The following is a 106538-nucleotide window of genomic DNA, read 5'->3' as shown; positions in this document are numbered from 1 at the left end:
TGGGAATGAAGGAAACAGACGGGAAATTACATGCTTCCAAAACCTCCGTAAGAAGACTAATTCCACTTAGGAACTGTACAAGAGTTAGCTCTCAGATCAGGGTGCGGCAGGAGGAGCTGGCAGAGTGGAGAAATTCCACGCGCGGCACTCACCGCCCTCGGCCCTTTGCTGGAGCAGGGGCAGGGTTAGGGTACAGATCCTGGGGCACTTCTTCCTACTCGGAATCGCTGGCTCCTTCGCCGCGGCTTTGAAAGAGAAACGTTCTGTCTCCCAACACAACCCACACCCTTTTCAGCCTGTTCGGCTCCAGGAGCAGTGGCACAAGGACAGCCAATAGATGCAATGAGCGAGCCAAACCTGCTCGGTGGTGAGGAATCTGGCCTTCCTGGTGGGAATATTCCTTCCTACTCCTCACCCCTTGGTTTGGCAACCACAGGTGAGCATGGACAACGCTTGCATTCCTTTTCTCATCAATAAAGCAGAGATGTGATGTGGCCAAGTACAATAAAGTTTATCTTCACAAACCACTGGGATATCCTTGGATGGAAAGCCATGTGTTAAACTGACAAAAATGCAAATAATAATAAAGAGGAGCAATAAACATCACAGGAAATACACTCGTGGTTTTGGGGAGTGATGCAGCCAGCAGCTGAAATGCAACTTATTGCAGTGCTCAACTTCCAGGCGTGCCCCGTGCTGCAAGCATTTGCATGCTGTAGGAAAGGCTTCCTTCCCCTAGGAGGAAAATGCCCCGTGGTAAGAGAACTGCTAGCATATTCAGATCACATCATGCCAAACATGCAAAGAATGAAAGAATAGTTTGGGTGGGAAGGGACCCTAGAATTCATCTAGTTCCAAACCCTTGCCATGGGCAGGGTCACCAGTAACTTGGCTTATAAAGGGTGTCAGCCTTGAAGCCTTGTATGTAACACAAGTTGCATGTGCAATATAAGAATCTCTAGTACAGTATTTCAAAAGTGAATTTGCCTACAGGAAGATTCCAGCACCTGTGGCCATTTGGTTGTTGGTTCCTCTGTTCAACTGTCAAGAGCAGAAGGTATCACACAAACCTGGTGGCAAGGACTTGCAGAAAGAATCCTTTTGCCATTTATTCAAACAGCCACTGCTAGTCATGACAATAAAATCCTATCCTATGCTCCAGTTAATCAGCATCTGGTCACTTACATATCATAGCTGGTTTTTAGTTTACATTTTCTTGCTTCTATACAGGTATACCTACAAATAAATTTCTTCATGATCGTGTCAGAAAGATTGTGTGAAGTGAACAATAACAAAACTGCAAAGTAAGCCAGAAAAAGGTTTGATTTTATTAGGAATGGTACATTTAAATACATGTAAGACTTTGGGATTAATTTACATATTTTTTCCAAAAATGTTTCCCTTCTTTGACAATACAGAAGTTTTAAAAAAAAAAAATCTAATTCCAAATTTTAAGAACAACAATATTTGCAGTGGAAATTTCTATTAATCAAAACAAATGTGCATTACGGAGATTTTGACTACACTTTTCCTGGGATTATTTTTTTTGCTGCTCTCATTACTAAAATAACCTTCCTTTCCATCAAGACTATTGCTAGTCATACACATGTTATTCAGTATCACACTTTTGGGTATGAAAGCTATGTCACTTTTATAAACATCAAAAACATGGACATGCATATTGACATTTCTGTGCAGTTTTATGAAGTCACCTGTCAAATAAGGCCTATACATACAATACCACATACTAGTGAATTACTGTAAAATTATTATAATGGATTCCCAATAATCCTGACATCTGGATGGTATGTCTCATTTTAAAAGAAAATTCCAGCTTTCATTACTGCTTAACATTGTATTAATTCATTATCCAAGTGAGCAATATTCAACTAACCAACGTGTATTCCTGAAAGTCTTTTGCAAATTAAGCATATTGTCAATGTCATGTAAAGCTGGAACTTAAAACAGCCTGTTAAGCCAAGCAACGGGGAAAAAGGGGAACTCTAAACTAATTTAATCTGGTCCATTCATTCTCGCACAGAAAAGTAGCCACAGAACCTTAAAGGAATTAAATCTATACTTCCTGTTCTCGGACTTAATACCAAGGACAAAAGCTAACATAGTATTTTGGAAGTCAAAGGCCTTGGAGATGGAGGGGAAAGTAGGGGAAAGAGAGGGAGAAAGCAGCGTATTGTCTCATCCCATTACCTCAGCATTATGTGTACATAATATATCTATGATAGAAATGTTTACTAATAGCAGGGAAAAAAATAAAAAAGACTTCCCACTCCAGACTTCACTGAAAGAAGAAAGCTGACAGCCAGCCCCTCCTCACAGAGATGGCCTATTTGATGACAGGCACTTTGGCAATGTAAGAGGAGGTCACCCTTTCATCATGTTAACTCTTCCCCTCCCAGTTCTCATATATAACTTGTCTCAAGTCTTCAAGAAACTTGAATCAAATTAATTAATACATCTCTCAGAGCAGGTTAACTACGGCTATGAGCAGAGCTCGACCTAGAACGAGATTTTCTTTTAGAAGAAGAGGGAGAGGGGGAAGAAGCTATCAAGCTGGAGCGGTGGCTTTTGTGGGAGTAACTCTTTTTAGGAGTACGACTGCGAGAACGAGAGCGGGATCGAGAGCGAGATCGGGATCGAGAGCGAGACCTGGACCTGGACCGGGACCGGGACCTTGACCTGGACCGGCTGTCCGACCTGGAAGATCCTGTAGACCTGGACCTGCTGCGAGATCTTGAGTAACTCCTTGATCGGGATCTGCTTCTAGAGAAACGGAATTAGAAGCTGTAGTCTGATCTCTTACCAAATTTAAAACAATCATGTAAAATTCTTTGCTACTTCGTATGCACAGCACATGCATCTGAACATCTGAAAGTGTTATTCACAGCATTCAGTCATTTCACAGCACTGCTAGACTTTTGCTATGCTCCATCATGACAGTATCTTCTTAGGTCAAGGCTGCCAGGAACTGCTGGCCTTGCCATTCTCTGCTAGCATGGTAAAAGATAAACTGCCTAACAAAAGATGTCTCTCCCCAGCTCCTGCCAGGAAGAGAGAAACTGATTTTTAGGCAGGGGAGTCTCTATCAAAGAAGAACTATTTGTCTGCATACACCCTACCTTGAAATAGCATTTAATTTATCAAGAAAAACACAGAAATGGAACTTTATACTCGTGGTGTTTATCCTCTCTAAAAATGCCATGCAAATTATTAAGAGTTTCTTTCAAGAGGCTAAAAAAGTCTCTAAAGGTGTGGATCATTAGCACAGTTTAAGACCTTAACGGTTTTAATACCTTCACTAGTAATGCATCCCTTTTTTCATGGAAAGAAATGGATTTATTTGTAACAGAGACAATGAAAGAGCTGCAGCCAACATGTTTTTTTAATGAACAGCAGAACTGCTTAGGAATAATGCAAGCAAGCTAACTGATTTTCTTTTATTCTCATGAACAAGTTTGCTTTCACAACTATTAGAGAAATATTTCACAAAACTGTGAAACAGCCTTCCTTTAAATTAAACGTTTTTCATACCAAAATTCATGTTTTTATAAAGTTCTTTCTTTATAATACCACATTCTGTCTTTTAAAAAAATCTTTACTCTCATTCGAAAGTGTTCTATTTACCCTGTTTCAGCAAGTTATTTCTTATCTTAATCTGTTTACATTGCTAAAAAGTCGTTCTGTGCAGTGACATTTAGCTTGGGGCCAAAAAACTAGATAATCAAACTTTGGCATCAATACTACCCAAATCCCTGCTCTCAGCAGAATTTATCATGTCAGGTGACATACCTATGCCTTCTGTGGTCTTCAGTCAGTTTAATTCTGCGTCCATTCAGCTCAGTTCCATCCAGTTTTTCCAGTGCACTCTTCATGTCACTGTAAGATGCAAACTCCACAACCCTGTGTAGACCATGATGAAATAAAGGAAACGTTTCAGAGAAGCAAAAAAAGTAAGGAAACCAAGTCTTTTTAATCCACTGAGTCACAGCTTTCTGTTTTATCTTCTCAAAGCTAGTTTCTAACATGGTTAACAGGAAAATATGACACCAACAGTCCAAGCCATCCATACCTCTCACATCTTCTTAAACAATACCAGAACTGCCATCTGCAAGGAGATGGAGAAAGTGCAGGAATCTACACAAATGTACATCAGCTGAGGAAACATCTTTCAGTCCTCCACTAAACCGCATTCCAAAGCTGTCCGTGAAACAAAGTAAGTTTGTACACTCTTCTGCCCTATTTAAGAATTTTAACAATGAACAGAAAAATCCAGTCTTTGTGGGTTTTTTTAAATTGGAACTCAAAACCGGTGTAAGTTGCATTGGTTTGCAGCAGCCCTAGAGCCGTTTTGCCAGCACACTTTATTCACGCTTTCTTCTCTCCTGCTTTGTTGTGCAGGACCTTCGTAGTCTGCAGAACTGAGAAGGGAGTGGGCAGGTAGGTATTCCCCACGAAAGTTGGTTATGTTCATTTCTCATGACTTTGACTGCTGAACCAGTGTAAAGCAGCCACAGACAGGTGTTTTAGCCTCAGGACTCAGATCATAAATGATTACATAAAAGTAAGACAGCAGGACTTAACATTTGAAAGGAATTCTCCCTTCCTTTTCTGCTTTCACACATTGTTGTCATGATAGAGAACAGAGACTGAGTTCAATACTGAACTCCTATTTATGAACATTTTGTGCTTTGAATTGTTTTGGTTTCTCCAGTTCTCTTTAACTGGAGAAATTTGAACAACTAAGCCACACCATAGATTTGTATTTCATTTCTTCTGTATTACTAGAAAAATCACACCCTTAATAGTTTCAGCTATCATATCACACAAAAACACAAAATGAACTTACCCTTCATTCCTGTTGTTTCTGTGTGCATCCACATAGGTGACCTCCCCTGCCTTTCTCATGACATCTTTCAGGTCCTACAGCAAAAGTTAATATTTCAGTTTGAACAGGACATCAATCAGTCAGGTAGCAGAATACTCCCCTAAAATTTCTCTGCTAAAACTGCTTAATGCTTTTTAATTTCTGTATATAAAAATATACGTATCATTTAGAAAAAAGTTTCTGAAACAGCTTATGTAATAGCAGCTGCATACAGAAGTGATCAGTCATTTTACAGCTACAGTGAATAAAACACTGCTCTCAAGATAATCCTATATCCCAAAACCAGCTGTTATGAAAACACAATGCAATACACAAAATACCAGTATGTCTCCTGAAATCAGAACTATTGAAGATGAGAAGTGCAGTAGTACTAAATGCAGATTTTCATAACTAATGCCCCGGGTTAAATGACATTCCAATAAATGTAGACAAATTCAACCTTTATGCTCACCTCCCCCAGCTTCAAAGCAAAATTAAAAGCAAAAAGGTGTAATTACAATGTAATAAAAAATTTTTTAGGAATTTTTTTTCTCAAGCTTCATCTGAGTCTCTGTCACGCTACAGTGTCACATCAATAAGACACCCTTGTCTTAAACTTAACAGAGGCTAAACGTGGACAAGTAAAATTACTTGCTTAGTAATAGGAGAAAGCACAAATAGTGCAAAAGGTCACTAAAAAGCTAAACATTTGTCTAAGTTAAGGCAGCACTTTTACCCAACAGTATCTGGTATTTTATAATCCCAGACTACTTACCGCATCACACCACAAGTGGCAGGTGATATAAGAAGGTACCTTAAGCAAAGAGTTGCTTGTCCAATACCTAGCTGGCCAAGAGGAACTCTCTTACATGAGAAAGGCAGTGATGGCTCATAGCAATATGCTTCACGGAGGTACCAGAGGCCCTGAAAGCACTGGACATAGTCTCCAGTCTCCAGAAGTGGCTAAAGAACCCGAGGATGATCTGTGCTAGCCAATCGAGATCAAACCCAGGCAAACCAAGATCTAGACTGCCAAAAAACAGGAGTGTCATAGGAACCAAAAGGAAAATTCAGAACAGGCCAAACCCTAGAATTTCAGCCACTAGAAAACCCCCAAATCTTTGGTTCTTTTTCCTCCACACAAGAAAAATGAAGGTTAACCAAATCAAGGTTGTTAGAAGAGGTTCAAAATGCACTTGGTTAGAAATACACTTAAGGAACAAAAGACTACAAAACAAAAAGCCAAGAAAAAACTTTAGAACATTTGCCACAGAATATAAAAAAAGCTTAGTTTCATCTAGTATTTTAATTCAATAGTTTTATGTTAAAAACTGGCATATGCAAAGTAGCAGATATTTTCCTTGTTTCACAGGTCTTAATATAAAGAAACCCTAATAGCAAATGAAAATTGGTCCACATTAGTACCATTAAAAATAATACTTTAAGTTATGTCAATTTAGAGATGATGGACAAAATTTTGGCTCTTTTGGATCAAGTCAATGAGAATTTAACCAGACCAGGACTGGTAAGACAAAAGGAAGTTAGAAAACGTTAATCTACATAATTATTGCCCAAATCAGTAACTTTAGGCTTTAGGATTGAGTCTCCTACAGTTTTGCCATACTATATACTAAATCCTAAGAAACATTAACATTGTTTGTAATCGCAATGTCAACATGATTAAGATGCCAACATTATTGCTTAAAAGAGAGGAAGTGTGCATGTGTTATAAAAGCTCGATATTCTGTTATTAGGGGAATATTTTAAAGTTACCTGGTATTACCTAACCAGTGGAACAATCAAATTTTACCTTAAGTTTACTGTTCTGGGTCACCTTAAATAGCACAAGAAAACCCTGCTGTCATTAGCAGCAAAGAGAAACAAGGTGTAGGACAACCATAAAAAGGAAGAACATGTATTAAACAATACATCTTAATGTAACACAGACCTACTTCTCTCAACTGCTTGAAAATTTGATACTGAAAAACTGGTAAAGGTGGTTGGAAAGCTCTGAACATGCAGAAATACATGTTTGCTAAAAAAAAAAAGGAGAATTCTAACAGTTTGTCTACTACTTAGAGATGGGATTATCTATTAACGATATAGTCAACAATCTGAGGAAACTGATCCGAATACAAATTTTTCTGGCTTTTTCTATGTTAAAATATCCCAACACAAACTCTTTTAAGGGAGATAGATGTTCTTAATGTATGGGAACCTGGACACACCAAAGATTAAATTCTGTGCTTAAGTTTAAAAGCAGGTTCCATGAGTGTGCTTCCTAGCAGGGATTAGAAGCAGAGAATAATGGCACTACTGTTAATAGATTAGCCATTTTAATGTGTTGTAAGTAGCACAGTTAGAAGTTAAAACATTACAGTCAGTACCAAAGCAGTACAACTTCAAAAGTAAATGCAGCTTGCATATGGTTGTTACCTTCAAATGATGTCTACTTAGGCAGGTATCGAAAAGTCTCTTATGCTAACTTATCATATACTTAAGAGACATTAAAACATTTAATTAGAATACTAGAAGATTCACCGGTATGAAATCTGAATTGGGTGGGCTTCAGATTAAATGTAAGTACACATAAAGCCATTATAAATATTCACAAGTAAAAGAAAGTTACAAAAATGTTAATTCTTTTTCAAGTTATGCATTTAACACTAAACAGCATTAAACGATGTATTTTCCTTAACACTCCATTGCAGCTTACTTCTCTGGTCCCTACTGTCGTTTCCAAGTGACAATCTCTTCATATATGTAACTGTGTAGCATACCCAGATGATATTTAGATTAAATCCAGTTGATCATCACATCAACTCAGCTGGTTTTTTTAGTTATTCAATAATCAACAAAACTGTACTGTTACAAACCCTTTGAACCCGTCATGCAGAAGATAAACAAACTGAGTTCAACCGTTTATCTGCATGGATTGCACCCAACTCTTATGAAACACAACAGCAGAGCTCCAGGCAAGCCAAGAAGCCTCCTTGTGGTGAAGTAGCTGAGGCTTTGAACATTCAGCATGTTCTACTGCATCTTCCAGGACATTGATAAGTCTCTTTATTCGAAGAATATAACGGTTAACGAACAAGACTAAACTCCACTATTCACTCACCTTTTGTAAATAGCATCTGTTGCTATGTCCTTAAAAAGTGAACTTTCTATACACTGTATACTACACAGAACACAACTAAAAGAATTGATTATATGGCTATTTTGTTAAAAGCCAGCTAAGTATTAGCAAAAAACTAGCAAGAGGTGAAAAAACAACAACAAAAAAGAAAGGTGGCAAGAAAACTTCCAATGACAAGTACTGAAAGTTTGGGTTTTTGAAAAAAGTATCTACAATAAGCATACTCAACACACTAGCTCTCTTAAAATTCCCTCTATTAATGATGCATTATCAGAATTCCTAATAATTAACTGGGTCACAAAAATACTTTGCAAAACATAAGAACAGACTATAAATTTCAATCAAAACAAAGGCATGCACTTCCAGGTATAACAATACAAAAGAATGACATTGTTGAATGAATGCAACGTTTCAGTATTTTACAAACAATCTAGAATCTTCAAAAAGTTTTATCAGTTGGCAAACAGAAGAACAAATCAGTGCCCAACTACAATATCTAGTTACAGAACTCTGTTATCTGCACAGCTTTGAAACAAAAGACTTCTGTAAGTGCTTGAATGCTAATTTTTAGCAATCCTTGAAGCTTTTCTTATTTTTTGTTCACATTAAATATTTATGATGGCTTTATTAAGAAATTAGGCTGAAAGCAGTCTACTTACGGAATAGTAAAATAAGGTGTAAGAAAGAGAAGATGCTAACTCACCTGCCAGCTGATACGGGATGAAAGGTTTTCAACAATGATCCTGTGTTCAGTACGAACAGGAGGCCCATACCGGCTAGAGAAATTCAAAGGAAAGAAAAGGAAAAAAGTTCTCCAGCATAAGGAATTTAAAACTTAAGAAATCTGACATTTTCTACAGTTTGCTGAAAGATTTAAGTAATTTCCTTATTGCTGGACTGCAGAGTTGCTTCTTCTTTCAAGAGTGTATTTAAGACTCCACTAGAAAACTGTCTCAATTTTTTTCAGAACATCCAGATCTTTCAAGTATTTAAACAAGAGGACCCAGAGTCACAGAACTAGCAGAATTAGTCTCATTTTTCCATTACTGCAAACCAGTCTCCTCCTGCCTAGCACTGGCAGTCTGACATCATGAACATGACTATGACAGATGCCCATGACCTTCAATCAAGCAAACTTGCTACTTTGAAAGTCCATTTTTAGCCTGGACCTTGGACCAATTGTATCACATCAAGGTTACTTCCACTAAAGTGAAAAAAACCTAATTAGAATGCTTGCATATGCTAATTAGATGTTCCAGACATTAGCTGGTAACTGGCAGCAATTCTGCCTTTGTAACAGAAGTGAAGGTTTATGTCCCTTGTATCTTGGTCTTTCTTCCAAACTCTACTCTTCATAGGCCACAGTTATCAATGTTTCTACAGAGTAAATTCCACACATTTTCCTTCACACAAGTAGCTATAAAGTACAAAGACATAACGTGTAGCTGTCTGGCAGAATATATGCAGATCTGCAGAACTTTCACTGCAAGCTGGCACAAGGTTCACCAGTGTCTCTAATCATTGAATGTGAACAACTTCGCAAATACTGCGTGTCCTCTAGAGGTATTCTAGGTATGAGCTGTGTCCTGGTTTTCACATTCCATGGCTGGAGAGACTCTCCTGCTTGGTCAGCAAGTTAGTATTTACTAACACATGCAGAAGTGTTCATCTTGTGCCCTAGCACTGCTCCTTTCCTAGGCTGTGCTGAAATAAGCATTTTGATAACCATGCAACTGGAAACGTGAAAACTTGGTTAGACAGTAAATACCTTGAATTATTGCTCTACAATAATTCTACTTATAATGTAAGCTCAGTTTGGTGACAAAAGCCACAATAAAGCAAGCAGCTCTGCATTTTTCTTGATTTAGTGTTAAAATCAGCCAATCCAACTGCAGCAATACTCCTTCACATCATTTACATGCCAGTAGGAAGCAAGACCAGCATAGTGCCCTACAGCATGGCAAAGGCACATTTCATAATAGGTTTGTAAACCTCTCCAAGACACTCAAACTCTTTTAGAATCCCCACTCCCCTCAGCCTGAGAAGGCAAATAACAGCAATGAACCTGAAAGGTTTGAGAACAATAAAACTTCTTTTGTGACACTATACAAGGAAACAGAGCTGGATCCCTAAATCATAAAAAGAAAACTCCAGTTCTTTCATTACTGGAAGAGGAAAAGGACAGAGCCCAGATCACCTACCTAGATCCACTCTGCGACTGGTAGTAACTGAACCGTTGAGAGAATCTTCCCCTTCCTCTTCGGGCTCGAGCATGTTCAATTGTGACCCTTATGACAGGAACAAAACAAAACAAGCACATAAAAAAAAATAAAACAACAAACTTAAAGTATTTGACATTGACTTAAATCTTTCACAATGGGAAGCAAATGTGCACAAACAAGAATTATCTCGCCCTTGCAAGCGATGATTTATAACACAACCACTGGCATTTCTTAAAGAGTCAGACCAGTGTTTTTTCTCATTTGCTGCCATTGGATTTTCATGAAAATTGTCACAAGTCTGTAATTCAGACTGAAACACTTGAATTTCCTCAACCCAAGCGCAGGAGTAATCACAGAGAGAAAAGAGTACTAAAATAACTCTTATTGCTATAATAATAAAATCAACCCAATGACCCAAAATACAGCTTCCATAATCACAATAGAAATTACTGCAACATACAATGGCTACAGTCCACATTGCTGCAAATTGAAGGGCAACAATTCAAATGATAACAGGCTATCATCAGCTTATTTTCTGGTCAATAGACAGATAAATACTAAATAAGTTCAATTCACTCTTACTAATATTCCTAATGACAAGACCCTGAGTTACCTTTGAAAGAGAACTAAGTGCAAGTTGAGAAAATGGTCAGCCCTGCTTCAAACCCCTCCTCCTCCAGTCCCAAATTAATCTCTGCCTTAAACAAGACTGGATCCCAATGAATGCCTTTAAGGTTATGGAAGGTATATCCCACCACAGGAAATGCTGTCACAGCATAAGATAATGCACTGCATTTTGATGCAAAGCACTTTTTTCTATTCTTAAGGGAAATTATGGTATCACACTTACCTTTCATCACACAGCTCTTTACCATTTAGTTCATAAATTGCATCATCAGCATCCCTGTGGTCTTCAAATTCCTAAAAAGAAAATATGAATAAAAACATATTTTCCCTTACAGTATATGCAAACACTAATAAACATGCTTTCTTTATGAATTTTACGTTTCTACAGCAAGTATTAACAAGAACTTTGAATAAGGAAGCTAATGCCGAGTACATTTATGACTGAAAAGCCAAGATGCTCCTATTCATGGTAATTTCTTCTCCCTTCATCCCACTTTTTCTCCTTTTGCCTCCCAAATTGTTTCAGTATAACTATTAGCAAGACCTATATTAAATAAATTAATTAAATTACCTGGTTTGCCACAGAAACATCTAAAATACTTTTGGGGAGAGGTGGGGGAAATTACTTCAAGGCATAAAATTTAAAACACAGCTCCACATACTGGAATATTTGTTCACATTAAATATTTATGATGAACATCTCCACATCCATGGAATATAACAGCATGAGCTGATCAAACACAGTGTGCTCCCAAAACGCTCCTTAAATTCTTACTGAACCAGCAAAGAAAGAGTAAACCAGAAAAAAAAGCCCTCCTAATTTTTTTCTGAGTGAATTCAGTTAACTAGCTGGACAAAAAGGTGCCAGTGTAAGAAACATAAGCCCTTCTTCAGCACTGCCCACCTGCGGGTCCAGATCAGCTATAACAAGCATAATTCCATTTACTGTTGCAATGGAATCTGTCACTTTGCTTTTGGCAGAAATGCTGCTTTAGTCAGCCCAAGTAGCCTCTGCCCACTATCCAGCCCACTGGTTCTTGGCAAAGCTGCTTGTGCAGCTCGGCAGGAAACTAGGTCAAGAAACCTACCCAGATGAAAAACAGCACACTTTGTGCAGGAGGTGGGGTGAAAAAGTGTTATTTTTCAACCAGATCAGCTTCCCAGGTAGGTTCATTATGTGTGGCTGGACAACTGCAGCAACACCATGACAGGCAAGGGGACAAAGGAAAGAAATAAAGCACAGAGAACAAGCAGCTGGGTAGGGATGCTGGCAGCAACAGTGCAGATGGAGAGAAAAAAATTGCAGCTTGCAAGGAACTAACAACGGAGAAGAAGCTTCTCAAGCTGAAGAAAGTGTTTGCATAACTATAAACTGCTTTTTAGAAGCAATACTCACTTAAGCAATCTTCCCCTTCTACACTGAAATTTGTTTCACTGCAAGCGAAACATCACATATCCTTTCATGATGATGCAAAGATTATCTTAACACACTTAATTTAGGTCCAGAATTTAAAAGCATCAATAGTTGGCAACTACTAGTGCAATTACGTCAGCTACTTTCTAACAAACAGAACATCTGCAAGTCTATCTAGCTTTATGGTCTGAAGTTTGAAAACACTATGCCCTGAAATCTAGAAAATTGAAGTAAATATAATTAGTTTTGAAGATTAAGCAATTATTTCAATCAAGCACAACAAAACATGCTTTTAACACTACAACAATATTAATTTGGTTTTGTCATATGTTTTATAAATACAGGTCTTAAATAACAGAAACAGCACATGGCCAGTGAAGTGCCATGAAGGATTATGCCACTCTATGTGTCTATAAGTTATATGGATGACAGGGTGAAGAGCAGCCTCACCAATTTTGTGTCTGACACCAAAGTGGGAGGAGAAGATACACCAGAATGAAAAACCATCCCACATAAAGACCCTGACAGGCTGAAAGATTAAGCAAACAAGAACCACAAGTCTTAACAAAAGATAAAACAAAGTGCTGCATGTGGCATAAGACAATCCTAACCAGCAGAACGTGCCAGGGGCTGAGTGGCTGGAGTGTAGCTCTGCCGAAAAGGACATGGAAATCCTCGTGGAGAGTCAGCTAAGCATGAGTCAGCAGCGTGGCCTTGCCGCAATGAACACAAATCGCATCCTGGGCTACATCGGTAGGAGCACTATCAGCAGACCAAGGGGTGCTATTATTCCACCCTACTTGCCGTTCATTAGGCTACACCTGGAACACTGTGTCTAGCTTTGGTCCCTTCAGCTCATAAAAGACATTGAAAACTTGGACTGAGACTAGCAGAGGGCCACCAAAACTCATCACAAGGCTTGATAACAAAGAAACATTAAGAAAGCTGTGTTTGGTCAGCAGGAAGAAAAGGCAGCTCTCCAAGGGAATCCAGTCGGTGTTTTACAAGATCTAGAGCACAGTTACACAAACAATGGAAGTGATTTCTGATATGAGTGTACAACGATGGGATGACAAGTATGGTAGCTAAAGCTGTTCAGCTGCAAATAAAAAAAAATTATCCTGAGAACAATTAAATTTTTTAGATAAATTTATGAGACAATTCACGCTTAGTGATCTTTGAAAACAAAATGGTTCCACCTAGGAACTAGAGAGGAGGGAGGATTGACTGACTTGCTTACAAGAGTTGAACAGAAGTTGTTCCTGAATGAGTCAACAGCCCTGCCCAGGAAGAGAAGAGGAACACTCAAGGAAAGGGGACTGAGAAAGAGCAGCAATTGGAAAGAGCACTCCAAATGAACTCAGGCTAGTGTCTAGATTTTAGACTGTTGAGAGATGGGTATTTATCTACTGGCAGTCAACAAGAAGCAGCTCATAATGCAGGGGAACCAGGAGCCATCATGTGTAGGAGTTAAGGAGCAATATTCACAGGAAAGTAAAATAGGCAAAGCCTCTCCTTTTGCTCTTTCCCGATAACTTCACTCAAGGGATTGATCCGGGCAGAAAGAGTGGCATGTAAGCTTGCCACGGTGTGAGGGCAGTATCAGCCTTTCAAGTCTGAATTGAGCACTGTACAACAGTTAATTCTCAGTTCTCCTGACATCATAGTTAAAACACAGGCTGATCCTGACTCAATCTGTGAACCTGTAAAGCTGCAAAATTTGAACATTTAGGAACACAGAGCTCAAGAAAGCAGTGGTAGGTAGCAGAGATACAATGAACTATTTCATTTAATAGTCTGTGAGACATATATGCCCTATGAATATGTTGAACTTTTGCTCCACAAGATTTCAAAGCTGTGCTGCTTGAATCCATCAGACAGTATCTATTATACCTGTTGTCTTAGCCAACTACTCTGCTTTTATGTCAGGCCATTATTTAAGACATATGATCAAGCAGACTACAAGGTATGTGTGAGAGGAGCTTAAGTGATTCTGTATAAAATTTTCTTGCTGGTCAAGACTGCAATATTTTGTACTGCTGTAACAGGGTATTTATACAGTCTTCAGAAATTAGGGGTAAATTTAAAATCCATGGAAGACTATGATCAAACAACGTGTTTAATGTAGCTGGAATATAACCAAGATTTTGAGCAAAATCTAGCCTAAACTGTAATCCAAAATTATGAAAAGCATCCTGAAATGTGTATTAATATTTTCCATTTCCCACCGCAGCTCCTATTATCTTAAACATCTTCCTTCCCTTGACGTCATCCTAGCAAGGTTAGTACCTGCAAGCAAAGGCAAGGAAAACAAAGCTGTTACTTACCACAAACCCAAATCCATTTTTTAGATGGATTTCTCGTATGCGACCATATCCTTTGAAGAATTTCTCCACATCCCGTTCACGAGCACGTGAGCTCAAGTGTCCAACAAAGACACGGCAGCCACTCATCTTAAGGTTGATGCTAAAAAAGAAAACAGCACCGTTTATCAGATTAACAAACTTAAAATAGGGTGATTAAGATGACTTTTACATCTCAGAAGTCTTGATTAAGTAGGATTTGATTTTAGTGGGTCCAAGTAGACATGTTAAAAGCATGATTCTCTACAGCCATAAAAGTGATAAAATCTTGTATTGCTGACTTCTAGCAGAACCTACACAGAACTTCCAGTTTTGTACTTTTAAATCGTGAAACTTAAAATCCCAAATCTGTAACTTCAAAGATTTTACTGGGTTAGCAGCTGCTGGAAAAAAACCCCAGAAAACCACAATTCATATGCTAATCATTAAAATAACAACAAACAACATAAAACATTCTTAGAACTTTTGCTTTCACCTAGAAAAATCTCTGCAATAAAATTTTATTATCACACAAAATATCAATTTTAGTCATAAAATTATTTCAATTTCCACTAACCATAAATATAACTTATTTTAACAGTCTATCTGGTTTTGAAGAATAATTTTGGATTACGAAATTTCAACAATGGCAAAAATAAAAAAGGCTATTTGGGACATTCAAATTTTTAAAGCTATCCACCGATCCAGGATATATAATTTGAGATATTCTGTGTAAACTCCATCTTTTACCTTAAGGTGTCACTTTTTCAATTTATGTAATCTAAAAATTTTTAAGATCTTGTAACTGAAAAATATTAATTATCTGGCTCACTCAATGAGCTTGCTGTCATAATAAAAAACCAAAGAATTCGAGCCCAAAGGAACGGAAATATGATGTGATCTTGCACTACAAATACTGGGCTCTAAAGCAGGCAGAATAAACAGACAACATGTCACGTTAGCTGTGAAAATAATTCCAGTCAGCTTGGATACAGTATTTTGGATTAATGTTATTTAACTTCTCTGTTAACTTACACCCATTAGGTTTCTATTGAATACCTTCTTTACTCAGACTTACCATGCCATTAGAGAAGTGCCAGTTTTGGAAGTCTGGGTACCGGCCTTTTTATGGGCCGAGAGGTTAAACTGCGACAGCACTTACTTGGATTGGCCTCAGCCATCCCCGAACCTCGGAAGAGCCTACGCTGCCCTTTGTAGCCATTCTCTCCTTTGTGCTCACACGTGCATTTTGATGCCCACACGGAAATCCAGTTCAGGGGGCTGGTTTAGCTCCCTCGCGGAGTGCCCAGTCTTCCAACACACGGTTTCCCTGGCGCACCCTTACCACACAAACACCGACCAGGCCAGCAGTGGGTATTAAGGGAAAGGCAGGCCCTTGTAGAGGAAGGACAGCCTTACGTAACTGTACGCTTTAAAACACGGCAAAAAACAGCCACTTTGGCAACAGCGCTCATTTTGGGAACAACAGAGATTTGAAAGCTTAAAATGACTGCGTTACTGCTGCTCGATATTTTTAGTTCTAGGAAAATAAAGTGGGGAGAAGAATCACAAAAGGAAATTAACACGGTCGGTGGAACTGACCACCACTAAACTGCCAAATACACTGCAAAAGACGTACGAACAACCCATCCGCGCACTATTTACTCATAATAAGGGAGCACAATGGATGCAAGATCTGTATTGACAACGACGAGGCGCGGAGCTTCACACCTTGCTCCTAACACAATGAAATGGAGTTCGACCGCTGACGACTCAGTAGATGCGAAAAAGCCCTCCGGAAGCACGGATCCGCAGCAAGCGGCCATCTGCTCCTCCCTTCTTTCGAGAAGCCGAGAGAATCCGGGGCTGCGCCAGGCCTGCGGCCTGCCCAAGGCAGCCGGGCCCTCTTCACGGGCCCGCCGCCATCGCGGCGCCGGCCCACGCAGCGGCGCCGGCCCCTTCGGCTCCCCGAAGCTTTGCGCTCGCCTCCAATCCGCGACGGCTCCTCCCGGCCATCCTGCCGGGATCAACCCTCCCCGCTCGGGGCAGCGATGGATCGCGGCCCCTCCCCTCCTCCCCCCGGCCGCGGCCGCGCCGAGCGCCCGGGCCTGCGGCGCCGCGCGGCGCCAGCGCGGCCTCCGCCCGCGGCTCCCCGGCATCGGCCCGTTCCCGCCCCGTCGCAGGGTACCGCCGCCAAAACCCCACCGGTGGCTCCCCGCGCCCGTCTCGGCCCCCCCGCGGTGGAGGGGCGGTCACGCACCGTCGCGGAGCGGCGAGTCCTGCGGGCCGTGAGGGAACCGCTCTGCGGCCGCGGCGACAATGGCTGCCGGCTGCTCCACCGACCGACCGCCGCGCGACCGCCGCGCCTGCGCGCAACCGCCCGCGCCGCCCCGCCCACAGCGCGCCGCGCGGCACGACGGGACTTGTAGGCGCGGGGAGCAATGGCGGCGGCCTGAGGGAGCATCACAGGGACACCTCCCGCCAGACCGGGGGCCTCAGAGAGCCGTCCAGCCTGGCCTTGAACACTGCCAGGGTGCGGCATCCACAGCTTCCCTGGGCAGCCGGATCACTCTGAACCGCCTGTGACTTTTTGAGTGAGAGATGGCAAAAAAGATGGGTAACAATTCTGCTTAAATTGGAGGAGAAAAGTCACACGTCCAGAGAATTCATCTGAAGCGCTGTGCTCGGCAGCTCAGTTCTGCCAACAGAAGCGTGCTGAGGCCAACCCCTTATTACCATCTTCTCTTCGGAGCACAGAATTACACCGCTTTGGATAACACCGCAGTATTGTTAAGCGCTGACACCAGGGGGAAACCTTGGCTGGGGAAAAGCGTCTAGAGAAGATCCAGGCCTGTATGGCAGAAAGCAGTTTTTCCGTGAATAAACAGCACACTTCTTTCCTGCATTATCGGTGTCAGATATGCTCACTTTATGGATAGTTTACAGTTTAATGACCAAGATAGAAATTACCTGTTTTGTCACTGTAGCATACCTTGTTAAGTCTTCACTGTTCCAATGCTTAAAATATAACTACAGTTTGTTTTTCCTCTTTTTCCCCTTTGTCTGACAACATCATGTCTGGATTTCCTGTTTTAACTTGGAGTAAATATCTAAATTGCATTTATGATACTGTATGTTAGATTCAGGCATCATTTAAATTTGTTGCCCTCTCTAGGCAAATCTCCTATCTAGGAGGGAGATAACCTATGCATTAAATATCCATATAATAAACAGAATCTTTCAGGTTGGAAGCAATCCTTTGAGATCATCTGGTCTAGTTCCCCAAGGTTGCCCAGGACCATATCCAGCCAGCTTTTTAGTATCTCTCCAGATGAAGGCTCCACAACCTCTCTGGACAACCTAGTGTCTGACCATCCTTACAGTAGAAAGAAAAAGTATTTTGTGTTCACATGAAGTGTCATGGGTTTCAGTTGTCAGTGGATGCTACTCAGAAGAGTCTGGCACCCTCCTCTTATTCCCTCCCATTCAGGTATTGATACACATACATTTAGCCTTCTCCAGGCTGAACAATCCCAGCTCTCTTGGCCTCTCCTTACATGAGGGTGCTCCAGTCTCACAGTCATCTTTGTGGTGATGTGCTGGATTTGCTTCAGTAAGTCCATGTCCCTTTAGTGGACATAACACTCCAGATGTGGCCTCACCAGTGCTGTGTAGAGGGGCAGGATCACCTCTCTTGGCCCTCCAGGGACACCCTGGCTAATGCAGCCCAGGATGGTGTTGACTTTTACCACAAGGCAGCTGATGTGAGCTCTTGGTAATAAAATGGAGAAATGTGACAACAGAACACAGCTAGCTATGGTTTAAAAAGAAAATATGGGCAGCTGTAGCTGGTGCAAATATGTCTTACAACTCTGAATGCAATGTTTAGTTGTAAGGCTGCTTTACCTCTTTATTTGATAAGACAGTCCAGGACACTCAAAATAGCAATGCTGTGACTTTTTGTTCTTTTTGTTTTGCAATTCTGTGTAGGTGGCAGAACTGGACTATTACAAGAGCAGCAGTAGAGTCTCTGTGTGAGCTAAGAAGCTCAGAAGCAGAAAAAAGCTCCTTAGGTGGCAGTCCTGGAATGGTATGGATGTAATAGGGATTGGAGTTACTGGCAATAATGAAGATAAGTCATGCTAGAAGCCCAATTAAAGCTTTTTTAGTTTTATCCTGCTTCTCTTCAGCCTCTGGGATCGTGTCAGCAGGGAAGAATGCGGCTGTACAGCTGGAACGCAGCTCTGGCTGCCTGGTAGTGCCTGAGCCAGGCTGGAATCCTGCTTTCCCTTTCTTGGTTGTGGACACTCTGCATGGGTGGTAAAAGGCATGAAATCTATCAGTAGGAGAATCTGCAGCATTGCCTCTTGTGTGTGGGTAGCGTTTCTGGAAGCTATCACGTGCAAAATCAATTTTAGTAATAATGCTGTGTTTTAGTTCCCTCATTATTTTGCTTGCACAAAAGGATTGGTCTCTCAGAAGCACATCTGAAAGCCCACTGGTAACTATTACTGTCCTGACTGCACATCTACAAATGTAAACAAACACTTACCTAGAATCAGAATACTTAAAAACCACAATCTGTTTCTTGTTGGGATAAATTAACTGCTTTCTCACTTCCCTGAAGAAGAAATTTTATTTTCTCTGTCCCAGAAAGCAGGATGCTGTGGGTCAGGACCACAGATTAAATACTATGTCCTATTCATTAAGGAGAGAAGGTCTTCATTAAAGTGATCGTGATGGTCATGATGATGTTTGAATGTGCTTAATAATAAAGGTATAAAATGCTTTCTTAACTCTGCAGATTAAAGTTATTTTTCGGCAAATCTGTACAATGAAAGCCACAGGGTCATACAAAAAAGCCACAACAGCAATTAAGAATCTAGGGAATGGTCTGGGAAAAGGTTTTAACTAGCTGTAGGATGACTGCAGCACTCAGACTGGAAGGTGACAGAGCTGGGCCGGTTCATTGCTCCACCATGAACCTTCCTGACCACCACAGGCAAGTCACCTGTAGCTGGAGACAATAACCACTCAGCTGCATTCCCTCCAGCACCTAACAGGTGCCAGCCATCCAGAAAGAATCTGTACAGGAAAGGTCTTGTACAGGACATTTGGAGACCAAAAACACCAGCAAATGAGTGAGGTGCTGCTAGGAAGCACTGGTGAGACGTCTAGGTCTGAACATCCTGCCCCTGCTCAACATAAATGCACCTGCCTGCAGCTGGGATGCCAGAGCCTTCTTCCATCTGGGATCCAAAGGATGGTCATGTCTCTGAGAAGAGTGCCAACTTTGCTTGTAACAAGGACTAACTAGGGCTTGTTCTTTTCTTCGGCTGCCAAAAGATATGTTCAGACCAACAGCATCATTTTGTAAAATGGCTTATGATTTAAAATACTCATTACTGGAAGCTCAGGTCTGCTGTCTTCCTCAGATTGAAGATTCAGGCTGCCACCCACCAGTGTCCTAACCACAGTGCGAGCCTGTGGTGGTGGAGGAGGGAGGCTCCTCTCACTCAGATTCTGTCACTATGGAGCAGACAGCTGAGGGAGAGCAAGTGTAAGGAGAGGCCTAGTGCTTGGGGTGCTGAGAGAGGCATGCTAGGGCCTGTTTCCCATCCTAAGGGTCCTTATCCTGTGCCTGTTTAACAGAAAATACAAAAAAAAAATACCTCTGTCAGGGACAGTAATGCAGCATTCTTTCTGCAAACCCATTGCCTAACTCATGGGCTCATGCTTTCTCTCCTATTGCTTGGGTACTTAATTATTTCACAGAGAGACAGAGTGAGGGCTGAGGACATGTTCCCTGACCCAGAGTATTATTGTTTCCTGCTGGTTAGGGTGTAGAGCTAGAAGATGTGCCTCCTGAGGAAGGATAAAGTGTTGAACCCACATTACTCTCCTAAGGTGAAGATACTTTAGGCAATTAGGCTTTTGTGGAGAAAATGGGTGACAAACCCACCCTGAAACTTTGCAAAGGAAGCAGCCTGTCTTGCTGGTTTGTGCTGCTCTTTTTACATGTGGTGAGATTTGCAGCCCCTGGTGATACGGGCTATTTGCAAGAGGGGTGCTTGGGTTCTGAAGGAGACTGTCCCATGATACCACCTGTCCAATGGTTTCAGTCTCCCACTCCAGAGATGCCCTGAAGTAGAAACAGGTGTGCCGAGGTTTAGGTGCAACAGGGAAAACCCTAGTGAGCAACACTTCCAGACTTGAGCACCAGATGGACACTGTTTGGATTGCAATTGTAAATAAAAGCTTCATATTTCTCCTTCTTTTACCTTCTAGTGACATCTAGCCCTTTTTCCCCCTGTGCCTTCTTTATCTGCACAGTGGGAGCCACACTAGGTGTTTCCCACAGAAGCAGTGAGATCATGCTTTTGCACAGTTTGAGGGTCAGGGTCACTGAGGCATGATGATAACTATAGAGGTCCTCAAAAGTTTGCTTGAATGCTGGCTAGGCCATCGAACTACTGACTGATAGAAAGTGGGTGTAAAGAGACTTGCTGAGAAGAGGCAAGATGGTGATGGGAGGTAGGGCAGTTTCTGCCAACATATTTTCATGCACGTATGTCCCAGAAGTCAAAGCAGACAACAAAATGAGGTCCTATTTTCCTGGCTGTTGCATGGTATTCAAAGATGGGAAGAATCTATTTTAATATCTTATTGTTGAGATCTATAGTAGCTCTGAGCCCTTCGAATATAGAAAATATTCTTTTTCTCCTTTCATTTTCAGTGGGTTTAAATTACTGAGATTTAAATCTATCTGAAATAGTCTTAGTGCATCCCTCCCTGTACAAGATGCAATCATCCATCCTTCCCAATGGCTGACTTCTCTAGTGACTGCAGCACTCAGCACATTTTCTCAGTGTCTGCTGGGAAATGTTCTTATAATAAATCATTACCTGTTTGCATCAGGATATGCCCTAGACTTTGCTAATCTCTGTTTACTATGCTAAGACTTTCCCAGCAGCTTAGTGCTAATACAGTGGATTTTAAGGGTTTTCACAGTAGCAACTCTTTCAGTAGCCAGTCACCTCAAGGGTTTAATTAATCCAACAGGATTAAGTTTTTTGTACTTGGCTACCACAGGGGTGGAAAAAGCCTGTCCTACCTCAGCATCTGTAGTGCAAGTAATGTTGTACAAATAATCTTGTTATGGTATGAAAATTATATTTGCATTCTGTTTTCTTAACATTTTAGTTCAAGCTGTTCCTTTTCACAGCCATTACAACCCCCCACCCTCTCCTTTATTTCCCTGATAAAACCAGTCAGATTATCTGGATGGAATCTCCATGGATATATGAATACTTCTTTGAAACCAAGTTCATTCAGGGTTGCAGACTAGTTTCCTTTCATTGTCTTCTGAGACTCCTGGCTCTGCTCCTGCACTCTGCTCCAAACCAGATGCTGGCAGCATGGGAGACATGCAACGGTCACAAGATAGATTTGAGAGGCTTTGGGAGATGTGGCTGACATTCTGGCAGGCAAGACAAGACCCATGTTGATTGAGCACTGAAGTGTTTTCTGCCCCTGTACTATCAGACAGTCAGACTGAATAAGGCAGGTCATTGAGATCTCGCCAGCCAAAGGTATCAATAGTCATTAAATTTTGATTTTAGTCAGTCTTGGGTAATTTCTTCAAAAAGTATTATTTCAATTTCCACACCTGAAATAGCGAGTATGGGAGACTGACAGAAATGGTTTACCCCTGAATGGAAAGAGTGAGCTTGAAGTGGATTGTCCAGCTTTTCTGTTCCTGGCAGGCAAAGGGGCAGTTGCTGAGCTGCAAACAGCTGCTTCCAGAGATGAATTTCATCAAGGCTGATGCCAGGCCTTGGCTAAAGAATGGCATGTTAGCGGCAAAACCATGAGCCTAATACCAAAAGCTGTTTTCACATTTCAGCGTAACTGCAATAGACTGTTAGGCCACACAATTGCAAGATAAATGTTGTGCTGCAAATGAGCAAGGTGAATGTCTTGCAGCAGGTCACGTAAGCTCCAGCCAGTTTGTTGGAGGCCGTGCCACCTGAGAAGAAACATGCCAGTATATTTCAGGCACACCTATTGCCAATATTTTTAACCCTGTTCAAGTACTCAGAAGCATAGGCCAGAGCTTTCTGTTGCTGTTGACATCTCAGTTTCACCAAAGCAGTGCAGGGGTGCCAACTTTCACAAGGCTGGAGCCCACACATTGCCACAATCTGTGGTGTCAGCAGGGATGAGCCACCTGTTTTCTGTCAAAATCTAGGAAAACTCAGACCTAGCTGGTGTTTTGTGTGAAACCTGGTCTCACATTGCAACACTGCCATAGCTCAGAAAAAGATTTTTATGAAGACTTCTGGAATCTCCAAGCATGGACATGCAGAGTACTGTCGCCAGAATTATTCAACGTAATTTGGCCTCATTCTCAGAGTGGCAGCAGACCTGGGCCCAAAGTGATGGCCCAAGGGACAGCTATGTTCTTTTCCAGCCCTTTTTCAAAATAATATGGATCTTTTCTCCAGACAGACATTTAATTGCCCAACAGATATTTCCCTTCTCCCTCACCCCAGTTTTATTGTTTAAATAAATAAAAATTTATCAAAATATCATTGCATCTTCTGGGAGAAGGTACAACCTACAGATTTTTTAAATCAAATTTTTTGGATGTCCTTTTTCAGGTGCAGCAAACCAAGGACAGGGCAGCTACTGTGGAAGAGGAAAGAAAAAGCAAGGACAATGGATATTCAGAGGCAAACTTCAATAAAATTATCTGTTCAGGTGTCTAGTCATCCTTTGCCGTTTTAGCTTTCAAACAGATAACCTATGCTATGTACTTTAAAACATGGCAATGGAAATCAGTATACCATACCTTTGAAGAGGATAGTCCCATTTGCAGCAATGTAGTAGTGACACAGCTGAAAATCGGTTTGCAAGTGAATTAAATACTGCTGTGGCTCCAAGTCCTACATTACTGACAATTCATATCAACCCCTCCAGGCTCCTCAGTATCACAAGTTTCAACACAGGAGGCTTCAGCTCAATTCCAGCCCTCATTAACAACACAATCATAGCTAAGTTACACAAAGTGTAATTTAACACCTTTGAAGATAAGCTGTGGTGAATGCAGCCTGGCCTAGTCTATGTATAAAGCTAAATGGCATTTATTTGCATGCCCCCTGTAAATTCATTATCCAGCTTACAAGAGAACGAAGATCTTGGTGTATGCTGGAAAGAAGTGTGGTAGCAGACATTAGCATCTCCTCTCCAGATACAGTAGGCAGATACTGTCATGTTGGGATACATCACAACGTGCTGCTGTGATTTTTATTGCCTCCTACTGAAGGTCAGGAATAAACCAGAAATCTGTGCAGAATCCCAACCCACCGTGTACAATACCTTCCTCAGGACTCAGCTCTGCTCTGGGGAACAGAGGACGACGTTACCAAGGTGCTCTTTGTGAATTTGCCCATGAATCCACCATTCCTGCAGTCATTACTTCAAAATAAAATCTGCCTTTGGGACTAGAGACAGAGGTATGTGCTTATACCTATAAAACACTTGAAACACGTCATGAAGCAGTAATGTTATTTTGCTCCTAACCACGTGTTTCCTAAAAAAGTTGTGGGAGGGCAGGAAATGCACCTGTAATATGAGATGGCTGGAAGGGATTAGCTGCTTCCCTTTGCCGATTTCTGGACGCAGGTGTGCGCGTGTTACTTTATGACTTAATGAAAGTCCCACAGGAGTTGTCCTGAAGGCTGGTTTCTTTTGTATGTCCAATAAAAGATGACCCCTGGAGGAATCTGTGATGTCAGAAGATGTAGTAGCAAAATCAGTCAGATGTTCAATATTGAGCATGGAACAGTAGATTGATTTTTCATGGATGGTTTAAGATAGGGTAGTTGTTTATACAGTTCTAGTAACTAATTCTGTGCTGGTTTTTAAGAAGCAACAAGAATATTGCTTCTAAACATAGGGGTGTATTGGCGATTTAAAGTGGTCATTCAGCTATGAAAATTTCAACATTATTCAGCAAGAATGAAAAGGCTATGGGGATGAGAATATACCTTTAAATGTAGTGTAATTTCAATTAAAACCATTAATTTTGTGTTCTCCTTGTAATGTTTAACTAGATTAAATTATTTTACTGTACAAATGAATAAAGTCTAGAGTTGTTATCACAAGAAGTTTTTAATATGGTTTGTGACAAGCAATATCAAAGTTATCAACTCTCAAGCTTCATGTTCTGAAACCAGACAACTCTCAGCAACAAAAAAAGTTGTGCACTGATAAACATAGGAGGCGTATTGTATTTTTTAATTAAATATGAAAACATGAGCTGTGTACATTATTTTTTCCCTAGAAAACACAGCCATTTCAAAAGTTTATCATAAAATATTTTCATGAAATGAGTGAACCAGCAAACACATGCACTTGTGTGCCTTCCCCCCTCCCAAGATAAACGTGATAAGAGAGACATACGCGAATGTAATAGTTAACAGAACAAGTGGAGTTTTGTCATAGTTTGGTTCTTTTTGGAAAGGATGGAATGTAACATTGTGCTTGACTTTCTGTGTCACAACAAAAAATATTTGGTGCAATATTTTAACATTTTCTTTTTAAGTTTCAATCTGATGGAGAAAAATACCTTTTTCTATAATAAAATATGTCTGTTCTTTTTAAAACGTAACTTTTTTGCACAAAATAATTTTGTAAACTGTTATTTCAAGGGCAAGGTAGGCGGTCCCATGTCAATGTCCTCCCCCCCACTTAAAAATGTGATCTGTTATCTGAAGCAAAACAGGAAAACACAAAAAAGAGCGGAGCAGAGGTTGCTTTGCAAAGAGAAAATAGGGCGTGTTGGACGGGGGAGAGGGGAGGGAGCGTGTGGTGGGACAGAAAAAAGTTAAAGGTCACTTTCGCCGTAGAGCGCTGTGGAGAAGGACATGTAGTCCAGGGCACCAGGTACAGCATCACGGCCATTGTAGGGTGCCATCCTAGCAATGCAATATTCAGCCTGGTCAGGAGGCAGCTCCCGCCGCAATTCATCCACAGTGATGTAGTTCTGCAATGAGGACAAATGATAAGGCAGTCGTTATTTTCTGGAAACTGACTGTCCTCCGAGGGACAACCATGCCCTGTCCCACCAGGGCAGCAGGCAACACTCGGGGACAGGATCCCAACAACTACACCTGTGCTGTGCACCCACACAGGGAGCTCTCTGCACTTACACCCTGGGAGGACATGCACTCCCTTCCCTGCTGTTTGGACAAGCACATGGTTTTTACAACAAAGATTGGTTTTGCAAAAGAAATGCTGGTGCAGCTAAAGAAAAACCTGGAGGTAAGTCAGGCAAGTGGTTAGTGTTAGGACTGTGCCTTCCTGTTGACAAAGGAGGTTCTGCTTAAAGTAAATGGGAGGAAGCAGAAATTTAATTTGGATGCTGCTGCTCACCAGCAGGAGGTAACAGCTGCTTGTGCTGCTTGGGAGTTGCCATTCCCTCTCTTCAGAGAAAGGCAAGGGGCCATCCCCACTAATTCCTGCTAGTGCACCAATGCAGGCAGCAGACAAGCAAACGCTTTGTATTGCTTCCACCGTTCCAGCAACAACCCTTCCACTGCGGACATTTTTAATAAGCAAGCAAAACTTATGTAAGGTTGGCTTCTGGAGACTGGCTGCAGTGAACTGAGCTAGCTTGGCTTCTCCCCATGCAGTAGGTAACAGTAGTTGCCTGTTTGCTAATCATAATCACTATGTTGTCTTCAGCTAACTGACTCACGGCCATTTGCAGTCTGCCTGAGCAATAGCTCAGGTTTCACACCATCCCTCTCTCTCCTGTGACCTCTTATCATTTCTTTTTGCCTTTCACTTTAATGACTGGGGTATGAGGGATTTTTCTTCATAATGAAATATGAATTCATGATACAGTCACCAGAGCATGTTAAACGCTAACAAATATATGTAATGTACTGTACAGAGTAAACAATAAGTAATACTGCATCTCAAAGTACCTATTTATTCACTGGTTAGCTGATCTGAATAACATGGAATTTTCAGGCCTCGAGAGACAATAGAACTGGCTTTGGTCAGGTATATGTTTAAAGGACAGGTATCATGGGTTTTTGGATTACGATTACAAAAAGATTCTTAGTGAAAAATGGAAACCAGTACTGGATTTAAGGGTAAGTCATTACAATCTGAGAAATGGCATCCAACATTTCATGTGAGATAACTAAAATCATTAGCAAATAAAGAGATACATTAATATTACATGTACATATTATTTTTTCAGTTACATAAAAGATTAGTGGGCATTGTTATATAAGAAAAATAAGATTACTTTTTTTTATCAGCTGTTTCCCCTGATGATGTGAATTCTAAACATTAATACTTTCCATATCAACCCGAATTTTCCTACATTCAACCAATTTCTATGGTTAAAATGTTTCCCCTGCAGATACAGCACACCTTCAATGAAAATCTACTGATTGTACAAAAACTCATAGTGACATGTAGATCTGAGAAAGGTCATCTCAAGTTTACAGCTGTCAGTAATGAACAGTTTTCAAGACTAATCAAAACCCATCTGTTGAACTTGTTAATTTTAAAATAACAAATTGCGACCAAGCTCTTAATTAAAATATTGAAGCAAGAGTGGGCTGCAAAGTTCTGACTGACAGCTGAGCAGGACTTTTGAGTGCCTTAGCAGGCTGCTCATTAACCCACACTTTAACCTTGCACTCCTCCAGCACTACAGAATGTTCCTGTGAAAACACCCTCCCCATTGCAGAGTGCTTCCCTTGACACTTTCTCTCAGAGACAAGAGAAAAAAGAAAGCAGAAGTTAAGCAGATACAGGAAACCAAGGTGTGGAGCCTGACCTTATCTCCAGCCAGGATCTTGAAGGAAGCCATAACCTGGTCAGCAGTATCTGTATCTGCCGTTTCCCGGGACATGAAGTCGATGAAGGCCTGGAAGGTCACTACACCCAGACGGTTTGGGTCCACGATGCTCATGATGCGGGCAAACTCTGCCTCTCCCTGGAGAGCAAGAGAGTCATGTAAGGCTGGGTATTTGGGCAGCAGAACGCCCAAAGTGAGGAGAAACCATTCAGCAGCACACCTCATAGGCTAGAAAACAAAGCCAAATAGAAACAACCTCTGGGGTTTTTTTAATCAGGATGTTCTTTTTTAGCTTGCTGTTGTGTACAAATGCTTCCCACTCATTTGTCCTCTGGAATAAAACACTGCCAGCTGTGCCTGAGGGTAACATCCAGCTCTAGGACAATGTTCCTGCTGGGGAACAATACTGACTAACTACAGAGGAAGACCCAAATTTCTCTAAACATGTGCTAGATGTCTGTAGCAGTATTGGAAGATCTGCACTCCTAAAATCCTTTTACTTTCATTTACTTGAAAGAGAACTTCTACAGTTTCCTTCAGCTGACAGAAGAAATGTCTCTGGGATGTTTCATAGTATTGTACTCATCTTTAACAGGCAGGTTTTGCAAAGAAGGACTTGCATATCTGGAGTGGCCCAGGGAAATAATCTCTACAGGAAAGATCCTACAGAGAAGTTTTGCCACAGAAAACAAAATGTTGTAATGTAGTTTTCTTCATTTCTTTCTGCACTTAAGCCAAAGGTCATCTATTCTCATCTCTGAAACTCCTTCCTCCCCAGGTAAGGAGGAGGGAAGAGCAGAGCAGAGTCTTCTGGGAACAGGCTCTCCTAACACATTTAGAACATTATACCTTAGTAATTAAGATACCTAATCAAATGTTACTGTCCTGGAACACTATACCAAAGACTCAGCATTTATACTGGGCTAATGAGTAAAATGATTAAACATTGTTTTGCCTGATATCAGGAGCAGACACCAAGAGTGCAGATGAAAATGCTTGCAGTGCACTATTCTCCTGCCCTTTGAAGAGCATCAGTCTTTGGTGAAGCTCTTCCTATGAGTTGTCATGCCTCTCAAGGTGCCACATTTTACTGCTCTGAAAATGCAGGTATTCTGGTGAGGGAGAAGCTATGGGGAGAATGACTGGAGCTTCAACTTACATGTACAGGAAAGGAGATGTGAAGCAAATGGTAGGAATGAGAGAAGCAGCATTCTGAATGTATTCAGAAGTGAGGTAATGTATACTTCCAAATAATTTCAACTGATATTCAGGGCTGGGGGAGGTTGTGTGTGCTATGCAGAGAGCAGACACCAATATGAGGAAGCTTATTATTTCTTCCACTACTACTAGTAGCTACACAGTTTGATAAATATAATTTTTATTTGAACCATACAGGAATTAGACAATTATTTCCATTTTTTTTTACCTTTGGCTAGAGCTGTGAGACAAGAATTTTACATGTACAATTAAGACTAGATTTAATACTGCTGATAATTCTGGAAAATAAGGCTATATTTACCTTGATTCACTACACATTTTCCCTGTATTTTTGAAGATGCCTACAGAATCACTTTGAATAGGAGTGACAGAGGGCTCTACATTACCATATTGTAACCCATGGAGATAAGGCAGGCTCGGAAATCTTCACAATCCATCATACCAGTCTTCTTCTACAGAGAATGACGCAAAGATGGAAAAAGCCAAGAGAGAAAAGGGAGACCGGTCCAGGGAGAAATGAACCCACAGGAGACATTATAAAGAATGAGTTTCAGTGGGGAGAAGACAGAAGGAGGATTTACAGGACAATGAAAAATAACAGAGGAAAGGTAGTTTGTGAAACCATGAAGAAGCAAAGGTGATTTGGACATGGAATAATTTATACACAAGAAACATTGGTGATGAAAAAAAGGGTAAGAAGGTATTAAGCAAGACAGATTGAGGAATGGACAATAAAAAGAGTTTTAAGGGACAGAGAAGTAAATGGAACAGTTTGAAGACATAAAAAGAATTCTCCCAGGACAAAAAAATTAAGGAATTAAAAAGGAATAGATGCCAAAGTGCATTTAGAGAGGAAGTAGTATAGAAAAGCGATGTATATATAGTCAAACACAACAACAACAGATGGATTAAGACAAACAAGAAAAGAAAGGGAAAAAACTGTTATTTTTTCACAGTTTAATATCTGGCTGTGTTCACCACTAGCTTTCAGTACCTGTGCATCGTTTCCAATATCGTAACCCAAGCTGATGAGACAGGCTTTGAATTCCTCAGGGCCAAGTGTGCCGGAGTGGTCCTGGTTATGCGGTGTGCCAGGCAGCAGGACATGCAGTGCCAGTGGGGTGACGGTGTGGGGCAGAAGGACGGGACACACAGAGGACATCAAAGGGAGGTGAAAGGACAACAAACAGGTGCACCATGCAGTGGGTGAGAGAGGAACACAAAGAATGACATGCAGATAGAAAGACAGGGAAGAAAAATAAAAAGTGCACAACATTAGATATCACAATGACATTTCAGGATGTGCTAAAAATGCTCTTGGAACAGTTCCTTCTCAGAGAGCTCATGTTGAGAGCATTTGAATGACAAAAACAGCTGATGCTCAGAAGCCTCAAGATCTCAATCTCCCAGGTGAATTACTTGCATCACTGCTTGTTATCCAGTGTCAGAAACCCTGTGTTTCACTAGTAACCCAGAGTGCAGGTAAGCAGGCAGAGGCAGTGGGAAGCATTGCCTTAATCTTATAGTCAAAAGTTCCACTAAAGGAGTAGGTGAGGGCAGGTATGTTTGACAGCAGACCTAAGGAAGCTTAGCTGTCATGGCATCCCAGGAACAGACAAAGAAAACCGGCTGAAGCTCAGAGGAGCAGCATTATGGCTGTATTTATGAGACCTGCAGGAGGTGGAGCTTCAACTGGCAAAGCTATTTCAAGTGCTCAGCTCTGCAAACAGCACAGATGTACAGTGCAGCACAACATGGCTTTGGCAGCTGCTCTTCCCTTTACTCACTGCTCGCTCCCCCAGTGTTTGGATGTACCCACCAAATACACAAATACGCAAGATGCTACAGGAACTAAGAATCCCCATCCATCCTACAGAATTTTAGCTCAGAACAGCCCCAAAGCACTGAAGAACCCCTGCCTGCTTGCTGCCACCACCTCTGGCCAGATCAAGGAAGCTAGAGACAAGATGATGGGGCCAATTTCAAGTGACTTTCTTCAAGAAAACCCAGTTTTTGAAGTCAATGTTAAGCCTCCGTAATCAAATAGCTGAAGGTGGGAAACCCCCGTTTTGTTTGCATAAACATTCAGACTTTTGTGAAAGAAGGGACAAATGACATGAAGGTCAAAAGAGAAAATTTACAGGGCTCTATGGGTCCCTCTTCTAGCAAAGAACCCATGGTTTATTTTTCTTAGCTAGAGAAGGGCTGAAATAGCCAGTGTCCAGCAATATAAAAGAATTGCCAATCTCTTAGGGCGGGCTCTCCTCAGATATAGTAGAGATGGTATAGATGAGTAGAGAGCAGATGGTCCCAATAAGTTTATAAATCAAAATAATAATCTGCTCTCTGGAGAGGAATGGATAAAAGTCTAATTGCCTAAAAAAGCCTTCAAGCTTTTCCATACTCTTGCTTTACCAGGAAATTTTGCAGTTTCCTGTGAAGATGTACTTCTCCCAGGCTAATAATCAGTTGGCAGTCTTAACAGAAATGAGTGCTCCGCAGGAGAGGCGTTTTAAAGAATGAAACATCTTCTGTGATCCCGTTTTATCGCAGTGACAGCTTGTTTGTTATTGCACTGTGCAGTCCAAATGGAAGCTTGTAGCTGCAGTCAGCACTGACTTACCCTGTCAAAGTGGTTGAAAGAAGCCCGGAACTCATTCATCTGTTCCTGGCTGATTCCTTTGGCATCACGGGTCAGAATCTGGTTTTCCACTTCATTGATGGTTCTAGCGATTGTTGTTAGTAACTGCTCCCAGCCCACGCGGATATGCTGGCAAAAGAGGTCAGGACATATTGAAATTAAGAAGTTGCTCTTCTGCTTTTGAGGCCCAGGATCAGTTCAGATTCAGTGGATCAGATGTGCTACTTATTGCAAATTAAATTATTCTAGTGTGCAAGGCAGTCCCTGGTGTCCATTTTCTCAGAAAAGATTCCTTCTAATCTACAGGTGTTTAAAATCTGAATTGTGACCCAAAAAAACCCATGCTGAAGAGGCAAATTTCTGATCTTTCTTTCTCTTTCTTAAGAAAAACTTGGTCCTACCACAAAATTCCTTTGCCTGGTCAGAGCAACATACTGGATGCCTTTAACACAAATGAGAAGCAAACCCAGAGTTTCTAGGACTTATTTAAGCAGAAACTTCTCTTTACCAAGAAACTGAATAAAACAGTGCTTCGAGGACACTGGTGCTCCCCTGCTCCTGCTGTTGCTTAATGGAAAGCTGGCTAGAAACCAAAAAACAAGTTTCAAAGGCTGTGTTCAGCTGGACTAATGCTGACCTCAGATTTCTCCCAAGAAACCTAACGTTATCAACAGAAGGCCAGTCTCTGACTCAAAAAAAACTTCTGTTGGACTTTTTTCTTCTGCCAGGTAGTGGCAGCTCAAAATCATTAGCACTTCCCTTTCTAATCCCAGCTAACACAATCAGGTGGTAGGAGAAACAAGACCTGTCAATTTTTCAAGCAACACTGTGGGATCTCATTCAGGTTGTTTTTGCTGCCTATATTTGGAAGTACATTGGAATGGGTTGGCATGAAGTACAGAAAGGCAAAAATGAAATTCAGTGACATGCTGTTGCATGCTTGGCCATATCATCAAGCTCTCCATTTTCCTGAGAACCACAGAACGTTGCCAGAGCTGTGCTGACAGCTGACGCTAACTGGCCAGAGCTGATGAGGCTGCCTAATTGCTGCCAAAACATTTACCTCCATGGTGTAGTTGGTGTGCTTGTTGTCAAAGATAAGCGCTTCCTGGATCAGCTGGTGGTCTCCTTCCAGCTGGTCAATCTTTGGTTTGTAATTCACAATGCTTTTCTCGTACTGCCTCAAGTGGTTTAGCTGGTCCTCCAGGGTCCCATGCATCTCTATTGAAATGCGGCCAATCTCCTGCATTAGCAAAGCCAAAGGAGTTAAGACTCCACTAAAAGGACAAGCCCCAACATGGCTGACATTTATTGCAGCAATTTCACTCTCACACAGGATGATGATTCAAAAAAGAAAAAAAAATCTCATGGAGCAGTTACTTCACAGGAGCTGAGACACTGTAAGCAAAAAAATTAGCACAGCCCTGAACATTTTCCAAGTGAGGTGAATCACATAAGATGTGTCTCATACAAGGATACAAAAGAAAAGGAAACTGCAGTCCATAAGCTAGAAATCTACCAAGGCAGATCTTTTTCTGGTATACTGTCTGCCACTAAGTTAGTTCTTCATAGACACATAGTTCTGTAATTGCTCCCTTCTTTCCAGCTCCTGCCATCAGTAATAGCTTTGTATTTTTACGTTTCATTAACTCCAGTGCTTTAACACAAACCTTACTTAAAGAGAGATCTCCCTTAAAAATGTCTCCTCTGCAGATGTTTGGTCTATTAATTGTATTTATTTAGTCACATGTATTGAGTTGATATATGTGACTAAATATAAACATATTTATGCATATCAACATGACCATTGCTGTGCAAGCAATTACACAAACTGTCCCTGATCTAGAATTTTTAATTTGTTGTATATAAACACAAATCTCAAAATACCAGTGTTCTCCACCTTAAGTAATGCTTTTTTTGGTACCAGAGTTAGAGGAAGAAAAGTACAAGTGCTTCAGTAACCAATAACAATCTCGGTATTCTTCATATTTTCTATGATGCTTCTCTTGCTTGAGAAGACTTGAAGAAAACCTGAAGAAAGAATGGCTGTGACAGTGGTCAAGAGAGGTCTCTTAAGAGTATCAGTGAAGATCACAGAGGAAAACAAGTGTTTCAAAATTTGAAAAGCACTACCTCCATCTTGGTCTGGATCCAGGGTCCAATGACATTGGCCTGTGCCCCAAACTGTTTACGAAGTCGTTCATTTTGCTGCTGGCGAGCGTGTTCTTCCATCAGAGCTTGATCCCTTCTGGGAACCAGCTGCCGCACCTACAACCAAGAGTAACTCAGTGTGCAGTTAAGACACACAAAGGCAAATGTACAGGAAATGCAGAAGTTGCCACAAGGGAGGGAAGAGCAGGTGTTTGCACTGAATACAAGCAATCATATAGTTTAAGTCACAGTAGGCAAGTTCACAGAATGTGAATCCTATGTGCTGTAGGATATACACAAACTCATGTTAGGCCATGGAAGACCAGAAGCAGCTTCTATGCATTATTTGGGTTTTTGGTAGCTCATGTTAATTGAGTTGCAGGATTCTGTTGCGATCTCACATTGCTGATTTTGTTTGGTAGCAAGAACCATAAGCAACTGGTATGGACAGTAGCTGCTTTTTTAGGAATACAGCAAGGAAAGGCGACTTGGCTGCAGAGATAGAACATTTGAAGGCTGAATGTGAAAAGGATACCGATTCACATGCTATATTTACCTGCAGGTCAGCTAAAGACAAAAAAACCTCAAAGCTTTCAAATTTAGCAACTCTAATTTAAAATTAGCATGTAAAAGAGGGTCTGACATGCCTTAGGCATTTATATCAAGGATTGCTTCCACTTTCCAAGTATACAGCAATTGAGCCAAAACTAAATGACAAAACCCCACTAAACTCAGCAGTAAAGCAGGAGAGGGTAACTGCACAGTAAATAATCCATTTCCTGGGCCCACAGTGATTGAGCAGTGACATTGTCCCCCACTACCCTGCAAGGCTGGAAAGAACTCACTCACATGTTCCCATTTGCCATTGATCTCATGTGGGGTGATTGTAGTGTAAGGATTTGTTCCTGCCATGTTGACATGATATGTCTGGACAATCTTTGAGACTTCATTGTGGATTCCCAGGATGGCTTGTCGCTCCTTGTCGGCATCTGGCAAGGTGGCTTTGAACTGCTCATGAGCTGTGGTCAATCCCTACAGAAGGAAGGCAGCAACAAAGGGAGGGTAAGAATATTACTTACAAAACAGCCTCTTTCATCAAATGTATTCCTGAAGTGACTGCAAAAGCTAACATATTCCCAGGACACAATGCAGCCTACTCTAATACACTTTTCAGGTTCTCTCAGTATTACTAAGTGAGATGTTTTAAGTAGTTAAATGATGTGAAGTCTTGTTTTCCCTCTCTTTCCATATCATGTTGACCAGTGACAGAGATCACATACCAAAAAAAGGTGGAATAATACCGGCTCAAAATTTAATGGCAAAATTTAATGGCTACTCTCAAATGCTGCTCAGTGACTGCTTGTCAGCCTCTTTGGAGAAGATCTGACTACTAGAATTACCATTAAAAAAAGAAAGTCTCACTAGTTTAAATGTGCTATGTTTTCTTCTCCCATTAGGTAGGCACTATTTCTACACCCAAAGTAACTCCAGATGAGTACTAAGGGCCAGATTCAATTTGGTCAGAGTCAGTTAGAACCTGGTGCAGGTCTTCCAACAACTTGCACAGGCATCACATGCTCCTGCTGCTGGAAAACAGCTCCTTCTCCCTGACCCCAACAGGCCCTTCCTGCTCCCCGTCTCACTGCGGTGCCCAGGCCGTGCTCCGAGGACTGATGGCTGGGGCGACCTTGCTGGTAGTTTGTAGCCAGCTGACAAGCCAGCTGGTCCTGGCTCATCTGCCACTGCTTCTACAGGCCCTTAAGGTACTTGATCCCAGAAACCTAGAAGATCAAGTCTAGGGAAGCAAACGCAGGGAAAGAGGCAGGAAAGCGCATGGGAAACAGAGGTGTGTGTAGGGATAACCAAGGGAACAGTGTGGACAGAAGAAGTAATGAAAGTAAACCACGTGATTGACTGCTCTCTCTCACAACACACACTGTTAACTACTTTCTGTAAAATTCCTTCCTTACACAGTGACTCATTGCTTTGCAGCTGCTGTAGTGGCCATAGAGACATAATACAAGTCTGGGGGCAGGGAAAGACATTGCAAACAGTCACAAGGAGACAATGGAAATGTTTAAGTGCTGTTTAGATTATTTTGCATTATGAAAGATTTAATGAACCCCTTTGTTCAGGAGGGAAGGATAGAAGAAATGAGTAGCAACTCAGTAACTGTCACTACTCTGCCACCACCCTGGCTGTCGTGTTCCCCATAAGTCTCCATTTGCTGCCTCAATGATGGTCACGCTCCTGTCAGCCATTCTGGCAAAGAGCTGACTTGCATTCTTTCCACAAACCCATCAAGTAGGTGAAATAGAAGTCCCATTGCAATCCAGGAAAGAGTAATTCCTGCTCTCTAAGGGCTGCAAATTACCTGTATATACCTCAAGTTGCTTTCCTAACACCCTTTCAGAAGGGGAAAAGCTGAGATACTGTCTTTGTTGTCTTAGAGAAGGCAAGACAACTTTGATTTCAAATGGTAATTCAGCACCAAAGTGAACAATTCTGACTTTTGTTGTGCTCAGCACCAAAAACCAGCTAGTAGCTCAACTGTCCTCACAGTACATCCTATCACATAGGACCAAACGACGTATTGTTGATGTATGTAATCTTTATACCTATTCAGATCCAGGTTTTTGGAGAAAATCAAGGAAAAACACACTCATCTTTGTTTCTCTTCATAAGGCTCATACAATAGAGCAGAAACACAAAGTATAACCTATAAATTCATACCACTCTGAATTCATACAACTCAGGAGATCCCAAACTTCTCACTGTCCCCACCTAACTGGTGCAAATGACAGCTCTGTACCTGGATCTCCTCAATGGTGTGAACGATAAATGTGTCCTGCAGATCCTCCATGGCCCCTTCCATCCAGTTATTGAAAGGGGCAGCTCGTTTGGCATACTCCAGGTACAATTGATCAATTGTTTCTAGTAGTTTCTCTGTCCTCTGTGCATGCATAAAAAGAAATAAAAAAAAAAGAAAATCAAGAGAGATGGTTGGAGAAGAATTATCACATAGATACATGGGTTGTCTGAACTGCCCCTTCCTTTCAGACCTCCTTGGTGCTCCCAGGATGGTATGTCACTAACAATCTCACTGCTGTTAGAGATTACACACTGGACAGATTTTTTTCCCTCCAAGGGAAATGAAAGAAATCCAAGGTCCTCTGAGATAAAACAAAACAAGGCATAATTTCAGGCAGAATGAGCTTATAAAATACAAAAAAAGTAAAAATAAACAAATCAATAGCCTGAGTAAACAAATGGCACCATAATTGGGCTGGAAGAAAAACACCCTAAGCATACTGAAATGTAACCCTTGTTTGCCGTCCAGCAAGTTCTAGGAGTTCACAAGGGAGCTGATATTGCTTGTGCCCACTGCAGCCTGGACCCCACGAATGCACTACCCACAAGGTCCAACTTGTAATATATCTCACCTCCAAGGCTTCTCTACGTTTCTGGGTTAGGGCACCCAGATTATCCCATTGATCACAGATCTTCTGGCACCTGGCATTGACACTGGGTGAGTCATAGTAGTCCAGCTCACTATAAAGGGTGGGGAAAAAAATGACAAGTAATCAAATAATGACCCTGTACAGAAATAAGAGAAACACATTAGAAATCTTGATCAGTCTTGAAGACAGAGTCTGACACAGATTGTGGTCGCTGCAAATAAAGCAAGTCAGGATGATACCAGGATCTAGTTTAGGAGACACTGTATGTTATGCTGAATCAAACAGCACACAACAGGACCACCCAAGGCCTCAACAAATACTGAGGCTGGCTACCTGATGGGAATAACTTGCTAAAGGGGGAAGGGAGCATAGACTTTTGCTCCAACTGGAAATAAGGAGATTATGATCAGAGCAATCTGCTCCTGTATTCTGCTAAGAACATTATGCAGTCTAACAAATTGTGTCTTATACATCAGAATGGAAACTGAAGATTTTATTAGGAACAGTAAGAAACTGCTCAAGATTGTCCTAAGAATTGCATAGTACAGGTGGCAAGGAATAGCTAAATTACATAACCCAGTAAATTTATTTAGGACAATCCCAGAATAACCATGTAGGATTCTCTCCTATATGCCTGAGAAGAAGTGCTTTGCTGACATGTATATAGGCTGACACTCAAGGAACACAGGCTGGTAAAAGTATGACTGGGGAAAGGAGAGCACAGGGGCACACTAAAGCTTGCAGCTTTGCATTGCTTTGTGCTCAAGGTTCTGAACATGGTCAGACAGAGAGAAATCTGCAGGCAGGAGACCAGCCAATCAGGAAAGCGTCAGCCTTGAAAGAAAAACCCAAAATAAATCACTGGGAAAAAATCACTGAGTGACCCTGAGCCATCTGATGAGCAATTCTTTAAGCAGTAATGCAAGTTACACTCTTGCCTCCCCCAGCCTAGTTTCTTCATGCCATTGTATTGCCCTCCTGGGGTGTGTGGGCACAGCTGTTGGTAGAGTCCTCCAGTAAACTAGCCAGGAAACTGATTTGGGCTAAAAATAACTTCTTTCCCTAGATTTTTAATCCAGATCAGTTGCTTGATCTACTTTGCTACACAGCCAGCACTGCAGATGAAAGAACTCCTTCTGAAAGCCTGACTTGTAACACACCTGTGCTGGACCACTACAGCTAGGGAGGGGAGCATGCCATGCCCCCAAACATTCCTGCCATGGGCAGCTGCAGTGGCTTCTTCCACACCCTCTGCAACTCTCTGGCAGTGTGCCTCTGGGGGAGAAAAGAGCTCTGCCATATTTTTCCAGGGCATGGCCTCTGCTGAAATGGAAGATGGCTTTTACAACAATAGCAGAGCCTGCTGTTCTCACACTTTCGAAGAAATAACCTCTCCCACAGCTTAGGCCTCAGTCTTCTCTGTTGTTCTTAGAGCTGCAGCTGCTTTGGCTGACATGTAGTGTGTGCTTGGGAAGTGGTAGGTCAGGTAATGCTTGCTGACTAGACAGACTCAGTTTTAATCTTACTGACATGGAGGATTGCCTTGAAGCCTCCTCCTGTTCCAAGGTCAGTCCTCCAGTGGACAAGAGAGCAATTCTGTAAATCTCTGTTGTTAAAGAAGATAATGATCTTGATCCAATAATCTTAATTTTTTAGAGAAAAACAGCTCTTCAGCCCAAGAGGACTGATCTTGGCCCAGACATTAACCTCAGACATCCAGTGTAATACATAAATCTTTTTAAAACAGGAAATGGAGTCAAAACCAAGTAGTTCAGACTGTTTTTGCCAAGAATCATGCAGGATTTCAAAACCTCCCTGAGCTGCAGCCACTAGCTCCTTGCCTGCCTGCAATCTCTAGCAATGCTGATGAGTCCCCCATTTCTCCTGGTAGGCTGTATTACTCCAGGAAAAGGAGTGGAGGTGAAGGCTTCCAAGCTGGAGGGAAGCAGGGGAAGAGCTGTTCTGCTCTGAGGATGCCCTGCAGTGAGTGCTGAACAGTGAGTGCAGGTACTCCTGGGGGAAAGAATGAGGCCACAATGGGCTCAAGCAGCTTTCTCCCTGCTGGAATAAGGAAGGCTTTTTTTTTTTTTTAATAAAAGAGAGCAAACTGAGTCTCTCCTATCATCTCCTCTTTACTTCTGTTCCTGGAAAAATATGACAGTGCTACAACTCTGAAACAGAGCATGTGCCAGCAGCAGGTCAGACTCTTTAGGAAAGGGTTCATGGTAGCATAATGAACTGGAAGAGGATGGAAACTTGGCTTAGGAATATAACCCTGCCTCCTCCTCAACAGCACCCACTGCTCATCCATTTTCTGGTCTGTTTTTCTGGTGTCCGGATACTGGACAGCAGTATCCTAGATACTGTTTGGAAACACTGGGAATTCCCAGCATTTTTGTATGGGGATGGATTTTTTGCTCTCCAGAGGGCAGGGCTCACTATGTGTCCCTGGCCCCGAGGATGGGACGAGGATGGGACGTGCACTGTGGTGCCGTACTTGAGCTCTTGTGCAATAGCAGCAATCTGTTCCACGCGGTCCTGGTGCGCAGCCAGGTCACTCTCAAAGGCCTCGTGTTTCTTCAGCAGGGCCTTTATCTCCGAGAGGGTCGCAGTTTCGTAATCCTTCTGCTGCAGCATTGCTTCCTTACCTGGGGAGGGAGCCAAAGGACAGAAGAATAAAGGACAGGACCCAGGGTGGCCAAAACCAGCTCTCTCCACCCAGGCACCCTCGAGGGCCATCAAGAGGGCATCGGCCTCACTCCAGCTGCCCTGCCCAAGGCTTGTCCCCGTGCCTGCTGGCCTAGAGAAGCACAGTGCTCACTTTCACATCATGAAGTGTGAGTTTGCCATTAACAACACAGAAAGGCACATAATGTAGCTTAAGCCAGCACTGTCACAGTTTATACTGGACTCGTCTCAGTACGTTCAAAATGGGTTATGCTGATCCTGTAAAAGCCAATGGTAGCATTTACTGTAGAGGAACTTTTCCTCTGCTCTGTAGCTGCTCTCTTCTAGCCCTAGTTCTTACTTTGCCACAGAAATGCCAATGTTGACTGCATAACGCAGAACAGAGATCAAGCTGGTTTCTATACACTGTTTTCTAATAAAATAAGGAATAAATCTAGCCTTCTCAAAAGGAAACTCTCATGGAAGGACCCATGCAGAATCCATCTCCTCCTCCCTACATAACAACCAGCACCGTGTCAGGCAATAGGAAGCAGGTAGGTTGGCATTACCATCTGTCCAGGACTCATGAATGGATGCCTTCTGCCGGAACTTCTCTGCCAGGTGATCCAGCCTCTCTAGCCTCCGGATCTCATTCAATAACCACTCCTCGTAGCCCTTCTCAGCCTGCTCTAGACCACCCCAGGCATTGTTTATATCCTAGAGACAGAAACATGAAAAGGAAAGGCAAGTTGGAGGGAAGATGTTCACCAGTATTAGTCTCAGTGAACTACATGGCTCCAACTGATTGGAGGGAGTGAGCATGGGCTTCTCATCTCACAGGGTTCTGGAGACAAGTTAGGGAGACAAAGTGTTAGACTTAAGCAGGACTAGAAGTGCCAGGATGTAACTGTCTGCAGAAAAAAGTCTCTCTAAACACTTCTAGAGTTTTAAAGTTCCCCTGCATGAAACTTTAATAAAACTCAACTGTTTCCGAATCAGAAAGAACAAAAGCCACCGAGACATCTCCTCATAAAGGCAGGTGACTGGTGGAGAGCCTCAGAGTCTGATTTAGACAGAGAAGCAAGGATTACTTGATCCTCTCCTATCATGGCCTCCCTGATTTATATTTTGCAGGGTTCTTCCCACAGAGTATCTCACTATGAAGGTGGGCATTCTCTGCCCACCCATGGGCAGAATGGGAGTCTCATTTTTCAGGCCTGCTTGGGGTATATAGAAGCAGTCACCCCCACTCACCGAGACCATTTTCCCTTCGGAGGGCATGAAGGCTGGCCTGTTGCTGAGCCGCAGCTTGGTCTGCAAGGTGTTGAAATTGATCTCGAGTTGGCACTTCTCTTGGACCTTGGGGGGCTTGTGGAGGCGGCGGTAGTCCCGGAAGTCCTCCAGCTTCTGCTGCATGGCTTGCATGGTGTTCTCTGGGGCCCGGTTCTCCAGCCAGGGGATGGTGCGACGAATCCACTCCAGCAGCTGGAAGGAGCAATGACAAGAAGCCTTGAACTGAAAATTGTGCTGAAACTGCAGGTGTTGCTCTGATTTCATAAGGGGCCATTTACTTTTATGTTTGCTGTCAGAAAGATTCTGCCACCAGCAGGACTCGCAAAGAAAAGTTTGGCAGCTTTTTTGGAAGTACTTTTTTTTTCTTTAATGAGCAGCACATTCCCTACGACACTAAGTAGGTCCTGCTTGTTGCAGCAGTGCTAATCCAACATGCTTAAGGCACAGCTTTTGCACAAGCAGGACCAAAATTATATCCTCAGATTATGTTAAAGCCTTAAGAATTTTGCTGGACTGTTCCATAACTAAAGGATGCTCTAAATCCTATTATCTCCAGAAGAATCTGACAGGAGAAATCAAATTCTTGCCTTCAGTTCAGCCTTACACTTTCCCACTCTAGCTTCCTCAAAGTCACTGCTGCTCTTTGAAAATACCTCTGTAACAAACCAATCTGGAGAACTGGCAAAATGCTAATGCAGTAGGCAGTCTACAGTGTGAGTGGAGTAGTGCCCTAATCTTTCCAGATCAGGCTGTAACCAGGCTTATGGGTTATGTTTGTCCTTCTGTTGTCCATCTTCTCCTCCCTACTTATCTACCACAAACATACCCCAGTCCACATTTGGTCTCTTGTAGTTTCCCTGTTGTCAGTCTGTCAGCCTTCTCAGTGAACAAATGCAGCCTCCACTTTGTATCTGACACAGATGCTCTCCATTATCAGCAAAAGCATATTTCTTTCCTCAAATATCTCTAACTTTTATTCTCTGATCCAACTTCTACAGTATATTAGCATACAAGCTGTATGTAAAATGTGATCAACTTGTATAGTCCTGATGAATGCAAGTTAAACTAACTTGATTTTTCTTTCAATTTTAGCATTTCTGGGTTGTCTCCTAATAAACTGAGAAATTCAAAGCATCTCTGTGGAAGATTCCTGTTTTAAAGTAGATTGCTCCTGTTTTTAAGGTAATTTCAGTCTTTAATTTGAAGAGGAAAAAATAATTTTCCAGGGAAAATAGCAGTGGGTCAATAGCACTCCCCAAGACTGCTTATCAGCATTAAATGCAATTCTTTTCTGCATACCACCACTCAGAAACCAACACCTACATCACTGGCCAGTTTTTCGTAGTCTTCCATGAGCTGTTCATTTTCTTGGTTGACTGCCAGCACCTTGCAGATACGATTTGCTGCTGTCTCCGCCTGACAAAGAGAAGAAAAATGGAAGAAGGGAAAAATGTGAAAAAAAAAACCCAAATCAAAACTTGCAGCTTAGCTTCCTGCTACATACCTGCAGGTAAAATCTCCTACCCTCAGCTCTAGTAACTCCTAGTCTGCACTTTGGTATGTCTGTCCTGACCTCTCTGCTTTCCATCTGACCTTCTCTAATGACTTGTTTTTTCCTTTCTTCAGAGATTCTCAGCTGTACTGATTCTACCCTATGTGTTGAGGGACAACCAGTGTTTCTTTCTATGCTTTTTATGGAGCTGCTTCTGTAAGAGGGCCTTGTTTGCTTCCTACCAGAGGGACCCTGGCTACCTCTTCACAAAGACTAGGAGTTTCTGCTGCCACATCCACTCCCCATACCAGCATTCTGAGCTGGAACAGCAGTAAAAGTGATGTCAAGCTGATGAGACTCTCTATACTTCTACCCCAGGAAAGAACTACCCAGACAGAGTTAACCCAAATACTGGACTTAATGGAAAATTCCTAATTTTGTTTGGCAGATTAAATGGTAAATACTTCTTTTAATATTAAATTCTGCCCAGCAGAAGAGTCTTCCAGTTTTCCCTGTAATTCTGGCACTGACTACAGGGCCACCTCCTTGGTGGAGGCACACACCTACCATGTATTAAGAGTCTCATGATCCAGCTGAGAAGAGGATTTATCTTCCCCTCATTTTTCTGGGTAATCTTTCTGCTTACTCTTCCAAAACAAGTCTCACAATAAAAAAAAATAAAAATCCTACTGTTACTATTTAGGTTTGGAGTCTCTTTCTTTCCATTGTGAGACCAAAACCTAGTTCTCTGCAGGGAGCTCAACATGTTAGAACATGAATTTAGAAAGTAAGGATCAGAAAAATCCCAGCTATGAACTCAGACACAGTCAGTCTGCGTGTATTTGGCATGGGGGACTTACATGCAGGCTGATCCTTGCACAGAATGTATCTGTGGGTTATCAGCTCCTTTTATCATTACCATGGTGTGTGCCATGCCAGAAAGCCTGAGGATATGTCCCTGAGATGCACCAGGGGATTGCTCAGACCCCTCTTACCACAGTACACATGTGACCCTGGTGCCTGGGGAAGTGCTAGAGGTACCCACAGGCACCCTCAGGAGAAGTCCTCCTTACAGAGGCTAAGTGCAAACAAGGAGGAGAGGCTACATGGCAGCTCTACAGCAAATCAACTGTGAATGCTGCATCCTGCCTCAAAACTACATTTAGGACTGATGCCAAAATAAGTTTTGCTGAGTTTATAGCTGGTAAGTTTCAACCTTTTTCTATTTTTAAATGACCTTTTATTATCTGTTTATTCAATCTTCAAGGACATTCGAGAAAAAACCTCTAATTTTTGCAGCTGATGTGAAGCAGCAAGAATGGCAATAAAGTCATAGGTTGTACAGTGATGTATGGATTGCTAAAGTCCCAGGAGACACAGCAATCTTATTAATTCGTAGAATGAAATGAGGCTGTTAAAACATCTATTCAGTCATCTGCCCTTCACTAAAGCAGACCAGCTATGAGATACACAGATTACCAGCTAATTTAAAACACATCATAGAGACCTGTACAGGAAAAGGAGCAATTTCACTTAAAAAGAAATCTACAGAAAGTGCAAACAATGGTTACATTTAAGAAAGCTTGTACTTTGACCTATTTTTAACTAAAGTTTGTACTCTAATGGAGTGTTTTTGATATACAGAGAGAACTACAGACATGGGACCAAATAGTATGTCAAAAAGACTTTGCTAGAGCCTTGCCATGATATGCCTAGTGACTGCAGGGAACTGGCAATACCTAATGTTTATCTCAATCACTCCAGGAGAGGTGTTCATTTAACTTTCTTATTTTTACACCCCATGAGCTCACTGCAGCAGCAGCCAGCTGTGCAGGCAGGACCCCATTCCACTGAGGCATATTTACATGTATCTGATGATAGACTTTCTCCAGCTGCCCAAGTTTAAATATCTGTGTGTATATATGCGTGTTGAACAACTGTCCAAACAAAAGACCCTAAGAATGTCAGCAGTTACGACATTATTTGTATTACCCTAATGGTAGGAGTGTAGAGGCTTTCTTTCCCCCACAAGTACTTGCCTCCCAGTGGTTCTTGCCTTGGAACTGCTACTGCTCTATGCAATAGCGTGCCGTTGCTGCAGCCACAGGAAAAGCTCTGTGGCCACAGTCACTATTAATGTCCTAAGCAATGGGTTACACTGCGCTCTGAGCAAGGTAGGACAAAAGGATGCCAGAGCTTTCAGGCAACCTTCACAAATACTCCCCACACTACTGCTAATGAGCTGATCCATGGTGATGGCAACCTCAAAACTAAAGTGAAACACTTTTAGGTAAAAGAAGAGTGGCACACCAAGATGTTTACATGAGGCCAAGGCAGCTCCCCCTACACTGTCATTAGTTCAGTGGAAAAAGCTATTTTGGCTTCCCACACTGCTAAAGGCAGCGAAGTACATGCTGAGTCCAAAAAAGCTGAGATACCCACAAGGCACAGGGCAGCACTGAGAAAATGCAGAATCCTGGGGTCTGGAAGGTGCATACCTTTATTCTCAGAGAACCTGTGTGAGCATCAGTGCAGCATGATGCTGACACACTGTACTGCTTGCAGAGTCCTGGAGGGGGGCAAGCCCAGGACATTCTATGTGATACCAAGCTGCTGCATCTATGCACATGCTGTCTGATGGAATCAAAATGAAAAACTGAATGGCAGCAATTTATCTGCCTTTTGTCTTTTCTGTACTTCTCAACCATAAGTTGAACTGCTTAGGATAGGAGTAGAGTTTGCAGTCTCTCTAGTTTATGGATCCAAGTCTTTCTGCCGAGAAGGATTATGAAGGAAGGCATTCCCACACTGCACTATGCAGGCATGCCTGCCTGTTGCTGTCCTAGCCTCAGGGGAAGATGCCTGCCTGCTGCTGTCGTCTGGCCTCAGAGGACCACTCTAAAATACTATACACCAAACACAGTCTCTTAATAAAACAGTAAAACATTAGTTAGAAATTGCCACAAGTTTACAAAATATTAAGCCAACCAGTAGTTGCATGCATTTAGTGTGAAAGTCAGAAGCAGTTAGAAAACAAGCAAACCAACCAAAGCAAGTATACCTACAAATATATATATAAAAAAATGGCATAGAGAAAAAGCAGCCATCTACATACACATGTCAGGCTGGGGACCCTGTACCTTCAAAGGCTCAGGATAAGAGAATGAAAGAAGCAGAAAGCGGCTCATGGGACTCTCCTTTCAGGCCTGGTGGCAGTAATGAAAAATCTGGATGAAAAATTGAGCAATATCACAGTAAATCACCTAACCCCGCATGAGGCGGCAACACACGAACATGTGGGCAGGGGCTTGTACTCAGCAATCACTTTGCATTTGCCTGTGGGTTTGAATCTGCGCCATTTAGCAGCTGATTTATGACTAGAGCAGCTCCAGAAAGGAGCTGTGCCCCTCCTGCCAGGGCACAGTTGAGTTGCTGGCCCATCAGGACTGCTAAAAAATTAATAACATACTAAATCTTCCCTGTAAGCCAGTTGGTCTACATGGGATTGAAACCTCAATAACTGAGAAACTTCATCTCTAGTTTTTGCCCCAGCTACTTGGTTCAGGTCCTGAGGCAAGCAGAAGACTGTTTCAGTTATCCCAGGAGACTGAGCATCCACCTAAATTGCTGATCAGAGCATGGAACCTGCTGAGCAGGTTTCCAAATCATGGAATAGGTGCAGAGAGAAAAGGAAGAGATTGGTGAGTGGCACCAATCCTGTTCCTGCAGCAGGCTACAACCCTCCTCACATTGTGGTTTGATGTTTCCTCGTCTGGAGTTCCTCAGGTTAAGCAGACTGCATGGAGCAGTCCCTCAGGGGCACCTGGCACACAGCAGGCATTATCATGAGGCTGGCATGATTTCTGAAACTACAGTAGTCTTCCTGGGCAAGTATCAGCTGGCTGGAGCTTGCAGACTGGTCTTGAGAGTTTTGAACAAAAAAACCACAGGATCCTAGCAGAAAAGTCATGACTACACAAATTATGCCAAATGGGCAAGTCTACTGCACTGCTGTGGGACACATTCCCAGCTCCTTGGAAACAAGACATTATCACGTAATTTATATGAAACCGGGCAGAGAACAAAAAGCTTGAACTAAAGAGCTGCTCCCTGGAAATTACTGCTTGTATTTGCCCTCTGAATGCCAGCATCAGCATGGAAACTGAATCAACGTTGGGACCATCAGCACTGCTTTGCACAAGAGATGGGAGTCTTCCTGGAGTCAGATTAGCCCTCAAGCTGGGCAACACAAGGACTGTGTCTCAAACTGAAAAGGCCTATCTGTAACATGAAGAACGTAGTCTTGGGTTTTAGATTTTACTGTTCTAAAGCCTCCTATTTGAAATTAGCAGTAATCTTGTGGAAGGGCCGCAGCTCAGGTTATGACATGGGAGAAAAGAATCGATCTTTCCCCCTTATTTAAAAGATTGCTGGGAAATGGCTTGCCCAAAGGCAATCTGCAAGTATTTAGTTCCAAACAGCCTGATGTCAGATGAAGAGACTTTGGAATAAATAGAAAGCAGAGGAAGAAGGAAGGCCTGAAACTAAGGAAATGGGCAAGGCAGACGAAAGATAAATAAAACATATAGGTGGTTTGGGAAACAGAGGAGAATTACAAGGAAGAAACATTGAATGGAAAAGCATGTGAGTTTGGGAAAGCTGAAGGCCTGTTAGAAATGGCTGGAGCACAAATGTGCTATGTAACCAGCTCACGGATGATTCAGCCTAGGAAAAGACCATTGACCTAGTGGAGGCTGAGTGTGGAAGGCAGGATGGCAGCCCAAGTGGGACAGGCTGTGATTTCCTGGAGTGGGCGGATTTAACTGTGGTACTTTTGGATGTGCACTGCCTGGCCAGGACAATGCCCACTAGTTACTGAAAGGGTACTGCCTCTGTCAGAGCAGACATCCACTCATCTTCCAATGCCAGCTTTACCAAATGCTTTCTCCTCTGCTGTGGTGTGAGACTGGAGGGAAGGAGCAGCTCAAGTCTGCCCGAAAGGACATTTACGTCACTTCTCCAGCAAGATTACAGATGGTATATCCAAATGCATCACTGGATGCACTGGGCTTCCCTACAAGGGGTCTGCCGTTCCTCACTGGAGAGGACAGGTGGGCAGGGCAGGGTGAGGGGAGGGGTTGTTAGCAGTAAAGTCTCACCTTCTGCGCCCCTGAGAAGGCGTGGTAGTAACATGAGACATAGGTCATTATGGCCTTCTCATCCGGCCTTAGCGTGCCTATAATATCTGTGCAGAGAAGGAAAAGAGGTTGAAAGGATAAAGTAAGAAGCAGCACATAGGATAAAACAAAACAATCATGGGTGGCGTGAGAGAGGGGGAGAAAACTTCCCATCATGCATTGCAGGACAGGCCAAACAGATTTCCATGCGGAGAGCTGGGAATTCGGATCAGAAGGTGGCTAGCAGTGTTGGCTTGTGGCTCAAAGCGGCACCCCTCCCTACCCCCCAATCCAGGGGGATCCTGAGAGGAGGATCTGGGCTCTGCACCTTCACAGCTGCGGTCTGGGGGCCTGGCCCAAGGATGCAAACAAGCTGTTTGGAGATCTGAACGCCCGTGCTCGAGGCCCTTCCTTCATATGCCGAGGAGCTGGAGATCAGAGCCTTCCCACGCAGTGCACTTCCTACACAGGATCTGTGCTGTGCTCTGCTGCAACGTGCACTGCATGTTCCTAAGGCACTCAAGTACAGGAGGCTGCTTGGTTTTGGCAAGAGATGTGTACAAGGTTTCAGCCACAAAACGTTTTCCTTAAGTGACTCCATTACCAATAGGAAAATGGCTAAGCCAGAAGTAGCAAGGACTCAACTGCCTGATATCCAACACAGATGAGAAAAGAGGGGAATAAAAGGAAACAAATGAATAAAAACAGGCATCTCTGTCACGATGAGCAATGCTCTGTTTGTAAAACCACCATGGATGTACTTGTTAGACATGATTGGTAAGCCCCAGGTGAACTGGGATTGAATTTGTGGCACAACTTGAGAAAGCAGCAGGTTCAGACCTTAAAGCAAGGGTGCTGGAACCTGCAGCATACATAAAGCAAAAGATAAAGCTTTGGCCATTCATTAAACCCTTCATAAAACTTCAGTCAGATCTCCTTCTCCATCTTTGGAAAAGGCAAAAAAACCAAAAAGTGAATAGGTATCTGTATTATTTTCCATGGAGGAAGGCTGCAGTTTCCTGCTGCGCAGAGCATCTATGTGGTGGTCTTTGCTTTTTGTAATACCAAACGTCCTAGCTCAGATTTACCAGGATCAAGAGGTACAGGTTCTTGGCCACCAGGACAGCAGTTCATAAGGCAAATGGAGAAGGCAGAGCCCCCCACTCTCTTAAATCTGCATGCGTACCAAGGTGTGGCATACCTAAATGCCACTGGAAGTACTGCTGACTACAGGGAAATGGAATTCCTGGCTCCCTTGCCCCACGTATTATATCTGGGGCACCACTTTGAACCAACAGCCAACTCTACCAAGAACATAATAATAAAGATGCCCGTAGCTAGAGAGGAGAGAGAGAAAGAAAAAAAAGGTTTGGACATTAGCAACGGCACCAGGTGTGCTCTGTGGAGGGAGCTTGGGATCCTGCGATACCTTCTGGGCTCCTGAGAAGGCGTGGTAGAAGCAGGACACGTAGGTCATGATGGCTTTCTCGTCAGGACGGGCAGTTCCAACAATGTCTGTCAAAAAAAACCTCACGTTAAGAGCATAATCAACTGATGGGAGGAAAGCAGAGGAGGGGTAGAACCACAACTGTCCAGGAGGCCTGCTGCGGCGTGTGTGTGTGTCACAGCGATTCCACAGGGCTTCCCAGCAATCCCCAGAAGATGTGTGTGTCTCAGAACCTCAGATCACCCTTCTGGTTCCCCTCCCTCATCATAAAATTTCCTTCAGAGTCTGGCCAGGCTAAGGCAGCCATATATCAACATATCTTGTGTCATAGCACTTCCCTGTCCTGAGAACATTACTGTGATTGGTGGATTAAATCAACCCAAACTGGCATCAGGCTGACATGACTTTTACAGACATATTATACTGCAATTCCTCCATGCAGTTCTGTTCTTCTGGAAAGATACTTTCTCCCTTCTTCTCCATGCCTCCCTCCTCCATTTCAACACAATGATGGCTTGAATTTCAAGAGGCCCTTTCATTAGTTTCAGGGGAAACTCAACACCTCCAGAGATCAGAATTAATGGTGTGGAGGAATGCACATTAGCTCGACTCCATGAGGGAGGAGACAGATCAGTAAAGAGCAGTGAGAACTCCTGCCAGGGGCCCACTTCATCACTGCTTCTTTCTTTTGCTGAGATCTGAAGCTAGATCTACTTATTTTGGAGGTGTCTGTATCTCCTACAGAATGGCAGGAAACATTTGAATCTGCTCTGGAAATGTTACAGGTTTTTTTTACCTCAGCATGATGAGTGCAGGGAAAGCAAAATTTATCCCTGGGAATGGGAAATACTACCTAGGAATATTAATATTCTGGTTACTGAAATACAGGGTTTGGCTGTCGCATTCCCACCTTTCCTCTTTGGTCCTCTTACTCCTTTATTTAACAAAAATCTTCAACTGCTTCTCTTGTCTAGCCCAAATCTGAAATACAGTTTCTACCATTGAAACCAGCTGGCTTTTGGCAAACAGCCAACAACCAGTGAACTATTTCAGGCTGTTGTTTGTATTCCAGAGTTACAGTCTACAAAATCTATTGCCAAGCTGGTCCTGACAAGGCTGTGAAAAGTAATCCTTGCTGTCCCAGTGGCCTCAGAGATGCAGTGGTAATCAGCAGCAAAAGCATCTCTGAACAACATGGAACTCTGCCTTGGTCTCCAGACCCAGTCAGTGAAGGATCTTCATGCCAAACACTTCTGAGTAGTCAAGAAAAAGCAGTTTATACTAATATCATGCCCTCAAAAGGAAGAACACCAGCAATGTCAGAAAGACCACAGCAAAAAAAACCCTGGAGCAAAAGGAACACAGTCCTACACCATACACTAACTCAGTGACGGGCCTGATAACTGAAAGAGAACACTTCAGTCAGCAGATGACAGGTGTTACTCATCTCTGCCTTGTGTCAACCCCAAGCTAAGATCTCCACACTAGACTCAAAAGACTGAAGGACAGCGGAGGAAGAGGGAAGCAGAACATGTGACTCATTATTCCATTTTAAGTTTTTCCCTATACATTTCCTACACAGTCATGCAGGGAACATTCAGAGGTTACTGAAATGTTGTACAAAAGAAGTCCACCTAGAAGAAGTGGAAAATTTCTTTAGAAAAAGCAAGTTAAAAGCTCTTGGACTCTACTCTACCTTCTGCATCCAGCATCTTCGGAATATCCAGGTATTTCTCAGCCACATCAAAAGCTGTGTTTAGATTAGTGAGAGGATCATCCTGGGAAAAAAAACAGAGGAAAAGCATCAGCATCAACTTTTAACAAGGTACACAGCATTTCTGTCAGAAAAAAAGCTTGGTTTGGTTCAGGTAACTGTGCTTGCCAGAAAAAATTGTGTGTAAAACCTCATGTAGCAGGATGAAATGCTTAACTTCCTTTTGAAAGAAGAGCCTGGTGACTCTTGGTACGATAGTTAACATATAGTCTATGCACTTGCAAAAAAAAAAAAGGAATAATGCATTTTGTCTTGAACTTAGATATAAGTAAAATTAGCTTCACATCATACTGATAGTAAATGATGCGACCTCATCTCACATTTATATCTCATGTTTATATTAGATTTGCAACTTCCATTTTGAAGAACTGCAGATCTGTGTATCTGTTAAAACATCTAAGCAATACTAAAATAGTAACAACATCTGCAACGGGTGCTGTCCTTAGCTAGTGTACAGTTTGCTGAACACCAGTTGAGTGGGAGGAAGAGAAATGTTTCGACAAATCTCTACAAAATAAATACATATAAAAGTACCCATTTTGCCTTGAGTATGGCTTTTCCTTCTGCACAAGTCTTGTAATTTCCTTAGTTCATTTCTATTCCTCTATATAAATTTTCTGTAGCTTTTAAAGCCCCACACAAGAAAATATGAAATACAAATGTCATTGAAAATGAAAGACTCTCTGAAAATTGTGTCCAGCATTCAAACAGTAATTAGCAACAAGACACTTGCCAACCTGTGTATGATTCTCATAACAGCTTGTTCCTATATTCCTCTGTAACCATGACATTTCATTATTCTGAAGGATCAATCCACTTCACAGGTGACAAATGACATTTGCATTATCAGTTTCTACTGTTGAGACATGTGACTTCTACTGGATGAAAGGTTGTGCATAAACCCCTAATGTTTAACCATCTTGTTTTTTGGTGTCTTTTGGGAGGGAGTAAAGATGGGGTGGTACTCTCCATATTGTCATTTGTGCCACTCACACTGAGACACACATAAAAAAACAGGAAACAGGTAGTAAAATTATTTCACCTTCTTTCTAGAGTGGCGTCCATGTTCTGTTTATCTTTTTGAATCATGTGCCTTTGCTTATTGCACTGACTTGGAAGATTAAGCTGTGCCTGAACTTTAATCAACAGGCAGTTTCCTTTGAACCCACCCAGCAGGAAAGATGAAGCTAGGCAGGCTTGAGCAGTCAGGGTACGGGCATGAATAAAACTTCCTTTATGGCACTGGTCATTATGTGGCCCTCAGATTATAGCCTTCATGAACTAGGAAACTGAGCTGCTCTGAAAAGCAGCATTTCCCTAGGAATCAAGCATGTATTAGGCTGGCATCCAATATGAGCAACATATTCCTTTGGATAAATGTCTCTATCAGACAGCAGTACTCCACCTACCAAAGTAAATCACACACAAAGGCCACTAAAACAGCGATCTGTTTTAAATCCACTGGAACAAGTCAATTTTAAGCAAGGCAATGTTTCACAGGCGTGCTGTGATGAAGCCAGCAGCTGTTGCATACAGTTTGAAATAGTGTAAAATCCCTATATAGTACACCTTCAATGGTGACTACATCAGATATAACTACATCTACCTCTTCAGAGTTGAGCAGTGGAGCAGACAGTGGATTTTTACTATTCTCCAGGTACAAGGAACCCTCCTATACCATGGAATTAGAGGAACCACTTCAGTTTCAACCTACTTGTCTTCTGTGCCTGATGTGGAGAAACCTCTAGGAACCCATAGCGTAACCAAAAGCCTTATTTAAGGAGGTGAGACTAGCTGTATATAACCTGCTTTGTTCACTGAGTGTAGACACGGCTCTAGCTTCATTTAGGAATTAAAAAACAACAGATTTTCTTTCACTCAAGTCCAGGAGCATCCAGAAATGCCAAGTGGCAGCTCCCTTGATAGTCATCCCCTAGCCTATGTACCATTTTCTATTTCTGTAGAAATGTCACCACTGTGTAGCAAATTTCACCCCATGCTGACCATGACCATCAAGGTTGTTAACACCCTGCCAGAGTGTTTAGTATTAACACAAACCCTTCCTTAGCACAGATCCATCTGAACAAGTTGCATGAAGATCTGCCAGCCTCTCCTGGAGGAAAGGGAGGAGCAAATCTCTCACTACAGAGAGCTTTCCTATCAGTTTGCAAGTAACAACACCAGGAGCACTATTGCCAAAGGTTAAAAAGAAATTTTTGACTGAAAGCTGGGAGAGGTTTCCTGATGGGAAAACTTACTGGGCTTGGGTAGTCCCAAAGGAAGGGGTGGAAGTTTTAACGTGTGGGAAACTGGAGACTCACCTAGATAAAGCTGGCAGATTTTCTACTTCAAATGCAAGAAAGATGTGTGATCACAGTATGTCTTAGGGAATGAAACTAAAGATAGCACTACTAAAAGCAAGCTACCTAAGTCCAAGACCAGCTTGGAGATGAGCAGAGAGCTACACGCGAGCAGGACTCCGTTCCCTCACCCCCAAGAACAGTGAAACAGCTCATTCCAACAGTGATGCTTCTTGGTGCATGAGTTAGGGTTTCCCCCAGGGCTTTTCCAAGCCTACAACAGGGTCTCAAGCCCTATGAAATTCCTCCCAATTCCACCACTTTCCGTTCCATCCCACTGTACACCAGCTAATCATTATTTCCAATCACCTGTTTCAGCTGACACCCATGAAAAGAGGCAATGTAATAAAGACTGGCCAGGCAGCTCCAAGCCTCGCACTGCAGCACCACGACTGCAGGCACACTTTAGGGACCCACACACAGCAGATCAAACAAAAGACAAGCCACTTGTCTGCTGATTCTTTCCACAGCAGAAACACACACCCAGAAGAGCACTGACCCAGATGAGGCTGCAGAGGTGTCTTGCTTGTAATTCCATTTACATGCACATAGCAATAGTAGAGGCATGAAAATGAACAGTAACTTGCCAGACTTTGGATTGGCTAGCCACAAGGAAATCTATAGCTTTACCATGGAGGAGGTATTTTGTTTTGTGGTGGCAGACAGCAAACCTGCCCTAGACAGATGCCAACCTGGCTCATTCTCTGCATTTGCTGACTAACGACTATCATGGCTCTTCATCTTTTGCCACAACCCTAATTCATGCAGGGACTCCATCTCCAAGTCCTTGCAGCACAAGGTTGCCATGGCAATTATTGCAATGTAACATAAAAAACATCATCTATTAACTAGCAATGAGGAAAGGACATGGAGGGGAAGGAAAACTGAGAGAGAGCAAGCCCTTACTGTATCTGTCAGAACTGATGATACTACGAAAGAGAACCAAAATTCATGTTTTCAGAAATATCTGCATATAACACAGCAGTACACAGACCACAGTTCTATACATATTGTGGTATATGAGGGGGTGTCAGAGCCAGCAGGCAATCACGGTACTTGACAAAAGTATCTCAGATGTGGCTCACAGTTAGCTACAGTCAAGGGTAAAAGGAGGAAGGGAAACCCCATATTCTGCATACCTTTCAGTTGTAGACCATGAGCTAAACTCCAAGACCTTATCTACAGTGAGCTGAATAATAGCAGACAGATCTGCACTAAACAGAGACTATCTAACCAAGTAGCTGGGGTGTCAGGGAATCACCAACTCCAAGCTGGACTTGTACCTGTTGTTTTGAGGCCTGGACTATACAAATAAGTTTAGCTAGGCAGTGCCTGTATGTGGAAAAGAATTGTGCTTGTTCCACTAATACAGCTAGGCTAGGAAAAATAGCTAGGAATAAACTCAGTACAAAACAGTGCTGACAAAAGAACTTGCTAAATTTTGGGAAGTCATGTGGCTACTCCAGTGGCTACCTTCTGCAAGTATACACTGCCAGTACAGGTCTGTAGCATAAACACAGCCTCTGTGAAAGTGCAGAAAACACAAGCTGCAGAAGAATGCTGCCCAAACAAGAAGCACACTGCAGAACTCTGGGGAGTTTGGACTGATTTCACCTCTGTATCCCATAGATTTTTGTGTATGTGTAGACACAGAAACACACACAGCATTGCCAAAGACACACACAACTGAGATGCCACTAATTGCTCCCTAGGGCTGGAAGAAAACTAGAGGTGGATCTCTAATCTACTATCCACTGTAATGGCTGCTTCTCAGCAGCCTCCTCTGTGTTTATACATTCCACAAATGGTTTCAAATATCTAACATAAAAAAGGTTAACTTCCCTTCTGGCACATCAACTGCCAGAGCTGAAGACTAGGCTCTAAGTTCCTCCCAGCTATTTGCTCAAGATTTCAGCTGTTGTAGAGCTCTCTAACATACATTTAATCTCATCTCTTGAGAGTAACTGAGGCAGAACAACAATAAAAATGATACAGAGTGTACGAAGACTTAAGGAGGATAGAGGGAACCAGATGAAGGATGGGATCAAAAGCAAGAAGAGATCAAAAGATGCTAGTTCCATTTAACCTTACTCCAAGCAGGAAAAATCCCCTCTGATGTACATTGAATTTGGCTAGAACTTTTCACCCTAAAAAATCTGTAGTCAATATCAACAAATAACTCATTTTCCTTCATTTTCTTTTTGCTTGGATTTGGCTTTGGGCTTTGTTGATAACAAAGTGTGCTGTAGCATTTTACCTGCCTGGGTTTGTCAGGCACACATTGCTTAGCTCTGCTCTTTTCCCAAGATTAGACATGGAAAATGTTACTCTAATAATTATTTTTCTTCTTGGTGCTGTTTATGTAAACAGGTACAGACTCCCCCTGTTGTTTGCTCATCATGTGCTGACTCCAGATACCAAAACTGATAAGAAAAACTGACTGCTCTGGAAGACAGTAAAGATCTAAAAGGTTTTGAAAAGCAGATCAGGCATTGTACAGTTCATTGCCTGTGGGAGGCAGCTAATTTGATTAGGTCATTTACATTTATCCATATGCATAGTGATCCAAGAGCCCAGGTCTGTTGGGGATGGACTTCTACGTTTATTTGCCTAGCTAACATCAAGCACTTGAAACACCCAGTCCAGGAGACTCTGAAAGACAAGCTTTGTGCGTTAGTCCCAGCAATGACAGAAGAATTATGCTCTTGGTGACATGGGCACAGATACAGCAAAACTGGATTTCAGCAGACTGCAGGAATGCTAGTAGGATAAGAACCCAGTTTGATCTTCTATTGCACTGCTGGGCCAAGACATTGAGAGGAGCATAAACCACTAAGTGGTTATTGTCATCATCTATTCAACAATCTTGTCTCCAAACCACACAGGAAGTAAACTTTGGAGCAGCTTGGTACCATGCTACGAGAACAAGCATTTAAGCAAAATGGAGTTTTCTGACATGTGCTTTTTTGGCACCTGATAGCTACACACTAGGAGAAGCCCAGAAGAACTGCAGATGACTCAGTGCTAAGCTGGAAGCACGTGACAAATGTCCAGTGAGGGCACACAAACCCCTCAATGAGCTATTGCATTTTGAACACCAGATAACTGGTTTCTATCCAACTCTCCACAGAAATGTTAAGCCTGATTTGACTCACTAGTCTGTGGCATTAACAGAACTATTCTCACATTTGGTGTTACTGAGTTTGCCAGTTTTTGCTCATCAGCTGGAACTGGGACACGTGTGTCTCATACAAGGCAGTCTGAAAGCAGGGTAAGTCAAGCAGGAAGCTCATTAAGTTTACGCTTCACTAAGAAGCCTGAATGTACTCATTTATCCCTCCTTCCTTCCCCACCAGTCCCACAACTGCCAGCTTGTGCTGAATCTCTCCAATTATGTTTATCAAGCTAATTCTTTTTCCTCTTTACTTCTAAGGTGCCAAGCATCTGGTCTGATAGACAAATGGATTTGTACCTTTCGTAGCTTCCCATAGTCGATGAGCTCTGGACGGTGTCTATGAATTAAAGCACAGAAACCAAGGCCATCCTTCCAACTACGAGACAAACACAAGAGAGAACAATGAACATTGTTCAGCCACGGAGACACACAGTGGTGAGCATGAGAGAAGGCACCAAGGAAGTGAGATAACTAATTCTGGTTCAGTTTCCAACTAACAGTGCTTCTGTAAGTGCTGGGAAAGAGGGATATCTTGTACGTGCATGAGACTGCAGTAAAGATTCTTTTCAAGCCCTACAAAAGTCTGTTGTGATTAAGACTCGTCCATGGAGCTGGCGTCTTGTTTGTGGCAGTTCTCTGTACTGAACTTTCTGTGTACGTCCTGTGCAGCATGCGAGCTTGAGGCTGAAAAAAGGTGTAGATGCAGGCCATAAAGGAGGAACAAGTACATTCCTTAGGGAAAAGGCAAATGTCCCCAGCTAGCTCCACTAAAGTATTGACAAGCATGGATGGCAGTTAAGCTTTGAAGTGCTTTATATTATATGGATTATACAGGGATCCAAGACATGCTGGAAAAAACACTATTACGAAGAATCTTCACTGGAACATCTGCCAGTTTGGAAATATGAAAAGAAGAGCAAGAGAACCTCTTATTCCTTCCCAGCTTTCCCATACTACAAAAGTTAGGAGGCAGTCCTTTTTTCATGGCTCCTAAAGTGTTCTGAGTTTTCACAGAGCATAAGCTCTCTTCCTTAGCCTGTGCCACAAATGCTGCTTTTGCAGGACTTAATGCCCTGAAGAACTTCATGAAAGCAGCAATTGTAACTTGAATGAGGAATTCAAGTAGGTACTTGGATCCTCCTAGAACCTCTGCCTTCAGTTTCCTAGGCATCTCTCTGGACCACACTGTTACTTGTGTAACGTGCACATGCATTGCCTTGGGAGGTCTGTCAGAAGTATTGCTGAACATACTGAGAGACACAGGAAAATAACACAGATTGTAAAGCTAAGTTCTTGCTTGTAACTCACCTGATATGGAAGTTCTGGATGTTGACATTTTTGTAAGGGGCTGTCTTCCTCTGACACCATAACAGAAGTCCTTCTTTAGCAGATGTTTCTAGAAAAGAAAGAAGAACACATCAATTAACTAATTTTCTTAGAAAACAAGAGTCTCTGGAGAATATGCTAGAAAACCATCACCAATTCCTCTTTGGTAGAGACTACACTAAATTGTGCTCTATTTAACTTCACTTGTTAGAGAATTTCTTCTTTGGAAAAGTCTACTAGGATAAGTTTTTTGACTATTATGTTCTTAATGAGGTTCAGTAATAACGAGATAGGTTTTTGTGACTAGAGAGTCTTGTAGGACTCCTAAGTGATAGGTTCATTCTCAGTGCAGTCCCTGAATCAAACTCCAACACTAAAGTTCCTTTTCAGGCTAAGTCATCCTTTTGAGCTACCCTTGAAATCTCTTGTAAGAGAAGTATATGAAAAACTCATCTCAGTACTTTTGAGCCAGGCCATAAATGTTCATGAGCCATCAGGGCAGCTTGGGAAGGGTAGTTCCCTAGGATCTTTCAGTGACTCACTTAAGAGCACATTTTAGGCCATTTAAGTGGCATAGCCATTTAGCTTGCCCAGTTGTCCATTACTGAACAATAGCAAGAAAAAATTAAAATTTACCTTCAACTGAGATATCCTGAATGGCAAAACGAAGGATGATGGTCCAGATCATTCCAAGGGTCATTTTAACATTGCCATCCACAATTTCTATGGAAAAAAAAAAAATTAAATTAGAAAGAGAAGAAATAGAAGACAAAGTTTAAATTGTAAATCCTTGTAAAACAGGAGCATCGGGGAACATTTCCTTTTGCAGTCAGGAGAAATGGAATTCCCACTAAAAACTGTTTTTCCCTGCCTTCCCAGACGCCCTGCTGATAGGTACAGTACAGTACCCAGTAATCAGACTGGTTCTTTTGCAGTACAATCCTGCGAGCAAAACAGACACAGATGATCCCAAAGATCGGGAATAAGCACTAATTTACATCAGTATAATTCCCCAGAGGGGACCTTCCTCGGGTGTAATTACTATTACTTAGAGACACCAAACTGAGAAAAAAGGAAAAACCTTCCTTCTCTTATCTCATATCTACTCCAAGTCAACTATGTAACTGCCCCAGCATAAATGTACCAGAAGAACCAGTGACAATTCCCAGAGCAGATGAGCTCTGACAGCTGGTTTTGTCCTGTGAACAAGATACCACCAAGAAAACCATATACCATAAACCTTTTCATTTCAAACAAGCCTAAATACATCAGACTGTCTGTATAGGACTTCCTTCAGTCATGTAATTGCCAAAAGACACAACAAAGCATTTCTCAAAGTCCATGCATCCTGCTGAAAGAGGAAGCAAGGACTCATGCTGACCAGTCTGTGCAGAACATAACATAAACCATGACTATGAGCAGACTGCGCTTTACTGCTCATTAGATTCCACAATATAAATCAGCAAGGGTCAACAGACTTGCCTTGGAGGTTTTACAAGGCAACTGCTTGTGTGTGTGAGGTACGATATGTTTAGGAGGGAGGATCAAGGTCCTGGGGAGAGGCACTTGGGGCAATGCTGGCCCAGAAAGAAGCTTCCACCATGTATGGACTAGAGCCAAATAGTCCAAACAGTGAGCAGATGGTCTCAAGTACTGATCCTCAACATCTACAAAAATTCCACAGACAAATATATATATATAAATATATATATAGTTACAGAATTTACAGCCTTCACATTTTTCGATAGTGAAACCAGCAGAGCTGCTTTCTCCTACTCATTTTCTGACAAGTCCCTGTATGGCAGGATCTTTCACAAAAAAAAAAAGACAAGTTACAAGAGTATTTTCAGTAAGAAAATGGTTAGAATTAACCTGCTGTTTGGACATAGAATAATTCAAGTCCCAAGATGATTGCCAGAATCCATTTTCGTACTACTGTAGACACCTCCATGCCACTTCTTTTATAAAGCTGCCCAGCAGGAACACATGATGTTCTGGGGCAAGTACAATTTGCAGTATAGGCAACTGACAAAAAAGTAACAATATTTGAACTTTTTCCTTTTAAGCTGTTAAGAAATGCTTTTCTTCTTATGAAAAAAAACCCCAAAATGTGAACCACGTTGTATTCAAAACCAATGGACCAGCAGCACACACCCCAAAACCGGATTTTCAGAAATTGTGTCCAAATTCCTGAAAACTTGTGATTTACAAATACATGTCACAACTTCCAGTGTAAATCAGAATTATAAGCTCTACCATCCTTTGACATACATCTGAACTAGTGATTTACAGATGCAAAAGGCAGAAAACAAGACATGCTACCGTGTTCTACTGCAGTAAAACTCTGTCTCTGCTCCTTTCTAAACTCCAGAGTGCACTAAGATCTCTTAGTGGATCGGTCATCTGTTTACCCAGAATTAAACAGCCAGTAACTTTTCAGTTCAGTACAAAAAAACCTACAGTTACTTTTGCTGGCATGAAAAAACTGTTTTTCTGTTGATGGTTTTCACACAAATTTTTTACAGACATTTTGAGGTCAGAGGGTTTTCTGCTAGGCTGATGCAGGAAAATGTCATGTGTTGGCAAGTGTATTCAGTTCTGTACTTTTTTGCATTCTTCACCCCTCCAATAAAGCACTGCCATCAACTTAAAAAAAATTATTTTTACAAATACCTGAGATGCTGCAGCTAAAATATACAAAAAGCATCTGTATTTTCAGCTTGTTTATTTTGTTAATGTGATAGGTACTCGTGGGGATTTTCAAAAAGAAAAAAAAACAACAGTGCTTGTAAAACCCACAACAGTTGGCAGGACTCTTCTAGGGTATATTTAAGACCAGAAACTAAATTGAGCTCCTTAGTTTAATGGGCTTGATTAAAAACTGATGACAATACTTCAGTGCTGAAAATGTTTCACAAACAGTAGTAAATCCATCAGTGAGCTGAAACAGGTAATTAATATTACTGTTCCATGGATTTTAATTGGAAATAAAGGTCCAGAAAATTACATAAAACCGATAGCGTTAAGTTGCTAACGTCGCATAAGAACTCGGCACTATGTTCTGGTCACGTTCTCAAATTCCAGTTTTATAAAGTCAGCAGGTGGAATTAAGGTTCTTTCCCAGTCCTCTCTACAGCACTACCCATTTAAAAAGGCACGATGTTCTCCCTGTTCCCACATGAGGTTATTCCTTAGTACTGCACCAAAACAAAGCTGCTCTGGAGAAAATCCAGAATATTTCTACCACTTCATCTCTGCGTGTCATTTTACTTTACACAGTAACACCATCTACCAAGCAGATGCTGATCTGTGAGATTAGTGAGTGATCCATCCCAGGATGCACATTTAACAAGCCACACAGTCCTGTCCTTTTGTTGTTGTTGTTGTTGTTGCTCTTTGAAAAAACAGAGTTGACAAAATGGTTATTTGTTAGAAGTAGGCAAGAATTTTTCACTTCTAATGCTAAAAATCTTCTCCTGGAAACCTGGTTACAAAGTCAACCAGCCTGATCAAAAGACTCTGTGCTCTTCGGCCCTCACTCACTTGGTTTTCCATCCCAGCATTCCCCATTGCCAACCTCCTTTTCCTTCAGAATTCACGATCCTTCGTGATGTGCTGCCAGTCTCTTTCTAGAATAGCAGAATAGGCCAAGAAACAAAAGTGAAAAACATGGTTGCAAAACAGGCTTGCATGAAGCTTCCTGGTGATGAAGAAAAAGAAACTCCAGAGGAATTGTTAAAAAGTTGAATGCAACACTACAAAGCTAGAACAATCTAATGCTTAATTAAACACAATATGCTTGCTGCCTTCTGATATAGGGAAGACTCAGCAATGTGAGAGCAGTTCACAAATTAAAAGGCTTGTAATCAGACAGTATTTTCTAAAAGCCTGACTCTGCTTTCCAAGTGCTCTTTCTAGGCAGGGCCTCTGCAAACACTGTGTGCACTTCACCACCAGCAGCTGTTGAAGGAACAGCAGCAGCAAGCACATGTTATCAATGTGATTTACATTCAACTTGAGGGTTGATCAGCTGCTGGCTAAAGCCAGTGAGGCATCTGCATCCACTAGAAGGAAATTTTGTTCACCAGAGAATGAATATGCTTCCACCCAGCTCCTATCATTGTACCAAGTAATAAGTATGCAAAAGCTACACTACTGGTTGGCCACAGAGACATGCCTTTTGAAATGCCACCACCTCTTTTAAATGCATGAACTCATTTTGAGAAATGCAAAAAATATTAAGCTTCTTTTCCTGCCATGGATAGTTAGAAGCAGAATCAACAACACAGAAATTGTTATCCCCTCCTACTTCTGAGCTGCCCAAGAGAGCACAGCCTCTGGTCATTACCCCATGGAGAGAAGAAGTTGCAGGGCATGAACAACTGGAAGGATAGCATCATGATCTTGGGAATTGGAGACACAGAACAACAATGGCGATGACATAAAGGCTGCTCTGCATTTTGTACGTCAAACAAAAGCCAAATACAGCAGGACAACTATCCACACCCCTATCTTCAGAAAGCATGTTGCTCCTGATGGTCCTGTCAGATTAAGGACAGATAGCTGGCATTGTTAGTGAGGGTGTAACTCTCAAATCCTTAACAGAATGAACAGGACATAGGGACAAAATGCTGTGCTTCACTCACTGACATGGGGAGATCCGATTTCCCCCCTCTTTTCATTGTGAAATAAATGTATGCTTGCACTGCCTGGTGCTTCAGTAGGTGGTTTACTCAGATGGGACTTCTGCAATCATTGAAATTTCTACACTTTATTTTTCCTTTTATTTGTGCAGGTGAGAAGAGGGGTCAGTTGACCCAAAGTTATCTGTATATTGAAGTAAGCAAGATTTAAGAAAGCAGCAACTTTGTATGCAGATTTAAGGTAAAAATAAACCAGTCTTGGGGTGAAATACTTGACCTATTCAGTCTGTTAAATCCCAGGAGCATTTGACATGAATATGGAATCTATTACAGCAAAAGAAGGCTCCTGAGGTGTCAGATGACAGTGAGATTTAAAAGCAGATGAAAACCATTTGGCTAGAATCTTCCTTGATCTACATTTACACAGATCTCTGTATGCCTCAACGTTCTTTGATTCTATGGACTATGGCTAACAAAATGTTTAGATTAAAACAAAACCAAACCCCAAAAAAACCCAGGACACTGATGGGTAACATGTATGGAGAACTACAGCTGGACTGCAGACCCTTCACACAGGATTTGCTGCCCAGTGGACACCCAGAGATGGAATAAGCCCCTGAGGTAAGGAATGTGCTCCCTCAGCCAGTACCACCACATTGCTGCTTCATGGTGGTTTTCTACTCTGGGAGAAATAGTTCCCTAGAAAACTCTCTACATCAGTCCAACCTGACCAAGGCATCTATAGCTCATTTTCTTGGTGCAGAATTATGACCGACTCATTGGTTTTGACCATCTACCTTCCTGCTGCACAGTGTCTTTTAAAAGTCTCAAAGCAAGTCCCTAAAATTAACGCTTCAGAAAGGTTCCTAATCCCCTTCATGGACAGAATAACCTATTTTTATAGCTGATGTGCAGTTTACTGCCCACCAAGCAGCTGATGGGCTGGACAGGAGGCCCTGCAGCAGGTTATGGTCCTTGGTGTCAGCAGAGTGGCCTGGGCTGGGTCTGTGTGCATGGGCAGGCACTAAAGTGGGTGAGACAATGCCGTGACCACACTTACATGGCCTGAGCTGGCATCACAGCACAGGCCCAAGCTCTCTGCATAAAAATCAGAGCTAGCCTTAGACTATACTGCAGCACCATGATGCCTTTGGTAGTTTAAAGAAAGCCATATATTTTGTCCATGTAGCTGCTTAGGCACCAGGACAAAGGAAAGCCAGGAAACATTTGGCAGGGGAGTTCAAGATCACTATTCAGATTGATATGGATCATTCTTATGTCAAAAAATGGCACTTCACAGCCTGTTTCTGAACAGGATAACTGCTATGAGTCCACACTGAATAAGTGGGCCCTGGTGATCTTTGGTCACAGATCATTTGACTTGCAAATGACTTCTAAGTCCTGTGAGATGCAGCCAAAGCTGACTCAGAACAGGGCTAAAAAAAAGAAATCCCTCAAAAGAAAAGGAAAAGAAACTAGTGCCAGGGAGAACAGAATCAGAAGAAAAAAAAAAAAAGGGGGGGGAATTTAGGAAGAAAGATAGACAGGGTTTACACATACTACACATACTCTGGAAAACAGGAGCTATTTTAAGGTAGACCATCCCTGGGTCCAGATCCAGCTTCCACTTTTCTCGTCTGAAGAGGGTCCTATACAGATATGGAATATTGTATCACACACTGGGTGCATCAGTCTTTTAGTAAGGGCACAAAATGACCTTAGATATGTATTTGTGCTCCATAAACAGCACTCACATCCAACAATAGCCTCAAGTTGATACTGCTGAAAAAAGCTGAGAAATTTGAAGAAAAGTTTTGCATGCAAAATTCCAGTATCATTCAGCCACAGACCTCTTGCATTTTGCTCTTCAATACCAAACACAGTGAAGAGGCACCTGCAATGTCCCTGATACTAGCTGTAAGTTATTCCAAAGTCTCCATGAAGTTAAAGCAGTATAAGGTAAAGGTTTTGGTAAGGCAAACAAGCACCTGCAGTGGCTGAGGTAATCTGCCTGATCTGTCATAGAACAAATGAACCATAGGATAGGTACAGGTGTTGAAGAAGCCCCAAGAGAATACTTGAAAATTCAGGACTGGGGACAGCATGCCAAGACTGCACTGACCTCATGAGCTGAGAACAGGCAGAGCTCAGCCCTGTAGCCCCAGGACTCTCCCAAAGAAGGAATACTCATCCTGAACTGTATCATGGGCTCATTTCCTGGCTGTGTCATGAGTTTCCCTAGAGAAACCAAGTATTTCCATCTGCAAAGTGGAGATAATAAGCCTCCCTCATTTTCCATGGTCATTGTGAAGACAAATCTAGAAATATCTCAGAAGCAGAGTGTCTCCACAGCAACAGTGACAACCTGAATCCATAGGACGACTTACAAACAGATCCAGAACAGAGAAAAACAAGTGTCATGAAAACCTGTAAGTCCTTCTGGGACTTGGGTGTCATATCTGTAAAACACCCACCACCTCTGCTAAAATGACAAAAATCCTACACAGCTGCCTGCTTTCTGCATGACCTGCAAGTTCTTGAGGGCATCCCAAATGCTGCCCACGCTGGTCTCTACAGTGATACAAGGCTTCCAGCCAGAGCATCCAGCTAAGTAGGGTGCACAAACAGAAGCCTGGAAGCCCTGAAAATTGGAGACTCTTGGGGTCCTTGTCCTGTATTGGGGGCTGCACTTGGCTTTGACCCATGCAATGTTCTCCAGCAACAGATCCTCTCCAGCAGCTCTGACACAAGCTAAAATACAATTAACGGCTATGCTTCAATTCAGAGTTTTCTTCATTTGAGAAAGAAATTTCTCAATTAATTTGTTTCTGCCATTGCTCAAGGTTTTTCTTAACTCATAAGAACCAGGAGAAAATAATCCAATCCAATAATTCCAAATCAAATGGAAATCAGGTTTGGCAGCCCAGTTTGAAGACAGGATTTAAATCCAGGGTAAAGGACCACTATATCCCATTTTTAACTCAATTGTTTTTTCTACAAGAACACAGTAGGGGGCTAGGGAGGTGCAAAAGGAAATGACAGGAAGCTGTGAAAGAAAGGCAAGGGCTAAGCACAGCTTGGGCTCAGAAAAATCAGATGGCTCCTTTACCTTCTGCTCCAATGGATACTAGCTTGACTCCTTTGCTGGCAATGAAATCCAAGGCCTTGTTCACATTGGATATTTTGTGCACTCGCATTTTGCCTCTTTCAGGCTTAGCCAGACGTTCACCTATTAAGAGGCAAAAAAAAAGAAAAAAAATTATTAGAAAACAATTCTGAACCTGTTTCTTCCCTGATGCATGTTTCCTGTGGAGTGGCAGTAGACCTCCCTGCACCCTTTGAGGACAGCCACACTCACAGTTTAAGCACCCCCAAAAGAATCAGACAGAAAAGTATCTCTTTTAGGCATCAGGGGTAAGTTGGTAACAGAGAACCTGTCCTTTTCAGAGTAGATCTGCATCAGAGGTGAAAAAATCTGTTAAAAGCCCATTGAGCTAGGCAGTGGAACCAACCTCCTCTAGCCACAGATAACAAGGCATGGAAAGAGCACAAACTCTCCTCCCTGACAAAGACAGGTGAGGAGCTCTCCTCCAGCATTTGCAACACCCAACTTACAGAGCAAAACTTTCCTTGGAACTACCGAGAGTCAAATATGAGGGTGATCTTGTACTTTGACTTTTCTTTCCCCCAATCAAGATTCAGACCTTCTACTCTAGTCTCTCCACTGAAAGGCCCAAACTGCCTGAAGCAGGAAATAAAATTAATTCTTTGGCAAAGTGGCTTTATAACTGTAAGGACTATCACTAACACCTTTCCATTAAGTCCAATGTATTTCTAACTCTATACTAGATCTTCTACACAAGTGCTTTTTAAATGTTTATACTGAGACACAAGGAAGGAAGCAGCCTAGCCCTGTGGTAAGAACAGGTAAATTTCTGATAGCAATCAGTCTTAGGATAACACCCAGCTCCTGACTGCAAAGCTGCTCGATTTGGAAAAGCACTTTCCAACCTCATTTATTTGAAAGAGGTGCATTAAGTGCAGTCATGCTCTTCTTGATAGGCTGCTTGTAACTACACTCACAGTCTTTTCTTTCTACTTTTACTAACAATAAACGAAACACTCACGAGTAAGCAAATTAAAGCTTGGACAGGTGGACTTTTCAAAGAAACCTCAAACAGAAATATAATTAGATGGGATTTCAGGAACCACCTGTATATGACACAACATTAGAAGTGAACATCCACTTCCAGATCACAAGCTTCAGAATACAAAAACAATATAAAGAAAACCCAAGCCGATTTTGTACTTAAAAAAAGTTATAATTAAAAGATCAAATGGGCAAGTCTAGGCAAGTCACTTGACCTATTCAGTTCCAAAAGTCTCCTGCTATATCTTGAACTGAATTTTTAAGCCAATGCAAGCTGACTCAAACCCTTTATTTGAGGCTTAAGTGTGAGAAAGAAAAAGACTTGGCTTGTTTCCTAACACAGGTGTGAGAAAAAGCTAAAACAGAGAAGAGAATACTATCTCCATAACTATGCCTTCCAAAGGAAAGAAGTCTGAAAATTGCAATCCTTTAAAAATGTTTTAGTGGTTACTGTAAACTGGTGCCATTACCTCCCACACTAAAGGATAAAACCAGATTTGTTTTTAAAAGGAAACACTGATGTCTGACAATTTAAGTAAAAATAGGTATTTTACGGTACTACCTCCTTCCTAGGATAAAAAAAAACATCAACCCAACTCTTTTGCTTTAATGGAACCTCAGGTCTGTGTCACAGTACATTGCTTTATTTTTCCACTTGGATAATGTTAGTCATTCTAAAGAAAAGTTGAAGCATTTTTTGTGACAGTTATTTGTGACAATGACATTTTTATGTGTAATTTTACAATAGACTTAAGCAGTCTTATGCAGCCAAATGTCAACAAATGGGTTGAGCCAGCTAAAACCCAGCCATTTCCTTCAGTTCAAAGTGACTGTAAAGTAGGCCTTGCAAAAAGAAAATTAAAGACAAGCGATTAGGTTTCAGCTGGAATAGCAAGCTGATCCAATTCACCTTGTGGCCGCATGTGCAATGCCAGTGCAGCAGCATCTGAACTGCTCTCCCTGGGGCTGGGGAGAGCAGGACTCTTCCCCCTGACAGCCATGAGTAATTGATGGTGATTGCAAACCTCTCTCAGATTCAAATCCTTTCTCTGCAAACTTTTTAGCTTTCAAAACCCAATGACTATTTCCTTCAAGCTTGGACTTCATTACAGATTTAGATTTCCAGAAATGGAATGGTTCCATGCTGTACATTATTAATGATGTGGACTGTTAAAAGGAAGCCTGCTAGAAATATGTTCTACTTTGAGCTATTGGCATCACTGGCTTTATTTCTCAGCACTTCCAGCTGACAAAATGAAAGCCTCCATTCTCTGATTCTCATGAAGTAGCCCAAGGCTGTGCTTTAAAAGCTAAACAACACAAGGATGTGTTGACATAGAAGTTGTTCACTGCAAATTTGTCTAGGTAAAATTTCAATTAGTGACTCTGTCTGTTTGAAGGGGAAAAAAAAAAAACATATTACACCTTTATTTTAAAAGTAGCAAATGTAAGTATAGCATTTTTTAGTCTTGTAGTATTATTTTTAAAATGGCTTTGTCAGGAAAAGGAAACACGTGGTGAAAAATGAAAGTGTAGCTTTTGGGGCAGTTTCTAAAGGGGGGCTGCAGTTGTTACTTCCAGCCGCAGAGGACCTGCAATGAGGAAGTCCCAGGACAGTCCATGGAACTTCCCCCTTAGTACAGTGACTGGGGAACCAAGGGGCTCTGGTGGGGCTGCAAGGGGACCTGTCAGTAGCACAGCTCCAGAAGGTACCACGATGAATAAAACTAAAGCACTCTCCTCTTGCAGATCATCATTGCTTCCCATACTTTGGGAAACTGCACTGGGTGGGAAAACTACTTCCTATCTGCCCCAGCTGCCTGGCAGCAATGTGTTCCCAAGGACACATGTGAGGGTCACCCTCCCTGCAACAGGTTTCCCACAGTCCCAGTGGCAGTCCCTCTTGCACCGTAGGGTCTCCAGTAGCTTCCCTGATGCAGGCTCAATCCTTCCTGCCATGGCAGAGTGGCAGGAACCGCCCTGCAGCACGGGCAGAGGCAGACACTGCTCCCTTGGTCCCACACATCCCAGCCAGGTGGAGGAGGCACTCAGCTCCACATGGCTCTCAGCCAAGCTGACCCAGCACCCTCATGGCTGAAAGCTCTTATGGCCATCATGCTCTGGGATACAGGAGATCAGCCTGCCACAGAGAAACCCTGCCCACGCCAAATTCCCATCAGCAGCTCTGCAGTCCCCCAAAATACATGAAAAGTGTGAGCCAAGAGCTGAAAGGAAAGGCCAGAAGCTGGAGGGCTAACAGCCATCCAGAGACTCATCATTTTGGCAGATGATGAGTGGTAATCATGGCAGAAACATACAGGTGAGCCCTTGCCAAACATCAGGAGACTCCTGACCCGCACATACTGCTCCCCATATGGGCTGCTACTTCCCCAGCAATGGACCTAAGGGGTTGCTAGAGGAGCTGGTAGCTGCTCTGTATGAGCAGTGGGCTCACAATGGATAAGGGAACTGCAATGATGGAAGTGAAATGAGGAAAAAATGTGCTATGCTTCTCCTTTTTTGCCACTGTACTTAGGAGAGCTGCATTCTAGCTTCTGCTGTCTCTAGGGAAAGGATGTTCAGTGTTAAGTGTGTGAAGGACCGTGGTGTCTGGGGGGATGCAGTCCCCAGCTGCTCCCCACACCTCTGTCCACTGGTCCTACAGCAGCAGGCACAGAGCCGCTCTGCACTGGGACAGGTACGTGCCATGCCCACACCACTGCAACTGGCACACAAAGCTGCTGGCTTTTTCCTGAACAGAGGTGGATCTGACAGGCCCTGCCAGCGGGCTACCAAAGGTACAACAGCAGAGGAAGAGTGGGAGATGATGCAAGGAAATGAAATAGTGTGAGATACAAAATTCCCTGCTTTAGCAGTGAGCCTCGTCTGCCTTCTCCTATACATCCTTCTCTTCTCTATCTTCCAGTCCAACTATTAGAAGCTAAGCCATCAAGGCCCATGTGCCCCAGTGTCCAGGCTGCAGACTTCCCTCTCTGAGGGAATGTAAGTACAGAAAATACACAAACAGGACTCTGCTACCTCCTTTCTTACAGGCCCTGCAGAAACAGTGTGCACACTGCAAAGTTCTGATAGTGTTTCGAACTTGGATCCCTCCAAACCACCAGCAGGGGCAAACCCGCTGAGATTTCATTCTGTATTCATAACTTCTTGAAAAACACTGACGATAAACAGACAGAAGAAGGGAAGGGGAAAGGGAAGGGAAAAGGGAAAGGGAAAGGGACATAGGAAATGCAGTCTGAGTGCTGTTATCATGGCAATTTTATTGGAAAACATACCAAGGTCAGGAATTCAAGTCACTGAGTTGTTGTAACTGGCTCAAAAGCCATCAAAACAAAGTCTGTGAGCTGGGAGTGAACAACTCCAGTTTGACAAACACAGTCTTGCCCTCTTTCAATCCCTCCTACAACACTTTACTGGAGTATTTATTCCATGAGCACATCAAAAGGGATTACTGCTTATATAAAATAATCCCTGGGAAGTATCTGTCTAGTAGTGGGACATTTGTGACACAGAGTAAAAACAAATCTGACCTAATATGCTGAGGTCACAGCTTTTATTTCAGACTGAGTATTTGGGGATTCTGCTTTTCTTTGGGATTTTTTTCCCCCCATGAAGGTTTGGACATTGAGTTCAGATTGAAACTAGAATGGAAAAACTTCAGTCATGGCTGAAACTGAATGACACAGAAGATTTACTGGTTTGACTCTTTCTTCCAGTCATTTCTTCTATCATACTCTCATTGCCATGTGGCTTTGGTATGATTTCCCAGTGTAGCATTCCCACACTTCCCAGAGCTGCTTCATAAGCCATGCCAAGCAGTAAGAGCCACTGCCTGGATCTTCACAGGAGGTTGTGCATTCCTGATAGGCAGAGAAAAGCCAAGAAGTCAGAGCAGGAATGCAAAAGGCAGCCTGCACAGGCCATGAGCTTTGGAATACATTCCAAAATGGCCATAGAGACATGTATTTATTAGGGAAAAAATTTGTTCTGAATCAGGAAGCAGCTGTTTTTACATTCCAGCAAAAACTGCAGCATTTCAGCCCTTGCAGTCAGTATCCTGCACGGGCAGCACCGCACAGAACCTCTCTCACCTGAAATGACTTCCAGAAGTAACATGAGTTTAAGACCATCCCTGAAATCTTCCTCTATGTTCTCAATCTGTGTCCCAGCCTTGCGGAGGTGAGAATTACACCATGCTGTAAATGTCTAAAACACAGGAAAGAAAAATAAAAAGCAGTCAGTAATCTCCCCACAAACCAAACAACAGTTTCCAACCAAATCTGTGCTGCTAAGTACCATGACAAACACTCATTAGGTTATTACATCTCCATCCGATGTCCTTGTGGAGTAAAAGCATTTGCACCTCTGAATAACCAAAGGAAGTTGCAGGATGTTTCTGTAGCAGAGGGAATCTGATACAGTCATTTTACAGCTCCAGCCCATCTGATGTTCTGGAGAGGTTTTTCATTTTCTTTTTGGCTTAGAATACCCTGAAAACGATTTTAAAAGCATGCTAAGTGCTTAGATCACTAAGGACAGACTAAGGCCCAAAATACAATACAGTCAGTACTATTCAGGCTAAATAAACTCTTTTTTGAAAGCACCTTCTGATCTCAAGATAAAAGTATCTCTCATGTGAGAGAAATTAATTTCACCGCAACAGATGACAACACATTTTTTGTGGTTCCAATCTGTAAGTCCATGCTCTGAACAACAGGCACATGGGGCACTGACAGGGGAGAGACCATCTCTTCCAAGAGAAGTGACAGGAGTTATCTCAAAAGAGTACCATGTGAACTGGTGTGAAAAAGAAAAGTTTGATGGTGAAAACTCAAGAAGCAAATATAAAACATCTCAGACACATCTGTGTGGCATAGACTTAAATAGGGGAATCAAAGATCTGAGTCTCATCTGAACATGCAGAAGCTGTTTGACACAAAACTACTGTTTTAAGAGTAAATGGTAGCAACCAGGAGGACAAGCTTGTTCAAGTGCTACTGAATGTGTCCCGCAGTGTTTGAATAGCAGACCAGGTAAACCCTTTCCTTTGTACAGCCTGATAACCCCTCTATCACTGTCTAAATAGAAAGGTGAGGTTCCTCAAAAATGAATGTATTCAAAAGCTCAGTGCTACACCACAGGGAAACTCTTCCCTCCCCCTCCCAGATGCGGTCCTAGAGCCAATTCAACTCACTGACCCAGCAAAGAAAATTGTTTACTTTCTTCAGACTGGTCTTTGCTCAGTAGTGCATGGAGGCAGTTCAGCAGAATCTAACAAGCCTCTACAAAAAGAAAACTGGGCACACAAGGGCCAAGCAGGAGGGTGGAGTGGACCGCAGCAGCTGTGCCATTTTAAGCTGCTGGGGAACCACAGAATGAAGGACTCATTTAAAACTGAAGCACAGCACTCCAAAATTTAGAAATGCTTCACTACTACATATACCATGCATGGGATTTCAAAAGAAAGATTACCCCAAATGGCAACAGGATTGTTCTTAGTTGTCTCAAAGCTGGGCTTTCACTGCTAACCTGCTCTCATTTGAGCTCACCAGACCACAAATAGTGTGGCAGAATCTTCCCTTAGAAAAAGCATTGCTCAACAGCTGCTGAGCTTTCCACTGCTGTGCTCTGGCCTTGTTCTCCACTGGGACAATGGAATGAAGCAGGATAACAGAACAGCTGTAAATACTTTTATGGCAATGGCCCTTTGGACAGATGCATGTATTGTGAAAGTCTGGGATCTCTTTTTTCAAAATTGCCCAGCTTCCTTCCATATTTGGAAGCTTGGAAAAAAGAAAAGTAAGTAATTAAGCACCTTTTATTGCTTTTTATTGTTAATCCCCTGAGGAAAAAAGAGGTGGTGTTGTTTTTTTTTAATAAGAGTGGTTTTATTTGGAAAAGGACCCTGTATCCTGAAGTACATCCTTTTGGTGCTACTTTCTTCTTTCTACTGCTTGAGTCATTTTACAAGAAGAGAGGTTAATTTATCTGGCCCTCTTTTGCAGACAGTCTACTTCACCCTTCCAGAAAGGGCAAATGAGAGCAGAGATGCTTTCAAATGCTACATCATCATCACATATCAAAGTATGAGAGCAAGTTATGTCAGAAAGGTTGTGGATGCCCATGAACCTCCTTCTCATATCTGGAAAGCAGACAAAGCAAAATACCTTGAGCTAGTGTCTGGCTCTGGGTGACATGACAAAATTCATGTCAATTTGAGGAGGAACCCTGAGATCTAATTCACAAGCCACAGGGCTGCCCTTTTATTTCTTGTCTTACTTCTCTGAAGTCATTTCAGTTTTGCTCTCCATCAGCCCAAAGCAGATCATTATTTTAAATCACTGATATTTCCAATACAGCTCTACAGGGCATCCCTCTGCACAGTTTGAGGGTGGTATAGGGTCATCAGTTCCAAGAAACACAGATGAAATTACACGCAAACCACAAATCTTCTAAACTTTGCTTTATTAGAAAACCTGGCAGGATAACTAGATAAGTGCGAGTATTTTTATTACTGCAAGAGTCACATAGGGCTTGGTAGGAAACAAAAGTCTCCCAGCCAGCACCAACTTCTCAACTGAACCATCTCCATCTCATCATGGACTCAGACAGGCTGAAGTGACACAATTCTGCAAAACACTGCCATTAGCCATGAGTGGCAGAATGGACACTTCAGCTTCTCAAGAACACAGACCACAAAGGGTGAACAGATAGAGCACGCACAGTTTCCATGAGGCAATTCTCAGATGTGCAGACATTTTCTCAAGGCATCTTTAGGTCTACATGAGCTCTAACAAGCATAATTCTATAAGCAGCACAATAGCATATGTGAACAGCAACAGCCAGTATCCCAGCATGGATGCATTAGGCCATTTTACAAGAAAGCAGGATTATGAATGCTTTTAATAACTGCAGTGGGACTCACAAACTGTATTCACCACAGATCAACCCAGAGCAGTATCTATCAAAACAATCATCAGAAAACAGCTTAATGTTGCATTTACTGTACATACAGCAGAGGGGTAAAGTATCTTCTTACTTCAAAGCAGTAAACTGGAAAGAGATCTGACAGATAGGAAAAGCCTGGAGAAATGCGTCAGAAAAGTAGAGGGAAGCAAGAGAAGGGAGAGCTGAGTCCACTGAGTCTTCCAATCCTGGCAGTCTTGTTTTGAGCCATTTTTACTGATTTGGCTTCATGCATCTGCACAGGATCCTCTCAGTGATTCTAGGAAACCTACTGAAACCTCCCACTCACCCCAGCCACCTTCTGGGCAACACAGCCGCTCCTCCCCACGTCTTGAGTCACAGTTACCAGTGACAATTGGCTCAGAGCAGCTGCTAAGCCCTGCTGTGCTGCCTGTCACCAGCAAGCAAGTTTTCAAAAGAGGAAAGGGCTGTCAAAAGCAGCCAGCCACCTTTCTGGTGCAGGCCTGGCCCTGGGAACAGCCAGGCAAGGAAAAAAAGCCACCAAAAAACCACCATATCTGTATTTGCTGTGGTGAGGTGACTTGCATCCCAGTTCAGAGGGCAAAAATACACTGCCAGGCGGGAAGCTGCTCAGAAACAGCAGCCGTTCTTCCTTGCTGTCTGCAGACACAGAAGTCTGGAGATTATTCTCCTGCTTACTTCTAACTCTCTGTCTCAAAGACAAGAAAACAAATAGTCTGTTAATCTTGAGGCTTATGGAAGTTTCAGAGCTGGAAAACTACTTACTGTTAAATAATAGCACAGAAACCTCACACCATAAATTTTCTGTGGCAACTGCACAAGAGGTGCAAACAGAGCTGTGTTTCTTGGCCCATGGATCTTTCCATATATTGTACTTGTAATTTTATTTTTGGACAGAACAGATTGCCAGGACAGCCCTGCAGGTCTGCCTCTCGTTCACTGTCCAGTATGGAAGATGTCTGATGAAGGAGCACATGTGTTTGCATGAATATGGATGCATTTCTTATCACTGCTCTCTGTACTCCCTGCTCCTATCTAGTTATGATTCATAGTATTTTTGGGTTTCTTATTTTTTATTTTTTTTACACCCAGCCTAATCAGCAAGATCCCTGACATCAAGATCAACTCTTGCTATTTGGCTGCTGGGTCTGGCACAAACAATCGCACATTCTACCACAATATAACTTGTCAGATAATAAAAAGAATAACAAATGTTATTAAAAGCAAAGCAAATATGATTAACTGTTCTACTGCCTCAGCACAGTTACTGTTGGCATATCCTCTAGAAGCCTACCTGCATACCTATTTTAACTCTTTTTCTTGATACAATATGAGAAGTCCTTGCTTCTTCACTGTATTAAGCCTTTCCCAGTTAAGAGCTAGTTAAAGCAACAGCCAGGTGATAGCTAGTCCTGCAACCAAAACTCTCATGAGATACCATCTTCAGCTAGGTCCTTCCAGGTATCTCTCAGCCCTGTCAGCTTCAAACCTACCCATACCACCTTGTGTATACATACATGCACTCTCTGGTATGCTTTTCTCTTCCCCAATATTTGCTTTTGCTCCTGAAAGCCAATAACCTTTCCCCTCCACACTGTTATTTCCAATCCAAGTACCTTTCTGGTACGAAAGTGGCTCAGGCAGAAATCCTGAAACCTAGGGAAGCAGGACAGTAAGTCAACACACTAAAGAATGTTTCTGCCTCAAAAGCAGCAGCACCATGATACCACTCAGAGCAAATCTAGAGAGCTCATTGCTGAAAGAAAGCAGTCATAAGGCACTTCAGCTGCTGAGCAATTTTAGCAGTGTAAATGTTGAAGCTACCGCAGCCACATAAATGACAGATATTAAAAAAAAAAAATAAAAAAATATGGTCAGTTTAATCTTTGTGGCTGTGACAGTGACATTCCAGCTTTATCTGACCTTTCCAGATGCTCTTTACTTCTCTCCTTGCTAAATCACTCTTCCACAGAGCTCTGCTTTCCATGGGTGAACGTAAACTTTCTGACACAGCCAAGAGACTGCCATATTTGTGTAACAGCCCTGGAGAAGCTGCAACTGAGCCAGAGCAGTGCTTGATGCCTCTTTTCCAACAGGAGAAAGGTCTGGCTTAAGCAAAAGAATTCTCTGGAGCACTGCCTCTCCAGACCACCACCACCCTTCTTGAAAAGCAGCAGTGTTGACAGCCACCAAGGAACCCTCATTTCTTGTGTTTATGCTGGAGGATGAATTTTAATCAAGTACTTCAACAGAGCTCTGCTGTTCAGATTTGTCCACAAAGGTTTGGCTCCTGTTAAGAAGGGGATGGAGCTGCTAGCACACAAATCTCAGGCTAGTAGCACAGTTTGATGCTGTCTACACGTGTGCTCTGCAAAGGGAGGTCTTGGGGTGGGCTGAAAGCTATGGGTGCTAGCCCAGGCTTTCTTCTAATGTTGTAGAGGAAATGACAGCAAGACTCTCTTTCCAGTCACCAGAAAAGAAAGCAGGATGTTCAAACAATACTTCATACATGTCTGAAAAAGAAGATCAATTTACCTGGCTGCAAAGTGCTGCACTTCTGCTAGTCATGTGTGTAGCAGTGCACCTGGGTTCTGACCTGCTGCATTCCCTGCTGGGCGAGAATACAAACCCTCTGTGGCTCCTGCTTACTGCAATGCCATACGTTCCTTACACAACTGATGGGACAAATCAGGTTCATTCTTGCAACAACTTTTGCAGCCGAGCCCATGCTGCAAGGAATTTTATTTAAATAAAATTATCTTAAACAAGGACTGATGCAATCATCTAGTAACAGCTAATGGTTTATTATAGTAGGCAGAAAACTGCTGCACACACAGCTTTTTTTAAGCAATAGGATTACTAATAAAGCAACCCAGCTGCCCCATAATGGGATCCTTTCCACCTTGGTAGTCTGGAGGCTGAACATACTGTATCAATTAAGGAGGATGCTAGCCCACGGCCACCACAAATATCTCTCTCTTGCTACTTGAACAGACAGACTAGGCCATCATTAACTTACTAACTGGAAGGATTTGGCTGGGGAGGCCCTGAAAAATAAAGCTCAACAATCCAGTTCCAGTTTTCCCTCATTCAGCAGTAACTCATTTACCAGCATTACCTCTCAGGGTCTTATGTGATTTTCCCTTTCCTAATGCTACTGCTCTGAATCCTCCTTCCACATATTAAAAGCACTTGGAAGAAATGCTGGGGTCTCGTGGGTGGCTGCTTAACACCCTCCCCACACTCAACACAGGCTCAATTGACAGGCTTGGTTGCAGCTTCTTATTCTGCACTATTCTGTGATACAAGCTGACAAGGAGGTGCTCATTTAATTGGTCAGAAATTACAAAGTAATCCTAGATTCTGTCAACACCCTGGCACAAGAAAGGCTATGGCTGGACACAACTGATCACATCAACAACCCTAGTGAAGAAAGCTGGGCATTTAAAAGGCTGTTCATGAGATACAACTAGCCCACTGAGTATTTTCTCTGTCCATGTGCTGCAAGTGACAGCTTTATACACATATATATATTATTGGTTTTTAACAGTGATGGAGGAAGTGCAGACCTACTATAGCCCTACTTCTGAATACTACATCTCTTGGATTACTTCTTGGTGTGCTTGGATATCTGCTAGAATGCCCAAAAATACTCAAAAATGGTTGTCCTCTCCCCTCAGGGGACCTCTAGGTACTGCAGAACCTCCAAACAAACCTCATCACAAGTACAGGGAGCCACCCCAAGTGCCTTTTATTTGAACCTGAATTAAGAGAAAAGTTACCATTTGTCATACTCCCCAGTCTCATCTTCTAACCTGAAATACCTCCACTGCATGTTGCTTTGCATTTGAAGCCACATTACAGTTTTGAAAAGAAGAAAGACATTCAATAAACCCTTTTGGTATTTATGTTCCAAGTCCAGTCTCCAGGACAGGGGTAGTTCAAAGAGTTTTGTTTGTGTAGACAAGTTACATTATCAGCAGCTGACCTCTAAAGAATTACAGGTATGACACTCAATGAGATGAAGGCTGCACAATGAAGAGCTTTGGTTTCTAATAGAGTAGGCCTTTTAGAAAGGCTGAAAGAAAATTTATTGGTTATTCGGAAGGAATCATTAAAGACACTTGCAGCACAATTTCACCACCTCCACAACAGTTCAGTACCACTAGCATCAGTGCTAATGTCCTGTTCTGGCTTAACTGCAGTTGCTGAGTTCCAAGCTTAAACACAAAGTATAGCCCACACTACTTCCTCAAGTGCTATGCCCTGAAAACAGGAGGTATCATTACACTGTACTGTGCAGTACCAGCACTCGCTCAAAGAACCATCTGGTGGCTGCATAAGGACTCTCTGAAGTTGAAAAGACAAATTATAAGTCTACTTGCATTTACCAACCCCAGGGCACAGCCCCTGCAATTTGGAAACACAGAACACAGTCACGACTTTTTAGCCACTTTCCAAAGCACTCTGCAGCTCAGGATGAGAACAACACTACAGCATCAAGAGCTCCTAAGGGTAACAGCCTAAGCCAGCTTGAATCCCCCTGGCAGTGTAAAGTTCTCCACTCAAGTCTCCCTTTGTCCAGAAGATCTAGGATCTGCTGCACAGAGAAAATAAACTCTTCTGACAGCCAATTCATCCTTTTGGACACAGGCAATGAATCAGGAGCACATCACTTGCAAAAAGCGCTGAGTAAATTCAGTGCCTGAGTTTTCATTTTTGCTCACTGGAATACACTTCTCAGTATCTTGCTCAGTTCTTAATTCTCATATCCTGGAAGACAGGAGCAAAAAATAAAAAACCCAGAGTCTGTTCCACACTGCTTTCCCACTGGTGTGGCATTAACTGCCTTGGAGTCAGAAATGCCCTTTTATTAGCTAACAACAGGCTAAAGGTGAGGGCAGAAATCTCAATCCAGCACACTTCCTGTCCAACAGAGTAAATATTTGTTCTCATCTACATTTGTGCCTCTGAAGCCTTTATCTCCACTTCTGCTACAGAACTGCACCATTTCACGAAGAATCTTTTTCTGGTATGTGAAAGCTACTGACCATTGAATCAATGAGCTGGCTGGTATTTCAGACCAGTAAAGTCGCTATATCCTAGAGTTACCAGAGAGCACTAATATCTAGGGAAAAACAGGAAGCCTTCAAACATGCAAAAAACATGAAAAAACCCCCAAAATTATACAAGGCTATCAACTAGCAAGAAGTAAGGTCCTTTAGAGTTTATCATGAAGTTCAGACTAGCAAGACTCTTCATTATACTCCTCTCTCCGATGAAATCAGCTCATAAATGTCAACTTGCTTCCAGCTCTCTCATAACAAAAATTAAACAGAGCTTGTCTCTGCATTTTATATGCTGAATTTCCCACATGCTTTATAGCATTTCAAGATATACTGGAAGAAATCACTTTACCACACTATGATGCAACTATTTATAGACTAAAAAGTGGCAACAAACCACCGAAAGCCAGACTATTCGATTCATGGAAGCTGAACTCCAACTGCTCCGCACAGGATAGGGCCAAGACACCAGGATGAAAGCCTGCACAAGCAGCCTTATATTCCTGATGGCAGGCCTGCACTTTATACATCACCATCCAGGCTTATTCAGACCCAGTACTGATTTCATCATGAAGGTGAGGTGCCACCCTCCTGGTCCAAGAACAGGCTGGGGGGAAGACAGAGAACACCTGGCACTGTAACACAAAGCAGGATATGCAGCTCTGCTCTAGTTCTGGCCTATCTGAGAGCATGGGCCAAAGGTACAAGACTTCTTTTAACATGAAGCAGGTCAGGGAAGCACCTTCCCTCTGGTGGATTCACAACTAACACAACTGCTCCAATGAAGATTTGTCTTGCTTCTGCCATGAAGGTGTAGGTGTGGGACCTCTCAGTTTATATTAAGCCTCAGAGCCAGCAGTGCAGGAGCTGATCTGGCTGAAAGCCCTTCTACAGTGTAGTTTCAGAGACATCTGGGGCTGTCCAGAGTTTCCTGGGAGGATTCACAGGTGGTGCTTTTTCTGTGGCTCTTCTTTGGCTGTTTACTTTGCTGATGATGGGAAAGGGAAGAAGAGGAAGTTACAGCTTCATTTACCCATGTTTTTTAAATCTAGAGCTATGTAAACAGGTTGACTAATTGAAACAGCTGAATGTATTGCCCACTGCTCTGTAAGGATGCTGCAAAACTAACGCAAAGCATTGGCAGAAGTTTAGGGACTCTGCAGTCCTGGAACATAAAAAAACCTTGAAATAATCTGGTTTTCTAAGGGGTGATGGCAAATGTTTTGGATAAAATAAACGATAGCTGTATTTCAAGCAAGAAAGGGCCTCCAAAACTGTTTGGCATGAAGCTTTGGGGCTCCCTGTCAAAGAGCAAGTAATCAGAAAGGATAGGCTACACGGCACAGATATACTATGCTTTTGGGCTTCGCTTCCATCACCACTAACACCAACTCTTGAATAAAACATTCAGGAAAAAACTAAGATTTTTGGATACATTTATCTCCTTGGTCATCACTGTCCCAGACACACTGTGCTGTCAACATTCAGAGCTCTCACAGTCATTTGCAACTGTGAAATGCATAATTCCCAGCTCCAGAGGAGTCATTCCCAGCTCTGGAAGAGTCGCCTTTTCAACAAGGTCTGCAGTTGTTAAGGTCATTCACTTGAAATAGGATTTTCCAAAATTAAGAAAATTGCTCCTAGGACAAGATGACTGTGAGTCACATGTGCTACCAAAGAAGTAAGAGCCCTGAAGATGCATGGGGATCTTACTGTGCTAGGAGCTACCATACATACGTAAGGTGAAAAGCCGCTCTGTGCTCCAAAGCACTTCAATGTCAGACTCGAGATGAGGGTGGAAGTAGGTAGTGTTAGTCAGGGTGCTTGGCAGTGGTCTCAGCATACCCACAGCCTACCTCTTGTCATTTTCTAGATCAAGATCATAGTAAACTAGAGTGACTTGATCCACAAAGACTGATCCTATCTGAAAAAAGAACAAACAGTTCACAACCCCTACAAGCTACACCAATGTGTTTGAACTGCAGCCTCCTATGCAAGACCACAGGCCTGAATCCCCTCCACTCCCCAATGTCTGAAGCCATCACCTTGTTCTCAATAGCTACATCCTGCTGCCACAGTGCATTCTGCTCTAGTTTGAGCCATGCTGTTGGTGCTGCCAGCCTAATGTCAGGGAGACAAAATAACTGCCAGTCTATAGCAGATCACACCTAAGCAAGTGAGGCAGCACAAACAAGAGCAAGAAAGCAATTGAAAATGCAATGAGCAGACAGCTGGCATCAGGGGCTGATACAAGTGCAGGCTGACATCTCACAGCAGAAAGAATGGGAGAGATTGAAATAGGGCCTTAAAACAATGATAGGTACCTCATATTTAATAAGGTGAAGAAAGGGATGATACCGAAGAGATATGAACTGAAAGGCATGTTTAAAAGTGATGGATGACAAAAATTACTGCTGTAGCTGCTAGGGTGAGTGTGATTAGATTGCTTCATGAAGGTCAGAAAAAAAAAAAAAAAAAAAACAAAAATTACTGCTGTAGCTGCTAGGGTGAGTGTGATTAGATTGCTTCATGAAGGTCAGAAAAAAAAAAAAAAAAGAATTGCCATTACTCAGACATAAGATAACTGAAAGTCTGTGTGAGAGCTGCATGGAGATTCATCAGCCATTCTGGAATAAATAAAATGTCAGGTCAGAGCAGGGAATGTCACATTTATTGCTGGATAAAAGGATTTAACTGATCTGGGGGAAGGCAAGATACTGAATGTTTACATAAAGGCACTGTAAAAAAGTCTCAGTGCTAACCCATGTGAGCAGTAAATGTCTTCTAAAAGGCAAAACACAGAACCGAGCCTTGGGAACCCTGAAAAGGGACCACCTCAGCACCCCTTCTTCCTCCCATCTCCACCCCCACAACACAAAACACAGAGACTGAAAAGGTGGAACTGCTCCTCCATATAACCCCCCAAGCAGATGCTGCTCCTTTCATTCACACAAACAGAGCAGCAGGACTTGTCACCTTTTACTGTTGATACCTCTGTAAAGCCAGCAGAGACAATTGGGATGGGAGTGAGACCTACACCTTCTCACACATGAAGAGAAGGCAAATATTTAGTGTGGCACAAGCTTTCCAGTGTGTCCACTTCGTGTCTAATTGAACCTGCAAGCCTTCCACAGTGAACAGACAAGCAGTGTCAGGAGGATCAGATCCTCAGTGAATTACTGGGAGTTGACCACAGGAATTTCACCTCCCAGGCTTTAACTCTTAGGGGGGCCTCACATATTTGCACAGTTGCAGGTTCAACAGTTTTTTCACTTATAGTTTAAATGAAACCACTAATAACAACAAAAATTACATAGATCAGTGTCTCTGTATCCTGTGGTTGTGGGGACAAGTATTTATTAAGGTAATGGCCATATTTAAAATTGAATTGCATCATGACTTCTAATTGGATACTGAAAGTACAAAAGGTACTACGGGTGGTGAGACTATGAAGATGGTCTTTTCTGGAATCTTAAGACATTCTGTGCTTAGGCATGGATATGTCATCTAAGAGTAGAATACAACAGAATTTAAACTCTCTACAAAAGCACTGAATTGCAAGTTATTTCTCAGTGAACACCACAGCCTGAGGAGGGGTCTAATTAGAGAGCATCTTCATGAGCCTTAAGGCATCTGCATGCCACTGCAAGCTTCTAGCACTGACTTACTACCACATGCACTGCAAGTGATGGAATCTCCTATATTCATGCAGTAAATATAGTCCTGACTGGTACTGAGGTGTACTTTGAGTGATCTGTGCCAAGTCTGTGGGTACACCTGGACAGCAGAGTGAAAAACAGTGTAGAGCATCTAAGCCAAGGTACCAGAAACACTGGTGGCAGTAGAGCACAGCTTTGCAATGGCTATCTGACACAGGAGCTCTAACAGGCATCTAGGGCACAGTCCCCTGCAGAGATTAGGACCCAGCAAACATGGGAACTGAGGCTCAGTAGTACAAGGGAACAAAGAAGGGGAGATGATGTCTTCCCAGCATGTTGTGTTCAGACCAGGATGCAGATCTTAACATAAAGTAAGAAAAAAAGGACAGCTGAAGATTAAAAATTATGATAGGGCATAATTACAGCAGAAGTTTTGTTCCACACTGCTGTGGTTCAATGTTTCAGACATCCCAGGAGACCAGCAATTGCATTAAGAGAGATGGAAGCAATGTTGGTTCACCCAACATGACATCTGGCTGAGGACTCCCATGTGTCCTTCGATTTGCTGTCTTTGCTCCAAACTCATGCTCCTTGGCCTTGCCCACAGCCACCAAAAATTCAGGCTGGGAATCTAAGGACAATATACTTAACTTTAAGGGGATGCAATCTTTAAAGACTTTCTTGATCTCATGAGCAAAACCTCATATTTTTATCTATTTTTATCTTAATTATATTGTCTTGAGATTGTTTATGTAGTTTCTCAAAGAAAGAAACACTATCTACATGAAGTCAGATGTGGAACTGATACCAAGGATTAAAAGCAAAAGAGAAACATTCCAGTTTGCTGGGTATTTTTGTTTTCCCCTTTCTTTGATCTTTTATTCAACCTCAACCATTAGCAAAAGCAGTCCCAGTTGTTAGTAGCACAGTAGCTCTGAGCTAATATCTATTGGTATTGTTTGCTATTTTAAAAGGTTGTGATATGGGTTTATAGTCTAATATTCCAAAACCTTTATGAAAAGGGAAAGACACATGCACCAGGGATCTGCAATACTTTGGGAGGGTGTTGAGCTTGTTAGAATAGCTGCCAGAGGTAAAGCCTGGGAAAGGCAGCAAACTTTGGACTTAACCCAAAGGCTACCAAGGAGAACGTTTCCACTGACTGCTGGGAGTTGGGTTCAGGCCCTGCACTGTAGGGGAGAGTGGCAGAATGACAGAAGAAGTCTGATGACTCTAACCACGTCCAAAGGAGCCGTAAGGAGCTGCTGCGTTATTTAAAAGCAGTCACGCAGAACACACTTTACCAGATACTATTGGTAAAAAATTGATCTCTTTTTAAACCTAGCAGCAAGATTTTCACAATCCTGATGACAGGAAAGCCCAAGGGAACATAGCAGGAAACACACTGCAGAAGGAACTGGGAGGAAAACACTGCTAACCAGCCAGTTCAGCCCATCAGGAAATGTTTACTCTTTTTTATTTTTCCATGTCAGAATGCTGGAGGCTTCAAACTATGTTCTCTGAGAGACAGAGAACAAAGGGACATAGGGGACACAAGTCCCAGCATCGATGCCCTGGGCAAACAAACAGACATTGCCATTGACTGGTGAGGACTTGGGGACCAGCCCAGGACTGCCTTCTGTTAAAGTCATGCTCTGCTCTTCAGTCACCCTCTGAAAAGATGTGACAAGCCCAAATGTAACCTATGTTACTAACACCACTCTGCCATGTCTGGCTTGGGAAACTGGCACACAGGGCAGTCAGGAAAGCACATGAAATATTTGAATGCAGGAGCTGAATCTGTAGCAACTCCAGTTTCTGAGGACAGACAGTGATTTAAGCACTAGCCACAGACACATCCAAATTCTCATTTTCTCATTTCTAGAAGATGAGGTCGAAGAGCTCACCACAAGATAGGATATATGATGTAAACTGGATGCCAAGTGCCAGAACTATGCTGGGTTTTTTTTCCTACTGTGCTCCACACATATCCAAGGCCTTTCCATTTATAGGAAAGGCCATTGGTATAAGAGGTGCATTTTTCATTAGACCAGAGGAGGCATCATTCTGGGTATGAAAATGTTAGCTCAGTTAAGTAATATGAGAAAAATCTCAAATATTGTCCCTCACTAAGAGGAGCCTTCAGATGGACAGAAGACTAAGAAAATTTATTTATTTATTTTCATCAAGGAAAATTAATATACCTCTGAGTTTATGGTGTATTAGCAATTTCTAATAAAATGCACTAGATACTATTTTTTTTTCTTTCTTCCTTCCCTTAAACCAGCTTTAAGCTGGAAAAAAGAGGATTGGAATAACTCTTATTTGCCATGAAAAATGTCCCAAGTTACTGTGCATTAATGGAAACATCTTAGAAAAGAGCAAAGATAGAAGAGTAAAATCCCAGCAGAACTAAAGTTAAAAGTAATTTTTTACAGGCAACTTTAACATTATTTGTTAGTATTTTTCCTTCCTTTCCCAACCTTAACCATACTCCCATATATTTTCTTCTTAAATTGTGAGTGCTCTCAATTGATGGTTGCAAATTCCCCATTTTCAGAAGAGTGAGTTTCAGGATAGCTCTGGCAATTTGGGCTTTGTTCTGCTCTACAGAAAAGGGTCTGTTTACAGCAAGGGTGCATATAATGAAAATATTTTGTGCTGCCAGCCTTGCCATCAATCATGCAGTTCCTCAGTGTAGTGAAGCAGGCTGTCTCTAGGAGGACAGTCACTGGGAAGTGAACACGGCAGCTCACAAGATGGTGGCTTGCTGAAAGAGGAGGGCAGAGAGGTGACAGTAAGGTTTAAATTTCAATTCACCTGTAGGGAGAAGGATGGTGAATAGCTGAGGTGACCAATTTGGATAGGGTCAGGCAAAGATTAATTATTATTATTTGCCTCTGCTACTGCTTAAAGAGAAGAGGTGATGAAAATTGCACAACAGTAACTGACACTGACTCATTCTGGAACAGGAGGAGGAAAAAGGGGAGATGGGCTCCAGTTTAGTGCTTTCTTGCATGAAAGAAATTGCAAAAAAAAACACAACTGAGTGAAGAGTGTTGTGTTACAAGCGTTAATCTCAATCTGGCAGTGGTGGCAACAGGCTTTGGTCCAGCAGCAGCTGGAGAGAATGACCATTTGAAAAATCTTTACTATACATGAACATAAATATAGAATTTTCCATTTCTCTTCCTTCTGCCTGGAAGCATATGGCATCTATTCCCTAAAGTTTCAAATAGCAGACACTGAAATGATCACTAGCTCTGTGGGCAAGGAATTATTTTTCCATCTAAAAGAATTTGTATTTTGGCCTTGAACATAATGAAATCCTGCAATACGAGATATGTTATCAGGTGATATGTAAATCAAATTAATTTTTAACCTCCTTGTCTGACAAACAGAGCACAGGAGCCCCCTATGAGTCCAGCTGTACATTTACAGCATTCATGACCACAGTTGCATTCAGTCCTTAGGGAGATACACTACAGGATGTACCAGCTACTGGTGGAGGTGAGCACTAGCACAGGTTGCATCCACACGTCTCTGTAAAGAACTTGCTATGCAAAGCTGGGCTATGTTCCGATGAGCAGCTCACGCCACTACTGCTACCATTTCAGGTTTCCTTTTGGCACTGGGCTCTGCTGAAACTCCTCAGAGACCACAAACCACACTTTAATAAACAAAACACATACACACAAAATAGAAATTCCACCACAACTAAAACAGCCATCCTTCTGCTCCCTCCATCTCCCAAAGTGAGCTTCAAACTTGCATTTAGAAAAATCCAAAGTGACCAGCTCTGTTCAAAGCATTACAACAGCTGGAACACAGACACATCAGCAGTTTTAGTCTTTGTACATAGCCGCTGGTAATATGTCTGCATAAACTCATTATAAGGGCTTTTATATTTGCTTCCATTTCTAGGCTGAGCAAAATGGGAAGATGCCACAGTAAGAAGCAATATTAGAGAACCCTAAAAGCTGGAGTGCTGTGCTCAGACACCTCAGCCCCAACAGGGCACCCCTCTGCTCTGCTCAACAGCTGAGATGGGATCAAAGAGGCCAAAGGGAGGACACGGAGATGGCTGCAAGGCATACCCTCACACCACAGTTCCCCAGAAACAAACAGTTTGAGCACCCCCCTCATTATGCACTGGAGAGCTTCACTGTAAACACACCCTTCCACTGAGGCAGAGAGCAGTAATATAAACCAGATGCTGCAGGGAATTTTTTCCCTCTTCGTCTGCACTAAATTTAAATACTGAGCTCTTCTTTTGCCAATTTATTCTTAAAGGGCCTGTATGCTACTCTTAATCTCTATCCCATTTGCTTGAACTTAACAGAGCACTCAGTAACCCTCCACTTCAACCGCCCTGAGAAACACACGTTCTTCACAAAGTCTTGAAGGCTGAGAACTGGCTTTCCAACTACTGGGCCAGGAGCCATCACAGCTTCTCTACCCTTTCACCTGAGAACAAATGGAATCTTGCAGATGAAATCACACCCCTAGAAAAGCTCCCTCCTCCTTGAGATAAATTGTACTTCAGGTCTTTATCTTCTGAGGAGTGATGTGCCACAATTAACACAGGACTTAATTCCCACTTAGCCAAAGTGTTTTGTACTTGATTTCAAAAGCAGTGCCAGACCCAACCAACACAAAGAAAGCCCCACCAAGAAGCTAGTTTAACTACAGTACCAAGGGCAATCTATCAGCCTCTTTGCCAGGGGACCAAAATGATAGTTATCCAACCACAGGCCTCCCAAGCAAAGGAATGGAAATCCATTGCTTCAGAACATACTGTCTCATGGCAAAAGGCAGGAGAGGACAACACCTAAAGAGCAGTGCCCCTCCAGACAATGGGCTCCATCTGCACTGCCATCATGGCACTCCAATGTACCGGCTACTGCAGCACGGCTTCAGTGACTGAACCTGCCACAGGCATGAAGCCAACGCCACCTTCCTAAGTGATCACGGCTATTCAGTAAGATGGAATCAAGCTGAAGCATCATGGAAGCTGTGGCCCTGGCTCCTCTTCCCTTTGCTGGGATATCAAAACCCACAGCTGCTTTGGTTATCAGTAGGGCTTTTTTTTCCAGGAAACTGCCTTAGCCAGTGACCACCTCCAAACAAAAAAGCTGTCCTTGGCAACTCAAAAAAATCACTAGTAACAAAACAAACAATGTGTGCCATTCTTGAAAGATGCAAAATAACGCTAGTGCACGTTTTCCTACATACTGTTGTACTCAATTCCCGACTGGTTTCAGCTCTCCTTGAAAAGCTATGCCTATCCTCAAAGTCAAATATTAACCTATTTATTCTTTGATAACGAGCAAAGAAGCAGCAGTGCTTCTGAATTCTGGCTCCCTATACTGCCCTGGTGTGCTGATGTCTAGGTAAGGAACAAACCTATCTGGCTCTTCACATCCTGCCACACCTCTAGAAACAAGATGCAGTTTGCACCTTTCCTCTTTGTTAACCAACTTTTGACTTATTTTCCCCATTGACATAATTAACTTATTTTCCCCATTGACATAATTAACTTTTCAGAGGGAAACAGCTCTTCTGGAATATAAACTAGCCAGAGGATGGAAAATAAAAGCATGAAATGGCCAGTCTTCACTGGGGAGAAGACTAAGTAAGAGGTTTCACAAAATCTCATACAAGCACAAATATCACCTGATGTAATTACCAGTGATGGAGAAAAAGATGATGATCAGTAAGGTGTAAACATATTTTGGTTTATAAAGCCTAGCTGTGAGGAATTAGATTTAATCGAAGACAGCTGAGTAACAATGACAACAAAAGTCATGGGTGATAATTCTCCATGGATTCAGCTGTATTGGAACTCCACAAACATCTTACTGGATCCTAAATTAACTCAAAATAAACTGGAACAAAACAGGGAAAAGGCACAAACTCATCCCCTTAACAAACAGGAATACCCAACACATGAGATTGCCAGTACAGGTGAGGAAATAACAGTATGAATAAGAATTATGGACATCACAGTAAAAGCACTCTGCTCATGCTGAGCCTGCATGCAGAGTGCGCTGAGATCCTGAACCTGCCCAATGAGACAGCAGGAACAAAACATTAATGTAAGCAACCTCCTTAAATCATCTGATGTTCAATGTACTTCTGTTTTACAGCTCAGTAGGAAAGAGTGGGATGGAATTATGCAGCAATTGTTCCATATATTTACAGCAGATTTTATGTAGAGTTTGACTTAAGTGAAGGTCAGATCAATATTCTGTGGCTTACAGTTAAGTTTGCTTAGCCCTTTTAAGGCGATACAAAGGAAATCTCTCCTTTCCTGCCCCTCCCTTGCCACTCTTAGAAAAGACATTGTCAAGGTACAGAAATAATAGTGGAAACCTAGACTTTCTGTGGACATTATGGTTGCATATTAACTACCAGTTACAATAACAGCTCTGCGGGCAGCATGGGGAGGTGCCCTTCTCTTATACACAGAAGTGAAACCATTCAAAGGATGAGGTACTTTTTTACCTTGCGTATTGCAAGTTCTGAAACAGTCTTACAAAGATACAAATTTTGGGTGGATATCAGAACTGGGCGACTTCAAAATGTAGCGCTTCAGCATCCCCCACAAAAGAGGGCATCAAAACCAGTGTGAACCATCACAATACATAATTTGCCTAGACTGAGTATGCATTCAGTCATATCTCTAACTCATACCCTTCCTAAGATTTTCTTTTCCTTCTAGTAAACTCTGATCTCATCTGAAATGTATGCTCTTCTAGCTGCAAGGTCCCCAGCTGGCATATGATGCCTTTGAAACTCTCAGATGTGGCTCCTGACCACAGGAAGCCATTTGCAGTCTGGCTTGTCAGGAAGAACAAAGTACAAGGATGCCCACTGCTTTATACTTGCAAATGAGTAGCTGGAACCACTACTTTTACCTAGGACAACAGGCACACCTTGTTTTCTGTGATGCACAGAGTCATAGAATAGTTTGGGTTGGAATGCACCTTTAATTTAATCCACCCTCCCTGCAATGAGTAGGGACATCCTCAACTACATCAGGTTGCTCAGAGCCCCATCCAATCTCATTTTAAATGTTTCCAGGTGAATGTTTCCATCCAACACCTCTCTGATCAACCTGTTCCAGTTTTTTATCACCTTCATTGTAAAAACCTCTCTTGTATCTAATTTAAACCAACCCTCTTGTCTGCACTGCTAAAGCCCTGGAAGCTATGCAGGGTGCCTGCTTACACACTCCCACCATTCACCTGTTAGACACCATTTCCTTTCCACCAGCTGCACGGCTTTTGGAAAAGCAGGTGTATCCAAGTAGCACTTCTTTTTCTTAGAACAGTCTTTTTTATTAATTGCAAGGAAAAGAGTCAGCAACAACAGCACAGGCTTCTTCAGTGTCTGCTAGCAGCACCTGCCTCCTCCAGTAGCTTTGGAGAATCCTCATGGCCTGTTTCACACTATGCATGGTGATAAAGGAGACACAGGAGGGATCAACTACAGCACTACTGTAACAGAGCAACACACCCCCCTTACTAAAATGACTGAAACCCCCCAGGTACTACAGGAAATGAGGTTGGAGATGCTCCCACCTTCTAAGGTGAAGGATAAACATGAGGTCTCTGCTCAGGGACAGGCAAATTATTCACACAAGACATTTCATTTGAGAATAGGATGAGGCAGCAGGGATTCTGCCTTTATTGGTAAGCTTGCAACAAAGAGTATTCCTGATAAGAGGACACAAAATGACATGGGGCAGACAGAATGACATAACTGCAAGTCCAAAGCACAGCAAGTGGCACATCAGTGCTCATACCAGATCTGCTGATACCCATCACAGTGATGGGTCCGCCCTCCACATCATTTCTGGTATCCTTCCATGAGAAGGGACAGGACTTGCAGAAATATCCTGGCCTTAAGTAGGAAGCAAATTTCAGAAAAAGATAACACCTTGCTGAGAACAGTTTCCTGCATGGGCTGGTTGAAACATGGAAGCTCTCGTATTGGACAGCTCCTGCTTGAGCTGCACTGCTACCCAAGAAAAACAGCAATTCCCCCTGACACATGATACACATTTTGAGACAGGCAAGGAAGAAAAAGCAGGTACTGAGGAGAGCAGACCCTGGTTCCAACTGAGCCCTAGCCTGTAAGGGCAATGGAAGCACTGTAAAAGTTCACTGCAACAGCAGGATACTGGGAAAAACAACACCTCTACTTCAAGACTGGGCAAGCAGTTTGGGCAGACTACTACTAAGCTGTACCTTGACTCTTTACATAACTTTTTAAATTTATTTTTTTTTTTTTGCACAGAATTTAATAATCAAGTAAAAACTAGTCTGTAGGACACATGCCAAGCACCCTCTCACATACAACCCAGTAGAAGGGCTCCGCCTCTGAGGCGCATCACATGTGCCAGTTCAAGGCAGGTTTTTTTTTTGCCTTTAATCATTGCTCCCATGAATAAGTAACACCTAATGAAAGTGCTCTTACCGTGACAGTATTTGTATTCTGATACCCAACTGCTACTCATATGCCTCTCCTAAGACAGCCTCTTGTTAAGATTACAGCAGTAAGGGCAGGAGGCATGTGAACACAGACACTGCTTAACATAAATGCTTAAAGCAGTTGTTTAGCTTAGTACCGATTTCTTATTTCAGACTTTATGCCCAAGAACTGCTGGATTAGCCCCCTTCAAGGAGGCTAATCTACACTTTAAACACAGTGTTCTCTATAATATGTGCATACCTATACATGACAAAATTAAAGCCTACTTCACTGTACATTCACCCTCTGGCTCCAGTACTACTGAACAAGGACTTCTGCAGGGACCATATGGGGTCATTCATCATTTTGCCCTGTCTTTAAGAGTGGTTTAAATTCATTTAGACTCATACTTACATCACCATTAACCTTGGTATAACCCCACAGAAGGGAAATCTCAAATACAGTATTGGTCATGATCCTCTCAGGCACATCATGTATTTTAGGGGAAAAGGTATGGTTTCATGATGGAGAATAACTAAGCCAACCAGCTTTCTTCAGTTACCATGGCTGGATGGTGACTTAAATTCTTCACTGCTGCCCAAGGATTGGTAGCAGAAGTTACCACCACGTCAAGCTCTCCAACCCTGATGCCTTTTATTGGTAAACTGCCTGCAAATATCTGTTACACACAGAAAGGCAGGCTAGCAAAAGCACTGGCAGACCTACGGGATTAGACTGAACTTGCTTTGATGCCTGTTCATAAACGCTCATATTCTTACATGTTTGTGTAAGAAAATGCCAAATCACTTAGTCACAGATTACAAATTAAAGTACAGCTCATCTCTCACAAAGAGTGCCTTCCATACTCACCATTCCTAATTTTGGTGTTGCCTGACAATTTTCCTTTGCAACAGTTGCTAAGCAAAACATTTTCAGTTCAGCTTAGTATCACAACTGACACTTGATGAGTGTCCTAATGGTTACACATAAAAAAAATGCATGGCTGTTCAGTCTGGTTCAAACCACTGACAAGAAATAGATCACTTCAATGGAGGGCATGCAGTTCATGTGCAGTCCTGTTTGCTGCCATTACGTTTACTGTTTTCTCAAATAAAGAATCTTCTGAGCAAGGCAAGGTACATGCAGATTACAGACAGCAGTGTTAAGTTACCCTGCAGAAGTCAAATTACATTGGTACAAACAGTCAAGGAATATTTATTGTCACTCGTTTCAGAAGACCTAAAAACCTTACTCCAGAAATGTCTGTACCAGGTCTGTCAAGATCTACTGAATACAGGTATCTTGCTAGCACTCTAAGACATCTACCACAAGTCTTCTAAATTAGAGGAATTTGACAGTATTTCTGCACGTTCAAGTAGCTTTTCTCTTTCTTTTACAATGGTGCAGTTCAGTGTACTATTAATACAAAATAAAAAAGATAATTCAAGATAGAATCAATGTGCTATATGTGGCTAAGAAACTGTACCATACATAAGCAGCCACAGCCAGCACTCAACAGAATAGAAAGCAGGTTTTTCCTCTTGAAGGACAAAGGAATAAAAAGTCACTGAGACTGACAAAAGAAAATGAGGGTCCTTCTGATACTGCTAGCAGACATACAGACAGGTTTATTTCAAGCTCATGCTTAGATCAGAAAACCTCTCCTAACTCTCTTCAGCCCCAGAGTTTCCTAAGCAGGTAGACTCCAATAACAAACAGGATGGTCAAAAGAAATTCTTTTTTCATTAGCATTGGATTCATCACAGGGAAGGGGGAAAAGCGCACACCATCCTTCCTCTCCCACATTTAATTTGTGTAAACTTCATCCACACGTGATGATGTGACTTTTCAGCCAAGACAGAAAGAAGGAGGATGGGAAAAGACCTTTAGAAGCATGGGGAAAAACAGACTTTCACAAGCTGTCTTCAGAAATGGCTGCAATGCAGGTTGCTGCCACGTGTTGAAGCTCTAAAGACAAAGCAGGTCTTTACAAATGAACTGCTACTACACCAGGGAAGGGAAAAGCCATGTGTTGCGTTATGTGTATGGGTAGAGATGAATTTCTTAGGAGAGACAAAGAGACAGAGAACTGCCTTGTGTAGAAGGAGTAGTAGAAAGGTAAATCACAACTTGCCTTGGGCCCCATGGAAGTTTGCTACAGGAATGCCCATGCTGATAGCAAGAATAGGGTATAGACTGTGATGTGAAATTATACCTTTCCTCTTATCCAAAACCACACCTCAAAAACTAACATGAATTTTATACTTAGTTCTCCACCACCACAGCTTGTACTCAGCACTGAATAATATCCATCCAAACCCTTATGCCAAGGGGCACAGTCTCATTTCCCAGACTGTCAATGTCGAGCTGGTGCTCAGACTAGGGTAAGGAAAGAACATCCTCTGGTAGAGATCAAGTTATTATGGTGTAAGTCAATTCCTGGCAAATTCCCCTGGCTTCAAGCTTACACTAAGATGAATGTAGTTCAGTCCAATTTTTGGCTCTCCCCATAGCTCCCTTTGAAGGCTGCAGGGAGAATCATGTCTCTGCAAGAGAAATGATGGCAGACTGCATAGCTTCAGAGGAATACAAACATGATATACATTGTTTCAGGGTCTTTGGTTAAGTGTTAATCATCTGGATTTGGATGCCAGTCCCGATTATGAGAAATATGTAGTAAACAGAATCGTGCCACGTGATATGCAGGCTTAACCCTCTTCCTGCTGGCAGCTGCATGTCAGCACAAAGCTGCAGTGGCAACAGCAAACCAGCCTCTACTAACCCACTGGCCTTTGTCCTCAGCTTGGTACTTGCTGCTGTCTCCTCTGAAGAGCCATATCCACACAACAGAAGGTTGCAGAAGGACGTATGCAATTTCTACCATAATCAGTCCCCTGGACGGCTGATGTTTGGCGATCTCCCCTGCTCTGACCCCAGCATATGGCTAGGCTATACTACATGCAGCTTCACAGGGAAAAGGGTATGGGTAATTAAGATGCTAGTGAGAGGCTCAAGCTGATCCTGTCTGTGGCCCATGAAGAAATAATCCCACTTCCAAAATGCTGAATAAGCAGTGGGTGGGCTTGAAGGGCAAGGGTATAGTTGTTCCAACCCTTTCCTCAGCAAGCAATCAGGCAATTGTTACACACTACAGTAGGTACCAGCCATCGCCCAGGGACACCACAGCTGCTGCACAAGCATCCGGCACAGGGCACCGCTTGCTGCGCTCCTGTTCCAACTACACTCACACAGCTATGGCCACACAACCCTACACCAGCACCCACCACACACTGGGAAAAGAAAGTGACCTGAACCAGCAGGCCAGAAGACAGTAAGAATTTCAGTCCTCTGCTCCCATGGGATTCTCTTCCCTTCCATGGGATCACATATGCTATTATCAAGGCACACAGGACCTAACCTTTGCAAGACTCTTACTTCCTCTTGTGCAGTCAGATGGCCACACAGCATTGTGCTTGTAAGGGAAATATTTTCTTCCTGCAGAAATCAGACAATCCAACTCAGAAAGAATTTTACAGATTAAATTTAACCTGATACATAAATAAGCCTAGCTACACTTATTAGTGGCCCAGGACCTCCTCACATGCTACCTCCTACATCCTATGCAGAATACTGGTACTGCCAGAGGAAGTTAGTCATTTCCACATTAGAAAGCCTCCCATGCCATGAGCAGCCAGCTCATTTCTGCATACAGGTAAGGTATTGTTAAGTGAATTGGAATTTATTTCTTCCCTTTTCAGCTGCCAAAACTGCTACGCCACTTACACTGCTTAGCAGGCTACTCCAGCACTTTTTTCCCCTGATTTCCTGAAGCTTAAGAACCCAACCCTGATAATTTAGAGCCTGTCCCCAGCTTTTTGTGTGGTTTGTCTGTATTTAGGACTGCTGTAGGCTGAGGTCTACCAAGAAAACTCAGAACAGAGCCCTGACATGTTCATGCTACTGACTTTGAACTACATTTGAAGCAACAGTTAGCAGAACAATAGATGTCCCTATGAACAGTGACAGGGCAGTAAAAGCAGATCAGAGCACTATGCATTACATAGGGGATAAAGAGCCAGGCACCCATCAGTGGAGCCACTACAGCAAAGCATCTCCCGGCTGACAGGGAACTCCCACTGCAGCAGCAACCAGCCCTGTGGTGTTAACCCAAAAGGGAAGCACCAGCTCCCAGGCATGAGGGGCCAACCCATAGCACAACAATAGCACAACCCTGTTCCCCAAGCTCCCTACAGCAGCCTGACCCCTCTTGAAATCAGACTACTGGTACCTGTTCATGGAAGAAGTCTGGTATTCTGTAGAGCAGCATGGCATAATCTTCAGGTTTTGAGCTTTCAAACTTGGAGGGCTGAAGACTGCACTTGCTGAGCAGCTTTGTTGCCTCAAAGCTTCAGCAACTGGGTTCACGAGAGTTGTACTGAGCTCTGGCAATCTGTGCAGGGCCTAACACGAGGCAGTTAATGTTCCTGCACAGGCAACAGCAGCAGTTTCTCTCCCAGCTCAGCAGCTGCTGTGCAGTTCTTTGAGCCATCAAGTCAAGACTGGGAAAGAGCTGGAGAGAGTCTAAGAAAAAATATTCTCTTGATGCTCCTTCACTGTGGAGAGCTGTCTAGGTTTAACTCTTCTTCCTCTTATTGTTTTGGTAAATTAATTTTAACACCAATTAAGATTTTTCATCTGGCTCACATTTCATGCCCACAAATAGTAAATGTGGGAGTAAATGTAGAGGCTGTGCCTTGCAAAGGAGGGAACAAACAGCTGTTTCTCAGGCAGCTATGGCTAGTTCAGCCCACTTACTCTGTCAAGCAGCAAGCAGTCTCACTGCTTCCAACATGACTTACTTGTGTCGGGCAGATTTCCATTCCCTACCTCAAAACCCCTCCTCAATCTCAGACATCTTGCATTGCTAGAGGCGGGCAGGTTTTAAGCTGCATTCCTACCTATGGAGAGCTGCCTGACACTTCATTCTTTTCACATGCAAACTAGAACTATTACCTGGACCAAGCTGCAAAAATTCAAGGAATTTGGGCAAGGTTTAAATAAAGTGGGAAAGCATTGCTTTGTTTTCCAACATAGCAAAAGGTACTCAGAAGCCTGGAATAAAGTACAAACCTCCAGCTCCTTCAGCTGCCAGGAGCCAGGTCCCCACACACCATTTGCTGCAGCTCCAAAGGGATTGATTTCATGACTAACACTGACCACTTCATTGACAAGTCACCACTTAAAGTGGGCAGTCCCACTCTGAACTTACCCTTCACTTCACCCACCCTGTTACCTCCTTCTCTCTACCTTAGGCTGAGCAGCGATCAACTCTGACCTGGCTGAAAACTCACTTTTCCATAGCACATTCAGGTACTGATCCTGAGTGCATCCAACTGAGAAAAAGTGTCAGACGAGCACTGTCAGACTGGACTAAAGACTGAAACAGCATCTGGAGCAAGTCTTGTCCCAAGTAAATGGATGAAGGGAGAACATTCAGCACTTGAATATGCCAAAGTTAAATAAATTAGGTGCGAAACAAGATTTTGGCGGGTATTTGGAATCATCAGGGTCTGTAAATTTGAATATACTTTATGTCACCCTCTGGCAAATTCTCTAGAATTCTCTTTACAGACAGCAATTACACAATACATTTATTCACCCCTTCTGTAAGGCTGCAGAAGTAGCAAAGTTTACAAGCCAAAAAGCAGATAAGCGCTATTTAAACTACATTAAGAGCTCTGGAGTGCATTATCCTGAATATACATATGTGAAATATTTTGCCCACTAATATCTTCTTGGGAAAGCAAAGCAAACAGCAAAAGGGGGTTAAATTAGATCCCAGTTAGCTTCACAGAAACAAGCATGTCTAGTTAATATTTTTATTCTATTATCTTCTATTAAGATCAGAAGGGTGGTAGTTGTTCTGGGCACTGCAGCTTCATGACAATTAAGTACCCTTAAACCGTGTTAAGAGTTCACGAGAACGTGACCTACCAATCCACCACACAGGAAGGTCAGAGTGGAACAGAAACCCGAGTGAGCTTTGCAGATGCCTCACTGTCCATGACAGCATGAGGACAGTACTCATTCCCAGAGGCATGCTTACCCAAAGGACACCTCTTACTGTACACTTGTGTGCTGTGTACAGCACTGCTGAGGAACTGTGCTCTTCGCCTAGAGAGCTGCTCCTTTGGGTGGGCTGTGCACCCTGAATACACACCTTCAATTCCACAGCCTGACTGTGCCCAGTACAAGCACTCCTCTGCCTCAAGTCTCCCATCTGCTGCCCCAATCAGAAGCAGAGCAATGCTTGCTCAGGGGCCACTGGAGCCCACTTCCAGTGGGGGGGGGTTTCCATATAACCTCTGAAATGACAGTGACACCCCCAAAATAGTCTCTAAATGAAAGAGATAAAGGTAATTATTAAAATCTTACTAACAAAAAGTTTCAAAAGCTCTCTCCAGCAGCATATCATTTTGTTAATGTATCAAACCATGAAAGCCAGCAACTCACCTAAGCAGAACAGCAATCTTCAATCCAAAGCACATGAGATCACTGAACACAATGGCAGAATAAGATGGGAACACATTTCCCTTCCCAGCGCCTGTTAACGAAGGTGAGGCAAGAAAAGAAAGGAAGAAGAGGAGGAGGTAGAATTTGGGATAGGGATATATAGGTAGAAAAAGATATCAAGGAGTAATATAAGACTGTTTTAAACTCAAAGCAAAATTTAACAAAAAATACTATGCTGTGATTTTATTCTCTGGTTACACTCACATCAGAAACACACTACCAAATATTGCTGTACTATCCTGGAAGAGTTGAAAGAGTGTGAAGAAAGGGATATATAACAGCAAATTTGTAGCAACATAATGAAAGCAAACATCTAAAGCTAAACATCACTGAAATACAGAAGAACCCCTTTGAGGTGGCCTACCACCAGACTCGGTCCTGAAGAGACACTTGGGAGCACCTAATCAGGGTGTGCTGACAGTGGCTGTACCAGCACCTAAAACCAACACGAAGTCAAACACATGGTGGTAGTGTAGAAGAACATGGAACTGAAAATAATTTCTTTGAATCAAGTGCATTACCTGCAAGTATCACAAACAGAATGTACTGAAATCAGCATAAGTGGTTTTAAGGTAATGTATAAAAGTAACAAAAATTAAGGTCAATTTAAAATCACTTCTTTTCAGTGCTTGTCATCTTGCATCATCTGGTAACCTTGTTCACACATCAGAGTTCTGTGGTGCAAGCAGGCTTATAAACAGGAGAAACAAGGTCCCTTTCCCCAGTTACCCTGCAGGATACAAGCCCAGCAAGAAAGCGCAGGAATATGCAGGCAGCTGCACAGGCAGAGTGCAAAAAAATAGGCAGACTCTGCTCAGGCCAGCAGGCAGAGATCTTGGCACATCACAGTGCCCACCACACAGATCTCTGGCCACTGGCACTCTAGGACTTCCTCCCCACCTTACTCACCACTCTGACCTGTATGGCAACAAGTACATTTCAACCTTTCACACAGCTCTAGGACAAGTTAAGTATATAGACAGCAGTGATGAAGGCTGACAAGAAGAACAGGGTCCAAAGGGATAAGAACATCTCTTCCCTCCTAAGTTAAATCCAGAGATTGGATTTAGCTTAGGAGCACATGGAAGAAATTCTCATCAGAAGTTCTTTTTCTCCATTTCACATGCCAGTGGCCATGGTGCAGACCTGCCTCTACTGCCCAGCACCACACAGGAATAAAGCTTGGAGACTGTACAACAATTGCTCAGGAGCAAAATAAAAACCCTGCAAGGGGAATGGGTTTTGGGTGAATGCGTTTTGTGTTATTTTGGGGGGAGAGGGGGGTTTGAGGGTGGAGGTAGTAGTTGTGTTTGTTTGATTTGGGTTTTGCTGTTGGTTTTTTTTTTTAAATCCTCCTCCTTAGGCCAAGAAAGACTTTTCATTTTTCTGACCCCACCACAGGCCAAACATTTCCAGTTAATAGCTGCCTCAGCTCTGAGTAGACCATGCCTGCCAGCTGGGCAATGAGGTATTTTACCACTGCACAGCCTTTGCTTGCTGTACTTGCATGTAGTCACCCACCCTCACTCCTCCTCATCCAGCAGGGCCCTCCACTTCAAAAGCTGCCCACACTTGATCCTCACCATGGCCCTCCTCCTTCCCAAGAAGGAAGAGCTCAAGTTACAAGAGGCTTCATCTCAGGAGGTAAACATGAGGAACAAAGGCCAGAGACATGCTGACACTCCCCTCCTGCCAGGGAATAAAGGGAAGAGCCGGTGAAGCCCTCAGGAAAGCTGTCTCATTGCTCCCAAGAGAAGAAGTGGCTGAAGAATACAGCGAGGAATACATCGGCCTGGAAACCCTGCAGGAATGAATTTGAAGGGCCAGAAGCTAAAGCGCCTTGGCCTTGCCTGTCAAGTTAGTGCTTTGGCAGGTGGAGGGAGAGCGTAGGCCATTGGGACAGCAGCGTACCCTGACAGCAGGGAGACATGGAGCCTGCTGCGACAATGATTTAAAATTTGTATAAACCAAACAAACGTTAAAGTACTACAACATCACACCTTCAATGCCACCAATGCCACCATCTTCTGCTGCAGCTTGCAAAAAGGCTCCTTTTTGACAGCAGATCACCACCCTAAGCTAGCACACCACCTCACATCCATGGGGCTCCGAGGCTGTGGAAAGGCCACATGGTGCCCACTGGGGCTTGGCACAAGAGCAGTGTGGCAGCTGTGCCAGGCTTGCCCTGTGTACCCTGCACCCACTTCTGGGCCATCAGCAGTAACTAGCTCTCAGAGAACTGCAGGCAGAAGTTGTTCCAAGCTCTGCAATCAGAGAATATTCTGCTTCAAGTGCTTTAATTACTGTAAGCAGTTCACTAATTACAGTAGTAATGATTGGATTATGGCCAGTTAACAGCTTTAAAGAAACAAGCCATTATAGGAAGGGGAGGGAAATATTCGTTTGGGTTAGGATAGAAACAGATTTCAGCAGTCCACCCTGTAGGAGGCTGTTAGTAGCTGGCTGGGTCAGACTATTTGCAACACGCTGCAACAGCAAGGAGTTGTGTAAAGTCTCACTAAATGGTATGTTGGCACATGGAAATTATCAGTGTTGGAGGAGGTGTGTTTGCAGGAACAGAAGATCTTCTGCTAATGTGTTGATCCCATGTCCTCCAACACCTCTCCATGACTGGACCCAAAAGACATGATGCAGGCAGGTGTGTGCATGCTAAATTACTGACATGGTATCATGCCTCAGATGCTTTGTTTCAGCATGCAAGTCATAAATACAGGCCTTCCAGAAAGTCTTAGAAGAGACCTGCTAGCTTGAACCAAACAGCTAAATGCAACCACTCACACTACCAAAAGCCAAAGGCACTCACCAAAAAGAACAGAAATTTCTTTTCACTAGCACTTGTTGTCGGCATTGGGAGGACCAGAAAACCATACAGGAAATGGGCAGGGAGGTTCCCTCCACACCTGACACCTACACCTCCTCACTCCTTCACAGTCTAACCACAGACCAGTCTGCAGAAAAAGCAACTGGACCAATGGATCTCTGCAAGAAGTCCTGTCCCAATGGAGACTGCAACAAGAAGGACTGCCAGCTCTGGAAGATGAAGTTTTTTGTGGCCATGCCTTTTCTGAGGAAGGCAAGAAGACTCCCAGATATGAGTACGGCAAGATTTACAGATACACAGCCTCCCCACCTTGAAGGGCACCTTCTACAAAAGAGGAAAGCAATATCCTACTTTACAGAAAAAAATCCCCAGTGTGTTGAAACTACAAGGCAACAATCCTCATTCACAGGTGACTACCCTGATGGTAGCCAGCAGTAGGCCACGGTCCTGTGGGTCAGTATCTCTTCCTAACCAAGAAATGCCAATCCCTTGCACCACAGCCGGCCAGTTTACATCTCTACCTGCCCTAGGAAAAGCAAGTCTCTGTACCTCTTGCCAGCCCTTGGTGGTAACACACCAACATTGTACCTCCTTACACAAGCTTTTCAGTTACTCCCCTTGCCCCCACCTCAGCAGTATCTTGCTCTGCTTGGCCTCCTTGTCCTCTTTTCCCTTCAGAGGTCTTCAGCTGAGGACTGGCAGAAACTGAGCTTGGTATCGCTGGCTGGAGGGCGAGGATTTCTGGCAAGAGAAAACCAGTGGATCTGGGCATCTTGCCCAGAGTGAGTTCACACTTGGCTCACCACAGCTGGAAATAGTCTCATCTTTGGCCAGAGTTCCCCAGCGGCCCAACAAAACCCTTGGGAAACAGCAAGTCTGCACATGCTGACCATTTTGAAACAGATTGAAACACTGGTGCTCATGACTGTACTACAGTGCTGCACCCAGCCAGCCTTGTCTGCACAGCACAGCCGCCGTCAAGTGCCACTCCCAAGGGGTGCCTGATGAGCAAGCACTGACGAAGCACAGGGTCTCTTCCCTTTGTGTGCAGAACCAGGTGGGGCCAAGACCAACGCTTCCTTTGCAGATGCTCCCCTTGGACAGCAATACTGCAAGCAGGGCTACAGGGGCAGGCAGAGGCTTGAACAAACATACCCCCACGCTCCTCTTACCAACAAATGGGGTGGTAAGAGCAGGGGCTACTGCTCTCCCCTACTTCATATGAGGGAGATGCCCACATCTCCCAAACCAGCTAACACACCTGGGAAAGATGAAGCATAAATATGGTTAAAATTTTGGAATCAATTTTGGCTGCAGTCAAAGTTTTCCTTAGGAAATTAAGTATTCTCCATTGCAATAAAGCCTGGCATAGATATGGTCTAAACAGCTTTAAAGAGCCTCCTTTTTTGGCACTGTTTAGCAGTTTAGAAATTAGCTTGCTTTTTTTTCAACCATGGAGTCACTTTTTACAGTTTTCTTGGGGATAATACATTTAAGTAACAGAACTAACTTACCATGTAGGTACTTGTGTAATCATGTTACTAACTGAAGGGTAGATTTAAATAAAGTGTGTGAGGGGGATTACAGGTAAGTAAGTACTTGAGTAGCAAAAGAAACTTGGTTGCTGTAGAGCCAAGGAATCTGGCCAGGAAACAGGGCTCTAGGACATACACATCATTTTCCATGATGAAGGAAAGAGCACTCAGCTGGGATGCAGAGACCATACATGGTTCTCTCACATCTCTCAAAGGCCTTTATGGACTAGCTCTTGCAGGGAAGATTTAACAGCACAACTTCCATTTACAGCAGCAGTGAAGTTCAAATGCTTAGCATCATAATATGCTGCAGTGAGAAGTAGCAAGTGCCCTGGCTGCCTGATCCAAAGGACATGGAAAGCAGAAGTCCCTCCTCTACTGCCAACTGGCCTTGGTTCAGCACTTCTGTAGGACATGAGAGTCATCCTCAGCATTATAAAAGGAAACATCAGTGTTCTGTGTGAAATTTCTCCAGCCACCCACTGTGTTCATGGAAGGAACAGAGAAAACAGTTGCCCATTCACACTATACTGTGAGACACATACCAGATTTCACAAGGGTCCCTCTGAAAAATGAGTGCCATGCATAGGACACATGAGCAGAGCCCACCTGTGCTATCCTGAAGTGCAGGCCCTACCCTGCAGCAATGCACAGTCACTGCCAAATCAAGTAGACTGACAAAGAAGCAATCAGCTGATCCACCAAGTCATTCCTTCCTTCCCACTGACCACATAAGCAATCTAGGAGGTTGTGGAAAAAGTTGCTGCTTAAGAAGCCTGCCTTGCAGCTTTACCTGTCTATGAACTATCCATACCGGCGCTCCCAGTAGCCCTGGATTGCTGGTATTCAGAGACCTGCTTGAAACCACTCCAATCTGACTGACAGACAGGTGATACAGAGACACGTGTTAGTGGTGTTCACAGTAGTGACTGTAGCCAAGACACAGTCTTTTCACTTGCCAACACTTCCCACCATAGCTCTGATACAATAGAAAAATGACAGGTTTGCTGCCATTTCTCACACCACAGAGTTGAACACAGTTCCAGTCTACATAGTTAGACTAACAAATCAAAGGCTCATCTGGATGAAAGACCAAAATCCCCTCTGTTTATGCATGCATACCCCAGCCCTGCCAATGGGAGCTGTTTCAGAACACTAGGGGTTGAGAAAGTCTCTGCAGAGTCTCATTCATATTGTAGTGCTTCAAAGCAGCCACGGATTTGGAAGCAAAGAGAGGGCAATGACAGGTAAAAGCATGAAGACAGCAAGCTGCAGTACATAGGAGAGTTGGCTCTTAAAGGCCTGACCCAGCCCTTACCAGTAAGATACACTCACTGCCAGCTGAATGGCAAAGACACAGTGACAGGAAACCAGCATGGGGAAAAAATGGTTCTCCTTTAGCGTCTAATAGGGAGCCAAGAGGTTAAACTGGCACCAGGCCACACCACATCCTATGACCAAGTTCTGCCCTCATACAAAAGGGGAATGAGAGCAGGGAAGGCAATGGCAGGAAGGGAACTGGAAGTAATTTAATTCATCATATTATTAATTAATTTTAATTAATCATATTAATGCCTTTGTCCACCTAAGCATTTTTTTGGATTGTCCCAAGAAGTCCCCGGTTCTCTCTCAGGGATCTGAGTGACTATTGGGAACCTCTATGTCAGTCTCATGTGCCGAGGTCAAAAAGAAGTGGTGGGTAGTTCTACAGACTTCAATAGAAGGCTTTTCTGGCACATAATACCAGACAGACAGTACCACTGCTGCTGACAAGTTTATCTCACCACTCTTCACCAACTCATGCCCACAGATTGAATCTCCTGAGTAACAATGCTTCAGCCCCAAAATCTCAGAGTAAGAGCAAATTGTATGCCTCTGTGAAGAAAAGGTGACTGCCTTTCTTGCTGAGGTTGTTTTTCCCACCCTGGCTGCTGTCAAGCATATTGCACCTGCTTTTTCCCCCTTCAGACACAGTTCACATATAGCCTTGATGGGTAACAGGGTTTTACATTGCTATAGAAGATTTGTAGAAGTCATGCTGAGCACATTCCTCGTGATAACCATCACGATTCCAACAGTCTCACATGGCAAGAAATCAGTTTTATATTCTCATACAGAAGAAGAGCAAACTGTTGCATCGTTTTCTGTCCTCCGCAAACACCATTTCTTAGACTGTACAAAACACCTCTAAAAATTACAGCAGCACATCCCAGCAAGCCCCTGGGGCTGACACAACACAGTAAAGTGAGACCAGTCCATTTTACGTCGCATTTCTGCAGCTTCCCAATGTTTCCCTAGACAGTTCTCCTGCCTCTTTTCTACACTGAATGCTTTCTGCACCTCATTGTCAGAAAGAGCACAGCCATTCTCCAATAGCGTAAGCGCACCCCAGAGAACAGCCTAAGTGTCAGGCACAACAGTGATAATCCACAGCCAGACAGAAAATACTCTCAGTCCTTCCCCAGCACAGCTTTTGTTTTCAACTTTTTGAAAACAAAAGTTTTCACCATTTCTTGTCACTGCTGTTTGTGCCAACCTTAAGAACTCCAGGTCGATGTTTTTAGTGGACTCCAGTGAGTCGGCACAGAAAAGCACACAGGCTGTTCTGGCTGGGGAGGCCACCTCAACCCTGCTCCTCCTCCACTTGACAGTGCATGAGAGCTGCACCTCTCACAGAGCACCCATGACAAGAGCAAAGTGCCTACAGGAGGAGCAGCTGGCACCTCAGGGCTAGGAAGAAAGGGGACCATTCACTGGGTTGCCACTGTAACATACACGGTTTCTAAAAGTGCGATTCCAGTGATCATGAACACTTTCACTGAACACATTTACTGTCCCACATTCTGAGTTACCACCCAGTTATACTTGAATTATACACAGACAGCACCATCTCATACAAAAGCATGCGCTTCCAAGGGGACAGGAGAGGACAAGTTCTCTCCTGATACACAATAAAACTGGTTTCCAAGCAGCTTCTACTTAAGGATGCCCTAAGTAGCATGCCACATGCCCCAAGCTTTGAGTACTGCAAGTGGTCAGGACAGAAAACAATGTTATCCTCTCTAGCCTTTGCACTCAATGCACTGAAAAAATGTCACTACTAAATCACATGCACAAGAATTTAAACTGGTTGCCTGAAGCAGTCAGCAAGAAATTCCCCAGACAGACATACTTTACATCACTGGGCTGGTAGCTGGATGCCTTTGAGGTGTTTCAAGCTTCCCTAGACGACTGGAAGGATAAGTTCAGTACAGATTGGTGAGTACCATGTTCTCATAAAATGATCCTTGGGATCTGTTACAGACTCCCCCTGAAAGAATCTGCAGTCTCCTTTTTAACCTATGCCTGCTTTCTCCTTAGACTTGCCCCTTACACAGGATTCTGAATAGGAGGGTAAGTCACAGCAAAACACACATGCCTCATTCATCATCCACCATGACGCTACAATGAATAATAATGTTCTTGTTAAAAAAACCAAACACGCACATCCTGATGAAACCTGCTCAGTATGAGGCAGCTCCCACACTCAAGGACAAATAACTGATCTACAAAGCCAGATACTTCCAGAGTTCCCTACAGCAACTTTTGAGTTTAATGTTTTGAAAAGCAAGTATCTGGCAACAAGTTACCTATGTTAAACAACAAAAGGTTGATCTGGAAGATAGGAGATATCTGGTGACCTATATTGCTTGCCCGCAAAAGAGCAGCTGAGCAAGCACCCTTACAAATTTCACCATTCTGCTGCTGTATCAATACTGGTCAGTGTGAAATAAAGCACATAGGATACTCAGATGCATCAGAGCCACCTTCTTGCAGCACACCCACACTGTGAAGAGTACTGTGCAGTGTCACAGAAGGAGCAAAGCAACCCAGTGCAGTGCATTCATCAACAATGCACATTTATTTACCTTATGGCTGAATCTATGATGGCACTGAAAGAAATGTTAGCAAACTTCTGTTTAGGAATGGTATCTGACCTTTTTGTGGGTCCACAGCAGCTACCACAACAACTTTCTGGAAGTCTAGATACCTTCCTCAAAATAGACCCTACCTGAACAAGAGAACACTCAATCCAAGTGAAAAGGAATCTGATTGTGGCTTTTGCATTTTGTCAGAGATAATAGTCACACTCATACCACCTGACCAGGTGTTTCCATGATGGCCCTATTTAATGGGTGCTTTCTATCATTAACAACCCCACCTCAGAGAAGTGATTAGAACAGCAAAATTCAAATCATAAGAGCAGTAAGGCCTGCAGGATGCAGACACAGTAGGGCCATGAGACCTGTGGCTTTTCTTCTTACCCTTGTATTTATGTGTATCTTCACATGCAGTACACGGCACAGAGTACTGAGAGAGGTTTAAGGAGATTTGGGTTTCTAACAGGAAAATTTCTGTAAGTTCAGGAACAACTGTACTTAGTAAGCACTTCCTTGCAGAAAAGGTGCTACTGAAGTCTGTGCTATCACTGCTTCTGCAGCACCATAAATCTGACCAGCCCAGTTCTCTAAGCCAGAGATATCATTTACTGCCACATTGTCAGAGATGCCAATATGGCAAGGAAGAGCAGCAGTGGATAAAGCACAAGATACATTAATTTAATCAATCTGGGTTTTTTCACATTTTTTACTTTTTTGTTTTTTAAAATAAAGACAAACAATATTATCACTCCTTAGAGAATTAAAGTTGCATATGGCTATATTCTACACAGTGCAAATGAACACTGCCTCCTACTCCTAAGAAAGGAGTTGTCAGGTCAAAAAACGATTTGGCATTTAAAGTTTCCCTGCCAGCTCTACAGATGAGAGTTGCTTCAGGCCAGATTTTAAAATAAACCTGAATGAGCTGTACCTTGAGCAACGAGCTCATTAACCGAGAATGGCCCATATGAGAGCCTGCTGTATGCAAGATCTGAAGGCTGATCCCTAC

General features: G+C 42.7%; 2 protein-coding genes across 5 annotated transcripts; both read right to left on the bottom strand.

The window, feature by feature from the left end:
* Positions 1 to 1305: 1305 nt before the first annotated feature.
* On the bottom strand, positions 1306 to 17013 carry LOC107206036 (serine/arginine-rich splicing factor 5-like). 4 transcript variants are annotated; one of them, XM_033514886.1, is made up of 9 exons: positions 16887 to 16982; positions 15705 to 16021; positions 14612 to 14750; positions 11094 to 11164; positions 10223 to 10309; positions 8725 to 8797; positions 4865 to 4938; positions 3808 to 3918; positions 1306 to 2781 (listed from the first exon to the last, which is right to left on the bottom strand). In XM_033514886.1, the coding sequence occupies exons 2-9, from the start codon at positions 15710 to 15712 to the stop codon at positions 2490 to 2492; spliced, it is 855 nt and encodes a 284-aa protein (XP_033370777.1). In that variant the 5' UTR covers positions 15713 to 16021; positions 16887 to 16982; the 3' UTR covers positions 1306 to 2489. The 4 variants fall into 4 exon arrangements, with proteins under 4 accessions (XP_033370777.1, XP_015486830.1, XP_015486828.1 ...); XM_015631344.3 differs by lacking the exon at positions 15705 to 16021 and having other exon boundaries at positions 16887 to 17013; XM_015631342.3 differs by lacking the exon at positions 16887 to 16982 and having other exon boundaries at positions 15705 to 16349.
* A 7770-nt stretch (positions 17014 to 24783) lies between these two features.
* On the bottom strand, positions 24784 to 100101 carry ACTN1 (actinin alpha 1). The gene is made up of 25 exons (XM_033515230.1): positions 100057 to 100101; positions 80379 to 80446; positions 75073 to 75112; positions 73764 to 73865; positions 70600 to 70714; positions 65447 to 65566; positions 58331 to 58417; positions 57677 to 57764; positions 56666 to 56744; positions 50756 to 50837; positions 49042 to 49127; positions 42267 to 42359; positions 40905 to 41135; positions 40220 to 40367; positions 39481 to 39631; positions 36966 to 37074; positions 36335 to 36475; positions 34372 to 34554; positions 33505 to 33639; positions 32435 to 32614; positions 31354 to 31500; positions 29725 to 29805; positions 29117 to 29182; positions 27492 to 27650; positions 24784 to 25676 (listed from the first exon to the last, which is right to left on the bottom strand). Exons 1-25 carry the CDS (start codon positions 100099 to 100101, stop codon positions 25518 to 25520), a joined length of 2895 nt encoding a protein of 964 aa, XP_033371121.1. The 3' UTR covers positions 24784 to 25517.
* Positions 100102 to 106538: the final 6437 nt, after the last annotated feature.

Source organism: Parus major, chromosome 5 (assembly GCF_001522545.3).
Source record: "Parus major isolate Abel chromosome 5, Parus_major1.1, whole genome shotgun sequence".
Lineage (NCBI taxonomy): Eukaryota > Metazoa > Chordata > Aves > Passeriformes > Paridae > Parus > Parus major.
This window is presented reverse-complemented; position numbering and strand designations above follow the sequence as displayed.

Bases quoted from the DNA above. Each gene is read 5' to 3' on its own strand.
- LOC107206036 (XM_033514886.1), bottom strand. The intron at 8,798-10,222 runs GTAGGTGATCTG...GAATTTCTCTAG, and splicing joins CAGTCGCAGAGTGGATCTAG to CCGGTATGGGCCTCCTGTTC. The intron at 4,939-8,724 runs GTGAGTTAGCAT...CTTTTGCTGTAG, and splicing joins CATCCCGTATCAGCTGGCAG to GACCTGAAAGATGTCATGAG.
- ACTN1 (XM_033515230.1), bottom strand. From the start codon at position 100,101: ATGCCGACAACAAGTGCTAGTGAAAAGAAATTTCTGTTCTTTTTG. The intron at 49,128-50,755 runs GTAGAGTAGAGT...TTTTTTTGACAG, and splicing joins GAAGATGCTGGATGCAGAAG to ACATTGTTGGAACTGCCCGT. The intron at 29,806-31,353 runs GTAAGTCAGTGC...CCGCATAACCAG, and splicing joins CTTTCAACCACTTTGACAGG to GACCACTCCGGCACACTTGG.